General features: G+C 42.4%; 7 protein-coding genes across 7 annotated transcripts in view; 6 read left to right on the top strand and 1 right to left on the bottom strand.

The window, feature by feature from the left end:
* Nucleotides 1–13,874, bottom strand: part of LOC134447883 (cytochrome P450 3A30-like) — a 26,298-nt gene extending 12,424 nt beyond the window's left edge. Inside the window, exons 1-7 of the mRNA XM_063197587.1 lie at nt 13,546–13,874; nt 12,647–12,740; nt 12,257–12,309; nt 11,713–11,812; nt 10,667–10,780; nt 4,367–4,455; nt 812–960 (exon numbers count right to left, since the gene is read on the bottom strand). Of these exons, the coding sequence (XP_063053657.1) occupies nt 812–960; nt 4,367–4,455; nt 10,667–10,780; nt 11,713–11,812; nt 12,257–12,309; nt 12,647–12,740; nt 13,546–13,619 (673 nt within the window). The 5' untranslated portion in view covers nt 13,620–13,874. The remainder of the gene's footprint in view (nt 1–811; nt 961–4,366; nt 4,456–10,666; nt 10,781–11,712; nt 11,813–12,256; nt 12,310–12,646; nt 12,741–13,545) is intronic.
* A 10,668-nt stretch (nt 13,875–24,542) lies between these two features.
* On the top strand, nt 24,543–36,451 carry gpank1 (G patch domain and ankyrin repeats 1). Its single transcript, XM_063197658.1, has 6 exons — nt 24,543–24,724; nt 27,065–27,522; nt 27,929–28,022; nt 29,308–29,557; nt 29,899–30,118; nt 34,782–36,451. Exons 2-6 carry the CDS (start codon nt 27,076–27,078, stop codon nt 35,046–35,048), a joined length of 1,278 nt encoding a protein of 425 aa, XP_063053728.1. The 5' UTR covers nt 24,543–24,724; nt 27,065–27,075; the 3' UTR covers nt 35,049–36,451.
* Nucleotides 36,452–45,607: 9,156 nt separating this feature from the next.
* On the top strand, nt 45,608–73,972 carry LOC134447873 (cytochrome P450 3A30-like). Its single transcript, XM_063197574.1, has 13 exons — nt 45,608–45,845; nt 48,223–48,316; nt 48,604–48,656; nt 49,160–49,259; nt 50,384–50,497; nt 57,999–58,087; nt 60,425–60,573; nt 61,178–61,305; nt 61,606–61,690; nt 65,467–65,627; nt 68,264–68,490; nt 70,761–70,923; nt 72,368–73,972. Exons 1-13 carry the CDS (start codon nt 45,772–45,774, stop codon nt 72,470–72,472), a joined length of 1,542 nt encoding a protein of 513 aa, XP_063053644.1. The 5' UTR covers nt 45,608–45,771; the 3' UTR covers nt 72,473–73,972.
* Nucleotides 73,973–75,985: 2,013 nt separating this feature from the next.
* On the top strand, nt 75,986–85,495 carry LOC134448238 (tripartite motif-containing protein 16-like). The gene is made up of 6 exons (XM_063197964.1): nt 75,986–76,528; nt 77,058–77,153; nt 80,402–80,635; nt 80,969–81,140; nt 82,525–82,578; nt 84,827–85,495. The coding sequence occupies exons 1-6, from the start codon at nt 76,025–76,027 to the stop codon at nt 85,354–85,356; spliced, it is 1,590 nt and encodes a 529-aa protein (XP_063054034.1). The 5' UTR covers nt 75,986–76,024; the 3' UTR covers nt 85,357–85,495.
* A 9,048-nt stretch (nt 85,496–94,543) lies between these two features.
* LOC134447906 (tripartite motif-containing protein 16-like) lies at nt 94,544–106,044 on the top strand. Its single transcript, XM_063197625.1, has 6 exons — nt 94,544–95,146; nt 95,989–96,084; nt 96,487–96,720; nt 100,936–101,104; nt 105,057–105,113; nt 105,439–106,044. Exons 1-6 carry the CDS (start codon nt 94,559–94,561, stop codon nt 105,975–105,977), a joined length of 1,683 nt encoding a protein of 560 aa, XP_063053695.1. The 5' UTR covers nt 94,544–94,558; the 3' UTR covers nt 105,978–106,044.
* A 3,718-nt stretch (nt 106,045–109,762) lies between these two features.
* Nucleotides 109,763–118,364, top strand: LOC134447896 (tripartite motif-containing protein 16-like). The gene is made up of 8 exons (XM_063197612.1): nt 109,763–110,405; nt 111,934–112,029; nt 112,233–112,466; nt 113,517–113,691; nt 113,791–113,823; nt 114,161–114,187; nt 114,502–114,558; nt 117,285–118,364. The coding sequence occupies exons 1-8, from the start codon at nt 109,824–109,826 to the stop codon at nt 117,803–117,805; spliced, it is 1,725 nt and encodes a 574-aa protein (XP_063053682.1). The 5' UTR covers nt 109,763–109,823; the 3' UTR covers nt 117,806–118,364.
* Nucleotides 118,365–136,292: 17,928 nt separating this feature from the next.
* LOC134447940 (tripartite motif-containing protein 16-like) overlaps nt 136,293–144,179 on the top strand; it is a 10,605-nt gene continuing 2,718 nt past the window's right edge. The window contains exons 1-4 of the mRNA XM_063197670.1: nt 136,293–136,384; nt 137,364–137,597; nt 143,264–143,438; nt 143,545–143,577. Coding sequence (XP_063053740.1) covers nt 136,358–136,384; nt 137,364–137,597; nt 143,264–143,438; nt 143,545–143,577 — 469 coding nt within the window. The 5' untranslated portion in view covers nt 136,293–136,357. The remainder of the gene's footprint in view (nt 136,385–137,363; nt 137,598–143,263; nt 143,439–143,544; nt 143,578–144,179) is intronic.

Genomic DNA, 144,179 nt, shown 5'->3' with positions numbered 1-144,179 from the left:
AATGCAAAGAAAGGTTGAAACGCACACTGATGACCTCCCTTGTCATCCCTTTTCATTTCGTTTCATTTCGAGACAATTCGAGCCAACATAGCCCCTTCTCTACCGGATTTTAATCTGGGGTTTACTCACTTTTGTGAGTACATGTTCAAACATTAATGGCTGTATTTTGTTTTTTTCTGAGTGAACAAGAAATGTAAGCAGTTAAATATGTTGTTAAAAGGTCACTAATCATTGTGTCAAAGTTAAATTTCTGTAATGCTTTCCTATGACAAGATATACTCAAAAATCTGCAAAACTGTGAGGGGTGTATTCACTTTCGTGATATACTGTAGTTGCAGTACCCTTTTTGACCATTTCCTGCACAGTGTCCCTTTAAGACTATTTTGAAGGCAGCCACCTTTAAAACAGACCCAACCTTCTCTAGGTCCCTCTAGGTTTCCTTTACAAAATATGTCATATTTCATGTGAAGCTGCATAATATTAAAACTATATCAGGGGCCGGATAAAACGGCCTCAAGGGTCGCAAACGGCCCTCAAGACATAGGTTCCCCACCCCTGGTGTACACTATTGTCTATCTGGGGGGTTGGTGCATATAGTTACACCCTTGACATTTCACCGGGAGAGGTAACTCTTGAAACTGAACCTGAGAGTAATAACCCAATTTTTAAAACAGAACTTCCCCAAAACGTAATTTGCCTGTCACTATGTCCTAGAATTAGAATGATATGATATGAAATTATCATGAGACGAATCAGATTAATTAATTAGAAAATCTGTAATTGACGTTGCATACTGCGTCTTAAGCCTTACCGATAATCACGAAGAGGGGGTTGAGCAGGTCGAACTTGAGCATCTTCTTGATGTTGGAGACGAAGGGATCTTTGGGGTTGTTGAGGGAGTCAATGTCCACACTGAAGGCTGTGCTGGCCACGGTGTCCATGCTGTACGCGCCAAAATACCTGAGTGGAAACGCACACAATGGACCCATGTTACAGTTTCTCCATTGGTTTGGCTAATTTCTTGAAACTGAGATGACATTCCTATAACCATTGGGTCATTTGGGCAAACATTCTTACACTTCTGCACAACAGTTCAGATAAGTTGCAAAATGTCATATACCTCCCAAAACAGCTCATTCTTGCATCAGCACTAACCTTTCTCCCACATAAATAGTCAGTACCATAAAAATGGCATAGATCCTTCTCAATTGCTTTGGGTCATTTGCATTAATTTAGTCCTTCTGTCAAAACTAAACTGTATGGTTCAGCAAAACTACATGGATCCTCATCACTTCCTGATATCACTCCAAAAACACTTAACCCGTGTGTCAAAACTAAATTCCTTCCTCACATATATCATCAGTACCCCCAAAATACATTGTCGCTTTGCCATTGTGTAAGCACTATAAGTCAAAATGGTTAGATGTTTTCTCTATGTTCAGCTAACAGATTTTGACTATGTATAAAAATGAAAACGTGAGTGAAACCATTGAAGTTTGACAACACAGACAATTTACCATGGACCTTTATTGGTAACTTTCTTTTCTGTAAATTCATATACAGAAAGTAGTGCCCATATATTACAGGTTTCTCATGGGTTTGGCTCACTTTTCAAAACAGAGATAACATTCTCAAAATAACATGGACAAGTCCCAAAACAACTAGCAATTTTTCAAAACAGAATGTCGTTTGGAAAAATGTCAAGAAATTAGCCAAATAACTGTTTTGACAATTTTGTAGACTATTTTGCATAAGATGACTTCCACAATGAAATCATGATGACAGTTTTTGGAGAGGGCAACCATTACACTGAGAATTGTCTAATTCGTTTAGATAAGCAAGATCAATTTATTTGAAAAATGTGCTATATGTATGCTCAATGTGTCAACTGTAGGGTATTTGTACATAGCCATCTGCAGAGATGTAGGCCTACTAAACATTTGAGACATGTACAAAGCATTTGATATTTGATGAAAGCAATGAGAAATTCCATTCTGTTTTGAGAAATTGCAAGTTGGTTTGGGGATTCGTCTGTGTTGTTTTGAGAATGTCATCTCAGTTTTGAGAAATTAGCCAAACCAATCGAGAAAAACTGTAATTGCGCAACAGATGAGCGTTCCACGTTCTATATGGAAGTTCCATAAGCTGGGGCCGGTGTGGCGCAGCGCGCTAAGAAGGAAGTTCCTTAAGGCAGTTGTTCACAACCTTTACCATTACAAGGCCATATACCGGTAGTTTCCATCATGAATCGAGCCACGCTATTTTTTTTCAGAGCACCCCCATTTCATAAGTCGATAAGTGCACCCATAAATTCATATTCCATAAACAGGAAATGTGATGAATATAGCAGTGTTGACTGAATTAAGCACCCCCTCACAGCCCCTCCCAAAAGAGCCCCTGCCTCCACTTTGAAAACTGTTGACATAAAATAATATAGTTGAGTGCTATTCCAATGAGGCCTACTCACTCCTTGGTGTCAGAGGGGAGTGTAGTAGAGTGCTAGTGTACATGTATTCCAATGAGTAGTACTCACTCCTTGGTCAGGGTTGCCAGATGAGGCTGATGATTTCCAGCCCAAAAAATGCTCAAAACCCGCCTGGAAGCACTAAATCCCGCCCAATTCTATTCTATGGCCAAAAATTGGACGTTTTTTCTTCCAAAATCCATTTTTTTTCCAGCACACGGCCATCCTAAGCAGCCCAATTGGGCGGGAAACAGCCCAATCTGGCAACACTGTCCTTGGTGTCGGAGGGTTTGTGTAGTAGAGTGCTAGTGTATTCCAATGAGTAGTACTCACTCCTTGGTGTCGAAGGGGAGGGTAGCAGAGTGCTATCCCAGTGAGTACTAGGGTGCATCAAACGCCCCTCGAAAATGAAAACTTTGCAATATCCCACTCTGCTCTTGCAGTATTGTTCCTTTGCACTATCATAACTCCCTTGTAAATTTCTAGCAAATTTGATTGATGTTAAAGGGTGGCACAATAGGCTTGAAATTTTGAATGGTAGTGAATGGGCATTTTTAGCCAAATTTGTGCAAAGTGTATTTTGAGACTGTTTTGATCAAAAACAGTAAGGACAGTCATTAGGAAGACGGCTCCAGTTGCCTTTCCACTTCCAGAGGACATCAAAAAAACCCAAAGAATACCAAATAATGGATACATGGGTGTTCAAACATGGCTAAAAGATTAGCAAATGGGGCCTAAAGCCTTGCTGAAGGAAGGCTCTAGAAAGCAGGCGCAGGGAATTTCAAATCTAGGAAAGTGGAAAGGGAACTAGAGCATTCTTCCAAATGATTCTCTTTACTGGTTTTGACCAAAATAGTGTAAAAACACAGTTTTTTGTTTTTATCCATTTTTGTTTTTTTACATTTTTAAGAAAATAAACATGAAAAACCAAATGTTACTTTTTCCTGTAGAGCAACAGTTACACTGTAGTGAATGTAAAAGACTGCCTTCACAAAACTGTGTGGCATTCAAAATTCAATTTATGCTATTAAATTGTATCGATAAGGGCCGTACACACACGTCGCTGCTAGTTACTCGCTAAGCGAATGAACTCAATAGAATGTCAGTGTGTTCCAGCGAGACTAGCAGGCGAGTAGGCGAGTACTGTACAAGCGATGTGATGTGGGCGGATCCCGAGTTGAAAATATTTTATCTTCGAGCGAGGCGAGTAAGCGAGTAACCAATTGGAAGGCAGAGTTCGGTACTTCTCGCCTGTTCATTGGCAGTTAAAGCCGCGGGAACTTTCAGCGAACGTTCCATGAAAGAGAGGCGAGTAGGCGAGCAAGCAAGAAGCTAGTAAATAGCAGCGATGTGTGTGTACGGCCCTATACTGACACCTACAATACGATACGCGTATCGTGAAGAGGCCCGTGACGATATATCCCGATACCGATATTTTGAACACACCCCTAGAGTACTCAATCCTTGGTGTCGGAGCGGAGTGTAGAGTGCTATTCCAATGAGGAGTATAGAGATGGGATTTATGGCTCTTTGACAGGATCCGGATCATAGTGGCTCGTTCCTTTCAAAGAGCCGTTCAAAGAATTGGCTCTTTTGGCTCTTTTTTTAATTACCGTATTCATTCAGTGTTACGAATGTAATATTTTGACTCCACCTTTAGGTAATTTTGTTCAAACAACAACAACAAGTTTCTGGCACTCTTTAAGGCAGACAATTGTGTTTTTTCCCCAAATTAAATTACTTACGTCAAGATCAAATGCTCAAAATGAATGAAAAATGAACAAAAAAGCATTTAAGTGGCTTCCCCAGCTGTGATCCGGTTCCCATCGTTCACTTTCAGGGAGCCGTTCAAAAGAATTGGCTCGTTCGCGAACGTCACTCACAACTCTAGAGGGTACTCACTCCTTGGTGTCGGAGGGTTTGGCCTGGTCTGCATCCTTCTTCATGCTGCTCACAAGGTTGGCGGAGTGAGTCTTCATGATGGCAAACATCTGAGGGGGAAGAAAGTGTGAATAGAATAGAATAGTATAGACTTTAGGCAAGCATGACATTTGCCTTTGATCTCACCATAAACATAAATGTACATTCACTGCATTGAAAACTCACACTCTCAAAACATAAATAGGCTACACACATTAAGCATTGCATACATCCCCTCCCTCTAGCCACCCTTCCCAGCATACATATCATATACAGTACATATCATATCCAGTCCCTTGTTTTTGTTACACCAGCCTGTCACATCCATTTGCGCTATGTGTGTGTACACATAAATGGAATGATGGCTTCCAGAATATACATGGGTTGACTGTGTTTGTACTGTAAACACCTGTTACACCAGCCTAGGAACAAAGTGCACAGTAAAAAAAAAACAGTGTTAAGTCAATAGCCTAGTAAACCCACTGGACGACAAAAATTACACATCCAATCTCACATTTAGGCTGGTTTATCAGGCTGTTACGTCAACTCTTAGAGAGCACTCTGGGACCAAAATACACCTTAGAAGATATTAAATCGACCTTAGGTGGTTTTGAACTAATACTGCATTTTTTCCAAGGCAATCGTCATCTTAGATGAAAAGTTTTGGTAACCTTTTATAATAGCAGTACAAATATTACATAATACAAATGACAAATGACATGTATTATTACATTATTATTACATTAAGGCAGTCATGATTCCAATTACAGCTTTACCTGTCTTGCGAGCGTAAGTAGCACGGGAGTATATCAATAGTTATAATACTACAGTCAGGGTTGCGGACAGCTATGGCTGGGCCCAGGACAAAATCATCTTAAAGAGTCCCCCTCTCAACACATACAGTGTAATAGGGACCCAATTCTGAGGCCCCTCTCTCCCTGGGCCCGGGACAACATACCCGTTTGTCCTTCCCTGCTGACGGGACTGACTACAGTCATCGGTCATTGAGCTTAAAGGACCACTTCAGTCAATTTCAATATGCTGTTGTATTGCTCACGCTACCCTTGACTTGTCAGTACCCGGTGATGCCGCAGTTTTCGGCTCAGCCCTTTACGAGATATGAGCTATTCTAATGGGGGCAGCGTTTCTTTACGTTTTAAAATAAAATAAAATAGGCCTACTCCAAATATTTTCCCAAAAGGTACCGCTGTTTGCTAGTTGTCTGCTGATCTTGCATAACCTTTTGGATGCTTTTGGGAATAAATAAAAATGTTTTTTTGAAATGTAAACAAACAGCTACCCCCATTACTATGACCAGGGTAGTGTGAGCATTACAACTGCATATTGAAATTGACTGAAGTTATCCTATAATGCAAATCTCCCTGCATGTTTTTTCATAGGATCTAATAAATACAATAAAACCCCCTGCAGGGGTTTGGCCAACCAGCAAAAATGATGAGTCACAGTCATGCGGTTGCTGACTATGTTGTCAGGGAGTGCAAAGTCATTAGCGATAAGATATCTCCCTTTGCGTGCCATTCCATTGTATATTGCAGAACAGGTTAGGCCTCAGTATACCTGCAAATCAACACACGCACGCACGCAGGTGCATAATTTATTAGCTTCTGTTCAGCACATGTACATACATGGATATTTTTGTAATCACCTCCATTTGGGCATTCGGTTTACACATAAATGGAATTCCAGCTTCCTGAACATACATGGGTTCACCGTGTTTGTACTGTTAACACGATACTATGAGAAGGGGCAAGACACTGGCAGCCAGGGAAGCTGACAAAGGGGCCAGTTGTCCCGGGCCTAGGGAAAGACAGGACACTGCACACCGCTTACTGGACTTTTTCTTACTTTATTTTTCAGAGCGAACATCGCGTTTTGCCCAGTGCGTCACCAGGTTCGCTCTAGCTCTAGCGATGTTCGCTCATAAGAAAACAGTAACAGTAAAAGCTAGCAGTAAGCAGTGAGCGGCGTCTCTTGAATTTTCTTCATTGTTCACCTTCTCCTGCCTCACACCTGCACCTGCATTGCTGAGGGCTCTTGCACAAGGACTCTCTCGAACTATGAAGTGTATGTGGCTTTAAGGCACAAGGACTCTCTTGAACTATGAAGTGTATGTGGCTTTAAGGCACAAGTCAGTGTATGTGTTTTTTTTGTTGCCTACCCTGTTGTTGCCCCTATATGACACGCACCTCCACCTTTGATGCTTCTTTAACAAGTATGTGCTCTCATTTGCACACGGTTATGCACATAAGTTAAGTCACACAGCAAGCATATCCCCTTTTTGCTACTCTACATAACAACCTCGCACAAACTTCCCTTTCTGGCACTGCGCTGTACGAATTCAGGACTCCGTTTCTCGATTCTTGTCGTTGCTAACCGTCTTAAGTCGGTCTTGAGTTGGTCGTAAGTTGCTCTTGAGTTGGTCTTAAGTTGGTCTTCAGTTGGTCTTTAGACGTAAGACCAACTTAAGAACAACTTAAGAACAACTTAAGACCAACTCAAGACCTTGGTTACAACGTTGGTCTTAAGAACGAACAAAATGGCTAAAGTCGTTAGCAAAGGCACTGTCGAGAAACGACCCCCAGGGCCAGGGGCTGCCAGATTGGGTGGTGTCCCTCCAGATTGGGCTATTTACTGGGCTGTAAATAGGGTCTGGCAACCCTGTTCAGGGCTGTAGTGTGTATTTGGTGCAAAGGCCAAATAAACAGCAAATACAGTGCCCTCCATAATTATTGGCACCCCTGGTTGAGATGTGTTTTTTAGCTTCCAATTATTTTATTTTTTTTCTAAATAATATGGGACCTTAATGGAAAAAAGAGAAAAATCCAACCTTCAATACAAGTGCATTTATTCAGTGGGGAAAAAATCCCACATAAAGAAATAATTATTTGACATCAAATAATGTGTGTCACAATTATTAGCACCCCTGGTGTTAATATTTTGTACAACCCCCTTTTGCCAACAAAACAGCACCTAATCTTCTCCTATAATGTTTCACAAGATGGGAAAAGACAGAAAGAGGGATCTTCAGCCATTCCTCTTTGCAGAATCTCTCTAAATCATCCAGAGACCTGGGTCCTCTCCTCTGTACTCTCCTCTTCAGCTCACCCCACAGGTTCTCAATGGGGTTGAGGTCAGGGGACTGAGATGGCCATGGGAGGAGCTTGATTTTGTGTCTGGTGAACCATTTCTGTGTAGATTTGGCCATATGTTTAGGGTCATTGTCTTGCTGAAAGACCCAGTGACGACTCAGCTTCAGCTTTCGGGCAGAGGGCAACAGATTTTGATTTAAAATGTCCTGGTATTTCAAAGCATTCATGATGCCATGCACCCTAACAAGGTTCCCAGGGCCTTTGGAAGCGAAACAGCCCCACAGCATCACTGACCCACCCCCATACTTCACAGTGGGTATGAGGTGCTTTTCAGCATGCGCATCTTTCGTGGTACGCCAGACCCACTTAGAGTGTTTGTTGCCAAAAAGCTCAATCTTGGTCTCATCTGACCAAAGCACACGGTCCCAGTTGAAGCCCCAATACCGCTTGACGAACTCCAGACGCTTGCGTTTATGATTGTGAGTGAGGAAAGGTTTTCTCCGTGCATGCCTCCCAAACAGCTTGTTGGCGTGTAGACAGCGCCTGATGGTTGATTTGGAGACTTTGTGACCCCAGGATGCTACCATTTGTTGTAATTCTGTAACAGTGAGCTTTGGAGATCTTTTGATTTCTCTTACCATCCTCCTCACTGTGCGTGGTGGCAAAATAAACTTGGGTCCTCGTCCAGGCTTGTTTACCACTGTTCCAGTTGTTTTGAACTTCTTAATTATTCCTCTCACAGTGGATATGGGCAGCTGCAGTTGAGTGGCAATCTTCTTGTAGCCTCTGCCTGACCTGTGAAGGTCGACGCACATCTGCCTCACTTGTATGCTGTGTTCCTTTGTCTTTCCCATGTTTAAGAGTGGATAAGAGAAATGGCCTCGGTGTCACGTCATATTTATACCCCAGGGAAACAGGAAGTGATGAATTACTAATTAAATGTTCCTACATACTCTGGTAAACTTTGTAAACTACTGTAGAAATGACAGAAATGCTTCAATTATATTTATTTCCTGGGAATTGTTAAGGGTGCCAATAATTGTGGAACAGGTGATTTAATGAAAAATAATTATTTTTTAGTCAGGGATTTTTTTATTTTCTTACAATTCATTTGAGTTGAAGGCTACATTTTCCTACAATTTTCAGTGTGACAGTATTTTTCTGCAATAAACACTGAATTTATTTTAAGGCTTTTAACACATCTCAACCAGGGGTGCCAATAATTATGGAGGGCACTGTAAATGTTTCTGAGGTCACACTTTGGACACTTTTCTAGTTTTTGATCTTGGTGTGTGTGTGTGTCTGTGTGTCTGTGTGTGTGTCTGTCTGTGTGTGTGTGTGTGTGTGTGTGTGTGTGTGTGTGTGTGTGTGTCCGATAGGTAGATCTGACCCTGTGAATATACCCTGTATGTAATGACGAATACTTGTGAATATATGTGCAATGTTGTGTGTAATGTCCTCGTGTCTTCTTCTGTTTTTATGTATGTATGTATGTATGCTACTTGACACCTTCATTTCCCTCTGGATCAATAAATGACATCATACTCTACTCTACTCTCTACTGTACAACGGGTTTGCATTTTTGGTTCCAGAAAATGATCTATACCTGATCAGTTGAGAAAATCAAGTCAACGCTCATCACACACTTCACTCTATCTATGTATCATATATCTGTTTATGTATATCTATACTGTATCTATTTATTCACGTTGCCTATAAAACCAATACATTTAAGAAGTGTAAAACGTTTTTTTTTTCATCTGAGTCCATTTGTCTATGCATAATAGACCAGGGGTGTGATTCTTGATAGTGTCATTGGTAACTAAGGTAGCAGCTTATATGGTTCTAATGCAATTTCACATTGGCAACCTCCTAAATTTCAAACTGGTTGGCAGCAGCAATTTCAAGAAACAGGGTCCAGTATGCATAGACTACGGTATGCATTGCAGAGCAGGACAGATGGAGGGATAGGAGAGGGGGGGGGATGAAGAGAGGAAAAAAAGACAGAGGGACAGACAGACAAACAGACAGGCAGGCAGGCAGACAGATAAACAGACAGACAGACAGACAGGCAGGCAGAAAGACAGACAGACAGACAGACAGACAGGCAGGCAGACAAGCAGGCAGACCTCCTTCAGGCGGCGTCCACTGGTGAAAGGGGGGAAAGGGGGGTGGGGCGGGGGGTAGAGAGAGAGAAAGAAACAGACAGACAGAGAGACAGACAGAGAGAGAGAGAGACAGACAGGCAGACAGACAGACAAACAGACAGGCAGGCAGGCAGGCAGGCAGACAGACAGACAGACAGGCAAACAGACAGGCAGGCAGACAGACAGACAAGCAGACAGACAGACAGACAGACAGACAAACAGACAGACAGACAGGCAGGCAGACAAGCAGGCAGACAGACAGACAAGCAGGCAGACAGGCAGACACACAGACAGACAGGCAGGCAGACAAGCAGGCAGACCTCCTTCAGGCGGCGTCCACTGGTGAAAGGGGGGAAAGGGGAGTGGGGCAGGGGTAGAGGGAGAAAAAAAACAGACAGATAGAGAGACAGGCAGATAGAGAGAGAGATAGACAGGCACATTGGCAACCTCCTAAATTTCAAACTGGTTGGCAACAGCAATTTCAAGAAACAGGGTCCAGTATGCGTAGACTACGGTATGCATTGCAGAGCAGGACAGATGGAGGGATAGGAGAGGGGGGGGGGATGAAGAGAGGAAAAAAAGACAGAGACAGACAGACAGACAAACAGGCCGGTGGGTAGACAGACAGACAGACAGACAGGCAGACAGACAGACAGACAAACAGGCAGGCAGGTAGAGAGACAGACAGACAGACAGACAGACAGACAGGCAGACAGACAGGCAGGTAGAGAGACAGACAGGCAGACAGACAGGCAGGCAGACATGCAGGCAGACCTCCTTCAGGCGGCGTCCACTGGTGAAAGGCAGGAAAGGGGGGTGGGGCGGGGGGTAGAGAGAGAGAAAAAAACAGACAGAGAGAGAGAAAGATAGACAGGCATACAGACAGACAGGCAGCGTCCACTGGTGAAAGGCAGGAAAGGGGGGTGGGGCGGGGGGTAGAGGGAGAGAAAAAAACAGACAGACAGAGAGACAGAGAGAGAGAGAGAGACAGACAGACAGACAGACAAACAGACAGACAGACAGACCTCCTTCAGGCGTCCGCTGGTGAAAGAGGGAGACAACACACTACGAATCCTCCTCCAGTCCTCATCCTCTGCAATTGACACGGCATCATACATGGGACCATTCAGACGGAAATTCTGCAAGAGAACATGTTACATTAGGTAACATCAGGTAGTTCTCAAACTTTTTCTATCCGGGACCCCCTTTTGGACCCCAGGCCCCATAGTACATGTATTCATTAACAGTAAACATTATTTTGTCCCTCCATATTGTTAAATACATTAACCATCCAAGTGAATACCGTTCTGTGTGTGTGTGTGTGTGTGTGTGTGTGTGTGTGTGTGTGTGTGTGTGTGTGTGTGTGTGTGTGTGTGTGTGTGTGTGTGTGTGTGTGTGTGTGTGTGTGTGTGTGTGTGTGTGTGTGTGAGAGAGAGAGAGAGAGAGAGATAGAGAGAGGGAGAGGAGAGAGAGAGAGATTATTGTCAATGTCTTATATGTTTTAGTTTAACTGTACATTGGAGACTGGTCAAGCGCAATTTCAAACTTGTGTGCCCTGTTACATATGATTTTTGACAAGAAACTTGACTTGACTTGACTAACCAATGATGCAGTGGTTATATGTTATACTGTATGTTATGAAAGTATATTCAAGGTTTTTTATTAACCCCAAATTCCTTTGGGAACGGCTGGGTTACACAATGTGACGCAAGGACACTTGAGCATAAATTACTTTGAGTGATGTGTTGGAGACTGAATAAGCATAGTAAAATGCCTATAAAATAAAATAAAATAAAATGTTATACAATAAGATATAATATGGTATAATATAATATAATATAAAATAATATAATATAATATAATATAATATAATATAATATAATATAAAAAGTATAATATCAAAAAATAAAAATAATGATTTTATATAATTTAATACAACACATAACACATAACATAACATAACATACTATAATAGAATACAATACAGTGCAATACAATACAATACAATACAATACAATACAATACAATACAATACAATACAATACAATACAATACAATAACAGTAGCCTACCCGTCTGTTGGTGAAAATGGAGTAGCACTCCTTAACAAGGATGGTTTTGATCAGCTCTGAGTCCATGATGCTAAGAACAGCTTGCCTCCCATCATAAATCCTGGAGACACATAGTAAAAAATACCAGTGTTACTAAGACTCTAAGGGTTGAAATGAACTCCATGCAGATTCTAGTGGTGTCAACAATAATCGATTCGGCAATGCAATGCATTGCGGGGCATGGACAATTCAATTCAATGTGGCAATTTCCAGAATCGATGCAGCATTTTTTAAAGTTTCAATTACTTCCGTGGATATTTCAGGAGCAAATGAATGTTAAATTAAATAAAAGCACTTCAAAGCATTGAAAACTGCAAGACTGATACAGAAAACAGCCAATAAAATGTTGCTCAGTATCTGACTACTTGCATTGCCTCATCATGACTGATGCATTGTAGAATTGAATCGAATCGTAATCGAATCGAATCGTGAGGGCAGTGCCAATGCACACCACTAGCTTCCATTAGATTCCATTTGAGAATAGGTTGCCTCCCATCGTCCTTACCCCCACATCTTGCCGTACTTCTTGAAGCAATCCTGGTCAAAATTGTGGAAGCCCTACAATGAGAAACACAACATTTAAGAATAATACAGTGTGTGTGTGTGTGTGTGTGTGTGTGTGTGTGTGTGTGTGTGTGTGTGTGTGTGTGTGTGTGTGTGTGTGTGTGTGTGTGTGTGTGTGTGTGTGTGTGTGTGTGTGTGTGTGCGTATTGTCTACGTAAGCGTCAGTCCTTAGTTTTTGATAATAACACTGCTTCCATTCAATCAGTCAGTCAGTCAGTCAGTCAATCAATCAATCAATCAATCAATCAATCAATCAATCAATCAATCATGCAATCAGTCAGTCAGTCGATTAATTCAACAAAACTAAAAGGTCTGATTATAATGAGCGAACCTTTTTGTAGTTGAGCATGTTCCCAAAGAACAGCACAGGCTTTGGGCCTGGGACCCCCAACGTCTTGAATATGCCATAGGGCCAGTATCCATACCTGTGGCAACAGCACCATGGACATTATTTGTAGGCTACAGTATACACGTACAGTATACAGTATACATCAGTGGTGTAGTCTACTTTTTTAAGGTGGGTATACTGTATATTTGAACATTTTTTAAGTGGGTATACTGTATATATTTGTCTTATTCAAAATAACGGATAAATCAATTATAAGTGGGTATACTGAAATCCCTGAAATTTAGAAGTGGGTATACTCCGTATAGTTACTGTACTGTATACTGTATACATAGACAAATGTGAAACAGAGAAAGCGCGCGAGAGAGAAAGAGTGCGAGTGTGTGAGAGAGAGAGGGAGAGAGAGAAAGAGAAAATCAGACAGAGAAAAGAAAGAGTCATAAACATAGGAAGTTGGAGATGAGAGAGAAATTATGAGACAGAAGAAACTAATGGAAAGAGAAAGAGAGAGAGAAGAAGAAGAAGAAGAAGAAGAAGAAGAAGAAGAAGAAGAAGAAGAAGAAACAGCGAGAGAGATAGACAGAGAAATTATGAGACAGAAGAAACTAATGGAAAGAGAAAGAGAGAGAAGAAGAAGAAGAAGAAGAAGAAGAAGAAGAAGAAGAAGAAGAAGAAGAAGAAGAAGAAGAAACAGCAAGAGAGAGAGAGAGAGAGAGAGAGAGAGAGAGAGAAATGATGAGACAGAAGAAACTAATGGAAAGAGAAAGAGAGAGAAGAAGAAGAAGAAGAAGAAGAAACAGAGAGAGAGAGAGAGAGGAAGAAGAAGAAACAGACAGAGAGAGAAAGAGAGTGAGAAGACGACAACTTTGATTTGAATCTCTTACACAACAAGCAGGCCGACCAGCAGTAGAATCAGCGTCCATGTCGTGGGCGACAGGAAGGGCAGATAGCTCAACATCGTGCAGAACTAAAACAAAAAAACAAACAACACACAAAATAACTTCCCTCTTTCCTCAGATGACCCGTTTCCCAGATGCCCCGGTGTTTGTTTGCTTGTTCCGAGTGTGCACAGATTGGTGTTGCCGAGTACCGCGCCGCAGCAGCACTGCCGTGTCACTAGTTACTCTCCAAGAATCTAAAGGAGCCTGGTGAATGATTGACACTTTAAATACAATAACAATAGTAGAGAAATCATGTGATATGATGATGACACTGATGATGAAATATTGTACATGCTTTTCATGGGCTGGGCTGGAGCCAGTGAGACCGCCCCCTATTCTGGCATTTTCCTCGATCTCTATCTCTCCCTCTGTCTCTATCTCTCCCTCACTCACTCTCTCTCTTCCACTAGCACTCGCTCTCTTTCCCTCACTCTTTCTCTTCTCTTTCTTTTCTCTCCCTCTCCCTCCCTCACTCACTCTCTCTACCTCACTCTCTATCTTCTCTCTCTCACTCGCTGTCTCTTGTTATGATCTCTCTCTCTCTCTCTCTCTCTCTCTCTCTCTCTCTCTCTCTCTCTCTCTCTCTCTCTCTCTCTCTCTCTCTCTCTCTCTCTCAACCGCTTCAGTGCCAGCAGTCCCTATTTGGCCCTCATCAAAGAAGGGGGTTTGGCCCTGACCAGTGACCAGTCCAGGTAGCCTTTGTACAGGAAACGATACGTTTCAACCAGTTTGACTGGTTTAGTCCTCCTCCTCTCTAAAGTTCTTTAAAGCAGTGTTTCTCAACTGGAACAGTCTTGGGACCCACCATTTTCCGCTCTCATTTGGCCGCGACCCAATTTTTTTTAGCATTCAAGTCAATTCAATGCAATTCTCAAAATGTAACCAAGACTCGAATGACTGGTTGCACGCTATCTATCTCGCATAAACATTCAGATTGTATCTATGACGACTGTTCACAAGCCTATCAAAATAAAAGTTGTAAATTTTTGCCGGAAAAGTTGGATTTTTTTTTTTTAGAATTGCGTTTTTTTACACCAAGGCTCCGTGACCCACCCATGACCCCTCCGCGACCCACTTTTGGGTCGCGACCCACCAGTTGAGAAACACTGCTTTAAAGGATATGTTTGGGCATGTTCCTGTCTTTGGACAGGGCGGAGAGAGTATGACAGGAAACGAGTGGGAGAAAGATTAGGAAATGACCTGGGGTCAGCACCTGACAGGGGGCGGAGCAATCACAAATTTCTTCCTCAAAAACATTATTACATTACATTGCATTGCATTACATACAAAGTGTACAGGAAATATACAGAACAACATGTGCAGATGCAAAGAAGGGTTAGTTATTATTATTATTATTTATTTATTTATTTATTTATTTATTTGTTTGTCATTTCCATCCTGTTGCCACAATAATACAATAACATCATGGTATTAATGTTTTGTAGCCTCTTAGTGCAGATGGGGTCACCAGCAGGCCTATTCACTATTTGCTGAAAATCCTCAACTACATCATAACAACATTGCTTTGACAGTACCGACAGCCTTACAGTATTAACAGATTAAGACATAGCCATTCCAATTTTGGTGACAGTAAGGTTATAACATAGGCTCGGCGCTAAGGGGTTAATACCTGTTATAACTATTTTCTCACGGGGATGTTGTTTGGTGGGGCAGGGCGGGGATCCGGAGGGGGTGCCGTCTGGAGCCGCCAGTCATTGTAGAGTTAGAGTTGGAGTTAGAGTGTACTTTATTGTCCCCAGGGGGAAATTCGTCTTGGGCTTCTTCAACAATCATTGCATAACATACAGTACTCAGTCACATACCCATACAACATAACACAGAGAACACAGAAAACATACAAAACACATAAAATATAAAACCATAAAAAACTGTTTACTCCCTACACATGGCATGTCTATCTGTCATGAAGCAGGATTGTCTTTGCTCGGGTCGGACTTCACTGGGTGCCCAGATATACGGTACAACGCTGTTACATTTGTACATTTGTAATAAATGAAGCACACTGACGCAATCCCCAATGCCTGGTGCAAGACCCAAACAATACATCCCAACAAACCCAGGCCAGGCATAACACAATGCTCTAACTTGTCTGAAGATAAGATAAGATAAGATAAATCTTTATTGTCACTTCAATATTTCTCTACAAATTTTGCTTGGACATGAACAGGACATAACAGGTCCCTTAGCCCACTGAGCTTAAAGGGACAGTTTGGTCAATTTCAACATGCAGTTGTAATGCTCACACTACCCTGGACTTGTCAGTGCCTGAGATTTTTTTTCTTTCTTCTTCAGCCGTTTCCGAGATCCTGGTCATTGTAATGGGGGCAGCTCTTTGTTTACATTTAAAAATTATTTTTTTTTATTTATTCCCAAAAGCATCCAAAAGGTTATAAAACATCAGCAGACAACTAGCAAACAGCAGTACCTTTTGGGAAAATATTTGGAGTTGGCCTATGTTTCATTTTTTAAAAACGTAAACAAACGCTGCCCCCATTAGAATTGCTCATATCTCGGAAAGGGCTGAGCCGAAAAATGTGGCATCACCAGGTACTGACAAGTCAAGGGTAGCGTGAGCAATACAACTGCATGTTGAAATTGACCAAACTGTCCCTTTAAGTGGCCCTTCTACTTCCTTTTTTTGTTTCCCTCAAGGTCAAACAAAGCAGAAAATAAAGAAGTAGATAAAGTAAATTAAAATAAATCAAGAAGTCCCACAGTGAAAATGCCACACAGCATTGCATAGGCCAACCACAAAGTGCACACCCCCGACACTGTTTTTTCTTTCTATTGTTTTGCTTTTTTTGTTGACCCAATGACAGAGGGTTGGGCCCTAGCTGGCCTGGAGTAACCTGGTTGTTGCCAGATCCACGTGTTTCCACTCGGTTACGCCAGCTGCTAGAGGATCTGGGCAGGGACGTTTCACTGTATTTGGGGGCCCTAGGCAAAGAGGGACTTGGGGACACTTTTTCTCTTCAAACTGTATGAGGGGGGAATGCCTTAAGGTTGAGATTTGGAACAGTATCCCTGCATTTTTATACCATTTCTTTGGTCTTTGAATTTATGTAGACTTTGCTTCACTCACAAAGTTGTCATCACTGTCATTTGAATACAAGTACATAGCCAGTCATTACCAGGGGGGGCCCTTTCAGGTGGGGGCCCTGGGCGATTGCCTAGTTTGCTTGCCTGGTTGTGACAGGCCTGGATCTGGGTGGATTTTCAGATTCACCCAGCTGAAGAACTGCCAAGATTTTCAGAGGTGTGACGTAGTAGTTAAAGTTTAAACATAGTAGAGAAGGGGAAACAACTAGATTGCATTCTCACAGAAAATGCTGGAAGCGGGCTTGCCTTTTGGGGCAGAGATGAAACAAAGTACTATTGAGAAAACAAAGCTAAAAGAAATGTTGGAAAAAATCCATCCACCCAGTCAGACGTTATGGGCCAAACAATTCAGCCATCTTGGATTCATCTTGAAAGTGTTGTAGCTCTGCGTTTTGAGGATATACTAAATGACATACATGATATTTTAAGTTGGCTAAGGAACACTGCATATGATATAATTTTGAAAATCAACATGGGTCCGAGTGGGATTCGAACTCACAACCTCCATATCTGTAATCCAGCACCTTTGCCATTGATACTAAATGACATACATGGTATTTTAAGTTGGCTAAGGAACACTGCATATGATATAATTTTGAAAATCAACATGTGTCCGAGTGGGATTCGAACTCCCAACCTCCATATCTCTAATCCAGCACATTTGCCATTGATACTACAAACCCCAACTCCGATGAAGTTGGGACGTTTGGTAAACAGTGAATAAAATCAAAATGCTATCATTTTCAAAACACTCAATCTATTCATTAGATGCAGAATAGTAAAAAGACAACATATTAAGTGTTAAAACCGAGAAAAAATATTGTTTTGGGGGACATATGTACTCATTTCTAATTTGAGAAATCCAACACGTCTCAAAAGAGTTGGGACGGGGACAATAAATGGCAGCAAATGTCGAGGAAGACTAAAAACAAAACAAAAGACAACACTTAACAGTTAAAGACATTAACCGATGAGATGATTTTATATAAAAAACAGTGTTAATTCCTATCTTGGACATGATTTCACCAGCTTAAATGGTGGGTGTATTCCTTGTCATGTTTTGCAATGTTTTCCTTTCTGTAGTGCTTACAGTGTGACAGGTCTTGACCAAAAACCCACCATTTTATCACATGCTGGTCCTTATGATGGAGCCAAACTGTTAAAACATAGTAGAGAATGCAATTTGACCTTACTATGTGGTAGTAATCGAAGATCTCCCTTCAAAATATAATGCATGAGTGGCTTTTCATGCTGTTTAAAACCCATTTATACCATTCAGCACTGCATTTAACTCTACAGATGAGTGAGAACATCTTAACCAATGCACTACTGCATCCGCATGCCATCATGGAGGCTGACTTTTGAAGCTAGCACTAACACAAGTTGGATGGTCCATTTTCACTGTAGCACAGGATGTGCAATGCTCTATTATTGTCAAAAAGAATGGACTTCTACAACTTCTGCTGACTTCTGTAAGCAAAGGACAGTTTCCCATGTCTTCTGGGTCTATTTCAAGTGAGCTCAGGTGCTTAGGAGAATGTTAAACCCCTGTGTCATTTTCATGCATTAAGCATTCTTAATATGGTCAATTTTCAATAGCTCTAGCACTCCAGGAATTAGAGTGAGACTACAGCCAATATATATTTCATGATGTCATGAACCTATACAATGACTTTATTAACAAAAAATATGTCTTATATACACTCAATCGTGGTAAATCAAAGGGAATTCAAAAATGTATGTAATAACTATGGTAATTATTCCCTTTGCATCTTTAATTCTGAGTGACTCAGCCTCTCTGTGATGATCTTATACCTGGACACCTATATTGTCCGTCAGTACAATTCATTTTGAAATGTTCTTCTTTGTTGTTTTATCTTATTTGGATGTTTACTAAATTTCACTGATCCCCGTCCCAACTCTTTTGAGACGTGTTGGATTTATCAAATTAGAAATGAGTACATATGTCCCCCAAAACAATATTTTTTCTCGGTTTTAACACTTAATATGTTGTCTTTTCACTATTCTCCATCTAATGAATAGATTGAGTGTTTTGAAAATGATAGCATTTTGATTTTATTCACTGTTTACCAAACGTCCCAACTTCATCGGAGTTGGGGTTAGTAAATGACATACATGGTATTTTAAGTTGGCTAAGGAACACTCCATATGATATAATTTTGAAAATCAACATGGGTCATGGTGGGATTCGAACTCCCAACCTCCATATCTCTAATCCAGCACCTTTGTCATTGATACTAAATGACATACATGGTATTTTTAAAATTGGCTAAGGAACACTGCATATGATATAATTTTGAAAATCAACATGGGTCCAAGTTGGATTTGAACTCCCAACCTCCATATTGCTGATGCAGGACTATTACCATTTTAATTGGGCCAAGCAGCTGCTTATAAAATGAATTACAGCAAGACAATATTACATTGCATTGAAGAGCTGAACAATAGACTTCTAAGGGCGTATTCAGACCAGGAAAGTCCGATAGTTCACTTTGTTTGGTCCGAACCTAATTTTAAAAAATTGGTGCGGTTGGCTTTCAGACTGTGTACATTTCAGTAAGCGGACCAAAATCGACAACAAAGCCACGCGCCCTGAGGTCGTTCAGCTATTGGTCAGAAACGACACGCGCAACAAGTTAAGGCTATGTCCAAATAGGCCTACAAGTATCCAAAGAGCTCAGCGGCATGTAAAATAAACTTTCACGGCATGCATGGCATAGCGCTCACACGAAATATAGCGCAGACTATCTGAAGTTCATGACATGATCCTGATAGCCAATTGATAATTGCTCCCTGGTGCCCGCGAGTTGGGATAGCCTACATGTTATCCCCGTTTCTTTCTTTCTTTCTTTTTTATACTGTCACTTATATAGCGTGCGGGCGAGATAACGAGTGCATCGTACATGGAATGGCCTCGGTTACATTACGCAGACAGGCAAGAGAGAGAGAGAGAGAGTCTGAACCTCACTTGGCTGTTCAAAGCCAGATTGTTCAAGAGCGAGTTTTCACCCATTGCTTGACAAAGAGCGTGCTGGCTGGTTTAGTCATCATATTAGGACCACGTCCCTGCAATCAGTGTTTCACACTTGGGATGTCTGGGAATGACGCAAAACAGGCTCAATGTGAAACATTGGCGAGCTTATTCCAAGCACCACGCCATGCTTTCTTCTCGAAAATAAACAGTGCGCTCCACTGCCATTTGGAGATTCCCTGATTGACGCTCCCAACGCAGGACGCTCCCCTTTCATCTCGCTCCCACTAGCCAGACTATCGGTACCACCGCCATATGACGGAGCTAGTTATCTTGTTGTTAGTTAGTTTTTTGTTTCTAATCCTAACCTTAACCCTAACCCTAAACCTAACCCTAACCCTAACCCTAACCCTAAATTGCTTGTATGTGGCAGTATATGATAATACGTGAAATATAATCGGGTGGGACTACACGTCCGGGAGTGATAAAAACACCTGGGACCGCACGTCCGGGAGCGATCTCAGTTGGGAGTCTCCATCCCCCACCGCATTTGGATACGTTTGTATTGGAATATTGGCTACCATTTGCAGCAATATTTCACGCACTCCATCAAGAAAAAAGTAACACGATGAGCACGGGCATAGCGTTTGGATCATACAAACTTGCCAACATGCCACCACAGCGGGTAAATTAATGAATTACCTTCGTTGTCTTCATCACAACTTCTTCAAGTAGCCTAGGCTATTCCACTAGCCTACATCCATCCAACGTACAGCTAGCAAGCCAGGGGGATAAGTGCCAACGTCGTAATTATTGCTATCATTATCAGAATCCATACTGTGCGGACTACAGTGTTTTCTTCCGTTTCTTCAGTAGATGCTTTTCGGATTTGCCCCAATCGACATTTAAAATGCTGTGATAGGTAAATTAACACAGTCTCTTTTTCCTTTCCTGTGCTCCACTGACAAGCCATCCTCATTGAAAATATGAATGACCGTAGCCTACAATAATGTAGCCTACGCCCACGATTGCGATAGTTTAGGATATTATTTTATTAATATTAATATTGTTGCAAACAAACCACTCTGTCGAATTTACACCAAAGACATGGACATGACAAGTTGTTGAGTCGCTTTGTTTACACTCTGTTTCCCATGAATCTCGAAAAACGACGGAAGCTCCCGAGGTACAAAAAAGCAAAAAGTCTGGGATTAGGTCCGGTCTGCTTTCACACCTCCAAAAGGTCCGCACCAGGGTAGTTTGATCCGGACCGAGTCCGACCTTTCAGCTCGGTCTCGGTCCGCTTGTTTGGTCCGGACCAGGATTCGCTGGTTTGTATTCAGACTATCCCAAAAGGTCCGAACCAACGAAAATCTGGTCCATTTGGTCCTTTGGTCCGGACCAAACGTGGTAGGTGTGAATACGCCCTAGAACTGCAGAGCAGGTGCTCATTAAGAATAGAATGTTGAGAGAAAGTGACAGTTGAGATGGAACCCTATATTGGCTGCACCTGTTCTGATTGACTGTATGGCAGTTAGTATGGTGCTCTAAGGCAGAGGGCAGAATCAGAAACAGTTTTTTGTCTTTAGCTTGATGTTGCTAAAAACTAAAAGGAATTGGCACATGTCCTTTCAACAGATTGAATTCATGAATGTGATCTCTCTAACCTCAGCCTTTGAATGAAGTTTATAGGTTAAACGGTTCAGTCACAAATGCACCTCTTGTGGAACATGCGCTGACCTCTTGAAAAAGGCACTTCAAGAGTCAATGGGAAAAGCAATGGGGCCAGCCCTGCCGTTCTTACACACCTGCCATTTAAAAAGTAATGGGAGTTCGGACATGAAACGTTCACAGTTTGGGGACATCTCATAGAGCTCGCTAACAACACGTGAACTAAACTTCTAGGTGAAAGTGTTGATGTTTTATGACCGAAAAAGCCTCCTACACTCTGATCTGTACAGTGGCGGAACCTTGGTTCATGTGAAGGTTCTACCATTGTTTTCAATGGGGACCCAAACTTGCACAAAATCGCCAAAAACGGGAAAACGACAAGAGACACGGACACACTATAGCAGAACAAATGATCTCCAAGCCGAGCCGGTCGTTTTAGTGTTTGAACAGTGTCTCTATCTCGAAAGGCCTAGGAGGAGATCCATTTTCTATTTTTACTGCCCTGCACAAGAGAAGCAATAATAAACAGGACTTAGAGATTACTAGAATCGGGCCTTGCTCTGCAAGCCCGCTTAATAATAACTAAACAGGACTTAGAGATTACTAGAATCTGGCCTTGCTCTGCAAGCCCGCTTAATAATAATAACTAAACAGGACTTAGAGATTACTAGAATCGGGCCTTGCTCTGCTTAGGCAAACCAGTGAGAGTGTGGGGGGTGTGCACATTGTGGCATGGAATGCTGTGTGACATTTACACTGTTACATAACGATCCACGAGTCAAATGCAACAGTTGTTTCAGACAACTAAGGGTGGCTTGCATGCATGTTATTCACTCCATAGATTGACATCGATTCCGCAATTTCAATTGTGTTTTCTAATCCGTGAGAAGTTAGCACTTTCTTAAAATGTCAGACAAGTGGTTTCTCCAATCACGTGCAAGGATTTTTGATAAACCCACGCTTCTGGAGAGCTACGCCTATGGCCATAGTTCCCAGAGTAATGTTCACATTCATTGTGAGAGCCAGGATAGGCTCGGATAGACTTCGGACAGGAAAAGAACACGTTTCAACCAGTTTGGTTGGTTAGTCCTCCTTAACACCATTCCGTTTTCTTTCTGCAAGTTAGCAGGATTGTAGGATAGGGTCAGACACAACAGAAAAATAGAGAAGTGAAAGATTCACACGGGAAATCCCATTAGGTCTATCATCGCGAGACACAGCACAAGTGCACATGACAAAATTGCATTTATGCCTCCTCCGAGCCACCACTGCACCAAATGACCCAGGCTGGACTCGAACTCGGGTCCCCATGGATGAGCCTGTTTATGGACTGGTGCATTATTAGTAGTGGTGTCAACAGTAATCGATTCGGCAATGCAATGCAATGCAGGAAAGGACAATTCAATGCGGCAAGTTCCATAATCGATGCATCAAAAAGTTTCAATTACTTCCGTGGATATTTCGGGAGCAAATGAATGTTAAATTAAATAAAAGCACTTCAAAGCATTGAAAACTGCAAGACTGATACAGAAAACAGCCGATAAAATGTTGCTAAGTATCTGACTTGTATTGCCTCATCATGACTAATGAAACACTTGCTTTGCTTTCAGTAGAAATGTAATGCACTGCAATGCATTGTAGAATTGAATCGGATCGAATAGAATCAAATCTAATCAAATCGCTACCTCCCGAATCGTAATCGTAATCGAATCAAATTGTGAGGGCAGTGCCAATGCACACCACTAATTATTAGCGCATTTTACCACAACAAAAGTTCAAAGTATCAAAGTGATAAACTAACAGTGTGCCGTACGTCCAAGATGATGAGAAAGAGAGTTGGATCCCAAGTGAACTGAGCATGGAGTCCCCGTGTGATGAGTGGTCTGAGAACTGACCAATATGCTCCCAGCAGCACAGCTGGGTGCGGAGCCAGGGGGTGTGCCTGTTGCCGAGGGCGCCTAGCAACCCACTATAGGGCCACGAACGGAAAATCACCGAGTGCACAGGTCAGGCAGAGGAGAGCAGTGGAAGGAGGGGGAGACAGGTAGGCAGCCCACCAGCAACGGGGGATGGGCAACCTGCTAAGAAGTTGTGAGGAGAGGCCTGACTGTTGAGGGCTCAGGGGACCCCGGGCTCACAATTCTTAACATACGGATAGAGTGTACAATGTCTTACATAAGCTCAGAAGTTCCCCTAGTCTTTTCATTCCAGATCTGGTCAGAATCTGCTTAGTCATGTTGATGTTGTGGTCATTCTGCGCCTGTGCTGCACACACACACACACACACACATGTATAATATGCCCATCTTCGTTACACTTCGTGAGCTCGCACACGATCCATCTTGAGAACCAGGTTACTGTATGTCAGGCCTTGATTTATCAAATTTATCACATTAACTTGAGGCTTTGAAATTGATTTATTGAAATTAATCACATTTTAATTGCACAAAAAAGTCTGTCTTGAGAACAGTGAGAATGTTTTTTTAACTCTCTCTATCTATCTATCTATCTATCTATCTATCTATCTATCTATCTATCTATCTATCTATCTATCTATCTATCTATCTATCTATCTATCTATCTATCTATCTCAAGTCAAGTCAAGTAGGTTTTATTGTCAATTTCTTTACATGCACTGGTCATACAAAGAATTTGAAATTACATTTCTTGCTTTCCCATACAGACATAGACTAATTAAGGTAAGGACATAGACAGTATAGACATAGACAGTACTTATACATGGACTTAAGACAGTATGGACATAGACAGTGCTCATACAGACATTTAAAGTGCAAGACTGGACAACAGAAGACTTGTAGAGGACATACATTAAGAGGTATTTGTTGTGTTTTTGTGCTTTTCCTAAAAAAAGTCCTATTATAGCGTTCTGACATGGTAATAGTAGCATTAGCTATCTATCTATCTATCTATCTATCTATCTATCTAAACTACCACTTTTTGAAAAGCGAGATCAATTTCAAATAATTTCAAATTCTTTGTATAAATAATTTCAAATTCTTTGTATGACCAGTGCATGTAAAGAAATTGACAATACAATAAAACCGACTTGACTTGATCAACCGCACTGCACTTCCCCTCCAAATGGTGGCAGTAGTAGGCCTAGAACCCATTGTTGGTAGCAATCCACTACCCCAGAAGAAGACCTCCAGGGCGCACAGACTTTGGCTAACAACAACAAAGCAGTCAATTTGTGAGCTTAGATCGTAATAACACGATGTATGTTGAGATGGTGGTCAGAAACTAGTTGTTTGCTTTAGTGTAGCCTACATTGGAACACTGAACATATCCTGAGGGGAGCATCAGCTTGAGGAATAACGGGTGAGTTGTCCACTCTGTGCTAATGTTTTCGCTGTTTATGGTGAGCCCGGTAGTAGATGGACACTCCCAACTGAGATCGCTCCCGGACGTGCAGTCCCAGGTGTTTCTATCACTCCCGGACGTGTAGTCCCACCCGATTATATTTCACGTATTATTATCATACACTGCCACATACAAGCAATTTAGGGTTAGGGTTAGGGTTAGGTTTAGGGTTAAGGTTAGGGTTAGGGTTAGGGTTAGAAACAAAAAACTAACATAAAAAGACAACTAGCTCCGTTATATGGCGGTGGGACCGATAGTCTGGCTAGTGGGAGCGAGCTGACAGGGGAGCGTCCTGCGTTGGGAGCGTCAATCAGGGAATCGGTGAGCCCTAGCTGTCTTTCGAAAAAGTTAGGCAGGTGACTGCACATACATAAAGTAATATTAACCTAATAAGTAACTTTTGTTGTCCAATGGATGTTATGTTTCGTCCAATCGCACAGCGTTTCCTCACAGTTTTAGCCAAGCAGTTTGATCAGTCTAGCAGCTGCCCTCGTCAGTCAGTCTGGCTTGTCAGGTCTCCTCGTTGTGTTGTGTTGTCAGTCAAAGACCCTGAGATTGATTTTTCGTGGCGTTAACAAACTGATACCCTGAATGCTCTGGGCTACGAGTAGGCTACAGTGTATCACTTTGCAATATTGGTTTAGACTGTTCTATTTGGGGTTAACCAATCCAGATATCACAATATATCTTCGATATCCTCATCATGTGAATGAATGAATGAAACTTTATTGTCATTGTACAGGTACAACGAAATTGGTAAAGTGCAGATGCTCACAGTGCTTAAAAATCAACAAAGAAACCTATAACTTATATATACTGTATAAAAAGAATTAAGATTTTAAAAAGTCAGCTGTGCAAAATTAAGTGTGTAGATTGCTTTTGGATAAAAAACTGTCTTTTAGCCTGTTGGTTTTTGTACCCAGAGCCCTGTAACGCCTGCCTGATGGCAGCAGCTCAAACAGTTTATGTCCAGTATGGTAGGGGTCTCTGATTATTTGCTTGGCTTTCTTCAGACAGCGACAGGAGAACAACTCTAAAGAGGGCAGGGGATGAATGACTGCCAGGCTAAGGGGGCAGAATGATGGTCTTTACATCTGAACATTGCTGGTTTGAATCAGCCATCTACTGCTCTGGGTTGAAATCCATAGTAGAAATTATGTGATGTGGTGGTGGTCTCCTAGCCTGGGCAAAAGCCGACTTTGGGCGGAGTACATAGGATGGTGTCGCCTGGCTAGTGGTCTCCTCCACCTTCATCTGTAGTTGCTTTGAACAAGTCACCTATCCCACAGTACTATACTGACTGCAACCAATACCCTGTCCAATTGGTTTTCGCCTAAGAGCGTCATAACTCATTGGTGTACACAAGGCATTAGATTCCATGATAATTGCTTGCTTGGAATTAGAAGTAACATCACCAGGCTAGGAGAATGCCTGAAAGTACAGGGGAAACGTAAAACTACATTATTAACTCAAGGGGATGTGTGAAAATTAGCTTATTTCTAGTCATGGTGCAGTATCACTTTAAGTCCTTAAAGCTTCTGTGATAAGTTTGTAATATAATTTATTATATGGTTGTGACGTCATCGGTCGAATGCTCCATTCATTTCAACGGGGCTCCCCAACGTTCGCACGTCTGTTATTTTTCGATAACGGACGGGTTGGTCTATAACAGACCGCTGTCAATGGCAACAAGACTTTTCACTGCTAAAGCGACTTTTCAACAAGACTCTAATCAGCTGCTGTGATAGACTACACCTGTTGTCCTGGCTACCTTGCCTAGCGGTGTTCCACAACGGCACTGTTTTGTTTTGCGCAGCAACAATCTTAACATTAAATAGGCCTAAAGAAATGCCCCCGCCATGTGTGAATCATTTAAGTATATCCATATAATTTGTGGAATAGCAGCACTTCAGAGAGAACAAGACCCCTCCGCTCCGCGTCGGGGTCTAAAGATTCTCTCTGTCGTGCTGCTATTCCACGGTAGCGACCTTCTCGCCGAACGTTAACCCTTACGTAATGTCCTGTCCTGTAGGACTTCACTAACAGGGGATTCTGTATCCTAATCAATTTGGGTTTTTATGTCTTTGCATGTCTTTGATTATAAATTCAGTACCTCCTCCGAGATCCTCCCCAATCACCTCAAATGAAGTCCACCATGAGTAGGCCCACGACAACAGTCTTTTTAACCCGTGGAGAAGGGGATGAACAGTTATGGGCAACAGGGGCCAGCCCGGGATGCAATGTTGACATTTCATGGGTAACCTATCAATTTGTTTGCTTTTTTATGTCTCCGCACAGGTTCATGAGCCATGAGCAGGCCCACCACCACCACAGTCTTTTTCACCCGCGGCAAAGAGGATGAACAGCTGTGGACAATACAAGGAGGAGGGGCCCAGAACAGGACCACCACCACTACGACAGCCATCACTGGCGACGAAGCCAGACACTTCTACCAAAACCTTTTTGAGGACAGGAAAGGAGAAGAAGAAGAAGAGGAGGAGGAGGAAGGGGATGATCGTCAACAGACAGAAACTAACTCCGAGGACCCCAGGAAGGCGGCAGGAGCTTCGAGCAGCGGTCGCAAAAGCAAAGGCGTGCGAGGCGAGGAACGGAGGAAAGCTCCGCGAAAGAGGCGAGCTGGTCAACATGGCGGGGGATGCGAGGGAGCTCGGCGGCGCGTATCAGCAACAGCCGCAGCCCATGAAGAGAGCCGAACGTCAAGATCAGCACACCTGCCTCAAGCTCAGAATGCTCAGGTAAGTCTGGTAGAACTAGGGATGTCAGTCACAGTATGGACATTTAAGCCCACGGTTATTATGGCGAAAATCATCACGGTTTTCGGTACTGTCACTTTTTTCGGTACCATCGCTTGTGTTGAACATGTTACAGAAATCTAAACAAAATGTTATCCATGTTATAATCAATATATTTGAAAAGACAGATAAAGCATCATCAAAAGCTTATACATTGATAGTAGACTGGCCTACTACAGTGTGAGAGTGTGATTTGACTAACAATGATTCAACGAATAGTATGTGTTTGATCTTTGTAAATTGAAGACTGCAGTGGTATGTGTGGTTCTAGTTCATTTCCCAACTTGTGTGTGTGTGTAATGTACCTGTACTGTATGTGTGTGCTTGTGTGCTTACTTATCAATCTCAGGTCAGAGAGAGGGAGGGTCATCGTCTCCTCCGTGTGGCCCAGGATGGAGACCTCTCCGCCCTTCGCAAGCTCCTCAACTCCTCATCCCCGCCAGGTAACCTTTTTTTATATATATATATATATATATATATATATATATATATATATATATATATATATATATATATATATATATTTTTAGGGGCTTTTATGCCTTTATTTGATAGGATAGTCGAAGATGGTGACAGGAAGCGAATGGGACAGAGAGACAGGGGAGGATCGGGAAATGACCCCGGCCGGACTCGAACCGGGGTCCCCGTGGGTGGGCATGCAAGCCCAAATGTGGGGGGCTTAGCGCGCTGCGCCACAGCGCCCCACCCAGGTAACCTTTTAATGTCTCTTTTAATCCATTTATACTGGATACTGCGTGTAAGCAGCAATAACCCAGACGCCTGGAGATGCATTCACACAGCATTCTGGCTCATTAGATTTGCGGATTTTTTTTGCTGAATGAAGACATTCTAATGCAACATGAGCTTTTAAATGCAGCTTATTTCATGATTTTATGTGCTTTGGAAGCTGAGATATTTAAGTGTTCATAGGCTGAGGGCACCTTTTCGCAAAAGCGCCTTTTCCACCACCATCAATTTATAAGTATTAATCAGGCCTAGGACAGAAACATGATCCTTGCATAAAAAGGGGGATCCTCTCCATACCTGCCATTTTGAATAACCAGAAAATGGACATAACTGCATGCAATAGCTCGATAACAATATTTAAACAAAATTAAGAAATATAGCCGAGTGTGTTTTTCTTGTCACTAATTTGTCGGTCTGTGTTTGGGCATGCCGTGGCTTTGGTCTTGTCGGGCTTCTTGGGCATTTGTTGATATTCAGCAAGTGAAATGTTTTACTTGTTAGCAATAATTAAGTCATTTTCACGATACGCATATCGCCACTCTTGAAATCGCCATTTTGATACATTTTCGATATATACTGTATTGTGCAGCTCTAATTCTCACCGTCATCATTCCCCTCATCAGTGGACATCAACTTCCACGACGACCTGACCCTAGGCACAACCAGAAGAAGAGATTCTGAAGACCTAAGATATCTATTAGGATGATATTGCTCAAGCATATTGACAATATATTACAATATACTATTCTCACTGTCATCATTCCCCAAACATGTGAGGGGTGGTACTCATTTATGAAACAGACTGTACAATATATTACAATCAGGGCTCTAAATTAACACCAGCCGCTTTGACCCATTGATGAGTGTGCGTTCAGCCAGTAAGATCAACATCTACTTGCCATTTTGGCCGGTGATGAAAAAAGTGAATTTAAAGCCCTGATTACAATATACCATTCTCCCCGTCATCCCCTCCCCCATCAGTGGACATCAACTTCCACGACGACTTCTACTGGACGGCGGTGATGTGTGCCAGCCACGCAGGCCGTGCGGAGGCGGTGGCGTTGCTCCTGGAGCGCGGCGCGTCCTGGGTGGGGGTGGTGGACACGCGGGGGAGGGACGCCCGGCGCCTGGCGGAGCAGGCCGGCCACCAGGACGTGGTGAGGGTGCTGGACGCGCACGGGGCACGCACGGACGACGCGCACAGGCACGGCCAAGGGACACAGCAGGCAAGGTAATGATGAGATGCTGTCCATTTGGAGAAATCAATCATTATTATTTAACTTTTGTCAAGTTGGTTTTATTGTCAATTGTCAGGGACACAGGCAAGGTAATGTTGCCTGGTTAACACCAGACCTAATCACAATATCCATCTATCTGTCTGTCTGTCTCTGTCTGTCTAATCTCCCCTCCTCTCCTAAGTTAGAAATATTAGGCTAACATTACCACATATTTTTCCTCTCTTCTCCTTTCTCCTCTCCTCTCCTCTCCTCTCCTCTCCTCCCCTCTCTCCTCTCCTCTCCTCTCCTCCCCTCTCCCCTCTCCTCTCCTTTCTCCTCTCCTCTCCTCTCTCAGCACACAGGAGGTCCCTCGTTGGTGTTCGGTGTGCGAGTGCCTCCACAGCGACTCCGATGGCCGCCACCAGGCCTCCACGCTGCACCAGTTCAACCGCGGCCGCCTGCACCTGTCGGAGCCCGTGGGCCCCCACTACTGCCTGCCCCCCTCCAGCGCTGGCTACCGCATGATGCTGCGCAGCGGCTGGAACCCCGGATCAGGACTGGGGCCCCAGGGACAGGTGAGGCGGCAAGTGTGTCGTGTGCGCGTGCGCGCGCGTGTGTGTGTGTGTGTGTGTGTGTGTGTGTGTGTGTGTCTGACTGACTGACTGACTGACTGACTGACTGACTGACTGACTGACTGACTGACTGACCGTGTGTGTGTGTGTGCGCGTAAGCGTGCGACAGACAGACGGACAGACAGACAGACAGACAGACAGACAGACAGACAGACAGACAGACAGACAGAGAGACAGAGAGACAGAGAGAGAGAGAGAGAGAGAGACAGAGAGATGGGTAGAATGTATCCAGGCCCAGGGTCCCTATACACAACCACCTAAGCAAGTTCTCTGACGCCCATCTCAAGAAAACGAAAAATCTTGCACGTTTTTCCCCCCACTACTACTCCAGCCACCATATGAGACAAGTAAGGTTAGAGAGTTGGTCTTTCAATCTAGGGGTTGCAGGTTCGAATCCCCCCTGACCTCTCCCTACATCTCCATCCATGGCTGAAGTGCCCTTGAGCAAGGCACCTAACCCCACATTGCTCCAGGGACTGTAACCAATACCCTGAAAAATAATAGTTGTAAGTCGCTTTGAACAAATGAAAGCGTCAGCTAAGTGAAATGTAATGTAATGTAATGTAAAGTAAGGGGCATCGTCTGGCATGCATGCCATTCACATACATGACCACAAGGGGACAGTGTGCTTTTGCAGGTGTTGGTTGTTGACTGAACTAGGCTGGCCTCCTATCCAAACAGGGGTGTGGTTTGTTGGAAGGCTTAGAGTGCGTACTAATATGCGACCTTGCCTCCTCCACTTGCTTCTCGTCATGATGACATCACTGACAACAGCATTATATTTCAATATCTTGCAAAAGCTCAATTGTAAAGTCTTCTTCTCATTTGCAATTGGGATGGTGAATGAAAAACAGTCCCTCAAAAGTTGTTGTGGCTAGGCTGACACCTGGGAAACTTTATCGTTTTCTCCACGGAGGAGGGGCCAGGAGGCGGGACGAGGAGACAAGCACAAGTGGAGGAAGTAAGGTCACATATTGGGATGCACACTTAGTTTCCTAGCCAGTTAGGAACTTGGGAAGGTGCCAATAGGAAATGCCATTGTAAACAACAAAGTAGATAACAGAGTCAGCAACTGTGGTTTTGAGAAATGCACCCCAGCAAAACAGGAAATACATAGCCTGACCTAAACTGACTTTCAACTTGAGATTGCCTTTACTGTAATAAAAAAAACCCCTCTGCCCATGACTAAATCTATTGATTTTCTTCTAATAAGAATTCAGAGCCAATATCACCACTACTATTCCACTCTTTTCTGTTCTGTTCTGTTCTATTCTGTTCCGGTCTGTTCTAAACACCTACACAGTGTCTTTGTGGCAGGCAGTACGACAACTTTGAACTTGGTTTCAGTGTCCACAGTCATTGCACTTTATGGAGCAGCACAAAGTACAGAGTACCATTTTCCTGAAGAGAGAGAGAGACGACAGGGGGCATTGGCACAACATCCAAGCTTGAACCCTTGTAACCCTCCTATCATGCTATAACTAGGTCATCTGACATTTGTGTGGTTAATAAGGTTTAATTTTTAGACTAGAAATGCACTCTGAGAGTGCAGACCTCCACCAATGAAGCAGTTTGTTAGAACACTTGACCTATTTTTACCTCCGCCGAGGAGGTAATGTTTTTGGTCGCGTTGGTTTGTCTTTCTGTCTGTTTGTCTGTTTGTCAGCAGCATAACTCAGAAACTAATCAACAGATTTGGACGAAACATTGTGAGTTTGTTGATGATGGAGGAAGGAACAAGTGATTAAATTCTGGTGGTGATCCGGATCAGGACTTTTTTAAGGATTCTGTCAGAAGGATAACTACAAAACGAAACTGATTTGGACGAAACTTTATGGAGTTGTTAGTAATGACCCAAGGAACAAGTGATTCAATTCTGGTGGTGATCCGGATCACAAACCGGAACCAGGACTTGTCAAAATATTCCTCACCATCTAGACGCCCCCTAGTGACCAGAAATTGAATTGCAGGGACACCACAAAAACAAAGCAGAAAGACTTAAGCCGGCCGCATACTTAACGTGCGTACCTCCCGCCATTTGGCGCGAGAACCATTAAAATGTGGCAGACCATTCATTGTCAAAAGCGCCATTTACAGGCTTTTGCTTGCATTTTCATAAGTGTGCCCTCTGCTGTTCATGAGAGAAACGACAGAATCTGCTGCACTCGCAGCCGTAGTTCTAGAGATGTATAAAAATAGAAAGCCAAATACGACTGCTGTAGGGCTACTGAACATCTGACTTATGACTTATCACAATGAAACATAGATTTTTGTTGTAGCCTACAATACCAGATCATTCCAAGACCATGGGAGAGCATTGCTCTGGCTACAGAATTTATTAATAGATCGCCAAATACAACGCGCTTCTGAACAAAGTAAACAATTGTTTCACTGAACAAAATTTAAGGGGGAAGATAAAATAGCTCTCCAAGACATTATATTATCCTCAAATGATGCAGGGTCCCTTCTGTAGTCTAGTAGCTGTATCTCTTCTATAGGCAACTGCTGGCTATATCTCCTGCTCTGTCTACCTGGTCGCAGCTGGTGGACGCGTGCCAAGTTACAAAAAATGTGGGGTGCACGACCAAAGGTGTAGGTTTGGCTCGAAAAGTGGTGGGGACATTTCAATGGCAAATTGTCCAGATATGCTGTTTTTACATTAGAATTGTGAAAAAGTGGTGTGGCAAGCTAGGTTTATCTCAAAAGTCGTATGGACAAGTCCCCACCATCCCCCCCTAAAATTACGCCCATGTGCACGACCTCGCGCCACGCCAGCTTGCGGACGGGGGTGTGACGTCATTTTGAGCGCATGCCAGGGAGGTATGAGTGAGGTTACCGCCAGTTACGCTAACTGATAGGGGTGGGTAATGGCAAAGGGTTCACGATTCGATGCGCATGACGATACACATGCCACGATGCGATTCTATCACGATGCATTGCGATTCATGTACTACTGTGATGCATTGCGATATTTACTTCAGTAAATGTGTGAAATACAGCTTATTTGTCAGTTGCTGTGTAGCTTTCTTAAGTCAGTTCATTCTATTTAAGCATTCTATCATCTAGGAGAGAGCTTACATCACAACAGAAATATTACCTATTCTCTACTGAACAAAATAACCCGTGGCAAATCGAATTTTATTGTTATCAAATAATCAATTGTCATGAATCCATGCAGTATATTGAGAAAATAAGTATCACGATACCTTGTCATGAATCGATGCATTGTATCGTGAGAGTAAGTATCGCGATGCATCGATATGACGATTATTTTGCACACCCCTACTAACTGAGAATCCGCCTTTAGGGTGTAACATAGTCAAATGTATCAAGCAGCTTCCTTGGCGGAGGTGTGCGCTCTCTGAGTACTTCTAGTTTATTTTAAGTCTTTCTGCATTATTGTTATGAGTTAGAAACTGGGATGTCAAAAAACTGGTTCCGGATCGTGATCCGGATCACCACCAGAATTGAATCACTTTTTCCTTGGGTCATTTTCCAACAACTCCACAAAGTTTCAGCCAAATCCGTTCTTGAGTTTTTGAGTTATCCTGCTGACAGACAAACAGACAGCTAAACCAACGCGACTGAAGACATAACGTAAAAATGGATGGCTTTGGACAGACTGATACACACTTATCTTCTCCACCCCTGAACACACAGACACACACCCATATTCACGTAACACTATTGCATACAGAGATAAACACATCCCCCCCTCCTCTCCCACATGCAGTGCAACCAGAGATTCTTAAAGTATATAGAGATATGCCAATGTAATAGGTTGCTATGGGCACCTAACATGAGCAGGTTCCGGTCTGCCTAAAGGGGCGTGTCATAATACTCCTAGCATTGAATAGAACAGTCCTTAGGTCTGCCTAAAGGGGGATTTCCCCCCCTCCCCCTTGCAATAATAGAACCCGGAAACAATGGGCCAACGGAACCTCTCTCTCTCTACTCTCTCTGGTACATATGTGTTTAGACATACAGAGCCAGCAATTTATGGTGAGATGTGGGTGCCCAAACTGGCATAGCACTGTACGAACATAGACAAACAGACTCTGACAACAACAACAACAAAATAGCTTCTCTCTCTCTCTCTCTCTCTCTCTCTCTCTCTCACACTCTCTCTCTCTTTCTCTCTCACCTCTCTCTGTCTCCTATTTATGTTCTATTCTTAAATGCTCACTTTTCTATTCTGCATAGACAAAAAGACTCGGAAAGCACAACTCTCTCTCTCTCTCTCTCTCTCTCTCTCTCTCTCTCTCTCTCTCTCTCTCTCGCTCGCTCGCTCGCTCTCTCTCTCTCTCTCACACACCTCTCTCTCTCTCTCTCTCTCTCTCTCTCTCTCTCTTTCTCACCTCCTTGTGTTCTATTCTGAAATGCCAACTGTTCTATTCTGTATGGACAAAAATACTCTTATATATGGTTATACTATATACTTATAAATACTAATATAAAAGACATAACACTCTCTTTCTCTTTCAATGTTACGAAAAAACAAGGCGTCACGTCTCCCACCCATATACTTATAAATACTAATATTAAAGGCATAACACACTCTTTCTTTCTCTCTCTCTCTCTCTCTCTCTCTCTCTCCCCCCCCCAGGGCCCCCATCAGCCCGTGCGCACCGTTCTGAAGAGGGACCAGGCCGGGTTGGGCTACGGCCCCTCCCCCCGCGCCCGCGTCACCCACTTCCAGGCCAAGGACCCTCAGGCAGTGCGGCGGACACCTAAGCCCTCCGTCTTTGCCACTGCAGCCAATGAGAGGCGGGAGAGAGGAGCCACACTCAGCGTCCAGGCCCAGAGGAGGAAAGAGGAACGGCAGAAGGGATGGGAGAGAGACTTTAGGTCTTCGTTCAATATCGACCCCTAAACTTACAATATAGAAAAAAGAAAGAAAGCCCATTGGGAAAATCCAACTCCCATTGTCATTGTCATTGTGACACAGCACTCCACAGCACACAAGTGAACACTGCACACTGCACACAACGAAATTGCATGTATGCCTCACCCGTGCAAGGGGGCAGCCCTCCGTGGCGCCCCATGGGGAGCAGTGCTGTGGGACGGTACCATGCTCAGGTTACCTTAGTCATGCTGAATTGAGCCAGGGGAACTACTGTAGCGCTCCGAAGTCATTTTCCACCGAAAGAAAGGGACTCACTCTCAGTGCTCAGGTTCAGAGGAGGGGACCGTCTACTACGCGGCCGACCCGGGTTCGATTCCAGCCTGGGCCCTTTGCCGACGCTTGCCCATATCTCTCTCCCAACTCGCTTCACGTCTACCCTCCACTGTCCTGTCATGAAAAAAACGAATAAAGGCTTGAAAAAATACTCTGGTTCAGAGAAGGAAAGAGGAGACCCCTAACCTGTCTGACTGAATTGGACCAGTGGGACGAATACTACCACTAAGGCAGAGACTTCAGGGCTTAACTGATTTGATCCACTTTAACCAAAGGGCAGAGTATCCACTTATGGCGCACTCAGGCCGACTGAGAACCGTGCTGGTGCCCGTTCCCGCACCTAATAGTGAACCGGCTGTCGTGTTCACGCCACAGATATTAGCGTTCGCAAACCGGAAAGTTGGTTCGCAATGCGAACCGCAAAATACTTGTTTTTTCTCCGTGAACCGTGACGACAGTGTGGCCGTCAGCAGGTTCATCCAGGTAACCTGCTGGTCACGTGCGGGGAAAAGTTCAGAGCCCACTATGAAGTGGGGCGGTTTGCAGATAAACATTCTAGAGCCGGACATAACTCTGTTACGGCACCAACTCTGTTCTGGTCGGCCTGAAAACCACTTGTGAGGAGAGAGAGGGGTGCCACACTGCGTGCTGAAGGCCCAGAGGGGGAAAGAGGAAGAGGCAGAGGGGATGGGAAAGGGACATCAGAGCCTCGTTCAATATCGCCCCCTAACCTGAACTGACTGACTTACTTGGGCCAAAGCAACCAGCGCCCCAAAGTTCAAGAGGCTGAGCGAATTGGACCATGCGAAATACAGTACTGGAAGTTCTGGACACTTGTGTATTGTTAAAAAAAAAAAAGTGTTGCGTTTTTTGTTGAGTTATTTTTTATTAAATAAATGATTTGTACTTTTTTCCTCATTGTCCTGTTTTAGACCAAAGTCTGACTGTAAGCGTCTGGCGATATTGTCTGGAAGGAACAAGTCGTCCTGCACAGTGAGTGATAAAAGGTTGTTGACCTCTGACTGACCTTTGTAAGCTGGAGTGTGGTCAGGATAGAATAAGTGCACAGCGTAGGGGGGGCCTAGCCTGATTATCATTGACTTTCAAATCTCTTGGAGACTTGGTCTGACCAAGAACATAACAATTAACATTTCCCAAACGGCATGGTTGACCCCACCTCCGTTGGTTGTATGCTTGTGAGCTCAGAAATTATATTGTATTGCTCTTGGCCTGACTAGAAGCAACGCTGAAGGTGTTGCGTCACGGCCTGCCTAGAACCCCAGGGCCATATACAGCCCTTGCATCTCAAGCTTCTGGCCCACCACAGGAGGTCTGAACAAAGACTTATGAAGACATAACCGTGCTATCTACAGTATATATATAGGCTAGTATTACCTGCACGTTTGGCCCTTTTGCGGTGAGGAATTTGATCAATTGGCCCTCAGTGACTTTTAATTGAATACCGCTATAGCCTATCCTGCTTGACTCAGTGTACTGAGTGGGTAGCTATATTGTTTGATGGACCACTGACCCCGACCCAAACTGTGGGCCAGTCTATAAGAAAAACATTACATTACATTAGCATTTAGCAGACACCTTTGTTCAAAGCGACTTACAAGAAGCATTTTAAACAAGGACAGGGTAATGCACAGTGTACAGTTGCAGCACTGATAGCATTGTCCTACACAGAGTAAAGAAGAGGACGATGCATTAAAAGTAGCAGAAAGTAAATAAGACCTCAAGGTGCAGTCAAGTCAAGTAGGTTTTATTGTCAATTTCTTTACATGCACTGGTCATACAAAGAATTTGAAATTACATTTCTTGCTTTCCCATACAGACATAGACTAATCTAGGTAAGGACATAGACAGTATAGACATAGACAGTACTTATACATGGACTTAAGACAGTATGGACATAGACAGTGCTCATACAGACATTTAAAGTGCAAGACTGGACAACAGAAGACTTGTAGAGAACATACATTAAGAGGTAATTGTTGTGCTTTTGTGCTTTTCCTAAAGAGTCCTTTATAGCGTTCTGACATAGTAATAGTAGCATTTTGAAGAAAAATAAATATTAAAAAGGTCTGTCAAGTACACCAGCAGCAGTATGTGTGTGTGTGTGTGTGTGTGTTTAGTGCAGGTAGAAGGTGCGGTGTGCGTCTGTGTGTGTGTTCGTGTGTCTGTGTGTGTGTGTGTGTGTGTGTGTGTGTGTGTGTGTGTGTGTGTGTGTGTGTGTGTGTGTGTGTGTGAGAGAGAGTTGTGTGTCAGTGTGTGTGTGTTTGGGTTTAGTGCAGAAAGTGCAGTGTGCTTGTGTGTGTGTGTGTGTGTGTGTGTGTGTGTGTGTGTGTGTGTGTGTGTGTGTGTGTGTGTGTGTGCGTGCGTGTTTTGAGTTAGTGCAGGTTGAAAGTTCAGTCACAAATATAGTAGTGCAGGTGGAATGTTCAGTCGCAGATATGGTGGTGGGGGATGAGGGTGGGGGGGGGGGGTGTGTGTTGTCAGTGGCCTTGCTGGCTAGAGGCTGACAGTGGAGGGAGAGTGGGTTGAGTGTTCAGTATCTTGATCGTGTACAGTGGTGCAGTGTACAGTTTCAACACTGACGGCATTGTCCAGCACAAGGTAACAGAAGCAACATTAAATAATAAGAAGGTAACAAGGCAATTGGATAATAAGCAAGACATCTTGGCGCAGTGTACAGTTGCAACACTGGCAACAATGTCCAGCACAAGGATGAAGCAAAAATAAGTAAAGAATTTGAAAAGGATGTTAAAAGCAAATTAAGAGCATACAGATGTTAACAACAAAACAACAACAGTATTGGCCGCTGGATGCTGTTGACCCCTCCAGAAAAATGCCCTGTATACCCACTTAAGATTGATTGATCCATTGTTTTGAATAGCACAAATATATACAGTATACCCACTTAAAAAATGCTCAGATATACAGTATACCCACTTCAAAAAATGCTCAAATATGCAGTATACCCACCATAAAAAAGAGACTACACCACTGAATGCCCCGTATACCAGATGACTAGTCCAGCCATGAGCTGTTTATCCTCACCTTTCACCTGTGCAGTGCAGTGCAGAGCAGTGCAGGCCCTTTCAGCCGCGTGTTACGTAACGTTAAGTCAGCTCAATGTTTATCAGTCAGGGTGAGGGCAGGACCGGTATCGTGTACAGGGGTTGCTTCCATGTGTGTGTGTGTGTATTGCGTGCCGTGTAACAATAAGTGTGTGTGTGTGTGTCGTGTCGTCCCGCCTGGCAATACATCTGTGTTTTCTTGTGTGTGTGTGTGTGTGCGTGTGCGTGTGTGTGTGTATGCATGTGTGTGTGTGTGTGTGTGTGTGTGTGTGTGTGTGTGTGTGTGGCGTGGCAATACATTTCTTTGTGTGTGTGTGTGGCGTGGCAATACATCTCTTTGTGTTGTGTGTGTGTGTGTGTTTGTGTGTGTGTGTGCGCGCTGTCCCGCCTGGCAATACATCTCTGTGTTTTCTTGAGTGTGTGTGTGTGTGTGTGTGTGTGTGTGTGTGTGTGTGTGTGTGTGTGTGTGTGTGTGTGTGTGTGTGTGTGTGTGTGTGTGTGTGTGTGTGTGGCGTAGCAATACATCTTTGTGTGGGTGTGGCGTGGCAATACGTGTGTGTGTGTGTGTGTGTGTGTGTGTGTGTGTGTGTGTGTGTGTGTGTGTGTGTGTGTGTGTGTGTGTGTGTGCACAGCACAGGCGCAGAATGACCACAACATCAACATGACTAAGCAGATTCTGACCAGATCTGGAATGGAAAGACTAGGGGAACTTCTGAGGTTATGTAAGACATTGCGCACTCTATCCGTATGTTTATCACTTTGATACTTTGAACTTTTGTTGTGGTAAAATGCGCTAATAATTAGTGGTGTGCATTGGCACTGCCCTCACAATTTGATTCGATTGTGAGGGGGCCCGGGTTCCCGGGGGCCCGGGTTCGGCCGGTTTCGTGTGCACTTGTGCTGTGTCTAGCAATGATAGACCTAATGGGATTTCCCGTGTGAATCTTTCACTTCTCTATGTTTCTGTTGTGTCTGACCGTATCCTACAATCCTGCTAACTTGCAGAAAGAAAAAGGAATGGTGTTAAAGAGGACTACCCAGGTGAAAAACCCATATACTTAAAGTGTACTTTTCTTGACCGTACTAAGTGTACTATTTTGGGCGATTTAAAGTGCGCTTCATTGCACTATTAGTGCACTGAAGCACTACTAAAGCAGTATTTCAGCACATTTGCAGCACACTGAGGCTGCTAAATTGGCACCGCTTTTGGACAACTTAAGTGCACTACAAGCATGCTTTTGAAAGTATGCTCCAAACACACTTTTCATGCATTCGTATGGCATTAAGAGTGTGCTGGAGTACTCTTCAATGACATCTTATTGTTACTTGAAGTTCAATAAAAGTATATGAACTTCATGCTTCTTTGGACTACATTGGGACACTTCAAATCTGTAGAAAGTATATTATGTTAAGTATTGTAAATATATTAACAGGTATGCTTGAAGTACGTTTACAGTACACTCCAAAGTACATGAAATAACATAAATGCAATACTACAATCTATACTGTTTCTCAGGTCACATTAATGCATGAATTGCATGTTTACCATTCACAATCATTGCAGGTTCACAGAGAATTCAGATACACATATTACTTCAACTCTGAATTGTTACAGCTTCCTACACTTGAACACTTTAATCTGTCATTCTTAGTTTGGTCAACTACTTCTACCAGAGATGGGACCAAGTCACTAATTTGCAAGTCGCAAGTAAGTCTCAAGTCTTTCCAATCAAGTCCGAGTCAAGTCACAAGTTAAGACACATTTGACCAAGTCAAGTCCAAGTCCAAGTCATGCCAAAGCCAAGTCAAGTCCAAGCCCAAGTCTTATTTTTTCCAAGTCCTTAACAAGTCACCTTGTATTCTATGTGCAATATTGACAATTACTTTTGGTCATAAATTCATTACCTCATGTCCCCCTTTGCCAGTCATGTTCCTTACGAATATCGACCAGGGTATACCACTATTTCATGCTTTTTTGAGCATGGTTCGGCTTGTTTTTTGATTTGACTAGGGTTAACTATAAAATGAACCATGGTTTTATGCTGAAAACTAACTATGGTTTTACCACGGTTTATCATTATTCATTAAATTACACTTAGTTTCCCCTTCTTTTATCCAACGCACATATTGGTGACAGTCCTTGGAGCAGTGGGGTTAGGTGCCTTGCTCAAAGGCTCTTCAATCATGGATGGAGGTGTGGGGAGAGGTAAGCCTGACCGGGCGAATACCATCCGCGACGCGATTGAAGCGACAGAGAATCGCTTCTGTGCAGCAGCAAGCGATACCAGCGATTGAAGCGACTAGAGTTTGTCCGTTACAAGCAGAACGCAAGCATTCAAACATTCCCATTGGCTGTGGTCACGGACCTCTTTACAGTCATTGGCTGTCGCGGCCTGTTGCAAGTCACAAGTCCACATCTCTGACTTCTACCTTACCTCCCTCCATGAGCCATGAGTGAGCCTATAGGTTTATATACCAGAACATATAGGTGACCGTCGCAATGACGGTGGGAACATGGTCATTTTTTTGTGTTCCACTTCAGGTAACTTTACCTGAAGAAGGTCGGATGACCGAAACGTTGTATTAAAGTTTGTTGGTGGAATGGACAGTGTGCGGGGTTTCTTTTCACTTTGTGTTCCACTTAAAATTTTAAAAAACCCTAAAATAAACGCAGAATATAACAATGAGTAATATTTTCATGCAAACCAAAGATATTCCTTCGAGATAAATGGCTCTGTGTTTGAGAAATTTAGCTTCAAGAAGTGCAGTGCATGATGGGACATGCATGATGGTGCATGATGGGTAAATGCACTTTGTGTAAGCACACTTTGAAGATATTTGGGTGAAATACAATCATGGTGCACTTATAAAAAGTATACTTGCAATATGTTAAAGCGATTTACTTAAAAGCGCACTATAGAAAATCACACTTGGAAGACATTTGGGTGAAGTATAATCATTGTGCACTTTAAAAAAGTGCACTTTAATATGTTATTAAAGAATACACTTTTAGTAAGTTCACTATTAGAACACTATTAGTATATTCCTCTAAATACACTTTAGCCAAACATCTTCCAAGTCCAGTGGTTGTCTAAGTGTACTTTATTTGAGAGCAACTTAATTACATCTAATTTTAAGTACACTTTAAATAAGCATATTGTAAACATACTTTTTCTCAGCACAAAAAGTATGAGTGCACTTTTAATATGCTAAGTACACTAAAGTCGTGCTTTTATTGTACTACATTGAACCACTTTTTCACCTGGGTAACCAACCAAACTGGTTGAAGCGTATTCTTTTCCTGTCCAAAGTCTATCCGAGCCTATCCTGGCTCTCACGATGAATGTGAACATTACTCTGGGAACTATGGCCATAGGCGTAGCTCTCCAGAAGCGTGGGTTTATCAAAAATCCTTGCACGTGGTTGGAGAAACCACTAAGGAAGTGCTAACTTCTCACAGATTAGAAAACTTTTTGAAATTGCGGAATCAATGTCAATCTATGGAGTGAATAACATGCATGCAAGCCACCATTAGTTGTCTGAAACAACTGTTGCGTTTGACTCGTGGATCGTTATGTAACAGCGTAAATGTCAAACAGCATTGCATGCCACAATGTGCACACCCCCCACACTCTCACTGGTTTGCCTGTTTAAACTTTAACTACTACGTCACACCTCTGAAAATCTTGGCAGTTCTCCAGCTGGGTGAATCTGAAAATCCACCCAGATCCAGGCCTGTCACAACCAGGCAAGCAAACTAGGCAATCGCCCAGGGCCCCCCACCTGAAAGGCTGTGATGACAACTTTGTGAGTGAAGCAAAATCTACATACAAACCCCAACTCCATAGAAGTTGGGACGCAAGCTTAATTTTGAATAATAACAAAATACTGCCATTTTCAAAAAGTCTGGTTCTGACATTAGTTGGAGAATGGTACAAAGAAAACATATCAGCTATCAAAACTGAGGGGATATTCATGAATATGTAAATCCAACGCGTCTCAAAAGAGTTGGGACGGGGACAATAAAAGGCAGCAAATGTCGAGGAAGACTAAAAACAAAACAAAGAACAACACTTAACAGTTAATAGCATTAACCGATGAGATGATTTTATATAAAAACAGTGTTGATTCCTATCTTGGACATGATTTCACCAGCTTAAATGGTAGGTGTATTCCTTGTCATGTTTTTCAATGTTTTCCTTTCTGTAGTGCTTGCAGTGTGACAGGTCTTGACCAAAAGCCAGTCATTTTATATCCTGCCGGTCCTTATGTTGGAGTTAAACTGTTAAAACATTGTAGAGAATGCAATTTGTCCTTACTATGTGGCAGTAATCGAAGATCTCCCTTCAAAATATAATGCACGAGTGGCTTTTCATGCTGTTTAAAACCCATTTATTTCATTCAGTACTGTATTCAATTCTACAGGTGAGTTAGAACAGCTTAACCAATGTACTACTATGCCATCATGGAGGCTGACTTTTGAAGTTAGCACTAACTCAACTTGCATGGTCAATTTTCACTGTAACACAGGATGTGCAAGACTCTATTATTGTCAAAACAAATTAACTTCTGCTGACTTCTGTAAGCAAAGGACAATTTCCCATGTCGTCTGGGTCTATTTCAAGTGAGCTCGGGTGGATAGGGGAATGTTAAACCCCTCTATCATTTGCACATATGAAGCGTCCTTAATATGGTCAAGTTTTCACTAGCTGTAATTCTCCGAGTGAGACTACAGCCAATATATATTTCATGATGTCATGAACCTATACAATTATTTTAATGACAAAAATATGTCTTATATACACTCAATCACGGTAAATCAATGGAATTCAAAACTTTATGTAATAACTATGGTAATTGTTCCCTCTGCATCTTTAATTCTGAGTGACTCAGCCATTCTGTGATTGTCTTATACCTGGACACTCAAATTGTTCATCAGTATAATTCATTTTGAAATGTTCTTCCTTGTTGTTTTTTCTTATTTGGATGTTTATAACATTTCACGGATCCCCGTCCCAACTTATTTGAGACGTGTTGCAGTTATCAAATTAGAAATGACTACATATGTCCCCTAAAACAATATTTTTTTCTCGGTTTTAACACTTGATATGTTGTCTTTTCACTATTCTCCATCTAAGGAATGTATTGAATGTTTTGAAAATGATAGCATTTTGATTTTATTCTCAGTTTACCAAACGTCCTTCACCGGAGTTGGGGTTTGTACATTCAAAGACCAAAGAAATGGTTTAAAAAATGCAGGGATACTGTTCCAAATCTCAACCTTAAGGCACTCCCTCCTCGTACAGTTTGAAGAGAAAAAGTGTCCCCAAGTCCCTCTTTGCCAAGGGCCCCCAAATACAGTGAAACGGCCCTGCCCAGATCCTCTAGCAGCTGGCGTAACCGAGTGGAAACACGTGGATCTGGCAACAACCAGTGTACGGGCCAGCTAGGGCCCAACCCTCTGTCATTGGGTCAACAACAACAAAAAAAGCAAAACAATAGAAAGAAAAAGCAGTGTTGGGGGTGTGCACTTTGTGGTATGCAATGCTGTGTGGCATTTTCACTGTGGGACTTCTTGATTTATTTTAATTTACTTTATCTACTTCTTTATTTTCTGCTTTGTTTGACCTTGAGGGAAACAAAAAAAGGAAGTAGAGGGGCCACTTAAGCTCAGTGGGCTAAGGGACCTGTCATGTCCTGTTATGTCCTGTTCATATCCAAGCAAAATTTGGAGAGAAATATTGAAGTGACAATAAAGATTTATCTTATCTTACCTTCAGACAAGTTAGAGCATTGTGTTATGCCTGGCCTGGGTTTGTTGGGATGTATTGTTTGGGTCTTGCACCAGGCATTGGGGATTGCGTCAGTGTGCTTCATTTATTACAAATTTACAAATCAGCGTTGTACCGTATATCTGGGCGCACAGTGAAGTCTGACCCGAGCAAAGACAATCCTGCTTCATGACAGATAGACATGCCACGTGTAGGGAGTAAACAGTTTTTTATGGGTTTTATATTTTATGTGTTTTGTATGTTTTCTCTATGTATGTTTTCTATGTGTTCTCTATGTTATGTCGTGGATATGTGACTGAGTACTGTATGTTATGCAATGATTTGTTGAAGAAGCCGAAGACGAATTTCCCCCTGGGGACAATAAAGTACACTCTAACTCCAACTCTAACTCTACAATGACTGGCGGCTCCAGACGGCACCCCCTCCGGATCCCCGCCCCGCCCCGCCAAACAACATCCCCGTGAGAAAATACTTTTATAACAGGTATTAACCCCTTAGCGCCGAGCCTATGTTATAACCTTACTGTCACCAAAATTGGAATGGCTATGTCTTAATCTGTTACTACTGTAAGGCTGTCGGTACTGTCAAAGCAATGTTGTTATGATGTAGTTGAGTATTTTCAGCAAATAGTGAATAGGCCTGCTGGTGACCCCATCTGCACTAAGAGGCTACAAAACACTAATACCATGATGTTATTGTATTATTGTGGCAACAGGATGGAAATGACAAATAAATAAATTAATAATAATAATAACTAACCCTTCTTTGCATCTGCACTTGTTCTGTATATTTCCCGTACACTTTGTATGTAATGCAATGCAATGTAATGTAATAATGTTTTTGAGGAAGAAATTTGTGATGGCTCCGCCCCCTCTCAGGTGCTGACCCCAGGTCATTTCCTAATCTTTCTCCCACTCGTTTCCTGTCATACTCTCACCGCCCTGTCCAAGAACATGCCCAAACATATCCTTTAAAGAACTAATGGAGAGGAGGACTAAAGTAAACCAGTCAAACTGGTTGAAACGTATCGTTTTCCTGCACAAAGGCTACCTGGACTGGACACTGGCCAGGGCCAAACACCCTTCTTTGATGAGGGCCAAATAATGACTGCTGGCACTGAAGCGGTTGAGAGAGAGAGAGAGAGAGAGAGAGAGAGAGAGAGAGAGAGAGAGAGAGAGAGAGAACGAGAGCCAGGAGAAAAGAGAGAGTGAGGGGGAGAGATAGATCCAGAGGGAGAGATAGAGATCGAGAAAATGCCAGAATAGGGGGGCGGTCTCGCTGGCTCCAGCCCAGCCCATGAAAAGCACGTAGACGTATTTCATCATCGTATCATATGACTTCTCCACTATTTTTATTGTATTTAAAGTGTCAATCATTCACCAGGCTCCTTTAGATTCTTGGAGAGTAACGAGTGACACGGCAGTGCTGCTGCAGCGTGGTACTCGGCAACACCAAGCAAACAAACACCGGGACATCTGGGAAACGGGTCATCTGAGGAAAGAGGGAAGTTATTTTGTGTTTTGTTTGTTTTAGTTCTGCACGATGTTGAGCTATCTGCCCTTCCTGTCGCCCACGACGTGGACGCTGATCCTGCTGCTGGTCGGCCTGCTTGTTGTGTAAGAGATTCAAACCAAAGTTGTCGTCTTCTCACTCTCTCTCTCTCTCTCTCTCTCTCTCTCTCTCTCTCTCTCTCTCTCTCTCTCTCTCTCTCTCTCTCTCTCTCTCTCTCTCTCTGTTTCTTCTTCTTCTTCTTCTCTCTCTCTCTACCATTTCACGCTTCCACTAGCCTTGCACCAGCGCCTAGCACCTCTGGAATTACAAGGACTGCTTAGAATATATATAAAAAGTATCTCCACGTCTCTACAAGGCTAACTCTAACTAGGAAATCAGGTCCTATGTAAAAAAAAATCCCTTCCCTTCAAAGTATCGCTTCAAAGAGCTTTGAGAATTATGTGAACTTTCTTATAACCTACCCCATATATTTGAATGTGTTGATGGATATGAGGTAGTGTCTGCTTTTGCCAAAATGATTACTACTTTTTATGCATTGGATCCCCATTAGCTGGGGCAATGCCACAGCTTTTCGTTCAGGGTTCTTAACTCTTGTTTACAATAAGGTCAATCGAACGCAGCAGTTAACAAATGCACACTGTTCGTGAAGTAGTTCTAAATCGACCTTGCTTTGTCTAAAATGTATTATCATATTGATATAGTACCTCAACGCAATGGATAATACATATCTTCTCTCTTTTCTTCCTCGACTTCAAAGACTGCCTGCGGGTTTCTATCAAAGTTTTATTCTCTTCTCTCACAGCAGCGTCTAACAGCGTCCTCCTCCTTGTAGCATCATCCCTCATATGGTATTGACTGTTCTCTCCTGCGTTAGCGCAATAACAGCGTGCTCTCAGATCGTTCTTCTCCGTAAACATCCACTTATGGCCCCCTGCGGGCTCCAGACGTAGGCGGTAAAGCGTCGCGGAACGGCCGCGTTTTTTACCGGCGTCGGTGAAAATACATTGAAACCTATCTGTCCTTACACACCAACCGGCGGTAGTCGGGCGTCAGCGGCGCGGGAGCCGGCTCCGCGCCGCGCTGCTTTTGGAAAATAGAACTCCAGCGTATTTTTCACGCCGGCAACCGGCGGTGTCTCATTCAAATGAATGGCAAAGTAGCACGCTAGCTTTAGCTGTGGGGAGGGTTTTGAACAGGACTGGCCGCGCACGCCGACGCTGTCAGTGTGCAAGGCATAGAAAAGCACGCCGGCCAAAACTAAGCAGAAAGACCGCGTCCGTCCTGCGACCGTTCCGTTCCGCCTTGGTATGTTTTGGCCCGTAGGCTATCCCGTCTATATCCATCACCTGGCTCATTTGTATGGACGTTTCTCTCTCTCTCTCTCTCTCTCTCTCTCTCTCTCTCTCTCTCTCTCTCTCTCTCTCTCTCTCTCTCTCTCTCTCTCTCTCTCTCTCTCTCTCTCTCTCTCTCTCTCTCTCTGTTTCTTCTTCTTCTTCTTCTTCTTCTTCTTCTTCTTCTTCTTCTTCTTCTTCTTCTCTTTCCATTAGTTTCTTCTGTCTCCTAATGTCTCTCTCATCTCCAACTCTCTGTTTATGACTCTTTCTTTTCTCTGTCTGATTTTCTTACCACCACACATGCTTGACACCATCGAAAGCCAATTTGTTATCTTGGTCTCAAGAGAGATGAACAGACCAAGGATATGGATCACTGGGACCATGTCGTGTGATCTGACGAGACCAAGATAAACAAATTTGCTTTCGATGGTGTCAAGCATGTGTGGTGGTAAACAAGTGAGTTTTACAAAAAGGTGTATCCTCTCAATAGCCAAGCATGGTAGTGGGACTGACATGGTTTGGGGATGCATGAATGCTGTCAACATTGGCAATCTGAAATACACCTAAAAGAAACATGCATGTCAACATGCACTGTGACTACTGAAGCAGATCATGATATTCTCCATATAGCATTCAAATCTCACACTAATCTATTTAAGCCACATGCAGACTCAAAATTTAAAAGTTCAATGCAAATAAAGGTTGAAACGCACACTGATGACCTCCCTTGTCGTCCCTTTTCATTTCGTTTCATTTCGAGACGATTCCAGCCAACATAGCCCCTTCTCTACCGGATTTTAATCTGGGGTGTACTCACTTTTGTGAGTACATGTTCAAACATTAATGGCTGTATTTTTTTTTTTTTTTCTGAGTGAACAAGAAATTTAAGTGGTTAAATATGTTGTTAAAAGGTCACTAATCATTGTGTCAAAGTTAAATTTCTGCAATGCTTTCCTATGAAAAGATATACTCAAAAATCTGCAAAACTGTGAGGGGTGTATTCACTTTCGTGATATACTGTATACGATATACAGTACAATAACTATGCATGGTCATATGTAATTGACAGATGTATAATACATGTATACTGTATACTGTACGTTTATGCTGTAGCCTACAAATAATGTCCATGGTGCTGTTGCCACAGGTATGGATACTGGCCCTATGGCATATTCAAGAAGTTGGGGGTCCCAGGCCCAAAGCCTGTGCTGTTCTTTGGGAACATGCTCAACTACAAAAAGGTTTGCTGATTATAATCAGACCTTTTAGTTTTGTTGAATTAATCGACTGACTGACTGAATGCATGATTGATTGATTGATTGATTGATTGATTGATTGATTGATTGATTGATTGATTGACTGACTGAATGGAAGCAGTGTTATTATCAAAAATTAAGGACTGACGCTCATTGCGTGGCGTAGACCTTACACACACACACACACACACACACACACACACACACACACACACACACACACACACACACACACACTGTATTATTCTTAAATGTTGTGTTTCTCATTGTAGGGCTTCCACAATTTTGACCTGGATTGCTTCAAGAAGTACGGCAAGATGTGGGGGTAAGGACGATGGGAGGCAACCTATTCTCAAACGGAATCTAATGGAAGCTAGTGGTGTGCATTGGCACTGCCCTCACGATTCGATTCGATTACGATTCGGGAGGTTTCGATTCGATTCAATTATATGATGCATTGCAATGCATTACATATATACTGAAAGCAAAGCAAATGTTTCGTCAGTCATGATGAGGCAATGCAAGTAGTCAGATACTGAGCAACATTTTATTGGCTGTTTTCTGTATCAGTCTTGCAGTTTTCAATGTTTTGAAGTGCTTTTATCTAATTTAACATTTATTTGCTCCTGAAATATCCACGGAAGTAATTGAAACGTAAAAAAATGCTGCATCGATTCTGGAAATTGCCACATTGAATTGAATTGTCCATGCCCCGCATTGCATTGCATTGCCGAATCGATTATTGTTGACACCACTAGAATCTGCATGGAGTTCATTTCAACCCTTAGAGTCTTAGTAACACTGGTATTTTTTACTATGTGTCTCCAGGATTTATGATGGGAGGCAAGCTGTTCTTAGCATCATGGACTCAGAGCTGATCAAAACCATCCTTGTTAAGGAGTGCTACTCCATTTTCACCAACAGACGGGTAGGCTACTGTTATTGTATTGTATTGTATTGTATTGTATTGTATTGTATTGCACTGTATTGTATTGCACTGTATTGTATTCTGTTATAGTATGTTATGTTATGTGTTATGTGTTGTATTAAATTATATATTATATAAAATGATTTTATATTATATTATAATTATTATATTATATTATATTATATTATATTATATTATATTATATATTATATTATATTTGTTCTTTTCTTTTCTTTTCTTTTATTAGGCATTTTACTATGCTTATTCAGTCTCCAATACATCACTCAAAGTAATTTATGCTCAAGTGTCCTTGGGCACTTAACCTCACATTGTGTAACCCAGCCGTTCCCAAAGGAATTTGGGGTTAATAAAAATCAGTTCAATAGACGCTTTTGCACACCTCTGTAGTTGGGCAGGTGCGTAGGATGTTATCCCAGCCGGGTTGTCAATGAAGTGAAAAGAAATCCCGCACACTGTCCGTTCCACCAACAAACTTTAATACAACGTTTCGGTCATCCGACCTTCTTCAGGTAAAGACTTTACCTGAAGAAGGTCGGATGACCGAAACGTTGTATTAAAGTTTGTTGGGGTTAATAAAAAACCTTGAATATACTTTCATAACATACAGTATAGCATATAACCACTGCATCATTGGTTAGTCAAGTCAAGTCAAGTTTCTTGTCAAAAATCTATGGGCACACAACAGGGCACACAAGTTTGAAATTGCGCTTGACCAGTCTCCAATGTGCAGTTAAACTAAAACATATAAGACATTGACAATAATCTCTCTCTCTCTGTCTCTGTCTCTCTCTCTCACACACACACACTCTCTCACACACACACACACACACACACACACACACACACACACACACACACACACACACACACACACACACACACACACACACACACACACACAGAACGGTATTCACTTGGATGGTTAAATGTATTTAACAATATGGAGGGACAAAATAATGTTTACTGTTAATGAATACATGTACTATGGGGCCTGGGGTCCTAAAGGGGGTCCCGGACAGAAAAAGTTTGAGAACTACCTGACCTAATGTAACATGTTCTCTTGCAGAGAACTACCTGACCTAATGTAACATGTTCTCTTGCAGAATTTCCGTCTGAATGGTCCCATGTATGATGCCGTGTCAATTGCAGAGGATGAGGACTGGAGGAGGATTCGTAGTGTGTTGTCTCCCTCTTTCACCAGCGGACGCCTGAAGGAGGTCTGTCTGCCTGTCTGCCTGTCTGCCTGCCTGTTTGTCTGTCTGTCTGCCTGCCTGCCTGTCTGTTTGTCTGCCTGTCTATCTCTCTCTCTATCTGTCTGTCTCTCTGTCTGTCTGTTTTTTTCTCTCTCTCTACCCCCCGCCCCACCCCCCTTTCCCCCCTTTCACCAGCGGACGCCTGAAGGAGGTCTGTCTGTCTGTCTGCCTGCCTGCCTGTCTGTCTATCTGTCTGTCTGTCTATCTGCCTCTCTGCCTGCCTGCCTGTCTGTTTCTCTATCTGTCTGTCTGCCTGTCTGTCTGTCTGCCTGCCTGTCTATCTGTCTGTCTGTCTGCCTGCCTGTCTGTCTGTCTGTCTGTCTGCCTGCCTGCCTGCCTGCCTGTCTGCCTGTCTGTCTGTTTATCTGTCTGCCTGCCTGCCTGTCTGTTTGTCTGTCTATCTGTCTGCCTGCCTGCCTGTCTGTCTGTCTGTTTATCTGTCTGCCTGCCTGCCTGTCTGTTTGTCTGTCTGTCCCTCTGTCTATTCTTCCTCTCTTTATCTCTCCTCCTCCCCTCTCTCTCTCCTGTCCCTCCATCTGTCCTGCTCTGCAATGCATATCGTAATCTACGCATACTGGCCCTGTTTCTTGAAATTGCTGTTGCCAACCAGTTTGAAATTTAGGAGGTTGCCAATGTGAAATTGCATTAGAACCATATAAGCTGCTATCCAATGGCCAATGATCCAATGCTTACCAATGACACTATCAAGAATCACACCCCTGGTCTATGATGCATAGACAAATGGACTCAGATGAAAAAAAAAAACGTTTTACACTTTTTAAATGTATTGGTTTTATAGGCAACATGAATAAATAGATACAGTATAGATATACATAGACAGATATATGATACATAGATAGAGTGAAGTGTGTGATGAGCGTTGACTTGATTTTCTCAACTGATCAGGTATAGATCATTTTCTGGAACCAAAAATGCAAACCCGTTGTACAGTAGAGAGTAGAGTAGAGTAGGGTATCATTTATTGATCCAGAGGGAAATGAAGGTGTCAAGTAGCATACGGTACATACATAAAAACTGAAGAATACACGAGGACATTACAGACAACATTGCACATATATTCACAAATATTCATATACATACAGGGTATATTCACAGGGTCAGATCTACCTATCGGACACACACACACACACACACACACACACACACACACACACACACACACACACACACACACACACACACACACACACACACACACACACCAAGATCAAAAAACTAGAAAAGTGAGACCTCAGAAACAGCAAAATAGCAACAAAAAAAATAGCAAAAAGGGGATATGCTTGCTGTGTGACTTAACTTATGTGCATAACCGTGTGCAAATGAGAGCACATACTTGTTAAAGAAGCATCAAAGGTGGAGGTGCGTGTCATGTAGGGGCAACAACAGGGTAGGCAAATAAAAAAACACATACACTGACTTGTGCCTTAAAGCCACATACACTTCATAGTTCAAGAGAGTCCTTGTGCCTTAAAGCCACATACACTTCATAGTTCAAGAGAGTCCTTGTGCCTTAAAGCCACATACACTTCATAGTTCAAGAGAGTTCTTGTGCAAGAGCCCTCAGCAGTGCAGGTGCAGGTGTGAGGCAGGAGAAGGTGAACAATGAAGAAAATTCAAAAGACACCGCACACTGTTTACTGTTCTTTCTCTTACTTTATTCTTATGAGCGAACATCGCTAGAGCTAGAGCGAACCTGGTGACGCACTGGGCAAAACGCGATGTTCGCTCTGAAAAATAAAGTAAGAAAAAGAACAGTAAGCAGTGTGCGGTGTCTTTTCAATTTACAATGGAATTATAAATAGAAGGTGTCTGAAGTATAATCATCAGATGACAGGTGTGTTTCAGAAAAAGAAAAATATCTATACATGGGTTCTACATTTTTTTTCCCTGACAGCACGAAACTAACTGCGCACAACTCAACCTCTGATTGTTGGAAACCGCTGTCGGTCAAAAAATTAGCTCACATGGTTGGCTGCCAGCAGGGCCGCTGACAGCTTTGTCCGGGCCCGGGACACAATCATCTGAAAGGGCCCCCCTCTCAATACATACAACGTAATGAGGTCCCAATTCTGGGCCCCTTCTTTCCCTAGGCCCGGGACAACTGACCCCTTTGTCAGCTTCCCTGGCTGCCAGTGTCTTGCCCCTTCTCACAGTATCGTGTTAACAGTACAAACACGGTGAACCCATGTATGTTCAGGAAGCTGGAATTCCATTTATGTGTAAACCGAATGCCCAAATGGAGGTGATAACAAAAATATCCATATATGTACATGTGCCGAACAGAAGCTAATAAATTATGCACCTGCGTGCGTGCGTGTGTTGATTTGCAGGTATACTGAGGCCTAACCTGTTCTGCAATATACAATGGAATGGCACGCAAAGGGAGATATCTTATCGCTAAATGACTTTGCACTCCCTGACAACATAGTCGTTATCAACCGCATGACTGTGACTCATCATTTTTGCTGGTTGGCCAAACCCCTGCAGGGGGTTTTATTGTATTTATTAGATCCTATGAAAAAAACATGCAGGGAGATTTGCATTAAAGGATAACTTCAGTCAATTTCAATATGCAGTTGTAATGCTCACACTACCCTGGTCATAGTAATGGGGGTAGCTGTTTGTTTACATTTAAAAAAAAAAACATTTTTATTTATTCCCAAAAGCATCCAAAAGGTTATGCAAGATCAGCAGACAACTAGCAAACAGCGGTACCTTTTGGGAAAATATTTGGAGTAGGCCTATTTTATTTTATTTTAAAACGTAAAGAAAAGCTGCCCCCATTAGAATAGCTCATATCTCGTAAAGGGCTGAGCCGAAAACTGCGGCATCACCAAGTACTGACAAGTCAAGGGTAGCGCGTGAGCAATACAACAGCATATTGAAATTGACTGAAGTGGTCCTTTAAGCTCAATGACCGATCAGCAGGGAAGGACAAACGGGTATGTTGTCCCGGGCCCAGGGAGAGAGGGGCCTCAGAATTGGGTCCCTATTACACTGTATGTGTTGAGAGGGGGACTCTTTAAGATGATTTTGTCCTGGGCCCAGCCATAGCTGTCCGCAACCCTGACTGTAGTATTATAACTATTGATATACTCCCGTGCTACTTACGCTCGCAAGACAGGTAAAGCTGTAATTGGAATCATGACTGCCTTAATGTAATAATAATGTAATAATACATGTTTAACAGTCATTTGAATTATGTAATATTTGTACCGCTATTATAGAAGGTTACCAAAACTTTTCATCTAAGATGACGATTGCCTTGGAAAAGATGCAGTATTAGTTCAACACCACCTAAGGTCGATTTAATATCTTCTAAGGTGTATTTTGGTCCCAGAGTGCTCTCTTAGAGCTGACGTAACAGCCTGATAAACCAGCCTAAATGTGAGATTGGATGTGTAATTTTTGTCGTCCAGTGGGTTTACTAGGCTATTGACTTAACACTGTTTTTTTTTTTACTGTGCACCTTGTTCCTAGGCTGGTGTAACAGGTGTTTACAGTACAAACACAGTCAACCCATGTATATTCTGGAAGCTATCATTCCATTTATGTGTACACACACAAAGGGCAAATGGATGTGACAGGCTGGTGTAACAAAAACAAGAGACTGTATATGATACTTGTACTGTATACCAGAGGTGTGACCAAGTCACTAATGTGCAAGTCACAAGTAAGTCTCGAGTCTTTCCACTCAAGTCCGAGTCAAGTCACAAGTCAAGACACATCTGACCAAGTCAAGTCCAAGTCCAAGTCGTACCCCAGCCAAGTCAAGTCCAAGTCCAAGTCTCATTTTTTTTCAAGTCCTTAACAAGTCACAAAGGAATTTTCTATTTGTAATCACAATTTCGATCATAAATTCATTAGTATATTAATGAGACCTGAGTAAAAAGATGACAATGACTAAAACAGTTGCTGAGAAATCAGTCTAAACCAAACTACTGCTTGTGCTGTGTATGTAGCCTAAAATGTAATTTAATTTCTTTTTTTTTCACATAAAAATACATTTCATGTGAATTTGTACTTAAACAAAGGAGCAACCATATGCCAAATATTTACTGTCCAGTGGGAAAATAGTCCTGTTTGCATGCATGCGTGCGTATGTGTGTGTGTGTCCGTTCCATCAACTGCAGAAGATCGGTCATATCAAGGTTGTATACAGACTCTAGCATCATAACGCTAAGAGCAGGGCTCTATGGTCAACTTTTTCACTAGGAGCACAGGGCCACAGCTTTGGCTGGGCACAGGACCAAAAACTCTGAATGCACCCCCTAAATCCACACCCCCGAAACTACAAGCCTTGACTGTTTTAAGACCGTTTAATTTCAATGAGGAAAAAAATAGACTAAGCCAGGGATGCTGAGGTGGTCACGGGGAAAGTTTTTTTCAAGACATTAGGGAGGCATATTACACTTCCGACCTGAAAACACGGATTCACACTTTCATACAGCCGAGGCTACTATGTATGAATTTACCTACAAAGGCCAAGGGTTAAAGTAGGCCTAGTTCATGAAAGACACATTTCATCCTAGTCACTCCATGTTTGAAAGGCTGCCCTCAGGGAAACGACTACGTTCCATAAGATGTAGAACAGAGAGAATGCGTAAGAGTTTTTTTCCTCAAGCCATCCGCTTTTTGAATTAAGACAATAACTATTTTTAATTATTTTTTATTTTTAATTTATTTTATTATTTTCATTTTTTACCATCCAACACAGCACTGAGCAGTTGCAACCCCCATTTCACTGCCAATTGTGCTTGCACAAGGAAGCATGTGACAAATAAAAATCTTGAATCTTGAATCTTGAATCTTGAATCTTACAGGTGCTACCCAACCCCCTGCCTCTTTACTGTAGTGTACCACTCAACTAATGTAAACATTTTTGGTTTGGCTTTAAAAGATGCCATTTTTCGTAAGGTACCATATTAAGCTCACCATTCTCATCAAGATAGTGACATACAGCAGGGGTAATCAATGAAAAGACTGTTCTTTTTTATATTCCTCCCAGTGTGTGTGTGTGTGTGTGTGTGTGTGTGTGTGTGTGTGTGTGTGTGTGTGTGTGTGTGTGTGTGTGTGTGTGTGTGTGTGTGTGTGTGTGCGTGCGTGCGTGCGCATGGGGGGAGGGGGGATACACATGTGAGGCAGGATGATGAGTTAACAGCACAGCACAGTTCAGCAGGTAGCCCTGTCTCAGGGTTCACTTTATCTCATTATCTGTAAACCAAAGGCTGTCGCTTTCCCCCTCACATTCTCGCCGCAATGACCCATCACGAAACATTTTACTGCGTCAAAGTCCGCGCTAGAACATTCGTTTGCAGGATGGTCATCCACGTCTTGTTATATTAGCCTACTAGACTTCTTCTCGGGGCTTATTCGCCTGCACGCTGCCGTAGTTTGAAATAATGCAAATTAGACCTTCGTGGCGTGAGAATGTCAGTTGAGCCAAACGTGTTCTGCGCTTCTACAGTATAGGAAGAAGTACGGTGTATAATGCCCTATCCAACATTTCGCTCTCATTTTTTTCTCTAAGTGGACGACTCTGCCCTGTGCCGTTTTGTGTGCCGCTTGCAGTAGGCTACTATCAGTTACTGAATGCCCGACGTTTGCAGTCAGTCACATCACAATGTGTCGCATCGTTGTCTATGCCTCTCACCCTCGTCTCGCTGTCCTCCCTCAATCGCCCTCCCCTCCCCCTCAAAGTCACTTGTATGCTGTTCATGCATCTTCAGAAAGAATAAGTTCACCACTGTGCACGCCACAGATTGTAGCCAAACAAAATTCTTCATCTATGTTTCCTGATTTTTGATTATTTGGAAAGCAGGGTTTAACATGCCAAGTTCTCCAGTGCTTGCGTCGTGCTGCTCTAACCTGTCATTTCCAAGCAACGGCAATTGTGACTCCAAACTTCCAAAATTACCAACCAAAACATATTCGAACTGTGAGAAACTTAATATAAGATTGATTCGACACCACGAGATACAAGTTTCACGAGCGCAATGACTGGGATGGAAGCAGCGCGAGGTTGGGCACAGGGCGCTTTATCCACGGGAAGCCGAGCCATGCATGTCTCGCGCCGCTCAGCAACGGCGTGCGTCGGCTTGCATTTCTTTAGCCATTGACTAGACGCATTGAATGAGCCCAGTGAGTTAGTCTGTGAAATAGCATCCTGATGCCCATTTAATAAGGTTAAAAATAGGCTATTAAAAGAAACGTTGAAACTTTGACTATAACCCACTACAAGCGTGAACTTATGCCAGCTGTCTCCTAACTGGAGTCCCCGCAACTTGCCGGTCTCATTTCTTTCATCCACTCGATTCGAATGGCGAAAATTTCCCACAAGCAAAATTTGAATTTTAATGCATGCTTATTTATTGCGCAATGGTCCGCTCTGACTTATTGTCCGACTTCGTAGGTTTCATATCGTTTTAAGAACAATACCTAGGCTACGTTTAGCTGTGTAGGCTATGTTCAAACTCGGTTGGCAAATCTGCATCTCCATTGTCTGACGCCCCATTAATAGCCTAACTTTATGGCGGACTCTTCCACAACCAGCGAAGTAGCCTACCTGATCCAGCTCAGTCTCATACTGCAGGTGGGAGATTGTTTTTCAACTTTAAGTTTTTTTTATATAGGTCTACTGATTTCAGACATCTCAAAACGCATATGCTTCGCACAAAGCAGCATGGGTGTGTAGCCTACAGAAGCGTGTTGCACATCACAGCTCCCCACCACACACTCTTCCTACAACATTGATAAAAAATATTTTGTTGATCAGAGTGTCGAGATCAGATCAAACTTCCATACAAGAATGCAAAAAGAGTTGGGGTGAGAGGGAGACAAATTAACTTCCGCGATGGTTTAAAATGTGGGCTATGTTTGTTCCGGAGACTCGGAGATGGTGTTTCACTGTTGAAGCCGGTCGCAGCGTCCGGGCTGCATAGCACCGCTTACAGCAATGACGTGATTGAAACAAAGTGGGCGGGCTGTTGCATTTTGAAAACAAGGGTCTGACTTGTTACCAAAAAAAATAGGCCTAGACCAAACGTGGCAAGTCACGCCAAGTCATTGCAAGTTACAACTGTCAAGTCCAAGTCGAGTCCCGAGTCAAAGGCGTGCAAGTCGAGTCGAGTCGCAAGTCCTTTCTGATCTTGAAATTTCAAGTCGCAAGTCTTCACACCGCTGACTCGAGTCTGACTCGAGTCAAAGTCACTGGACTCGAGTCCACATGTCTGCTGTATATGATATGTATGCTGGGAAGGGTGGCTAGAAGGAGGGGATGAATGCAATGCTTAATGTGTGTAGCCTATTTATGTTTTGAGAGTGTGAGTTTTCAATGCAGTGAATGTACATTTATGTTTTTATGGTGAGATCAAAGGCAAATTTCATGCTTGCATAAAGTCTATTCTATTCTATTCTATTCTATTCACACTTTCTTACCCCTCAGATGTTTGCCATCATGAAGACTCACTCCGCCAACCTTGTGAGCAGCATGAAGAAGGACGCAGACCAGGCCAAACCCTCCGACACCAAGGAGTGAGTACCCTCTAGAGTTGTGAGTGACGTTCGCGAACGAGCCAATTCTTTTGAACGGCTCCCTGAAAGTGAACGATGGGAACCGGATCACAGCTGGGGAAGCCACTTAACTGCTTTTTTGTTTGCATTTTGAGCATGTGACCTTGATGAAAGTAATTTAATTTGGGGGAAAAACACAATTGTCTGCCTTAAAGAGTGCCAGAAACTTGTTGTTGTTGTTGTTTGAACAAAATTACCTAAAGGTGGAGTCAAAATATTACATTCGTAACACTGAATAAATAATTCAAAAAAGAGCCAAAAGAGCCAGTTCTTTGAACGGCTCTTTGAAAGGAACGAGCCACTATGATCCGGATCCTGTCAAAGAGCCATAAATCCCATCTCTATACTCCTCATTGGAATAGCACTCTACACTCCGCTCCGACACCAAGGATTGAGTACTCTAGGGGTGTGTTCAAAATATCGGTATCGGGATATATCGTCACGGGCCTCTTCACGATACGCGTATCGTATCGTAGGTGTCAGTATCGATACAATTTAATAGCATAAATTGAATTTTGAATGCCACACAGTTTTGTGAAGGCAGTCATTTACATTCACTACAGTGTAACTGTTGCTCTACAGGAAAAAGTAACATTTGGTTTTTCATGTTTATTTTCTTAAAAATTTAAAAAACAAAAATGGATAAAAACAAAAAATGTAGGTCTAAAATATTGCGATATGCATTACTGTATCAGGATACACATGTATCGCGATACCTATCATATCGTGACCCTATATCGGGATGCATATTGTATTGGGAGGTGGTTGGCAATACCCACCCCATGACTCCTCATTAGGGTGCATCAAACGCCCCAACGTCTGAAAATCCTGCTCTGCTTTTGCAAAATTGTTCCTTTGTATTAACATAACGCCTGTGTAAAATCTTACCAATTTTGGTTGATGTTAAAGGGTGGCACAATATGCTTAAAATTTTGAATGGCAGTGGATGGGCTATTTTAGCAAAATCCTTGAAAAGTGTGTTTTTACACTACTTTGGTCAAAACCAGTAAAGAGAATCATTTGGAAGAATGCTCTTGTTCCCTTTCCACTTTCCTAGATTTGAAATTCCCTGCGCCTGCTTTCTAGAGCCTTCCCTCAGCAAGGCTTTAGGCCCCATTTGCTAATATTTTAGCCATGTTTGAACACCCATGTACCCATTATTTGTTTTTTGTTTTTTTGTTTTTTTTGATGTCCTGGGGAAGTGGAAAGGCAACTGGAGCCGTCTTCCAAATGACTGTCCTTACTGTTTTTGATCAAAACAGTCTCAAAATACACTTTGCACAAATTTGGCTAAAAATGCCCATTCACTACCATTCAAAATTTCAAGCCTATTGTGCCACCCTTTAACATCAATCAAATTTGCTAGAAATTTACAAGGGAGTTATGATAGTGCAAAGGAACAATACTGCAAGAGCAGAGTGGGATATTGCAAAGTTTTCATTTTCGAGGGGCGTTTGATGCACCCTAGTACTCATTGGGATAGCACTCTGCTACACTCCCCTCCGACACCAAGGAGTGAGTAGGCTACTCCGCATTTGAAGAGCACTCTACTACCCTCCGACACCAAGGAGTGAGTACTACTCATTGGAATACACTAGCACTCTACTACACACAAACCCTCCGACACCAAGGACAGTGTTGCCAGATTGGGCTGTTTCCCGCCCAATTGGGCTGCTGAGGATGGCCGTGTGCGGGAAAAAATGGATTTTGGAAGAAAAACCGTCCAATTTTTGGCCATAGAATAGAATTGGGCGGGATTTAGTGCTTCCAGGCGGGTTTTGAGCATTTTTTGGGCTGGAAATCATCAGCCTCATCTGGCAACCCTGACCAAGGAGTGAGTACTACTCATTGGAATACATGTACACTAGCACTCTACTACACTCCCCTCTGACACCAAGGAGTGAGTAGGCCTCATTGGAATAGCACTCAACTATATTACTTTATGTCAACAGTTTTCAAAGTGGAGGCAGGGGCTCTTTTGGGAGGGGCTGTGAAGGGGTGCTTAATTCAGTCAACACTGCTATATTCATCACATTTCCTGTTTATGGAATATGAATTTATGGGTGCCCTTATCGACTTATGAAATGGGGGTGGCTCGATTCATGTCGCGTGGGCCTTGGATGGAAACTACCTGTATATGGCCTTGTAATGGTAAAGGTTGTGAACAACTGCCTTAAGGAACTTCCTTCTTAGCGCGCTGCGCCACAGCGGCCCCAGCTTATGGAACTTCCATATAGAACGTGGAACGCTCATCTGTTGCGCAATTAACATGGGTCCATTGTGTGCGTTTCCACTCAGGTATTTTGGCGCGTACAGCATGGACACCGTGGCCAGCACAGCCTTCAGTGTGGACATTGACTCCCTCAACAACCCCAAAGATCCCTTCGTCTCCAACATCAAGAAGATGCTCAAGTTCGACCTGCTCAACCCCCTCTTCGTGATTATCGGTAAGGCTTAAGACGCAGCGCGCGACGACAATTATAGATTTTCTTATTAATTAATCTAATTCGTCTCATGATAATCTCACATCATATAATTCTAATTCTAGGACATAGTGACAGGCAAATTACGTTTTGGGGAAGTTCTGTTTTAAAAATTGGGTTATTACTCTCAGGTTCAGTTTCAAGAGTTACCCCTCCCGGTGAAATTTCAAGGGTGCAACTATATGCACCAACCCCCCAGCTAGACAATAGTGCACACCAGGGGTGGGGAACCTATGTCTCGAGGGCCGTTTGTGGCCCTTGAGGCCGTTTTATCCGGCCCCTGATATAGTTTTAATATTATGCAGCTTCACATGAAATGTGACATATTTTTTTAAGGAAACCTAGAGGGACCTAGAGAAGGTTGGGTCTGTTTTAAAGGTGGCTGCCTTCAAAATAGGCTTAACGTGCAGGGGGAAATCCTGGTTTGTGTTCATAATACGGCCCTCGGAGGACTTTTATTGCCCTCGGATGAATTTGAAGTGGCCCATTAAATGAAAAAGGTTCCCACCCCTGGTGTACACCAACAATCCTGCACAGCTCAACTTTAAGAGTCTGTGCTTGTTTTCAGCTTTCTTCCCCTTCATGGCTCCTATCTTCGAGAATATGGGTTTTGCCTTCTTTCCCACCTCTGTGACGGACTTCTTCTATAAGTCACTGCAGGCCATTAAGAACCAGAAGCAAGCCAGCACCCAAAAGGTTAGTGCAAGTGGACTTCACATTGTGTGTGTGTGTGTGTGTGTGTGTGTGTATGCGTGTGTGTGCATCTCGTCAAGATGGTGTCAGTGAATGCTTTTGATTAATATCAGTAGATTGGTGTGCGTGTATGCAAACTTTTTCTCGGGTTAAAAAATGTCACATGAACACCATTCGTCTCACACACACACACACACTCACAAACAATCAAAGGATCAAAGGTGTTCTCTGCATCACTTCTTGCGATGTTTCGCCATCTGGTGGTGAGTTTGTGAACTGCATGTTTTTATTTTGCGCATACAGAGACGAGTGGACCTCCTGCAACTCATGATGGACTCTCAGACTCAGGACGAGAATGAATCTGGCAATGACAACAGCATTCACAGAGGTGAAATACTTCATATTTATTTTATTCATTTTAATATATTATTTACTTACTTTTTTGTGATTTTTATTGACATAGGATGGTGACACAGAAAAGATAGTCAAACAGTATAGTAAGATACAGGATATAGGATACAGTGCATTCAGGACAGAAACAAACCTGATGAAGACGCATGTTAATGAAACGTTAGTCTTACTTAACTGAAAAAATAAAAAAACAGAAAATAGACATCCGTGTGGCACCAGATTATTTTTCCTTTGTACTGTACTTATAATTTAATCCTGCTCTGGTTGCACCGGATTGTTAATTTAGAAGCGCAGAGTGCGAATCTCCTTTGTTTTTCAATAATTTTCTTCTTTGCTGGCTATGGGCGGAATTCTCCCACCCGTGAAGTCAAAAAAAGCGCGCAACAGCGCCTCCGCGCTGACTCAAGTTAGTGATCAAGCGGGGCTTAAGCTGGTTATGACCAGTTGCGCACTTTGGGTGGGGCCAGGCCAAAATCAGGGTGTTTCTAATGTAAATCAATCCTAATCGTATTCTCCCGTCCGCTTACGCGCTTTTCCCTTTACACGCATCGAAGGGCTGTAGTAAGGTCAAGCGCCACTATGAGGTAAAATGTAATATTGCATTTGATGCTCGCTTGGCATTTTGAGCATGTTACACGGTAGGCCTATGCTTTGCTGATGTACCTTACCGTCAGTGTGGGTCCAAATCGAAATTCATTCACTGTTCCACATATTGACTGTGACAAAATATGACCAGCTGCCCAGAGCATGTTCTCATATCGATGAACTTCCAAACAAAAGCAATTAATTAATTTATCAGTTTGAGGATCATCATGTTGTGCCCACGAACGGTAACCAAAACCAAAAACACCTCGTTGCACCATGCGCAAATTGACAAGGCATGTCAGACTAAAGACCGACGTTCCAGTCGTCCAAACAGCCACCCAAAGTATGCCTATTCAAAAAGAACCTTCACCATTTTTTATTATGTTGTAGCCACGTTAAGTAAAGGATTTTTATTGCAACTCCTAACCTTTTGTGATTCATTGGAACTTGTGCATATGTGATGAAGCCTATTCAGCTTTCTGAACTGATGCCCGACATACAAAGCCACGACCTACTGAGGTAGGCTACAGGTTGTCCTATCTGTTTTTGTACGACACAAAATATTTCCTGAGTCTCATTATAGCTAATCGTAAAATGGTAGGCCAGGCCTACATATCTGAGCATGTCTTTGGCATTTCGCTTCAGGTCTTTAGTACACCCTACCAGCTACGTGTTTAAATCCTGTCTTGGCGTTGTATGCCCATGCCCAATTAATTCCCATGTCTGCGACAGAATATAAAGTCTCCGTTTTTTTCATAACGATCGATTTCCTTGTTCGTTCTTCAGCATGCATGTAAGTGTCATATGCTAACGGACAGCTGAGATCCACATATTTCCAATGATAGGGTAGAATGCCCTAATCTCAATACAAACAAATTACACCCCTTTAATCCTCCAGATGTGCTCTAATCCATTAAAAAGAAAAAAATCATGTAAAGTGTTTCAAATTCGAATAATTTGAGTATTAATGCAAGTTGGTCAAAACCAGTGGTTATCCTTAAAGTGGGACACTCGGTTTCCTATTGTGGGACAGTGTATATTAAAAGGTCTCTAAAACATGTTTGTGTAAAATATTAGTCCAACATGTTATCTGCCACACTTAAAGATATTTCAGCTACACATTTAGAGCATTTTTTATGAATACATTTTACGGTCTTGTACTGGTAAATATGACTGAGACTGTCTGAACTCATTACACCAAATTGGCTGCTTCAACATGGCTGCTCTTTTTGAGGGAAGAACTTCCGGTTTTTGGACCCAAATGTTGTGCTGATGGCTATGCTCTAATAGATTAGTCCAGAAAGACTGAAATACAACTTTGATATAGATTTAAATATCTATTGTTTTATGTGGACATTGTGTTTGACTTCATAGTAATAGTTTGATTTATTAAATTACTACTTTTACAACTGTCCCACATTAGGCAAATCTTGTGTCCCACTTTAGGGCCGCACATCCTAAAGTGGGACACACTAATAATATGGTTTAAAATAAAATATGATGTTATTTTATAAACACCACGCATTATTTTCTGATGAACATATATTTATCAAAAATTTGCAATGTTGTTTTGATTGGAATTGATTTGTACCCTAAATGCAGATTTGGCCAAATGCTATGTGATTTGCCATTTGAGGGACTTCACCCAGGGTCCTTCCTCTTTGATTGTAGCCCCTCCAAGGAGTATTACTTTACATATACTAAATCATGATATTATGATAACAGGATGATAGGGCTTTGATTTGGTTATAGTTTTGTTACAGTTTTTCTCGATTGGTTTGGCTAATTTCTCAAAGCTGGGATGACATTCTCAAAACAACACAGACAAATCCCCAAACCAACTTGCAATTTTCCAAAACAGAATGGCATTTCTCATTGCTTTCATCAAATATCAAATGCTTTGCACATGTCTCAAATATTTAGTACATCTCTGCAGATGGCTATGTACAGATACCCTACAGTTGACACCTTGAGCTTACATTTAGCACATTTTCCAAATAAATTGATCTTGCTTATCTAAAAGAATTAGACAATTCTCAGTGTAATGGTTGCCCTCTCCAAAACATGTCAGCATGATTTCATTGTGTAAGTCTTCATATGCAAAGTAGTCTACACAATTTTCAAAACAGTCAAGGACATACTTTTTTAAGAATTTCATTAAACAGTAAATTCATGACAGTGTTCAACAGGCCAGATGACATTGTAACTTACAGTTTTTCTCAATTGGTTTGGCTAATTTCTCGAAACTGAGATGACATTCTCAAAACAACACGGACAAATCTCCAAACCAACTTGCAATTTCCCACAACAGAATGGCATTTTTCATTGCTTTCATCAAATTTCAAATGCTTTGTACATGTCTCAAATGTTTAGTAGGCCTACATCTCGGCATATGGCTATGTACAAGTACCCTACAGTTGACACATTGAGCATACATTTAGCACATTTTCCAAATAAATTGACCTTTCTTATCTAAACGAATTAGACAATTCTCAGTGTAATGGTTGCCCTCTCCAAAACATGTCAGCATGATTTCATTGTGTGAGTCATCATATGCAAAGTAGTCTACACAATTGTTAAAACAGTCAAGGACAAAATATTTTAAGAATTTCTTTACTGTAAATAGTAAATTCATGACAGTGTTCAACAGGCCAGATGGTATTGTAACTTTACTAGTTTGTAGAAAATAATTTTACAACCGTGTATACTACAGTTTCCTCTGTTATTTGGCTAATTTCTTGATTTTTTTTCAATGGACATTCTGTGGAAAGAATTTAGCTTTGACACACGGGTAAACTGTTTTTGGAGTGATATGAGCAAGTGAGGAGGATCCATGTAGTTATGCTGAACCATCCAGTTTATTTTGACAGAATGACTAAATGAATGCAAATGAGCCAAAGCAATTGAGAATGATAGATGCCATTTTTATGGTACTGACTATTTATGTGGGAGAAGGTTTAGTGCTGATGCAAGAATGAGCTGTTTTGGGAGGTATATGACATTTTGTTCAGTTCAGTTATCTGAACTGTTGTGCAGAAGTGTAAGAATGTTTGGCCAAATTACCCAATGGTTATAGGAATGTCATCTCAGTTTCAAGAAATTAGCCAAACCAAACGAGAAAAACTGTAATGTAATGTTGTGTGATGTCATGTGATGTCTCCTCTCTAGGACTGAGCGACCATGAGATTCTATCCCAGTCAATGATTTTCCTCTTTGCGGGCTACGAGACCAGCAGCTCCACGATGAACTTCCTCTTCTACAACCTGGCCACACACCCAGAGACCCTCAAGAAACTCCACGAGGAGATTGACGAGGTCTTCCCAGACAAGGTGACTCTCCTCTTCTCTTCTCTTCTCTTCTCTTCTCTTCTCTTCTCTCCTCTCGTCTTCTCTCCTCTTCTCTTATCTTCTCTTCTCTCATCTCCTCTTCTCTTCTCTTGTCTCCTCTTCTCTTCTCTTCTCTTCCCAGACAAGGTGACTCTCCTCTTCTCTTCTTCTTCTCTCATCTCCTCTCGTCTCCTCTTCTCTCCTCTCCTCTTCTCTTCTCCTCACCTCTCCTCTCGTCTCCTCTCCTCTCCTCTCCTCTCCTCTTCTCTTCTCTTCTCTTCTCTTCTCTTCTCTAATCTCCTCTCCTCTCCTCTCCTCTCCTCTCCTCTCCTCTCCTCTCCTCTCCTCTCCTCTTCTCTTCTCCCAGACAAGGTGACTGGAATGACAACAGGTATCTCCCTACTCTCCTCTCCCCTTATCCTCTCCTCTCTTCTCCTCACCTCTCTCCTCCCCTCTCCACTCCTCTCTTCTCCTCTCCTCTCTTCTCTCTCCTCTCATCTCCCCTTACCCTCTCCTGTCCTGCCCTCTCCACTACCCTTATCCTCTCCTCTCTTCTCCTCACCTCTCTCCTCTCTCAGATGGAGTATATGGACTGTGTTTTGAACAAGTCTGTCTTGGTCTTAAATCTTAATATGTCTGTCTGTGTCTCTTTGTATCTCTCTGTGAGTCTTGTCAGTCTTTCTGTTTGTGTAAAGTATGTGTGCATGGTAGTGGGTGTGTACAATGACCTTGGTGAACTTGTCCGAGAGTTTATTTTTTGTGTGACCCTGACTGGAGAAGATCCCCAAGGTCACCGCCAATGCACCTGGAGGTATGCAAGAAGACTTCAAAAAAGTGGATGTATAATACCACACTTCTGGCTGGGCTTGGCCATGCCCTGGAGTCACGACCTCTCATCTTGTCTCGTCTCATCTCGTCTCGACTCCCCTCCTCTTGTCTTCTCATTTCTCCTCTCCTCTCCTCTCTTTTCCTCTCCCCTCCTATCCCTTCTTCTCCTCTAATCTCCTCTTCCCTCCCCTCTTCTCCTGTCCTTTCCTCCCCTCTCCAATCCTCTCATCTCTTTTCCTCTCTTCTCCTCTCTCCCTTCTCCTCTCCTCTCCTCGCCTCTCCTCTCCCCTCTTCTCCTCTCCTCTCCCCTCTCCTCTTCTCCTCTCCTCTCCCTTCTTCTCTCCTCTCCTCTCTTTCCCCTGCTCTCCTCTCTCTTCTCCTCCTCTCCTCTCCCTTCTTCTACTCTCCTCTACCCTCCTCTCCTCTCCCCTCTTCTCCTCTCCTCTGCTCTCCCTTCTTCTCCTCTCCTCTCCTCTCCTCTCCTCTCCTCTCCTCTCCTCTCCTCTCCTCTCCTCTCCTCTCCCTTCTTCTCCCCTCCTCTCCTCTCCTCTACCCTCCTCTCCTCTCCCCTCTTCTCCTCTCCTCTGCTCTCTTCTCCTCTCCTCTGCTCTCCCTTCTTCTCCTCTCCTCTCCTCTCCCCTCTTCTCCTCTCCTCTCCTCTCCCTTCTACACCTCTCTTATCCCTTCTCCTCCTCTCCTCTCCCTTCCCCTCCCGTCCTCTTGTCATCTCATTTCTCCTCTCCTCTTCCCTCTTTCCCTCTCCTCTCCTCTTCCCTCTTTCCCTCTCCTCTCCTCTCCTCTCCTCTCCTCTCCTCTGCTCTCCCTTCTTCTCCTCTCCTCTCCTCTCCTCTCCCTTTTACACCTCTCTTATCCCTTCTCCTCCTCTCCTCTCCCTTCCCCTCCCCTCCTCTCCTCTCCTCTCCCCTCCTCTGCTCTCTTCTCCTCTCCTCTCCTTTCTTCTCCTCTTCTCTTCTCCTCTCCTCTCCTCTCCTCTCCTCTCCCTTCTTCTCCCCTCCTCTCCTCTCCTCTCCTCTCCTCTCCTCTCCCTTCTTCTCCCCTCCTCTCCTCTCCTCTACCCTCCTCTGCTCTCCTCTCTTGTCCTCCATAGGCTGACTTCCAGTACGAGCCCTTGATGCAGATGGAGTATCTGGACTGTGCCCTGAATGAGACATTGCACCTCTACCCTCCTGTGCCTTGATATCCACATGGATATCATGACCTGCTTTAGTTGTTTGTTCAAATCCTTCACCTCCTCTACTCACATCTCTCTCTCTTCTCTTCTCTTCTCTTCTCTTCTCTTCTCTTCTCTTCTCTTCTCTTCTCTTCTCTTCTCTTCTCTTCTCTTCTCTTCTCCTTCACAGGCCAATGTCCAGAACGAGCCCTTGATGCAGATGGAGTATCTGGACTGTGCGCTGAACGAGACATTGCACCTCTACCCCCCCCCCCTTGCTTTAGTTGATAGTGCAAATCCTTGACCACCTCTGCTCACGTCTCATCTCTTCTCTTCTCATCTCTTCTCTTGTCTTCTCTTCTGTTATCCAATATTATGTTATCTGACGTCCAATACTACTCCTTGATGCAGATGGAGTATCTGGACTGTGCGCTGAACGAGACATTACTGTACACCTCTACCCACTACACCTCTACACCCCCCCCCCCAAAACAAAACATGACCTGCTTTAGTTGTTAGTGCAAATCCTTGACCTCCTCTGCTCACATATCTCTCTTCTCTTCTCTTCTCTTCTCTTCTCTTCTCTTCTCTTCTCCTCTCTTCTCCTCTCTTCTCTTCTCTTCTCTCTTTTCCTCCATAGGCTGATGTCCAGTACGACCCCCTGATGCACATGGAGTATCTGGACTGCGCGCTGAACGAGACATTGCGCCTGTACCCTCCCGCCGCGCGCCTGGAGAGGGTCTGCAAGAAGACGGTGGACATCAACGGCGTGCTCATCCCCAAGGACATGGTCGTCATGGTACCCACCTACGCCCTCCACAGAGACCCCGAGATCTGGCCCGAGCCCGAGGTCTTCAAACCAGAGAGGTGGGTCGGTTAGATGGGTATAGAGCAGTGTTTCTCAAACTTTTCCAGACAGTTTTTTAAAGATGACACTATTTTTGGTATTTTTAATAAGGCCCCACCTTTAAAGGTTTTGAACTTTTTAAAATGTATTGATGTGACCAAACTTATTTATATCATTGTTGATTTTTAATTTGAGGCGAATTCTATTACCTGTACTGGCCATGAAATAGCCACAGTTGCATATTTGGCCATAAATGTAAACAAACAAACAAACTCAAACTTTTCCAGACAGAGGACCACTTTGGCCCCCCCCAAAAATGATCGGGGACCACCTATCAACTGAATTTGCAGTTCATGGGTGCTAATTTGACACTGCTAATTTTTATGCAGATCACTTACTTTTTATTCACATCATAAGCCTGTCGTATTGTGTTGAAAACATGAAAATGTTACAAATATAGCCTACTGCTAGCTTATCTTGGAAAAGTAGAAATCCCCTCGTGGACCACCTGAACTCTGAACTCCCCGGACCACACTTTGAGAATCACTGGTATAGAGGGCAGCCCTGCCGAGGCCTAGCGGTGGGGCTCTGAGTTACTCTGCCGGTGAACCGGGTTCGGTTCGGTTCCGGCCCGGGTCATTTGCCGATCATTCCCTGTCTCTCACAAGACACAAAAGCCCTAAAAATATATATTTTAAAAAAGATGGGTATAGAGGTGGATAGGTAGAGAGAGGATAGATAGGATGGATGGATATGCACAGCAGAGATGGGACCAAGTCAATAATTTGCAAGTCACAAATAAGCCTCAAGTCCTTCCAATCAAGTCGGAGGAGACAAGTTACAAGTTCAGACAGATTTGACCAAGTCATGTCCAAATCAGGCTTGTACGAAATTCCGAATGGAAAGAATTTCAATTCAAAGTAATGCCATAATACGAACACTAGGTGGTGGTGTTCTATGTACTTTCAATGGGTGGTGTAGATTAAATTCAAAGAAATTCAAGGTAATGGCACCACCTAGTGTTCGTATTATGACATTATTTTGAATTGAAATTCTTTCCATTCGGAATTTCGTACAAGCCTGGTCCAAATCCAAGCCTCATTTTTTTCCAAGTCCTTCACAAGTCACCATGAATTCAATGCACAATCTTCACTTTTGGTCATGAATTCATTACCTCTCCACGCTGCTGTGCATGTCCCCCTTTGTCAGTCGCGCTCTAAATACAATTGTAGGCTTACTGGTACTGCTTAAGGGTTTTTTCATGTAATATTTTCTCACACAAATGCAAAAAATGGAATGTATTTAGACTTGACATACCATTGCAGGTCAGTAGTGCACAAGTCCGAGTCAAGTCACAAGTCATTCCAAATATTGCCAAGTCAAGTCTCATGTCATCAATTTGTGACTCGAGTGAGTCCAAGTTGGACTGGTAAAACCAGAGAGAGTAGAGAGAGAGAGGTTCCGTTGGCCCATTGTTTCCGGGTTCTATTGTCGCAAGGGGGAGGGGGGGGGAAATGTCCCTTTAGGCAGACCTAGGCAGACCTAAGGACTGTTCTATTCAATGCTAGGAGTATTATGACACGCCCCTTTAGGCAGACCGGTTAGGTGCCCATAGCAACCTATTAAATTGGCATATCTCTATATACTTGAAGAATCTCAGGTAAAACCAAGTGATTTGGAATATGTGGCACTGGATAGGACTGTGCTTTCTGAATCTAGGTTGCCCATCGCCGGTGTTTGGCTCTGGAGCCCGTTCCTCGAAATCATTGTCGCTAACCAGTTATCAAGTTAATGGTTTGCCTATGGGAAATTGCATGGCAACCAAGTAGGTTGCTAACCTAGTTATCCACAACACTGTTGAGAAATGCATCCCTAGTCAGTATTTGGGGTGTAAATAAAAGTCTAAATGTATCAATATATCGCGATATAATCTGACGATTGAATCGAATCGCATCGTATCATGGGGCATTCTTAAGTATTGAAAAGAATTGAATCGCTGGCCCCTCCCCAATGCTCTAGCCCCATAACATAGTAGAAGTGTAAAAGTAATTGGAAAAAAGTTTAATTGAATCGTATTGTATCGTGGGTTATTCGTATATCGAAAATAATCGCATCGCATCGAATAATAAGATATCGATATTGAATCTTATCGTCATGGAGTGATTTACACATGATTTACACATGCATTTCAGGTGTGATTTACACCCCTACAGGTCAGCATGAATCTTCAAAACAGTGCTTGAGTGACTCAAGGAAACAATAAATGGTGTTTGGTTTGAATCCCCTGCAGGTTCAGCAAGGAAAACAAGGACAACATTGACCCCTACACGTTCATGCCGTTCGGCCTCGGACCCAGGAACTGTATTGGGATGCGTTTCGCTCTGGTCAGCATGAAGCTCGGCATCGTGCAGCTACTGCAGAGATTCACCATTGCCACCTGCGCAGAGACAGAGGTGAGAGAAACGGACAGTAGGGATGCACCGATACCGATACTGGTATCGGTATCGGCACCCGATACTGCTCATTATACTCGTACTCGTACTCGTCAAGCACTTGCCGATAACAGGAACGATACTGCTATTACACAAAACAATGCAAAATCTTGTCACGTTCTGTGGACTTGAAAGCAGCATGGAACAAAAGTGCCACCTCATACATTTACTAACATTTAAATCTACATGGAAATGGACAATAAAAATATCACAGGTGGAAAAAAGGCCATGCATCTATTTTCATTGTATTTTGGTGGTATAAGGTATCGGTATCGGTACTCTGTATCGGCAAGTACACACATTAATGTACTCGTACTTGTATCGGTTTTCAAAAAAGTGGTATCGGTGCATCCCTAACGGAGAGAGAAAGAGAGACAGAGGTGAGAGAAACAGATAGAGAGAGAAAGAGACACAGAGGTGAGAGAAACGGACAGAGAGAGAAAGAAAGGAAAAGATGAGAGAAACAGACAGAGAGAGAAAGAGAGACAGAGGTGAGCGAAACGGACAGAGAGAGAAAGAGAGACAGAGGTGAGCGAAACGGACAGAGAGAGAAAGAGAGACACAGGTGAGAGAAACGGACAGAGAGAGAAAGAGAGACAGAGGTGTGAAAAACAGACAGAGAGTGAAAGAGAGGAAGAGGTGAGAGAGAAACGGACGGATGTACTGTAATTGTGCACACACAAGTGTTTTGCCAAACTTTATTTGGAAAGCCAACCTAAACTCACTCACTCAGTGGGCGAGTCAGGGGTGCCGTTGTTTGGGTTAATGGTTCGGTCCCTCACACACTTACAGGCTGCTGTTGTACCATATATACCGGTACTTATCAGCTCAGTCCACTTATACTGAAGATAGATAGATAGATAGATAGATAGATAGATAGATAGATAGATAGATAGATAGATAGATAGATACCGGTAGATTGATTACAATTAACTGACACTTTTATCCATAGCGACTTACAGATATTTGCAGGGCATGTTTCACCCCTTTACCCCTTTAGAGTCCTTAGAGTCCTGAGGTCGAGGCAGGTGTGCCAGAATGTGGCCAGAATCGGTACTGTAACTACACTAAGCTGATCATTGAAATTGTGCTGCCAATTACTAAATTTGATCTTTTCATGCATATTTACTAAGTAATAAACTAATGTTTTCTAGTATGGCCAAGTTCAGTCATTTTTGCAGCTAAAAATGGCTATTTCTGGGAATTCAAAATGGCGGACTATGGAGAAGATCCCCCTTTTAATGTATGAAAAGTGCAATTTTCCAAGTCATAATGAATTATTAGAATTTAATGGTGGTGGTAAAGTATTCATGAAAAAAGTAACATTAGTGAATGAGTAGCATGAATTCTGGAAATAAACAACTAAAAATCTTACACGATGCACCTTTAAATTGTGTCTCTCCAGATCCCATTGGAGTTGGACATATTGGGCCTGATGGCCCCGAAGAGACCCATTAAACTGCAACTGATTGCCAGATCAGCTGGAGCCCAGCCCAGCCCCAGAGGATGAACACCCACACCATCCATCCATCCATTCATCCATCCATGCGCCCATGCACCCATCCATCCACCCATCCATCCATCCATCCATCCATCCATCCATCCATCCATCCATCCACATGAACATCAGTGTTGCCAGATGAGAAATGCTGAATTATCAAAGTACCAAAACCTCAAAATGATCGTTTTTGGGGACTCTTTGGCAGGAAATTATCGTACAAGACCTAAATTGTTATTTCAAGGCATCTAAATGAACTGAATGACAACTCTGAAATTATCGTACATCATGTTTTTTTGATCGCACAGAGTACAAAATGGACAAAATTATGGTACAAATATGATAATTATCGTACATCTGGCAACACTGACGGACATCAAGGCTCATCTCTTAAATCAAGAAGGCCCTTCACTCAGACACTCATCGGAGAATCATATTGTCCAGTTTAACCTGTGAATCTGTAAATCATTTCTGAAGCTCTGGATCTCAGTACCAAAAAACTACCGCAAATGATGTCTCCCTCTACCGATCCCATTTGAGTTGGGCACAATGAGTTCAATATGAAGATAAAGACGTTGTCACCATGAGCCACGTGTGCTAGATCAGGGGTCAGGGACCTTCTTGGTGGAGAGAGCCATTTTTGAAAACACATTTTAGAGAGAGCCATGCCATTATAAAAAGCATGTATTTCAATGAAGCCAACAATTTTAGAGTGTACTGTCCAGTTGTTAAGTTTTATTGATAACAGGTAAGTCTAAGACCCAGATAGTTCCCATAAGAGCCACATATGGGTTCCCTACCCCTGTGCTCGATGCTTTATCTCCTTGACTCAGCAATCAGTTATGTTAATTGTGTAGTCGCCACCCACAGGGGTGGATCTAGCCATTTTGGGGCCATAGGCGAAATATCAACATGGGGCCCTCAAAAGTCATTATATAGACTATTTGGGGAATTATATAGACTGTTCATATAATTCTACACAGACTAGTTGGGTATTTTGCTCTCATATATACTGTGCTGAAGAAGGCTTCCGCCGAAACGCGTGGGTCTCTGCTCCCATGTTTTTAAACTTATTAGCCATGTTTCAATAAAGGCTTTTTAATATTTGTCCACAAGAAGAGTGCCCTGGACTCCCTTTTTTGACAATATTCTGTGCGTATCTTCGATTACTTTGCATAAGTGACAAAGCCTTTTTGTGTGTTTATCGCAACTGGTGTGGTAGTTGGGGCCCCTAAGCAGGACAGATTTGGTCCGGGCCCTAGGCAATTGCCTATATTTGCCTAATGGAAAGTCCGCCTCTGGCCACCCGTGCAGACCCATTCCAGCTCAACTCAAATGCAATCCTGATTGTGATTACCCTGGCTGCGCTTTTGTATTTTCTTTGAGCAATCGTTGGTTAAAGGGGTCAGAGGGATCAACATTGCTTCGGGTTTGTTTTTGACTCCCTCTGCATTTACATATTGTGAATTCAGGTAAATTGGGCCGCTTTCGGCCATTGGCTTCCTTGTTTTTTTTAAAAAGTGTCCCCAATTACCTGAATTCACCAATACCATTAAAATATGAATGAGAAATACTGTAAATTTAATTCGGCATTAAAGCGCCAGCATTATGTCTCATTTACACTGTAACCTTTTGAAAGCCGAATGCTATTGAAAGCTATTAAGAAATGTGCTGCTATTCACACTATGCTGCTTATTGAATATACATATACACCTGTTATTGTGTCTCATGCATATATACTGGAACACTACGGCTTCTGGAATGTAATAGTGACATGATGTATCATTCCTACCTTGGGTGGCTCCTGTTTGAAAAGGTTCGCTGTATGGTGGAATTATATTACCGGTATTCCATTATATTATATAATATATTCTTAGGGTGAAGAAAGGGTGAAAACCATGTGCATCACAAGCTTAGCCTATGCATGAAAAGTTTTGCCTGCAACTATAAATAAATGTAAAGAGAAGACGTCTGTGCTGCACTATAGTTTTCATCTTATTGGCATGTCCCGAAGTACAAACATTCTCCTTTGTTCCTTAAAGCATCTACATTCTAAGACACTTCTACTACACTGTAACATTCAACAAGGCATTTAACGGTTTGTTGCACACCTAGCAACCAATCAGAAAGCAGCATTATACTCTTTAATACTGTGCACTCCCTGTTTTAAAGTCCTGTGCCTCAGTGAGAATTTGAGGAAGGTGTGCGTGTGCGTGCTGTACGTGTGTGTGTGCGTGTATTTGCGTGTGCATGCGTGTGTGTGTTTGTCGTGTGTGTGTGTGACTACTGGCTGCTCCTGGCTTTACCACCAGTAAACACATTCACTGCTCCACCCCTGCCAGAAATTCTCTACAGAAACTCTGGCATATCTTTACTTAACCAAAACATGATAACAGTACACATTATTTCTTATTAATGACACGGGTGAGTTGCCTGCAATACCTGGCCTTTTGGTCAATAATGTGGCCCTTTGCCCAAAATAATTGCCCACCCCTGGGCTACAGCAATATCACTTACACTAGCAGCAGACCCAGGAAGAGAAGAAACGGGACACAGGTGTGAACAGGTATGAAGCTCAGGTAATCCCACATCTTGATAAAAACACCTAAAGAACCAACAAGCAAGCTCAAAGAAGAGACTGGGCATTTCTCAAAACTCTTACGGCCAGCGATTGGATACTCTTTATTAGTCACGCCCAGTGATTGGATACGCCGCAGAGTTCACCAAAGAGTATCCAATCACTGGGCGTGACTAATTAGGCTGATACACTTGGAAGTGCGCACACTAGTTTTGAGAAATGCCCTGTTACTGTATGTTTGCCATGCACAGGCCCTTATTTGAAATTGGGGAGCGTGAGTTGTAAATAAGTTGTTTTTTTAGGGACTAGTTGCACACATACAAGGAAATAACATTTGTGTTTTTGCTGCACATCCTCCTCGGGAGTGTCAGAATTATTCTGTCTTGCATTTTGCCATAAAATTGAAATAAAAAGGGGGCATTACCCCAAACAACAATAAACAGAAAAAAATATGCATTGCATTATTGCTTTGCGTCTAAATGATGTTTAAAAGGGCACAAAGTGTTTTTTTGTTTTGCTTTTTTAGACCAAGAACACTTTTGTTTATTGTAAGAAAATATCATATACAAACATTGGAAAGGTGGGGTATAGTGCACAGATTAATCAATAGAGGAGAAAAAGCCATAAATAGCCATTAAGGCAATAGTTCTTTCAGCTTTTCGGCTGTTCAGTTCTTCAAGGGAGTTAAAATAAAATTTCAGTTCTTAGGGCACAAAGTGGTAACCTGGCTCTCACGATGGTTGTTTAGATGCACGAAGCACGAAGGGTCTGTGTGAGAGCCAGGTTAACAAAGTGCTACCGGTGTAAGAACGCCCGCACTTGCGTCATTACATCAAATGGCAGCAGGGGGCAGTAGTATTATTACTCGATGTTGGTCAAACTCAGGTCGCATCGCTCAGATGATTGACGTCTGAGTGGGCCGTTGGCGAGGTGTGTGGTGTGGTGGTATGAATTGAATCGTCATCACTAAATGACAAGCAAACGAGATGTTTTCATGTGATCTATGTTTGGATCACAATTACTCTTCGGGTTGCATTACCAACCTTTGTAATGGGGGAGATCAGAATGGAGTCTACCGTCCTCAGTGTGAGCAAACTTTCACGTCGAGACCAGTTTTCGCTGAACTTGGGGAAGAAATGAGAAAGAAGAGACCTACGATCCAGTCTGATGCTACCGACCATGGAGATGATGTGGTTGTGGTGTGTGATATTTGCTCTGTGAAAAAACTCAAGGCGCTGAAGTCCTGTCTGGATTGCGTGCTGTCATATTGTGAAACTCATTTTAAAGTTCACAATGAGCTTCACCCGCGCAGAGGTCACACAGTAATCGACGCCACTGGTCAGCTACAGGAAAGGATTTGCCCTCGTCATGACAGGGTTCTTGAAATCTTTTGTCGCACTGATCTGAGTTGCATCTGTTATTTGTGCACAATAGACCAACACAAACGCCATGACACCATCGCAGCTATAACAGCGTGGAGTAATGAAAAGGTAAGACCTTCAACACACTGCACATTTTTTGTTTTGAATTATCAACTTTTTGTTAGAAACATGATGCACTTCGTATTTGATTGTAACTCCTTGCAAGTGTGGCTGTTTATGCAATTCCATACATTTTTGGAAGATCCTGTAAAAGGCTATTACATGGATATGTATGTAGGCTAGGCTAACAGCAGGGCTTGGGTGAAATATAGGGGCAGCTATGGACAATGCCCAGTTCTTCAAAGATGGTATGTTATATAATAGGCCTATACATACGTATAAGGTCATATAGAAGTTGTATCCCTACAAGGCGTTTTTAATGATGCCAAGTGATCTTATTTGCCTCCCAAATGATTTGCGGCCTATTGTATGGTGTTAAGAACTTTATTGAATGATTGACTCATCCCAGTGCATACTAAATAAAGCATGTATTTTGGTTGGATATAAATGTCGTATTTTAATGATGTCTATGGTTTCACAAGAGGCTGATGTATGATTCTTTATTTCGCCATGAACTAAAGGTTGTGAATTCAAACAGGCAAGGTTGGGGCATATCCAGACGAGATGCCATCAGACAATCCAGAAGAGAGAGAAGGAGGTTCAGGAGCTGAGGAGAGCAGTTGATACTCTGAAGGTGAGTTGAGAGACTGAAGGTGTGTGTGTGTGTGTGTGTGTGTGTGTGTGTGTGTGTGTGTGTGTGTGTGCAGGGAAGCAGACAAGGGGGGACAAAGGGGTCAGTTGTCCCGGGTCTAGGAAGGGGCCCAGAATTGGTTCCTCATTACATTGTATGTATTGGGTGGGGGGCCCTTTCAGATGACTTTGTCCTGGGCCCTTCTAAAGCTGCCAGTGACCCTGCGTGCGTGTGTGTGTGTGTGTGTGTGTGTGTGTGTTTTAAGAGTGACTTTAATCGACTAATCATGAATAATAGTCTAACTGTAACATAAGCACAATTTTCATCTTTTTTTGTCCTATACACCATCTCCATGGATTGGAAATTAAACTAACAAGACATACTATATCCACAGACTTTCAGATTTAATATTAGCAGAGGCGATTCCTCTTTGAGTACAAGGGAGGCGCCGCCTCCTGTCCAAAATCACGGAGAATAGTATGTAAACTAATGCTTTACACAACTTAATAACATTGCTATTTCAGACCCAGCTCCATAGAAAATGCATGTGCTCAACTTAGAGATGAAACCAATCTGTTATAAGATCCCGAGGCTCGCACGAGTTTTTTTTCCGCTCATGACAACGCAAGCGAGTCGAGTCTCAATGGACTTCAATGGCATGTGGGATTGTACGATTTTTCAATGGCAAAATGCTAAACGGTCATTGGCTATTGCCGTGAAATTTTTTTGATTTTGAGACTGAGCCTCACTGGGAGTGAATGGAGAAGAGAGAGGAGGGGGGAGGGACCGGAGACTGGAGCTCCGACTTGTGATTGGGTGAACCCCGTGTCAGTAGGCTACAGTAGTTGATTTCATTTCGAAATGCGGATATGTTATTAATTTGACTGAGAAGTTTCGTCGTGGTAACCAGTGGGGAAGCTATTAATTGCGCTGTACTCCAGTTTTGTGTACATATTCTTGTAAACCTAGTGACACTGGTGTTGCGAATAAAGTCTTAATAGTGGCATGCCCTTATCCTTTTTAATCTCCCAATTCAAAAGTTGAAGTTGCCTACTTTTCGTTAGGGCTAGCTTGCAAGAAAGCTAGAGCTATGCAAAATGCCAAGCATTGTGGATTAAATTCTGGCGAATTCCAGTCGTCCTTATGAGGAGAAAATGAATATCAAGGAGCAGAGCAGAGCACTGCCTAATATTGACTTGGTGAAAAAGGTAGGGAAGAACAACCGTTTCTTTTGAGCTTTCGTGGTGTCTTATCAACTGGTTAACTGCCAAGTCCCGTGAGTGGCGAGTCCTTGTTTCCTACTGTGTTGGCAATGTCTGGTAAATAATTAAAGATTTTGCGACCTCTAGTGGTAAATTAAGCCGTGCACCCAGTGATGAACAAAGACAACGAAGGCAAACTAAATCACATCATTATGTGGCGGAGGTAGGCCTAATGATAATAATAATAATAATAATAATAATAAAAACATTTCCCTATGAATAGGCTACAAGGGGGATAATGATTAATGATTAACAAATTTGTTTCAACAAGAGTCCTTTAGTGTGTGAGGCCATATGTGGCTCAGGACCAAAGATGTGTGTCAAAATCCCCCCCCCCCCCTTTTATTTTTGCGTTCTGGACATATTGTAATTGAACAGCCTCCCCTGTTTGACAGACTACCAGCCGCCACTGAATATTAGGGTCTTATAAGTATTCATTGTGACTGGGAAAATGGCATTTTTCATACATGAAAAGAGGGATATTTTCCATGGACCGCCATTTTAAATTTTCAGAAATAGACATTTTTAGCTGCAAAACTTATTGTACTTTGCTCATACTAGTAAATACTAGTTTATTACTGAGAACTATTCATAAAAAGATCAGCACCGTTTCAATGAGCAGCATACCATAGTTGCAGTACCCATTCTGGCCACATTCTACACAGTGCACCTTTAATAATACAATTACACACACCTGACTGGGGGATTATAGCTGAGCAGCCTCAGTGTTTCCCACAGAATTTTTGGAAACTGTTTTTTGTTTTGGGGGGGGGGTTCACACGGCGTAAAAAAAAAAGAAATAGGAGCACAGATAAGAATTTAGGAGCACTGTGAAATTGTTAGGCGTACACATTCTACATGAGGGGTGCTGGTCACAGGGCCAGTTTTTCAAAATTCCTCCCATAAAAGGGTAAAAGGGCTGAACAACATATTACACATTTATGTCTATACACATTCGTTACACATTAATTTCTTTATGCAGTCCGATGTCTCCTCTGCTGTGTCAATGAAGGCCCAGTTGCCTAACTCATTATCATACAACTGTAAAACAAAGCCTGGGGAGTGTCAGTAAACTCATCCCAACTGTCCCTTCTCTCAAGGTTTTTTATTGCTCCCAAACCCGAGTTAACCACAACAACTTGACTAGGCTTTTGATCCCTCTGTCTTTCAAGCACTCATGGTTTTCTCTATAGGATGTATTTACTCCAGGAGGAAAATGCGAAGGAAATCGTTTTTCAAATTGTTTAATAGAAAACGGAAATCGTTAAAAAATAAATAAATAAATAATAATAATATATATATATATATATATATATATATATATATATATATATATATTACATTTTCGAAACTATGGCGGCTAAAATTCAACTATGGCGGTGCGCCATAGTTTCCTTAATGTATGGGAAACACTGAGCCTACTGTCCAATTACTTATCCATGTTTAATCCCTCTAAAGGTGGGCAGTACTTATAAAAACATTTGCGATTTCTATCCTGATAATGCGATTTGGATATTAACAGCCTCATATTAACGCTGACAGTCTACAAGTAGCCCCTCAATGCACGCTGAACCTCCAGTGGTACGCTGTAATAGTCATTGGAAAGTTCACTACCATAGTACTACAATATTATGACATAACACATAACTTAATAGACTATGACTTGGGCATTGCCATCTTACTTACTTACTTATGCCTACCGCCCAACTTTGGGCATTGCCATTCTGGTAACAGCAAATTTATAACGCTGTGTATTAACGGGTTAATGCACATTTTGTTGTTTTACTTCAAATCCATTGTGGTGGGGTATAGAGCCAAAAGAATGAAAATTGTGCTGCTGTCCAAAAAATGTTTGGCCTAATTGTACACGTATGCATGAATCTAAAATAAACAGAATAGACCACTTCCCAGAATACCACTTTGATTTCATTATTTAATATTATTGATGTCTCTGTGTTTTCTGACTCCTCTTTGTGTGTCTCCTGGTAGAGCTCAGCACAGTCTGCAGTGGAACACAGTGACAAGATGTTTGATGACATCATTCGCTCTGTTGAGAGAAGGTGCTCTGAGGTGACAGAGATGATCAGAGCTAAGGAGAAGGCTGAGGTGAGTCGGGCTGAAGGACTTCTGCAACAAGTGGAGCAGGAGATCTCTGAGCTGAAGAAGAGAGTTGCTGAGATGGAGCAGCTTTCACACACACAGGACCACATCCATTTCCTCAAGGTGACTAATAATGAAAGGGTTAATCCCCAAGGGATAATTGGGGTTAATATTTCCTGAATGGCGTTAGCGTTCTACAGCCACATTCTTCACATGCACGTGTAATCACAGTGATTTTCACATTTTTATGCTTATATGTTTTCTCCATGGTTCTACAGTTATAACCTACTTTTTCATGAAATCGTAGATGTGTGTGTGTGTGTGTGTGTGTGTGTGTGTGTGTGTGTGTGTGTGTGTGTGTGTGTGTGTGTGTTTTGTGTCTGTGTGGAATGTCGGTTCTGTCACTGACATTGGTGTCTATGTGTGTGTGTGTGTGTTTTGTTTGTTTCTGAGCAGAATGTAGGTTCTATCGCTTGGATTCCTGAAAGTAACATTCCAACCAGCCTGAACGTCAACTCCAACCTCTCCTTTGAGCCGGTGAAAACATCCGTCTCTGCACTGAAGGCGCAGCTGCAGGAGAAATTGGATTCAATCTTCAAACAGGAAGCAGCCAAAATATCTGCAGCAGGTTGGACTTGTCACTAATTCAGACATGTCATGTGTGATGTCACTGAAGTTCTTGGCAGTTCCATCAGCAGTTAGATGAGAATTGCTCCCCCCTTCGCACAGATTTAAATACCTTCAGTTCTTCCCTCTTTCACCTGTCATGTACAAAGGCTTTCTGAATTGTCCCTTCACCTCCCCCTAGTCTCCTCCTCCATTTCATCCGAGCACCCAGCGCTACAATTCCTCTGTACACACACTGTACTAGGAGCTTAATAGAGAGTGTCATCCCCTATATCATCTCTGTTTGGTATGGCCACCTCACCCTATCTAATAAGAACAGGCTGTCCAGAGTGGTGAAAAATGCTGGAAAAATCATAGGGCGACCCCAAAAACAACTGGACAAGCTGTATTGGACTGCAGTTGATAGGAAAACCACAAACATTTTAGATGACAACACCCTCCCCCTTCACCCTGAATTTACACATTACAAGGAAAAAAATCCACAAGCATTCATTCATACCAACACAATCTCCATGGCTAACAAGCAATGGAAAAGCTAGGCTGGTGTAACAAAAACAAGGGACTGGATCTGGTGCCTGACCTGTACTGTATATGATGTGTATGCTGGGAAGGGTGGCTACTGGGAGGGGATATGTGCAATGTGTTATGTGTATTTATGTTTTTAAAGTGTGAGTTTTTTAATGGAGTGAATGTACATTTATGTTTTTATGGTGAGACGAAGGATAAATTTCATGCTTGCATTCTCACTTAAAGCAGAGATGTCAAACTCAGGAGTCATTTTATTTGGCACGTGAGATTATTTCAAATGTGTACTACAGTTGCGCCTGGATGCAGTGTGTACAGTTGCGCCTTTTTATGACTGGAAAAATTGCACTTTTCATACATGAAAAGGGGGATCTTCTCCATGGTCCGCCATTTTGAATTTCCAGAAATGGCCATTTTTAGCTGCAAAAATGACTGTACTTGGGCCATACTAGAAAATATTAGTTTATTACCTCATGAAATGATCAAATTTGGCAATAAGCAACCCAATTTCAATGAGCAGCATAGTTGCAGTACCTTTTTTTAAACCATTTCCTGCACAGTGTACCTTTAAGATGTAAGCATTTGAGTTGTAAACATGTGCGTGCATGCACAATTTCAGTACTTTTTGAATATTGAGTTCGGCCCGCAACTTCGTCCCAGATTTAGATTTTGGCCAACTGTGAATTTGAGTTTGACACCCCTGGCTTAAAGCATCCCAGGACCGAGGCCTGCTAACATGCCACACGTGCCTATTGTACACCAAGCACAAGGACAAACTCATGAAACGGGGATTACTGTAATATTAGATGAAAGCCATCGGTATGCAATTATCGTGGCTAATGCTATTCTTTCCGTCTCAGTGTCTGCAGTAAAGGGAGTTGCTGAACCTGTGACCAGAGAGGACTTCTTGCAGTGTAAGAAACACACACACACACACACATACACACACACACACACACACACACACACACACACCTATCCTTGTATGATACTCCCATTCCAATTCAACAAGTGTAAAATGGTGTCCAGACCTACAATGTATGACAAAAGTATTCAGTGTACAGCTGCTATGACAGTGTACATTTATCCATTAATATCTAAACTCTGCTATGACAGTATACATTTATCCATTAATATCTAAACTCTTAGCAACAAAAGTGCCCTTTTTTGTGTGGCCACTATTATTTTCCAGACTGAGTCTGCCTTAAATCTCCTGGCTGGGCCTGCAATTCATCCAAACTTCAGACTGCTACAGGACTCCTCACCTGTACGCTTCCTCATAAACATTTCAGAGTTCTTAAATGTCTGAGAGACCTGTTTTCACAGAGACGGTCACACTTTTTGGAGGTGCATGCAAAGTCTCTGCGACGAGGGTCAAAATCTCTGCGACGTATCTGTGACACTTCACAGACGCTCTGTAGCCTGGGAAAACCCATGTTGTTTTGCACAATTCAACTCTTTATTTACAACACAAAACACAAATTCATGGTCCATATCAAGGTATACAACAGTAAAATCACATAGCAAGAAAAGTTAGGAAAAGAAAAATAGGAAATAAAAAAATTAAATAAAATAAAAGATGGGTACACACCCATCAGACATACAGTGTAGGCAGTCTGCTGGGGGTCTGAAAGACAGTAGCGATCTGAAGGACAGCATGGATTCTATCCCTCTGCGAGGGTTCCAGATCTTGGGCTCCAACCAGAGAACGGGAAGGGGTGGGAAGGCGATCACTGCAGTTTATTTGAATAGATACAACTGACACGATTGGCTATGGGCTACGTACAGGTCTATGCCAAATGACATATTCGTAACACCTATAAACGTCAGCAATCATGAACTAGCCTGATTATCATCGCCTTTAAAATGTCTTCGAAACTTGGTCTGACCATGAGCATAACAATTAACATTTCCCAAATGGCATGGTTGACCCGCCTTCCTTGGTTTGCTACTGGTTGTTTACTTCCCGACAAGGTGTGAGGCTCAGAAACGATATTTGCATTGCTCCTGGCCTGACTAGAAGCCACGCTGAAGGTGTTGCGTGACTATGGGGGCGCAGCCTGGCTATCGTAAACCAAACTTTTCCTACGAGAAATGCGTAGGACAGGTAGCCTACAGACCGCCTCACTTGTGAGAGCGTCGGACGTTAACCACGCTTTGGCTTCTCTGCATAATTTGGGTTCAAGGAGTCACATGACCGTTTCATTTTAAAACTTTTAAGGCATATAGAGCTTTTTTTTGTTTTTTTAGATTTTTTTGGGTCTTTTTCGACAGGACAGTGTGAGAGGTGGACAGGAAGCGAATTTGGAGAGAGACGGGGAGGGGTAGGCAAAGGACCCGAGCCGGGAATCAAACCTGGGTCAGCCGCATGGCAGGCTAGTGCCCTACCGGTTGGCCACGGCAGAGCCAGAGCTATTTTGACCCAACAATAAATAGAGAGTAGAGTAGAGTATCGTTTATTGATCCCAGGGGGAAATTAAGGTGTCAAGTAGCATACATTACACACATAAATAAAGACATTGCCCACAAGACATAACACACATATTTACACATAAAATAATCATATCAAATGAACACTGTTGTACAAGCTGTACACTGACTACTTTCCTTTGTCTCAAAAGTTTAATTTCTTTGATGCTGTTCGAAGAAAACATGTATTTAAAACTGTGAATGGTGTGCCCACTTTTGTGATACACTAGTGTACCCATCCCTAGTCTTAACCTCTAGAGATGTTATTGCACACACACACACACACACACACACACACACACATTAACACACACACGGGAACACATGCACATGCACACCACGGGCCTATACTACAAAGCTGGTTCAGGATAAGTTAAGGTTAAGTTAAGAGGTAAATCATCTAATTAATAGAAAAGCCTGGAGCCCTCATTTTCTTAGGAAAAGCTCTTGTATTAGATGATTTACCTCTTTACTTATCCTTAACTTATCCTGAACCAGCTTTGTAGTAAAGGCCCCACATCTAAAAACTTAACCCCTTAGCGCAGCACTATGGCTCTCTGTAATGTCACAGCAATGTTGTTATGATGTAGTTAAGCATTTTCAGCAAGTGACCCCTGCTGCAGTAAGAGGCTACAAACCTGATCCTTTCACAGATTAAGAGTATCTCTTTCCGTGTCTATTCTTCTCCATTAGATTACGGTCACTTCACACTGGATCCAAACACTGCCAGCAGAAGTGTCCATCTGTCTGAGGGGAACAGGAGGGTGGAGAGGAGAGATGAGGCCCCCCAGTCATATCCAGACCATCCAGAGAGATTTGATGATGCCTTGTGGCAGGTGCTGTGTAGAGAGGGGGTGTCTGGACGCTGCTACTGGGAAGTGGAGTGGAGTGGCCGCTCGTCGGCTAGTATAGCCGTGGCATATAAAACCATCAGCAGGAAAGGAGTCCTACATCACTGCAGCTTTGGACGCACTGATGAGTCCTGGAAGCTCGAAGTACACACCAGAGGGGTATCCTTCACCCACGATAATGTAACAACTATATACCCGCTAGTGACCTGCTCCAGAGTAGGAGTGTATGTGGACCACAGGGCAGGCACTCTGGCCTTCTACAGCATCTCTGACACCATGATGACACTCCTGCATGACGTCCAGACCACATTCTCTGACAAACTCTACCCGGGGTTTACCGTAGGACACAGATCATCAGTGAAGCTCTTGTGAATCACACGCATGTGTGTTGTTATACGCATATGACGTCACATCTCATCACCACACGTTAGGGCTGGCCGACATGGCACAATGATACTTTGGATGATGAGAAATATTTCCTTTGTTGACCAATTTTGTTTGATGTTGTTTTTTTTTTCAACTGATATTGTGGTCAGACAATAGATAGGAAGTTCAGATCTAAATTATCTTTAGTTGGCAGTTTCAGAATAAAAATGTACAATATGTGTGAATCAGTTCACCTGTGTAGGGTCCACGCCACTTTCAGTCACTCAAAGTGTACGTGTCGTACACCCACATTGATATTTAGGTTCTAGTCACAAACGCATGCACATGCAGATGCATACGCGCGTGCGTACACACACACACACACACACACACACACACACACACACACACACACACACACACACACACAGAGGTTGAAGACCCATTGAAAGTAAGAATCACAGCCACAAAGATGAAATTGGCAAAAGTGGAAGACTGGTGGGCCGTTCAACATAATAGCAGCATGTAGGAACTCTGACCTCCAAATTCATTTCTTTAACATTGAGTGCGTTTACATGCAGTTCAGCATTCTGAATATGATCAGGATACTAAAGGAGTATGCCACTATTTTGGGGCTTAATACAGTTAAAATCGTTGGCCAGGGTTTATAAAGGTGGTAAAGTGTCTTATTTTTCATGTAAGCCGTTGTCTTGCTTTAAGGCAAGTTAAAAGAAGGAGTATGTCGCTAAGCTAGTGAAAGTCAATGGATCCGTGTAGCATTGTAGTATGCTACACGGATCCATTGACTTTCACTAGCTTAGCGACATATTCCCTCTTTTAGCTTGTCTTAAAGCAAGACAACGCTTAACATGAAAAATAAGACACTTTACCACCTTTATAAACCCCAGCCAACGATTTTAACTGTATTAAGCCCCAAAATAGTGGCATACCCCTTTAACATTGAGTGCGTTTACATGCAGTTCAGCATTCTGAATATGATCGGGATATTAAGTATCCCGAATTTGCGTTTGAACATATAAACACCTTTTCCCGACTTCAGCATCCCGAATAAGCCCTTATTCGGGACTTTGAGAAATCTGGATATGCTAAGTGAAGTATTCCGACAGAAGCCAGGATACTGAAGCATGTAAACACCTTATCCCGAATACAGGGGCTTCCCATAGAACGCTGTTGCTGGTATCCAGGCTACACGCATTTGAAGAGAATTCTAATACAGCCAAGAATGTAGGCTTGGATATAACGGTCTGTGCTCATATAAACATAATAATAACACAACAAATAATACGATCATAACCGGGATATATGCCTCATATTCAGGATACTGAACTGCATATAAACACACTCATTGTCTATCATCAGGTGGTTGGCCACTTAAAAGTCCTTGCAGATGACTTTTCAGTAGTTGAAACCCTTTTTGATGTGCAAATGTGTCTTTCCGTATTCGAATACACCCCACACGGATAATTAGAGCAAGATATTTTTGTTTTTAAATAAGGTTCTGTTTTTAATCAGATATTTTAAGAGTTTCAAGAGAAGAATTCTGGTAAAAAAAAAAAAAGACAACATTTTTTTTGTTGCTTGTGTGTTTGTTATTTGTGATTTTTTTATACTGCAATTACGGGTAGTGTTTGAATATGGTTCAATAAGTTAAAAAAGTTTAATTTGATTTGAATACAGTGCATTATTTGAACTTTAGGTGAAGGAGTGTGTTAAATAAAGTCTTCATTCAAACAGAAACAGGAAATCAGAGTGCTTCTGGGTCTTCACCTTTTTTTACTTAGTGCTCATCAGTGTACAGTAGCTAAGGACTCTTGGGTAGAGAAAGGCACTCAAGATCAATTTTTTTAAACGTTTTATTTGGCTACAATGCCCTTAATGGCGCTCTATGGCCCTTGATACGCCATGAAGAAGAAGGCCATAGGGTCGAAATGCATAGGCATTGTAGCCAAATAAGAAGTTAAGCAAATGAAAGTCTCCATTCAGTTTAACAGATGTCTGTCTCATGGTGTAGTGACGTTTTGGGAGCTGTGACCTGCACTGCACAGACATTTTGGGGGGCAGGTGCTTGAGCAGGGGGAAAGGGGACACATGAAATCTCCTTACGGTAGGGAAACGCAAATTTGGCCAAGCGAAGCGAATTTCGCCATTCATTCCTATGAGGCAGGCGAAGGCAAGCAAAGCGAGATTATTCAACCAAGTTTAATATTATGCAAATTTCGCCTGGTGGCGGCCAATCAAACTAGAACTTGACTGTTTCATTCCATTTGATTCGCCACGACGACCTGATGATGGTTGAGCTGTCTGAATGGATGGAACACTGAATTTCGCCTCTCTTTGCCTCGCTTGTTTCACCTGCTTATGTGTCCCTAGCGTTACATGGCTGTAGCAGAGACCATATATAAGATGTTAAATGTAAATGGACTGCATTTATATAGCACCTTTCCACTCCTTCCAGCACTCAAAGCGCTTTACATTGTATGCCTCACATTCACCCATTCACACTCACATTCACACACCGGTGGCCGTGGCTGCCACGCAGGGTACCACCCTGCCACCAGGAGCAACAGGGGGTTAAGTATCTTGCTCAAGGACACAACGATGGAGTCAGGCCGAGTGGGGCTTGAACCTGCAACCTCTGGGTTGCCAAGCGGCTCCTCTACCACCGCCCCAAGGAGGAGATGCATTCCTGGCAAAATTAATAGAACATTGAAGTCAGTGGCAGGGGCATTGCAGGGGAGTTATGGAAGCCCAGATATCCTTGATGCTTTGCTGTCAGCTGTTTTTGTTGGTTGATCTGGTGACCCATTTCCATACCACGTTTTGGTGCTTTGGTGGTATCATGGACATTCTAACTCACCAGAAATAACATCCCATTCATTTCCAATGGGGTTTTATATCTGGTGAGTTAGAATGTCCATACCGCCAAAGCACCAAAACACGATATGGTAATCTATGGGGAATATTGAAGAGGGAAGTGTGGGTCACCAGATGAAACAAACAAAAAGAGCTGGCAGCAAAGCATCAAGGATATCTAGGCAGCCTCCATAACTCCCATGCAATGCCCCCTGCCACTGACTTCAATGTTAAATGCATCATGGGAGTGATTAACAGATTCCTAACCAAGTTACTCTGCAGAAAATGATGATTTTATTATTCTAATTTTGTGAAATCCTCTTTTTTTTTTTTTAGCTGGATGGCCAATATATGTAAGAATAATAATTAAAAAAATGAATAGTTCAAAATGTAGGCGTGAGACTTAAAGGAACAGTCCACCGTGTTTCAATAATAAAGTATGTTCTTCTCTGACCTGAGATGAGTTCCTCTGGACCTGCCTAGTCTTCGGACGCGCCCCCAGTCAACAGCGCGCGCTGCGCAAACTCGTTAGCATTAGCTTGGCTCAGCTTTGTGGATGGACGCAAAAGGTGCCTTAAGTTAGAAGTGACCAAATCCTTCCATGTGTTCCCTATTAAATCTCCCCTGCATGACTAGTAAACCGATCACAAAGTTGTTGCACAAAATGAAACCTGGCGATTTCCTACTAGATAAAGAAATGGCACTGTAATGAAAGGCGTAGTAATACATTTGGAGCACTTCGACTTCGACGCATTAATATCTTCACTCCTAGTTCCCTTTCCCCCTCCCCCCTCCCCTCCCCAAAGCCTCCTCGTGAGCCACTCACTTCCGTCAATACAACCAACCTGGCCGTACACCCTAGCCAGCTGATAGCAATGAGCATCCAGGGACAGTGACATTTTAGTGTTGGTGGTGAACAAACAATCATGCCAAGAAAATGTTGTTTGCGAGGTTGCGGCAACAAGTGGAGAACGTGGAGCAACAATGGACATTGAGTATAGACGCTGAAGACTGGCTCACAAACGAGCCAGAGCCGTATTTATTTGAGCCAGTGTTTTCACCGGAGCAGTTGGTCCAAAGAGCCCGGGAGAGAGAAGCTGTCAGTCAGGAACAGGCGTTTGTAGCAGTGGTGGTTCACCCAGCTGTCGTGGAGTTTTTCTTTCGAAGGGAAAGTAAACTGGAAGAAACGACCGACACCGAGTGGACCTGATGGCCAGCTGTCCTCAGAGTAAGTGCTTTGAAACCATTCTTATAATCTGGGGTCTATAACTTCTATCGCCTGCCAAAAGGGCGAGTAAACATTCACTCAGATGGCGGGTGAAGTGGCTACCCTAATAAATTGGTCTTTACTATTCTACCAGCCAAACTGAAATTTGAATGGTTGACTGGCCCAATAATGTCCCTTCCGAAAAAGCACCAAGACTATTGTATAGGCCTACTCCGTGATTTCTGTGATGATATGGCACTATTAGAATTCATTCATATTGGAATTTGATTAGAAGCCTATTTTGTAAAGATAAAACATTACCAAAACTACCAAATATGAAAGATAATTCTGTGATATTCTTTGTTTTAGGGCTATAGTAAAATATCCTCAAATAAGGTTACTATAGGATTCTTGTTCTGCATGATAATCTCTGAAAACCCATAATAATGCTATCATATTCCTATGTGTTTTTTTAACTGATTATATAACACATCTCTGTTTTCTCAGTCAGAAGAGGTTGGTTTGCTACCGCATCGTGTTGGAGTTGGGCCTGCAGGGCGAAACCTTGGGCAGAGAACAGCGGAGACCATTACCATCATGTGTGGTCAGGTCTATCAGAGGGCTGTATCCGTCTTCTGATGATTATGTGGGCTTCCAAGAAGTACAAGAGGCTATGTAGGACATATAGGTTGATAATCAACCACCAGCGCCGCCGCCTAGCACACTTGCAGAAGTGGTGCAACTGTATATAACAGAGTTATCTGTCAATAGACATCTGTAAATAAAGTTATACTGTTATTCTTTACCCTATTGAGTGGATTCTGTTTTCATGCAACATGTATGCTCTTTACACTCTCACTCAGCACGGTTTCCAGAGCACGGTGATCCCAGGAGACATCCCTGTACACAAGGGGTCTTTCTCAAAACCTAGGACAGAGTCCTTCAAAGTGTATCAGTGTACCTAATTAGTCACGCCTAGTGATATGATACTTTTTGGTGAACTCTACATAATATCCAATCACTGGGTGTGACTAATTAGGCTGATACACTTAGAGGACACTGTCCTAGGTTTTGAGAAAGACCCAAGGTGTGCAAGAGTCACATGAGGGTCTACTACTTACATGCAAGGTCGGCATTTCCTTTATACCAGGAGGCACAAACGGAGCACTGCGAAATTAGCTTGACAAGCCGCTGATGTGCATTTGAACATTGGGCCTTCATAACCTACAAATTTGTGGAGTCTGTTTCTTACCATTTGGACCGACAAATTCTTGTCAGTGACCTGCAAAGCTAATTTTACAGGACTCCATGTCCCCTGGTGTAATGGCATGTCTCCAGGAAAACGTGAGGGCTGTAAGATTGGTTTAAATCTAATTGAAGTTTTACATTGATCAATAAATACAATTGTGGCAGTATGTAAAACAGATTGCCCACAATACGACAATAGACTAAAAGAATGTACATGCATTTTCTACACTCCGCAATACTTACAACTTTCAGAAATCGTGATGCACCAGAAAACAAACTACCATGTCAATGGCACAAGTGATATTTATTTACAAAAATAAAAAAACAAGTGCAATAATAATACAATTGGTTGCAAAACAATGTGTGATTCAAAGTAACACAACTGATGTGTCCCCCACACCACATCTAACCCTGTTTTTATGACTGCTGCAACAGAGTTATTATTTTTTTGGTGGACCACAAAACCTTGAGATCTGTGACTTCTCAGCCTCCTCTTTGCTAGGCTTCTGTACTATTGCAATATTGACAGGCAGTTGAGGTACGAGCATATGCGATGGTCTGTCGGAGGGGTCAAGTCGTCTTTGCAGACAGCTCTTGGTGGAAGCACTTGTATTCGATGCCAACGTCCTCCCAGCGGTGGAACCCAGCGATGTGGGGCAAGACGGACATCCATCACCTGAGCAGCTCCTGACAACATAAGAGTAGAGGCACATGCATGGCACGATAGGTCACAGGGCTTTCTGTATTTCTGTCCACATGTTCTGAAACAGTCTGGCCCAGATTGGTTTTGATGGAAAAGGTACTAAAATCACATATGTTCACTGAGGCCTTTGGCCACTAACCCCCAGCCCCCACCCTCTTTTTTGTACAATGGTCTACCATGAATAATCTGTAACACAATACACAGTGTGGTTTACCATGATGTGGAAGAGTAAAGAGTTTCTGTGTATAGCATCTGCTCATAATAATAAGTTAACTTATTTATTATTTGTTATATGCATGAATGGTACCGGTCTCAGAGGTCATGCTTGCGTCCAACAACAATGGCAGGTGGCACTTGTCCATCGCAGTAGCTCCAGTGAGGTGTGGATCCTGGTGTACAGGAATGAGAATAAAAAATATGCATTAATATCGTGGCTAGGAAGAGAACATATTGATTATGATCTGGACTTGTTTTTGTTTGTTTCAAAAATACAAAAGTCAGGATAATCACTGGCGACTGTACCGCTAAAGGCCATAATAGTGTGTAAATATGCCAAGTTGACCCGTCACATTAGTCTGTCCAGTTCAGATGCAGCTAAAATAGGCCACTCACCTCATAGTGAAGGCTTCTTGAACTATGGGTGGCCATGGTGGTGGATGAAGACGCCCTCTCCTACACACAAGAAAGATCAAGTAAATACAGGCCACAATTCAATGACTATGCCCTCTATCAACCTTGAATATACTTCAGCGTACCAGTGGCTTGGTCAATGTGGCAGCCAGTTTTACAGATTTCTGTTTCTGGGGGGTTGAATGAAGAGGACCCTCCGTATAGGCGTCCTCTGCTTCGAGCAGGTCCTGGTGTTCCTCATCAAACTGACCTGTTCAGAAATTGATGGTTCAGATAGGTTAGCGGATTATATTACTTATTTACATAAACATGCAGAATTAACTCTTTACGCCCCACCTGCTCCCTGTACTCAATCAATTCACATTCAGGATGGCCCTACCGATGCACCACCCCCTACCAGGAGTCCAAACATTATCTAATAGTTCTAGCTAGAATGAACAGCATACAATTCTGTTCAATGGCATGGCTCCCACTACAGTAGATCTGTGGTTTTCACATAAACAAAGTAAATCATAATAAACCATAAAATAAACTGAACAATCTAGTGGGCACTGCCTCACAAACCTAGACTACTGTAGGCCTATAGAAGAATTATGTCCGCGCTGCCTGCTGTTTGGTCATTATATGAAAAGGATAGCTGGAGTGGTGAACAATACTCTGTGATTCACTCCACTGTATCCGTATTCGATGTAATACCCTATCTGTATTCGCCTGCGTGAAGCTAACTACAGCTCTAATACTAGCTAGAAACAGCAAATAGAACCCTTCTTCCAGTGACGACTCCGTGGACAAAACATAAACAGACAAGCACTGGGCTTATAACGCGAGGAGCTTGCCTTCAGACTCCACCACAAAAACAAACTGTTAGACAAGCACTAACAAAACCCACCACAACTAAGTTACATTGTGATAGCTTTAGCTCACTTTTCATGTCATTCAATCAGTTACGTCTATATTTGCAAGTCTCTTTACGGCACCGATTTTGTAATAGCCCATTTTGTGCTAACCGGCGAATTGTATCAACATTCAGGTTGTGTTCGGCTAATGTAGCCATGGTGGTGGAGTGTTTTTGGTGGTTGCCACTGCCAGACCAAGCAATACAATGTTAAAAAACAAAACACTTACAATATTCTGTGTTTCACTCGACTGTATCCGTATTCGCTGCTCCGATTGTGTTGCCGCATCCTTCAGTCGTTGTCCAGAAATGTTGTAGTCGTCGTCGGCAAATTGTTCAGAGCAAACCGCTAGCTCTTCCAGACCTCCGGCGGTGTTGCTGGGTCCATGTTCAAAGCTGTAAACCAAACCTTCCGCCGTTTGTGGTCTTGGGGATCCTGTGGAACATTATTGGAGTGTACGTTCTCCACTTGTTGCCGCAACCTCGCAAACAACATTTTCTTGGCATGATTGTTTGTTCACCACCGACACTAAAATGTCACTGTCCCTGGATGCTCATTGCTATCAGCTGGCTAGGGTGTACGGCCAGGTTGGTTGTATTGACGGAAGTGAGTGGCTCACGAGGAGGCTTTGGGGAGGGGAGGGGGAGGGGGAAAGGGGGGAACTGGGAGTGAAGATATTAATGCGTCGAAGTCGAAGTGCTCCAAATGTATTACTACGCCTTTCATTACAGTGCCATTTCTTTATCTAGTAGGAAATCGCCAGGTTTCATTTTGTGCAACAACTTTGTGATCGGTTTACTAGTCATGCAGGGGAGATTTAATAAGGAACACATGGAAGGATTTGGTCACTTCTAACTTAAGGCACCTTTTGCGTCCATCCACAAAGCTGAGCCAAGCTAATGCTAACGAGTTTGCGCAGCGCGCGCTGTTGACTGGGGGCGCGTCTGAAGACTAGGCAGGTCCAGAGGAACTCATCTCAGGTCAGAGAAGAACATACTTTATTATTGAAACACGGTGGACTGTTCCTTTAAGTCTCACGCCTACATTTTGAACTATTCATTTTTTTAATTATTATGGAAGTCAACTTTTCCCATGATATTCTAATAATTTGGCCTGGAGCTGTAGGCCTATAGGCTACTATACACTGTACATGTGTATTATTGAACACATACAGTGAAAAAAAATCTAACTTTTAAAAGGGCACTTGTTGTCCAATAAGGTAAAGGGGCAGGTGAGTCCTAATGTTGGCCTACTGAGGTTGACTAGGAACAGTTCCTGAATGCTCCACCCAAACCGTGATACTCTGTGAAGGGGGTGCACAGAAAGTAATTTATTTTATAATTAAGTCTATCACATCAGTTATCTGGTTTGGGGTAAATTTGACCTTTTTATGATGGACAGGTTTATAGAGAGTGGAATAGCATGCATCTGTTTTCTTCGTAGGACATTTTTGATTCTACATGGAATGGTCTTCTTCCCGCTCAAACTTTGTACCACCAGGGGGCAGCAGTAGTTCTACAGCGAGCTACTCTGTGTTGAGCACACGCGTGTCCTGCCTTCGAGAAGAGAACTCTTCACCACCAGAAATGTTAAATCAGTGAATCTTGCCACCATACAAACGTTGGATGCCTTCGGGAACAGTTGAGGAAAATGACAGAAGACATGTTAAGTAGCTCTACACACGATATTTTCACGTGTTCTATTTGTTTGGATCCACTGAAGGATCCAGTGAGTCTTCACTGTGGGCACAACTACTGTTCGGGATGCATCAACGGCTGTTGGGATCATGAAGATCAGAAGGGAGTCTACAGCTGTCCCCAGTGCAGACAGACTTTCACCACGAGACCAGTGCTGAACAAAAATAATGTTATTGCCGAACTCGTTGAAGAAATGAGGAGGACTAGACCTATGACTCAGTGTGGGGATCCTGCTAACCATGGAGATGTGCAGTGTGATATCTGCTCCGAGAGAAAATTCAAGGCTGTGAAGTCCTGTCTGGATTGTGTGCTGTCATATTGTGAAACTCACTTTAATACGCACAACGAGCTTCACCCGCGCAGAAGCCACACAGTAATCGACGCCACTGGTCAGCTACACGAGTTGATTTGCCCTCGTCATAACAGGGCTCTTGAAGTCTTTTGTTGTACTGATCAGTCCTGCATCTGTTATCTGTGCACGATGGACCAACACAAAGGCCATGACACCATCTCGGCTACAGCAGCGTGGAGTGATAAAAAGGTAAGACCCTGGCCAACACAGTGCACATCTTTTTGTTTTTAATTATTCTCAGAACTATGATGTACAGCGAATTTGAGTTTGTTTGCAACTTCTTGCAACAACTTGAGACTTTGTGACTCACTATGCAAGGCCTTGGGTGAAACATGGCCTGCTCTTCAGGTTTCAAACAACATTTATTGTACAAAGGTTCCCTCCAACAACAAGCGTGGGCTTAAGTTTTCTTCCATAGTTTGTGTGTGGATAGTATTGAAATGACCAGCATGCGCTATTATTATCATCCTATAGGCCAGGGATGTCAAACTCAGGCCCGGGGGCCAAATCTGGCCCGCAGAGGCATTTCATTTGGCCCGCAAGATCATTTCAAATGTGTATTACAGTTGGCCCACATACATCATTAATAAAAAAGACCTGAACATAAAATGTAATGTGTCACAAGAATATGAGTGGGCATAGGCCAGTAACACAGCTCACACTCATGCAACAGAGTATCTGCAGGCACATTTGAACTACGGTGGGAATCTGTTTGTGAAATTTAAATATGATATTAAGTGTGTTTGCACAATTTTAGGCCGTTGTAAATATTGAGTTTGGCCCGCGACTTTATTCCAGATTTGTATTTTGGCCCTCTGTGAGATTGAGTTTGACACCCCTGCTATAGGCTATCTGCATGTCTGGCTTGATTGTATGATCAGATCATGCTGAACAAAAAAACGTGTATTTTGATTGTGTATGTAAATGTCGCATGTTAATGAGGTCTATACTTTCACAAGAAGACGATATTTGAACAGAGTTGTGAACAGAGACGTTCTAACAGAGTACGACTTGTGAACCTATCTCATCAGGAAGGATTGGGTGAGATCCAGTCGAGATGCCAGCAGAAAATCCAGAAGAGAAAGAATGAGGTTCAGGAGCTAAGGAGAGCATTTGACACTCTGACGGTGAGTTGAGAGACTGTGTGTGTGTGTGTGTGTGTGTGTGTGTGTGTGTGTGTGTGTGTGTGTGTGTGTGTGTGTGTTCTGTGTTAATAGCGTATTTAATTGATTAATCATGATTGATACCATTTTGTTCAATTAATCAAAAATATTAACGTAAGTAAATCACAGACTCCAGACACTCAAGACTCCTCTATCAAATCCCATTGCTTTGATCCTTACTTTGCAGCGTAATTTTACAATGTAGCATTATGCAGAAAACAGATTTGGGCACAGTTTTCTTTCACATACTATACGCATTAATTTAAAATAAACAGAATAGACCACAAACACCACTTGAATATTATTTAATTATTATTGACGTCTCTCTGTGTTATATGGCTTCCGTCTTTGTATGTCTCCTGGTAGACTTCAGCACAGTCTGCAGTGGAACACAGTGACCAGATGTTTGATGACATAATTCGCTCGGTTGAGAGAAGGCGCTCTGTGGTGACAGAGCTGATCAGAGCTCAGGAGAAGGCGGAGCTGAGTCGAGCTGAACGACTCCTGCAAAGAGTGGAGCGGGAGACCACTGAGCTGAAGACGAGAGTTGCTGAGATGGAGCAGCTTTCACACACACAGGACCCCATACATTTCCTCAAGGTAACCATGTTAAATAATGCAAATGTGAAATATTATTATTGCATTACATTGCATTTTGCAGACGCTTTATAAAAGGACTGCATTTATATAGCGCCTTTCCACTCCTTCGAGCACTCAAAGCGCTTTACATTGTATGCCTCACATTCACCCATTCACACATCGGTGGCCGTGGCTGCCATGCAGGGTACCACCCTGCCTGCTCCTCTGCCACCGCCCAAAGCAAAGCGACTTTCAAAAGAGGACATATCCATAATCATAACACACAGGAAATATACAGAACAACAAATGCAGATGCAAAGAAGGGTTAGTTAGGGTTTTTTTTTTTAAAGAGTACACACACACACACACACACACATACATACCCATCATGTCAAGAGTCTGGTCTGGGCCTAGGCCAGCTCAACCATTAGTCTAGTAGATGCTCACGAAAGAGGAGAGTCTTTACTTGCTTCTTGAAGGCTGCAAGAGATATGCTTAGTCTTGCTGCCTCTGGGAGACCGTTCCACCACTTGGGTACAACAACGGAGAACAGTCTTGGCTGGGAGTACCCTAGAGCGACTGGATGGCAGAGCCAGACAGCTTGTACTATTATGATATACACGTACATCCCAATAGCAATGTTTCTTTCCTTGTGTCATTCAATGACTTTCAAAATATTTCAATGGCAAAAAGAAAAAGATGCCGATCGCTCTAAAGTCTCTTCCCCAGGTAGAAGGGGTGCATCTGGTCACTCTCCCTAAGGCCCCATAGAATTACAGACTTTATATAAAGCACTCTCCTCTGAGTCAAGACTGTAGTTGGATTAAAAATCCTTTATTTCACATTGGGGTATGCATTGGGGACATAAAAAAGCTGACCAGTTTCACCCGTCTGGCCTTCGTCAGGGAACCACAAACTCATTTTTCTTCCTAGAACATAGAACTGCATTCAGTGTGTGTGTGGGTGCGCGCGGGCGCAGTGTGTTGTGTGCAAAGTAACGGTTTCTCACACTGCTGCACTGCACAATCCAGTGGTCAATACAGGCATTATATTATTATTAAAGCTATGCTCCATGTTCTACCATGAAGACTCGAGAGGCAAAATGAGTGTTGTTGACATTTATTTAACGATGGATTTTTGACGTGGTAGAATAGTTATGTATGTAAATCTCTTTGGCGCAGGATCCGGTAGGGCTGGACAATATGACGATATATATCGTTATCGTGATATAAAAGTGTATATCGTGACCTTTCTCCTATATCGTTTATATCGTGATAGTAATTTGATCAATTTTATACAATTGAATATCACTTAAACTTAACTACATTTCATGTTGTCACATTACACACTATAAGTTAATGTAACTGTAAAAATAAGGATAAAAAGATCCATTTTAAAGAAAGGCTGTTTTGCGACTTGAAAAAATAAAGAGCAAATAAAGAGAATAACTGAAAACGTATGTAATTGTGCTATATCGTGATATACATCGTCATCGTGATATAAAGTAATCCATATCGTGATATTGTTTTTTTTCCATATCGTCTTCTTGTTGAATCCTGTAGCAGCAGTGCATATCCTCCCCAGTATTGCCAGATGTATCTGACCAAATCCCGCCCCAAAATGCTCTCAAAAACCGCCAAAATGTGCTAAATTCCGCCCAAATTCAACAAATTACATTGACTTCTATGGGCCCAAAATGGCTGAAAAAACTGCCAAATGGCCCATTTTTCCCGTTTTTACCCGCAGACGCTTGTCCCAAGTAGCCCAATTGGGCGGGCACCCCCCCCCAATCTGGCAACACTGATCCTCCCACCAGAGATGGAGGGGTGCGTAGCCTGCCCCCCTTACAGACGGGCACCCTTTGGTGACGGTGGCGGGAGGGGTGGAGGTGGTGTCTAAGGGCTTCCGCACATAGGCTCGCTCCGACAAAGTGCTGAGCACTGCTCCGCAAAAGTTCGATTCCATTGTTTTCAATAGAACCCCGCACACTGGCGCCGATGTCCGCGGACATTCGCCGATGTCGGATAGCAATCAGAGACGAGTTCTATTTTGTCGGCGCCGTCAATTGACTCTCAATGCCATGTTCGTGTGAAATTGGGTTTGGGGGTCTGAATTACGTCGTAAGCGAAAGTGCGCCGCAGTGCTGTCGGAGCCAGTGTGAGGCTGGCCTAAGTCGGCTTAGGTTAGAGAGCAGAGAACAGTATGGATGCGTTCCAATATGTAACTTAACCTTGCGTCCTCTGCTTGAACTTGTGGCCTCGTACCAGAAAGTAATACGTCGTGATAACATCACTGACGACAGCATTATATTTCAATATCTCGCAAAAGCTCAATTGTAAAGTCATTTTCTCATTTGCAAACTGGATGGTGAATGAAGAAAAATTGTTTTTGCTAGACTGACAGCGGGTAAACTTAATTGTTTTCTCCCTGGAGGAGGGGCATCAGCAAAGCGTGAGGTCACAACAAGCACAAGACGCAAGGTCACATATTGGAATGTACCCTATGAGACAGGATGTTTGTAAAGAAACGTGACAACGATGTATTGACTGGGAGAGCAAGGATGCGGTAGTGATGTGCTGTGCTGTGATTGGGTGATAGTCATGGGATGCTGCTGATGTGAGAGATGCTTGTTGATGAGGGAGAGAGTCTGATTGGTTAGTAGAAGTTTTCAAATCTTCCTGGCTGAATTTGCGCAGTGCCCATTTCTCCCAACTCGATACTACCTTTCTCTTTGGTACCCATGGCACTATAATCCAGCCTCCTTCACAACAACACAATTGAATCTACAGCGCATATTATGAATGCGTGTACAGCTTTCAAAGGTCTATACACCGCCTGTCACAATTGCGACGGAAGTGCGCAAACTTCACAAACCAACAATAAACATATACGCACAGAAAAATCGAATCCAACTGATTTCCCAATTTGACAAACATTGCTGCTGTGAATACTGTCCTTTAAAGTGCACTGTGTAAGATTGTGGCCAGAATAGATATTGCAACTATGCTTCTCATTGAAAGTGTGCTGCCTATTGCCAAGTTTGCTCTTTTCATGAATATTTACTAAGTAATAAACTAGTATTTACTAGTATGACCAAAGTACAATAAGTTTTGTTGCTAAAAATGTCTATTTCTGGAAATTAAAAATGGCGGACCATGGAGAAGATCCCCCTTTTCATGTATGAAAAGTGCAATTTTCCCAGTCATATTGAATACTTAGAATTTGATGGTCAGTATTTGTTAAAAATGTAACATTTGCGAATAGGTAGCATGGATTCTGGAAATGAACTGATAAAAATATTACGCCGTGCCCCTTAAAAAACTGTAATAATACCGAGGATATTATTGTTGTTGATGACACTTCAAGAACCATCACAGTATTGGAAATAGGATGCTGCTTTGACGCATATATGGACTTCTGCTTTGCTGAGAAATGTGTGAAATATCAACCCATAGTTCATGCATTGATAGAAACTGTCTAGAAAACATCCATGGTGGCACTCATTCCTCTATGGCAGTGTTTCCCAACCTTTTTTGTCTCGCGTACCCCCTACACCTCTTTGTTGTGCCATGAGTACCCACTAATTCATGATTTATATCGCTTTCTCTGGTCTGATGTAACTGCTCCATACATTTGTTATAATAATATTTTCTAAGTACCCCCTGCAGTGTGCTCGCAAACCCTTAGTGGTACACGTACCCCTGGTTGGGAAACACTGCTCTATGGTAACCTAGGCCATGTTCATAGGCTGTATGTGAGAGGACTGCAAATTGCGACCTTAAGGATGAGGAAAGCAAATCAACTAGCTAAGTATTGCTCACTGTCTGCAGTTATAGCCAGTTTGCATGTATGGAGAAGGAGATGCCACTTGTAAGCTTACCTTGAGTAGGCTGTAGACCACTTATACATTTGGTATTTGTATAGAAGACACATCATTGCTTCTTTAACATTGTTTGAGGCGCTGTATTGTTTTTTTTCTTCAATAATTATTGTCAAATAAATTAGTAGTTCAGATACACCGCGCTCTTCCGTGTGGTGCGTCTCCAGTTGAATAACTTAGAAGGTGAAAAAGTGGGTCGCAGTCTGACAAAGGCAACAGCCGAAACGTTTGTCTACACTTCTGCTGCTATGTAAAAAATAAAAAAAATAAAAAGAAGAAAAGAAGAACCAGAGTGCGATCCACTTTTTCATCCTCTCAAACAGACTAATCAAATGTGTGAATGATTTTCTCTGTAGAATGTAGGGTCCCTCTCTGCTATTCCTGGCATTAGAGTTCCAACCCTGACCGCCAACTCCAACCTCTCCTTGGAGCCGGTGAAAACATCTGTCACTGCACTGAAGAGGCAGCTGGAGGAGAAATTGGAGTCGATCTTCAGGAAGGAAGTGGTCGCAGTATCTGCAGCAGGTTGGAGTTGTCACTCTGAATCAGTCTGATGTCTTTTAAAGGTGCACTGTGTAGGATGGTGGCCAGAGTAGGTATTGCCTTGCCACTATGCTGCTCATTGCAACTGTGCTGTCTATTGCCTAATTTACTATTCAGAAAATATTGATGCAAATATTGAACTAATTTTTACCAGTATGACAAAAGGTACAGTCATTTTTTCAGCTTAAAATATCTATTTCTGGAAATGGTCCTCCTTTGAAAGTCGCTTTGGTTATAAAGCGTCTGCCAAATCATGTAATGTAATGTAATGTAATAATGTAATGTAATTGACTGAGGAAGAGAAAGGAACGTCAGTTTTGGCACTTCTCCTAATTAAAGCAAAAACTAACTTTCCACATCTCAAGATGCTCTGGTGATACATGAACTTAGTCCTCTCCTATGACGCGCCAGATTGTGAAGTGCAGAAGCGCAGAGGATACCTTATATTACTCATAGTGTTAATTTGTCATTTAGTTAGTAGTCATTACGGTAGGGCCGCACAATTAATCGAAAAATAATCAAAATCGTGATAAAATAGTGAAATGGAACTCGTGATTTTAATCGTGATTTAATCGTGGCAATAGTGACCTACTTTTGAGAGCGTCCTTGAAGCCAGAACATACTGACAGGCTGGTGTTTCTGGCCAGAAATCTGTCCACTTAAGTTTCATGCTATTGCCTTTACATAATTATTACAATTCATTTTATTTTGCTCATCCCGTATGTAATTCATTCTTGGTTATATTTCATCTTGTTATAATTTTCAAAAAAATCTGCAAAAATCAATAATCGTGATTAATAATCGTGATTATGATTTTGACCGAAATAATCGTGATAATGATTTTTTTCCATAATCGTGCAGCCCTACATTACGGTGACCTTTAATGGTGATTATTGGTACGCATTTAGGCTGGGGACATGCTTGCTACATGATAGGAGTGTGCGTGCACTTCTCTTTGCCATGCGTATTTTATCAGATCTTGTGCACGGTGCAACACCTGACACGCTGGTGGTTTGCAGACACGTTCATACTAGTGATGAAAATGATCGATTAATTCATTCATCTTTAGTTAATTGCCTTATCGATCGACTGACGATTGATGAGCAGTGTTTTCCCCCCCGAAATCTCATATAGTCTATGTACAAACCCCAACTCCGGTGAAGTTGGGACGTTTGGTAAACTGAGAATAAAATCAAAATGCTATCATTTTCAAAACATTCAATACATTCCTTAGATGGAGAATAGTGAAAAGACAACATATCAAAGTTGGGACGGGGATCAGTGAAATGTTATAAACATCCAAATAAGATAAAACAACAAGGAAGAGCATTTCAAAATGAATTGTACTGATGAACAATTTGAATGTCCAGGTAGACAATCACAGAGAGGCTGAGTCACTCAGAATTAAAGATGCAGAGGGAACAATTACCATAGTTATTACATAAAGTTTTGAATTCCCTTGATTTACCGTGATTGAGTGTATATAAGACATATTTTTGTCATTAAAATCATTGTATAGGTTCATGACATCATGAAATATATATTGGCTGTAGTCTCACTCTAGCACTCCGAGAATTACAGCTAGTGAAAACTTGACCATATTAAGGATGCTTCATGTGTGCAAATTAGAGGTGCTCCGATTGCTCGGCTGCCGATCATGACCGGCCGATAATGGCCAAAAATGGCCTGATCGGTGATCGGAAAAACATGCCGATCAAAAAACCGATCGAGAGATATTAAATTCCTCACGCAACCATTTTGCCTTTACACCTGGCGCTGCATGTAGGCGCTGGCTCTGCACAACTGCAACTGCACCAAAAGAAGGCATCTTTGCTTGTCCACTATTCCACCATTCATAACCATATCTGCATCAACAATGATCTGATTTTCCGATCCATGCGCCGTTTACCTGACAAGGTAATTTGCGATTGAGTACTCGCCAGTGAGCCACGTTATAACCTGTGTAGTTGCCTTGGTCAGCACGCGACAACTTCACGTTGTCAGCACAAACATGTCAATTATTGTTTTCAAAGTTGTAATTGCCAGTCAGTCGTAGTTTGATAGTCGCTGAAACACCAAACGGCGACAGATGTGTGGTTACAACTTGAGAGAGAGATTCAGAACGGTAGTGGAGCACTGCAACTGTGGACGGTGACAGAGAGGGGAGGGGCTCTCCTCACGAGGCTGCTCATTTAAAGCGACAGGTTGTTTTTTTCTCGTATGTGGAAGACTATTTGATGTAATGTTTCAGTTTCAATTCAATCTTAAATAGTTTAGTTATTCTATGCAATAACTTATACATTGATTAATACTGTAGACTGTATTACCAACACTAGTCTGAAAGATAATAATAATAATAATAATAATAATAATAATAATAATAATAATAATAATAATAATAATAGCCTAATAATAGACATGTGCAAATTAAGATTGATTGGTTTATGGGCAGAAATGGTATTCAATAAGGATAATTAATAGGCTATTAAAAAAATAGGAAATCATTTTTGTGATCGGCAATGATCGGTAATCGGCAGATAAAGATTTTTGGTGATCGGTATCGGTGATCGGACCCAAAAAATGGTGATCGGAGCACCTCTAGTGCAAATGATAGAGGGGTTTAACATTCCCCTATCCACCCGAGCTCACTTGAAATAGACCCAGAAGACATGGGAAACTGTCCTTTGCTTACAGAAGTCAGCAGCAGTTGCAGAAGTCAATTATTTTTGAAAATAATAGAGTCTTGCACATCCTGTGCTACAGTGAAAATTGACCATGTAACTTGTGTTAGTGCTAACTTCAAAAGTCAGCCTCCATGATAGCATGGGGGTGCAGTAGTACATTGGTTAAGCTGTTCTAACTCACCTGTAGAATTGAATACAGTACTGAATGAAATAAATGGGTTTTAAACAGCATGAAAAGCCACTCGTGCAATATATTTTGAAGGGAGATCTTCGATTACTGCCACATAGTAAGGACAAATTGTATTCTCTACTATGTTTTAACAGTTTAACTCCAACATAAGGACCAGCAGGACATAAAATGGCAGGCTTTTGGTCAAGACCTGTCACACTGTAAGCACTACAGAAAGGAAAACATTGCAAAACATGGCTGATATGTTTTCTTTGTACCGTTCTCCAACTACTGTCAGAACCAGACTTCTGAAAATGGCAGTATTTTGTTATTATTCACAATTAACCTTGCAACCCAACTTCTATGGAGTTTGGGTTTGTACATGGTTCATCTCAAACCTGCAAGACCCTTGGGTAGTCATTTTTAACAATGCTGGGTGAGAGTATCACTTTGGATTCAAAGGTTTTTTTTTTTTTTTTTTTTTTTAAAGGCTCTGCGGGCCATATGAAATGTCACAGTGGGCCGCATGTGGCCCCCGGGGCCTGGGTTTGCCCACGTCTGGCCTACATGATGCTTGGTGTATGGTGTATACTATCACTCTGGTGGCTGTTTTACAAGTGTGTGCACTCGGTCGCACATGGTGGTTAGGTTTGTGCAATACATTATATTAATATCGTGATATCAATATTGTTGTCAAACAATATCAAATTTCATAATATTTGAAACAATATTTTTTGTCATTAGTCTATACTGTCAAAAGGAAGGTTATGCTAAGCGCAATGCATTCCCCTCCATTTGGGACATTGCGAGCACAAAGCAGACTAGCAACCCAACACTCATGCAGAACACCACTGTATGTTTCTCTATGGCCCTCAACTCACACTGCTGAAGGGCGGGGAGATTGTGAATTGTTTAGCACAAATATTTCTCTTTAAAAATGTCTTTATCAATATTGACTGAAATAATTGTGATATTGATTTTCTTCATAATCGAGCAGTCCTATCGGTAGTGTGCGTAATTGAAGTCACTAGCAAGCGTGTCCTCTGCCTTATTGTGGCTAATGTTTTCCTTTCTTTCTCAGTGTCTGCATTGTCGATTGTTAGTACTCAACCAGTTACCAGAGAGGACTTCTTACTGTGTAAGACATTTTCCACACACACAGATGCATTGTAAACATGTATGTATACACTCTCGTTGCCTCACTGACTCTAAAACTAAAATCCTGACCTTAACCTGCATCAGGGTCCTAATACTACAAAGCTGGTTCAGGACTACACCAGGTGAAGTTTAGAGGTAAATCATCTAATAGAAGAGCCTGGAGTCCTCGTTGCCTTATGAAAGGCTCCTCTATTACATGATTTACCTCTTAACTTATCCTGGTTTACTCCTGAACCAGCTTTGTAGTATAGGCACCAGATAGCATGCGTATATAGTATATATACTGTATTCTTCTCTTGTATTAGATCACTTCAACTTCACACTGGACCCAAACACTGCAAACAAATACCTCCACCTGTCTGAGGACAACAGGAGGGTGGAGAGGAGAGATAAGGACCCCCAGGCCCAGACATATCCAGATCATCCAGAGAGATTCGAGAAGGAACAGATCCTGTGTGGAGAGGCTGTGTCTGGACGCTGCTACTGGGAAGTGGAGTGGAGTGGTGGGTCGCGCGGCAATGTAGCCGTGGCATACAAAACCATCCGCAGGAAAGGACAGCTGAACGACTGCTGGTTTGGATTCAATACTCAGTCGTGGAGACTCACCGTCGGCCCCAGAGAGACGTATTTCTACCACAATGAGAAGTGCACCGACCTCCCTCCAGCGGCCAGCTCCAGAGTAGGAGTGTATGTGGATCACGGGGCAGGCACTCTGGCCTTCTACAGCATCTCTGACACCGCGATGACACTCTTGCACAAAGTCCAGACCACATTCTCTAAAACACTCTACCCCGGGTTTACCTTGGGAGACGGGTCATTTGTGAAGCTCTTGGATCGTCAGTGAAGCACATCATGTGTGTTAAAGTGACACTGTGCCATTTTAAGAAATTAGCTCATATTAAACCTCTCCTTGAGTTAAATGATTGGGTTTTGCCTTTCTCCTGTACTTTCAACCGTTCTCCGAGTATGGCAGTGCAAATTGTACCTCCAAGCTAGCAGTTAACATTGAGTCCTATGAGACCAGCTGGCGGCTAACTGGTCTTATAGGACTCAATGTTAACTGCTAGCTTGGAGGTACAATTTGCACTGCCATACTCTCGGAGAACGGTTGAAAGTACAGGAGAAAGGCAAAACCCAATCATTTAACTCAAGGAGAGGTGTCAGACACTTTTTTCCCCAAAAATGGGACGGTCACTTGAAATGCACGTGACGTCGCGTCTCACCACATACCAGGCTTGTACGAAAGAATTTCGATTCAAAGTAATGCCATAATACGAACACTAGGTGGTGGTGTTCTATGTACTTTCAATGGGTGGTGTAGATTAAATTCAAAGAAATTCAAGGTAATGGCACCACCTAGTGTTCGTATTATGGTATTATTTTTAATTGAAATTCCTTCCATTCGGAATTTCGTACAAGCCTGCCACATACATATTAACGCTGGCTCACTAAAGGATACTTTTGATATTGATTTTTTGATATTATGGATAGGCAATAGATGGGAAGTTCAAATCTAAATCGTCTTCTGTTGGCAGTTTAAGAGTAGACGTTCACAGTATGTGGATCAGGAGTCCATGCCACAGTCATACACAAAGTCCACCTTGATTTAACTGTCACACGCACACATTAATGATATTGAACACATGCCATGCACACACACACACACACACACACACACACACACACACACACACACACACACTTACCTCTGTATCTGGATTGACAGATATACATTTATTGTGGCACAATCCAAATTTGACTTAAAGGAGTCTCATACACCTCTAAAGTCTTCTGTTCGACCGATGTTGTCATAAGGATAAAGTTGGCAGCTGCGTTTCAAGAAGAGTACTGTATGCAGGTGCTGTACCTTCAATACCACGTTATCACACGGATGATTTCAGCAATTAAAACACTTTTTTGGTCTGTATTTAACATTTGTTTGTCCATATTGGCCTACACCCATTATGAATAATTACAGCTAGATATTTTGTTTTGATATGAGGTTCTGTGTTACCCTACATTTAAACAGTTTCAGGGGAAGAAAAAAGTTTCAGTAAAAAAAAAATGCTGTTTTGTTGATTGTTGTTGCTACTGTATTTCTGGAATCGCTTGAGTATGATTCAAAAAGTTTAAAAGGGTTAATTTGATTCGAATGCAGTATTTTGCTGTATTACTGGTAGGCTATTATTTCAGTTTCAGTGTGATTCAATAAGTTTAAAAACTTGATTTGGAATCCAATGCAGTGTTTTTGCCATCTTTTGTCATTTGTCAGTTTTGCCAATGATGGACTCAAATGTATTAAATAAAGTAATTCAGTTACTTTCAGTTACACTCCAGATTTCTGTCTCATGGTGTTGTAGGGACACTTCGTCAACTGACGAAGAAAACCTTGCTGTTCGAAACGTTGTGCCATTTTTTCACATTAAATCACGACCACACACATCACAGGGAGCTTTTGCGGTGTGCGAATATTTCTCCTTTTCACCACATGAAGTGTAATGGGAATACTGTCTCGCATTAGTACAAAATAGACATCATCAGTGTCCCAGATTAGTCCTCAGACATTGAACATTTGCTCAGTAATGTAGTAATGCCATGAGTGATACTCGGACACTTCCAATTCTGGGGACAATTCAAAGTACTAACATCAGAGAGAATAGAGAGAGAGGGGTTCCATTGACCCATTGTTTCCGGGTTCTATTGTCGCAAGGGGGAGAGGGGGGAAATCCCCCTTTAGGCAGACCTAGACAGACCTAAGGACTGTTCTATTCAATGCTAGGAGCATTGTGACACGCTTCTTTAGGCAGACCGGAACCTGGTCATGTTAGGTGCCCATAGAAACCTATTATGCTGGCATTTCTCTTTACTTAAAGAATCTCTGCTAACATTCCAGATGTACTGTATGTCTCATGGTGTAGAGTGAGGTGATATAAGAGGACTAACCCAATGACCCTCAATATTGATACTGCTTGAAGTGTGTGTCACACATATGGATCATACACCACAGACCTGTATTATGTGGCATACACTTTCTTAACCTGGCTCTCGCAGATGGATTTTTAGTAGAGAAGGTGCGCTCAACTCCGAAAAGTTTCTTAGAAGGTCTTTGGGTGCGAGCAAACAGCAAAGTTCATGTATAGTAAAAAAGCCGCACTCCCGGGTCAATTTCTTGCAGTTTTAATACTGGGTTAGCATGGCAGACAGACAGACGTTTCGGCCTAAGCCTTCTTCAGCGTCTTGGATTGGTGGATTGTCATCCCTGTGCGAGCTCACAAAGTGTAACGAAGGTCTGTGAACGAAGATGCACGAAGCACTAGGGGTCTCGCGAGAGCCAGGCTGACACTTTCTTGCATTAGCTTGCAAACGGCTCTCTAATCGCCACACACGTTACACTGTATTATTTTTTTTTGTTTAAATGCAATATTGGGTGAGTTTTTTCTAGTCATGTTATAAATTTTGATTTCTTTTGTGCAACTATTAGGCCTACATGTGCTGATAACAACACCAGGCTTGGAGCACAACAAACCCCATCCAATTAATCCATTTCAGTCACCTTATTAGCTATAGATCAGGGGTGGGGAACCAAGGGCTGTAGAAACAAAAACAAAAAAAAACAGGATTTCCCCCTGCACTTTAGGCCTATATTGAAGGCAGCCACCTTTAAAACAGACCCCACCTTCTGTAAGTCCCCTGAATATAACATAATTCTATTTTTATAATTGTAATATAATTTTTATATATTCCTTTACAAAATATATCAGATTTCATGTGAAGCTGCATAACATTATATATCGGGGGCCGGATAAAATGGCCTCAAGGGGGCCTCGAGACACAGGTACCACCGGCTCTGGGTACCTAGTAGGAGCTTAGGCCTACTACATCTTTCACATAGAAAAAGGGGGGAAATTATGTTACTAGTTATGTAGTTTGAAGTGAAGCAGACCATGACAGTTATGTGTTTTTTTAAAAAAAAAAGCCAGAGTTGTCTGTCTTGGATTCAAAGAGTAAAAATCCTGCCACCATGAGTAGGCCTATTGTGTTTGATAGCTGATCTTCCTGTATGCTCATTTCAATTAGCTTAGTTGGTGGATGATGGCTCAAAAGTGTGGAATACATTTTTACTCTCTAAAACCAGAAATGGTGTCATGGCGAAATACTTTTTTTGTGTATGTAAAATTGGTCCAATTTTTCCCAAATTAGCGTGGCCATCAAAAACTCATTACACATCTTTTTCTGATAGTAAAAAATCAAATCTTATTTGGGTTTCCCCCCCGCAAATACACAGCAGCAAAAGCAATGGCCCCATTGTGGTGTTAGGCCTATTGCATGTATTTTGCATTCAGTATTTTGGTGTCTTGGTATTGTGTCTCAAGATGAAACGTGCCCTAAGTGCACCTCACCATCTGACTACGTTATTTGATCTGACTGAGATCAGAACTTGGATAACTGCAGAGATCCAGTCCCCTTGGATCCAGTCCCCATCTTTATTGGCACGCACGCACTTGTCATTATTCCGTCAAAGCAGCAGGTGGCAGCATTACTCCACTATTACTGCAGCATTTGCCTTCCAGGAAGCGCATTTAATCAGAAACGAAACCATAGGGAATCTCTACGACGAAACCCAGAACAGGTGATCTGTCGCACTCGCTGCACAAGTTTTGGAAAGCGTTTGTGAGTAAAGTAAGGGGAAATGGCAGACGCGATGTCAACTAAACAAGACCTTTTCATGTGCTCCATTTGTTTGGATCTACTGAAGGATCCAGTGACACTTCACTGCGGACACAATTACTGTTCGGGATGCATTAATAGCTGTTGGGATCAGGAAGATCAGAAGGGAGTCTACAGCTGTCCCCAGTGTAGACACACTTTCACTACGAGGCCGGTATTGAAAAAGAATAATGTTATTGCCGAACTTGTGGAAGAAATGAGAAAGATTAGACCTACAATTCGACCTGATGCTTCTGCTGACCATGGAGATGTGGAGTGTGATATCTGCTCCGGGAGAAAACTCAAGGCTGTGAAGTCCTGTCTGGATTGTCTGTTGTCTTATTGTGAAACTCACTTCAAAGCTCACAATGACCTTAACCCGGGTAGAAATCACACAGTCATCGGCGCCACTGGTCAGCTACAGGAAAGGATTTGCTCCCTTCATAAGAAAGCTCTTGACATATTTTGCCGTTGTGATCAAACGTGTGTATGCTATTTGTGTATGATGGAACAACATAAAGGCCATGACACTATCGGAGCTACAACAGAGTGGAGTAACAAAAAGGTAAAGCTGCCCCCATTTAAAGGGACACTGTGCAGGAAATGGTCAAAAAAGGTACTGCAACTATGCTGCTTATTGAAATTGGGCTGCCTATTGCCAAATTTGATCTTTACATGAAAGTTTACTAAGTATTAAACAAATATTTTCTAGTATGGTCCAAGTACAGTCATTTTTGCAGCTAAAAATGGCTATTTTTGGAAATTCAAAATGGCGGACCATGGAGAAGATCCCTCTTTTCATGTATGAAAAGTGCAATTTTTCCAGTCATAATGAATACTTAGAATTTGATGCTGGTGGTAAGTATTCATGAAAAAGGTAACATTAGTGAATGGGCAGCATGAATTCTGGAAATGAACAACTAAAAATCTCACACAGTGTCCCTTTAATTTAGACATCATAGGCCTTTAGACATCATATAGCCTAATGTTCACTATTAAAAGATGATCTGTTCGCCCTAACCTGAATTTGCTCACCACCCCAAGTATGATTTTGTCTGCGACAAGGCCCTAGGGCTAGGCCCTGCTACAGTACAACACACAAAAAGGACCAGGTACAGGGCAAACATGGTTCAATATATTCATCTGCTAAAAGAGCCTATTTTATCTATCTTTATGACCTGTTCTTCAGAGTTCAAGCTGTTTGGTAAAAGATTAATTAGTCCAATTGGGAATGTTAGAAAATGTGCCGCATTGATTAGGCTATAGCATTTCCTGACTCGATTATTGAATTGTTCTGCCCCGCATTGCTGAATGGATTATTGACACCACTTTTCAAGTATGGAGTAGTGCAGTAATAATGAATAGTGGTGGTGGTAAGTATTTGTGTAAAAGGTTACATTTGTGAATGGCCAGCATCAATTTTGAGAAAAAAAATGTTACAAATATTACACAGTGCACCAATTAACGTATGGACAGCATTTATATAGCACCTTTCCACTCCTCCGAGCACTCAAAGCCCTTTACATTGTATGCCTCCCATTCTCACATTCACACTCCAGTGGCAGTGGCTGCCATGCAGGTTAGGCTACCACCCTGCCACCAGGAGCAACTTAGGGTTAACTATCTTTCTCAAGGACACATCAATGGGCTCAGGCAGAGCGGGGCTCGCACCTGCAACCTTCTGGTTGCTGAACGACTCCTCTACCATCTGAGCCACCATTCAATACTCATTTCATCACTGATATAAGCTTACAGTACGCATACTTGTACTGTATGTGCGTCTATTTTGTTACACTGTGGTCTGGACCTACTCAGAATTCTCGTGATGCACAAGAAATATGCATTTTTTTTACAACTACATATTGTTGGTGTGCTAGTTGAAACAATAGACATTAAAATTATCTCATGGGCAACATAAGATGACCCATTTGCCCGCCACATTTGAATAGCATTTAACAACCCCCTTACCTTAGTTACACATTGTTGCTCTTGTTGTTTGCTAAAGTAAACAAGGTATGTAAAAAGCTTTGTGAAGTTAAGTGTTTGCCCCTTGTTGGTGAAACATAACATGTATTTTATGACTTATCAAATAGAAAAGCTTGGGTCAGCTCCAAACGAAATGTCAGGGGACAATCCAGAAGAGAGAGAAGGAGGTTCAGGAGCTGAGGAGAGCAGTTGACACTCTGAAGGTGAGGAATCAACCAAGAAAACCAAGTGAAAACTAATTGCACATTAAAGCACACCCCATCTCTGCCCACCCTAATTTACTCCCAATTTTAAAAACATGCCATTTGAAATTCAACTTCAACTACTCGATTTTCCCTAACACATTGGGGCCGTACTGTGGGAGTCTGTTTCCTGACTTCTCTTTGTGTGTCTCCTCTCTTGGTAGAGCTCCGCACAGTCTGCAGTGGAACACAGTGACCAGATGTTTGATGACATCATTCGCTCTGTAAAGAGAAGGCGCTCTGAGGTGACAGAACTGATCAGAGCTCAGGAGAAGGCTGAAGTGAGTCGAGCTGAACAACTCCTGAAACGACTGGAGCAGGAGATCTTTGAGCTGAAGAAGACAGTTGCTGAGATGGAGCAGCTTTCACACACACAGGATCACATCCATTTCCTCAAGGTGACTACATTAGTGAAAAATGTTCATATACACTCAGCGGCCACTATATTAGGAACACTTGTTACAACTGTTCATTGAGGCAAATTTCTGATCAGCCAATCACATGGTGGCAACTCGATGCATTTGTGCATGTAGACATGGTAGAGATGACCTGATAGAGTTCAAACCGAGCATCATAAAGGGGAAGAGCAGTTATTGAAGACTTCTAACATGGCATGGCTGTGGGTGCCGAAAGGGCCTGATTTGAGGATTTCAGAAAAGACTGATCTACTGGGATATTCACACACAACCATCTCTAGGGTTTACAAAGAATGGTATGAAAAAGAAAAAAATGCAGTGAGCAGCGATTCTGTGGGCAAAAATGCCTTGTTGATGGCAGAGATCAGAGGAGAATGGACATACTGGTTGGAGCATTAAGTAAAAAAAAAAAACACTCATTACAACCGAGGTATGCATAAGAGAATCCCTGATCACATAACACATCAAATCTTGAGGCAAATGGGCTACAGCTGCAGAAAACCACATTTGGTGCCACTCCTGTCAGCTAAGAACAGGAAAATGAGGCAACAATTTACACAGGCTCACCATAAACGACACTAAAAGATCGGAAAAATATTGCCTGGTCTGATGAGTCTTGATATCTACTGCAACACTCAGTACACTCACAACAGGTGGAATGGTCAGAATTTGGCATCAACAACATGAAAACATGGGTCAACCCTGCTTTACATCAACATTTCAGGCTGGGGATAATGGCATAAGGATATTTTCTTGGCACAATTTGGGCCAATTAGTACCAATTTATCTTTGTTGGAATGCCACAGCCTACCCGAGTATTGTTGTAGGCAGTTCAGGCAGTTCTGAAGGCAAAAGGGGGTCCAACCCAGCACTGGAGAGGTGTTCTTAATGAAGTGGCCAGTGAGTGTATATCGCAATGTACATTTTTCTTTATTTTGACTTAGCTATTAGCTAAGTCTACTCATAACAACATTCAATACCTTTAAACATGAAATTAGTTTTATGTCACACCATTTGTGCGTTTTTGTACAGCATGTAGGCTCCATCTCTAATCGTCCTTACAAAACAATGTCAACCAGCTTGACCCTCAGTCACTCCAACCTCCTCTTTGAGCCAGTGAAGAGATCTGTCTGTGCACTGAAGATGCATCTGACGGAGAAATTGGATTCGACCTTCAAGCAGGAATCCGCCAAAATATCTTTAGCAGGTCGGAAAGACATCGAAATTATATTTACCAAGCTCAATTAAAAGTAAGAAGTGTGCTTTTTTTTTAACCATCATGTTTTTCTTCTGCATCTCAAAACAGTAGCACCTGTACAGATGTTCAAGAGCATTAAATGTGAGTCTTCCTACATGCAGTCATCCCTGCACGCACGCACACACTAAAACCATGATTTATCTGGGGGTTTGGGGGGGTGAAGTGGTGTACACCAGGCTTGTACGAAATTCCGAATTAGATGAATTTCAATTCAAAATAATGCCATACTACGAACAGTAGGTGATGCCATTACCTTGAATTTCTTTGAATTTCATCTACACTACCCATTGAAAATACATAGAACACCACCACCTAGTGTTCGTATTATGGCTTTACTCTGAATTGAAATTCTTTCCGTTCAGAATTTCGTACAAGCCTGGTGTACACTATGATTGACTGTCTCTGTGTTGATCTCCAGATACTGATTACGTCAGAAGAGAAGACAGTAAGTCATTACCTGCATCATTTAACACTTGCTTTTGTCGTTAGCAATGTTACATTTAGATTTCGTATGGTTGGGCTGAAAATTCAATTGGGTGCGTGCAAAGGATTGTAGAGGGTATGTAGATGTTTAGTTGGTGAATATACTCCTCCAACTGTTCTCCTGTTTTCCAGCTGTGCGTTGGCTGTTTTGTTTGTGCAATATTTTTCAATAGGCGAATGGAGTTGCACTGTGTGCTAACAGTAATTGGTACATGAGACATTAAGACAGTGATTGGCCTGCTGTTATTCTGGCTGATGTCATACTTTCTATCTCAGTGTCTGGAGTAACGGCTGTTAATACTGAACCAGTGACCAGAGAGGACTTCTTGCAGTGTAAGATAATACACACACACACACACACACACACACACACACACACACACACACACACACACACACACACACACACACACACACACACACACACACACACACACACACACACACAGCAACATGATCTCTCAGAATTCCGTACACAGACCTTTGGGACACAAAATCTGTGTAAATTTCACAGATTTTGCCAAAATGCTGTGCTATAGTCACGGAAGAGTTTTCCGTGATGGACTCACGGGGAAAAAAAAAACGTTCTCTATATTCCCAACAGCTCTATGTTCCCACAGGTTTGTGTTTTCTCATGATTTTTCCAATTTCTAAGATTTTTTCCCCTCAAAAAACATTTCTTACCGACAGGTTAGGGTTAAGGCTTGTTTTGGTCTCGGAACAGCTAGTATTCTTCAATTTAGTACATGAATTTGATAGCCTATCAACCAACTGGTTAAGGTATTTCTCAAAAACATGTCTTTACTGACAGGTTAAGGTAAGGGATTGTTTTGGTCAGGGCACAACTTAAATTGCTATAGCATTCTTTCGTTTAGTATTAGCATTGGTATCTACTTTCTAATGATAGAGTTAACAAAGTGTGCATTCCAATATGTAACCTTGCTTCCTCTTCTTGTGCTTGTGGCCTCGCCCCGCCTCCTGGCCCCTCCTCCGTGGAGAAAACAATTAAGTTTCCCAGCTGTCAGCCTAGCCACAACAACTTTTGGGGGACTGTTTTTCATTCACCATCCCAATTGCAAATGAGAAAAAGACTTTACAATTGAGCTTTTGCAAGATATTGGGCAGTCATGGGTGAAATGGGCAGTCATGGGTGAGCGGTTAGGGCGTCAGACATGCATCCCAGAGGTTGCTGGTTCGACTCCCGACCCGCCAGGTTGGTGGGGGGAGTAATCAACCAGTGCTCTCCCCCATCCTCCTCCATGACTGAGGTACCCTGAGCATGGTACCGTCCCACCGCACTGCTCCCCATGGGGCGCCACTGAGGGCTGCCCCCTTGCACGGGTGAGGCATAAATGCAATTTCATTGTGTGCAGTGTGCAGTGTTCACTTGTGTGCTGTGTCACAATGACGATGGGAGTTGGAGTTTCCCAATGGGCTTTCACTTTATATTGAAATATAATGCTGTTGTCTGTGATATCATCATGACCTATTACTTCCTGGTTTGAGGCCACAAGCACAAGTGGAGGAAGCAAGGTTGCATATTGGAATGCACCCATAGTGCTGTGGGAATAGAAATCACTTCCGTGAGTCCATCACGGAACACATCTGTGTCCAGGAGCCTCATGTAACAACTGCGTGGATTTCCTACTAAAAAAGTGCGGACGTAAAAATCTTGAAGGGTACTTACAGACAAAAAAATACAGATGTATCAATAAGTGCTTAACCAGATTTTGCCATGAACATCGAGCAACGAGCACATGCGAACCCGAGTCTCCGCCTTGCCTTCTCCCTCAAATATTCCATATGAATATTCTAATTACTATGAACAGACTCATTTGCGTGCATTCATAGGTTGAAGGAATGGAAAAGGGGGGAGTGCGGCAAATACATTTCATAATGCAAGGCGAAGGCACTGTTTCGAGGTGGCCAATTTAAAAAGAAAAATGCTGCTCACAACAACAAAATTACTTTAGCGTGTATATAGTCTGTCATTTCTTACTGCAGTACAATGCAGGTTTTTCCCCCACATGATATTTACAATGCATTGTACATCAAAACCACACACATTGCCAGGGCAGTCGCCAACGCTGGGATGAGAAACAAACGTTTATGTCATTGTCGAGTATAAATATGAAGGATGATGCATGCATGCACATACGCCCAAGGTCTGAATAATTTTGTAGCCATACTCAGTTAGAAATTCACCAGCTAATGTATGGACTGATTTTACAGTAGCCTTAGTTAACACCCTGAGGTCCAGCCGGTCACCAGTGACCGGATTTGACACTTCTCCAAAAACACATCTATAACTCTGTGAGTTTTGGTCATTCAAACATATAAGTGACACCATTAAAAACCTTGAAACTTCTAGTTTTCAAATATATACTGACAATTATCACATGGAAAGTGACAGGGGGTGGGGACCATCAGAGGTGTTACAGGTCCATCTAATTAGTATTCAACTTGCATAGAAACTGGCTTGACTTACAATTACTCTTTCACACTTTGTAAGGAAACAACAACAATTTCTGAAGGCTCTTTTTACTTTTATGTAACAAACACTTTTGTTTACAAGGTTCAATCTTCAAAAGTCTTGGCTACATATATTTAGAGTGTGTTTTCTTGCACTGTTTGAAGACCTCTAAAATGTTTTTCTTGAACAGTTGTGTTTACACTTAATTTAAATAAAACTTGTTTGTATTACATTCACTTCACCGTCATATTCTTTTTTGTTAGGCTTTTCAGAATACAACCATATGTGCCACTTTACCATAGATCTTTACAGTTAGTTGAAATACTTGAAAAAAGTCAAGGTGTGGCAAAGAACCTCAAAGCCTCTGAGAGGCCTTATGGGACATGCAAACCAACAGCGCAGACATCCACAGTACGTCCACAGAACGGGTCCCTTATCAGTCCGAAAATGTTAGAATGCATGAAAACAAATTATGCCTTTCACACAGGAACGCGGTGTAAGCGTGGCGCATGTCCGTGAGACACACATAATATTTCATGAGATTAATATTTTCTGTCATATATTTTCTTGTCTTCTCTTGCATTAGATTACTGCCACTCCACGCTGGATCCAAACACTGCAAACGGATACCTCCATCTGTCTGATGGGAACAGGAGAGTGATGATGAAATGTAAGGAACCCCAGTCATATCCAGGTCATCCAGAGAGATTTGAGTGGTGGCAAGTGCTGTGTAGAGAGGGTATGTCTGGACGCTGCTACTGGGAAGTTGAGTGGAGTGGGTCGAGAGTTAATATAGCCGTGTCATATAAAACCATAAGCAGGAAGAGAAAACTTGGAGACAGCTGGTTTGGACACAATACTCAGTCATGGAGACTTACTGTCAAACCCCAAGAGACATATTTCTTACACAATAATGAAACAATCACGCTCCCTCTAGTGGCCAGCTCCAGAGTAGGAGTGTATGTGGACCACAGGGCAGGGACTCTGGCCTTCTACAGCATCTCTGACACCATGATGACACTCCTGCACAAAGTCCAGACCACATTCTCTCACACACTCTACCCAGGGTTTGCGTTAGCAAATGGATCATCAGTGAAGCTTTTGTGACTCACATGTACTGCATGTAGCACATCTGGACTCTGTGGCTCCATGTGTGTTATTGTATGCACATGAAATGATGTTGCATCGAATCCCCACACATTAGGGCTGGGGGACATGGCGCAATTTTGATCATGATACATTATTCTTATGTTGACAATTTGGATTGTTTTGATTATTAGGCGGGAGATAAGACGTTTACATTTGAATGGTCATTAATTGACAGTTCCAGACGAGTACACACACACACACACACACACATATAAACACACACACCTAAGCTACACAGGTGCAAAACATGAAACTATCAAAAGATGAAGACTCTGGTGGAAGTTTGAACATGATAACAACAGGTGGGAAATCTAACCCCCAAATAAGCCTTCTTTATCTGTTTGAAAGCCTTTTTGAATTCTTTTTGTTTGTTTGTGTAGTTTTGTTCGTTTGCTTTGTTTCGTTTTTTTAGTTTTGTTTTTTAGTTTGTTTTTTGTTTACATTGTCGTCATATGCAGCTGGTTGGTTGTGTGAAATCTGTCTAATGGTAGATGGCATTAAAATAATTATAAATAACCTTTTTGCGTGTGTATGGCAAATGTGTTTTCTTTCATAATAGCAAGATAGTTTGTTTGAAATGATGCTGTATGTTACCCTTAGCCTGATTATCATTGACGCTCAAATCTCTTGGAGTCTTGGTCTGACCAAGAGCATAACAATTATCATTTCCCAAACCCGTCTCCCTTAGTTTGCTTATGGTTGTTTGCTTCCCGACAAAGGGAACAGAGTTCCCGTATTTCTCAGAACTCAGAAAGTACTTACTCTTCTGCCTTCCATTTAATTTCATGCCTGAGTTTAGTATGGCACACGTAAATCCTATGGTGAATACCGCCACCTAGTGGATTTCCTCGCGGTACTGCGCCTTAAGCGCAAATCCTCTTCCTGGTTAGTTCCTGCCAGTGTTTCTAGTGCTTTCTGCCGTAAAGCCACCGGACTTCATCTCTCCCGCAATCTGTATTATTTTCACACTTGAGCCTTGGACAATTTAAGTCTGTAAGTAACCTTTTGTGTAAGATTTAGTTTGTAAACGAAATTTCATGCATATTTTGTTGTGTATTTCGATCTGTCTGGCTCTAGAAGTGATGTTTTACTTGTCTGGAAATGTTGGCTAATCTGATTCCACTTAGCTATGCTAGGTCACGTTTGTGTGTGCTGAAATTATATCGCTGGATTGCGTGTAGATTTGTGCCACGTGCAAATGGTAAAGTATGTGAGATTCATGTATCTTTATTTCGTTTTCTGTTTACAGTTTTACAGTTTTGAGAGAGTGAGTAAAGAGAAGCAGGCCCGCGCGGAGTGGCCATCGGGAGATCGGGGACTTATCCCAGTGGGCCGCGGCCGCGAAATAAATTACAGCGGCCGTATTGAGTTCTCAGCCGGCCCTAAATTGTTCGGCGACGTTATATTCTCAACTGGTCTAGCATGAAAGCCAATGTGAACTAGCTACAATTCAAATCTTATTTGTACTACAGTTGACTCAACAGTATATATACCGTTTACCCGACCGCAATACCTCAGTGACGGTGTCAAACAGTAAATTGGCCACACCCCTTCTCTACTGATAATGTTCATACACCGTAGATCGCGGAAGTTTACTAGATCTTAGTAACATAGTTTCGTTTTCAGTATTTCAAGAACCTGTGATATTTAGATTGGTTACCAAGGACCGGAAATATTAGTCAGTTGTGATTTATTTTCCGATTTCCACATGACTGTTACAGTTTACAGTCTGCCACTGCAGATTCACTTGTTCTATGGTTATTGACTTGGGTTACGAACATACTCCACCAAGTGGTAAGGAAGTGAACTGCAGCTAAGCAGGAAAACACGTTGTACATGTTTTGATGGCATTGGTTTGTTAGAACTAGAGGTATATCTCCTTACAGTCGAAATAATGGTATATCATACATATATTTATATATGGCACATTTAGGATGTAGCCTATGTAATGTCTGAAGAAATGGAACAAAATAATTACCACACAAGATTCTGATGTGAGCAGTGCTGGGTGTGTAGCCTAAACTGTGGATTAAAATGTAATTGCAAGAAACAAAGGCATTTGCTGCGACGAAGACAGCGTTTTAAGGTAGGCCTACACCGTTTGGTTATACATTTTGTTGACTTATGGTTGTGCTTTGAAGTAGCTAGGTTTGGATTATTTGCTGCCTGGTGGGTTTATTGCACAATGTAGACAGACTTTTTGTAAACAATAGGCTACTATACTATATTTTGTAAGCCTACTCTTCTAAAAATCCCCACACTCAAAACTTTGTGCCCATGCTCATCCGTCTTCCTTAAACGATATTTCAATTTCAAACTGTCAAAATGACAGTGGAGTGCACATTTGCATGGAACAGCGTGATGTAGCCTAACCTAGTAGGCCTATGAATGCTTTGGACTGTGATGATGGCTCCAGTGGTGTAGTCTACTTTTTGAAGTGGGTATACTGTATATTTGAGCATTTTTTAATGTGTACTGTATATATTTGTGCTATTGTAAATAATGGATCAATCCATTTTAAGTGGGTATACTGCAATCCCTGACATTTTGAAATGGGTGCGTATACCTGCGTTTTACATAGACTACACCACTGGCTGTGCATTTCATCAAGGTGTAGGCTAAATTCTCCAATTCAGGTTGATATTTTGACTACACTAATGTTCACATGTAGTACGACTGCAGATTTCGTGGCTTTTGTCTTTTTGGTTAGGAAACCATGTTGTTCGCTTTTTTTTGTTTGTTTGTTTGTTTTTGTTTTTTTGTGTTTTTTTTTAAGAGGGCCGCCAAGGGGAAAATTCTCCCGGTGGGAAAAGGTGGGCCACTCCGTCCCTGAAGAGAAGTATTGAATGTGGAAATGCAAGTCAAGTCAGTAAGGAAATGAAAGAAAGAAAATAAAAGGACAAAATCACACTTCAGCTTGCCTTCTCTTGAACTGTTCGCTAGCTGTCTAATTCTGCACCAGTAACGCAGGCCGAGGGCAGCATACTTACTCTTGACCTGACTAGTTTTAATGCTGAAGGTGTTGCGTCAAAGGGCGTGGCCTAACTATGTTACCCTAAACCTAAATCAATTTTAAGAGATGAAAAAAGTTTCTGTTGGGAGAACACTAAGCAGAGTAAAGCAGATTGTTGATGTGCTTTTAATATTAGTGTTTGTTTCTTTGGGTTATTTAACCCCTTCTCTTTTCCCATTGCAGCTAATAGACTGTTAATTTTCAAATGTTTCATTTACTGTGGTATATCATTCTGTTTTTCCAGAACGCAGTACAAACCGGATAATGACCAGATAATATATTTTTCAGGGGCGTTCGCTCACTTTTGCAATGCATCCCCTCTCTAAAAGACTCCTGGAAGAATAGCTAATGATAACACCAAAAGCTAATGGGGATCTAATAAAAACAAAACAAACTTTATTAAAGTCATGCGCATGTATAAATAGCACATTTACCCAAGTTGTGGAGAAGTCATACGAAAACTGTGCGCTCATGCCCACATCACACTGTATATAGCCTACTGTGTACCTTGTGAGCACAATTTATTAAAGCGTGTCCACAAGTTGTAATATGCTCACATTATTTCAAATAATAAATCACAATTGTTCAATAACATTAGAATGTTTTAGAAATTGTGCATGCTTTAGTAAATTGTGCTCACAATATGCAAAATGTGGGCAATGTGCAGAAGACTGAACAACAAGGCCGGGTGTTTTTGGCAGGCCTGTTGTCCATCAATTCGTCTTGTATTTTTGTTGGGACAAAGTGGGACACACATGGCATGACATTTTAAAAGGTAGGGGCAGGTGACAAAGCTGAGTGAGATGTCTTGCTGAAGTAGGCCTAGGTTCTAGTACAGTTTGTATTGATGACCTGTGTGAAGTTGGCACCCCATGTTCAAAATATGGCTAAAAACATTTTCATTTGTTTGTGCATCGTGTGTGCACAATTGTGCAGGCAAAATGAGCATTTGGACACAAACCGTCTTTAAGATATTTAACTTTGTGACCTTAATTGACCTTAGGTTACTCGGCGGCACACAACATCCAAATGACCCGAAAATGTTTGGAATTTGTTTGTTCTTCGTTTGTGCACAAACCGTTTTTATATTATATTTATAATTCTATATTTAACTTCACATTTGTGGTAGTAGGGGACGCACCCCATAAACATCCAAATAACTCAAAAAGCCTTGGAGTTGTTTGTGCTCCGTTTGTGCATGCGTGTGAAAAAAAAAAATGTTTCTACAAACCATTTGTATGTTATTTTTTTGCTTTTGTTATTTTTTAATGTTATTTAAGTTTTAAAAGTTAATTATCTTAACGACGGTTGTGCACAAACTCTAATTTTTGCCTGCACAATCGGCCCGAGCGAATCAAAATACTTTTGTTCACTTTTGGCCTCGTATCATCTTTTTTAATTCACTTCGTTATCCCGAGATAACGGTATAATTAATTGGAGATCTCGATAAAACAATAATGTCGTGTCACAGGCGGAACTGCATTCACTTGCGTTATTTCCGAGGGGAACAATATTACAGCGACACCTGAGGTGCAGGTAAACAACAGCTCTTTGGTAAACGCTGGCATGCCAATTCAGTTTGTTAATCAATGTAAAGCAAAGCCATGAGAGCCACTTTAGTAATTAACCACTCTAGCGGTAGGCAGGCGTGCAATTTAAACGCATCAGCTATCCGGAGAGGAACATAGCCGAGAGGGAACAGTGAAGAACTGGAGGAGTTGTAAACTGTGAAATCGCTGTGGAGGACCCCATCACGGACGGGAAACGGTGGACGGAGCCCCCCTTCTGCCCTTTGGGTAAGGTAAGTGTCACTTTGTGCGATATACCCCCTTGCCACTGCCTGCCTAATGCTCTGTTGGCCCTTGCTCGCTACACCGCCACCGTATGCCTAACATTGTGCTTGCAATTGCCTCCTTGCCTTCGCTTGCCCCTGGTAACCCATCNTCAGGGTTGGGGAAGTTACTTTTTAAATGTAATCCGGTAAAGTTACAAATTACTCTTTCAAAAATGTATTCAGTAATGTAATCCCATTACTTCAATATTTAAGTAATGTAACGGATTACTTTTGGATTACTTTTGGATTACTTTTCCCCCAAAATACTTATAATGACTTAAGTGAATCATGCTTTTCCCCCCAAACACTTACAATGACTTAAAATAAATTGAGGAAAGCTTACTTAGGCTTAGTTTGTCAATTAAAGTACACACAGCAAGTCCTGACCACAGTTCAATTTATTGGAAAAAAAAATAACAGCTATATACAAAATCAACAAAGGCACACCCCACACCCAACCCCTAACCAGGTTGAACTATGTACACAATGGCTGCCCCCACAGCCATCCTCATTGACAGTGCATGGCAGCACGGGATGACAGCACCCGGTCAATAGGTCTATAACACATGACATGCGCACATACAATATATAAAGACAGCAACAAACAGATGGATACACTAAGTCAATATGAAATTATAATTTCACCCTATTTTAAGTGGTTTCTATATACACAATGCTATATACACAATGGCTGGCTCGTGCCTCCCCCTCTACAGCCACCCCCCCACCCCCCCCCCCCCCCAGGTGTTTCTTTAAGTTAGACGTTGTGTCTTTCGACGCTGACAAGATATTGACTTTGGGTTGGCACAACCGGCACTGGACATCGATATTGGCGCCCTTGTCTTCCTTGAAAATGAAATGTTTATTGTATTTCCACCGGGTAAATGCATTTTTCTCCATTGCTCACGACTGCTCTGTACTTCTTTGACTGAGTGATTGATGCAACGACAACAAACTATTGAACACTCCCACCAGCAGGGAAGGGAAGCAAGGCTGAGAGAACGTAGGTCGGTCAGGAATGCTACTGTCACTGTCGTCATTACGTAACAGGTGATGATTCCGGCGAAAAACCAAAAATCACAACATACAAGCCGCGGCATAACAATAAATGAATAAATAAATCAGTTAATATAATAATTAAATAAATAAAAGGGACCAAAGACGCAATTTCGCAAGAATTGTAATCCTGTTAAGTAATCCCCATTCCCACTGAATGTAACTGTAATCTGAATACATATTTTTTTGCTTGTAATGTAACGGATTACAATTACATTGATTTTGTATTCTTTTACCGTAACGCCGTTACATGTAATCCGTTACTCCCCAACCCTGCCCATCGTTGTGTTGCTGTCGCTACCCCCGATACCTGCCAGCATTATAATAATGTTGCTGGCCCATGGCCACCTGAACTGCTGTGCTCGCCCTGTTAACTCCTTTCTGTGTGTGCTGCTATCAAGTCAAGTCAACTGTAGGCCTACTTTATTGTCAAAAATCTATGTAACAGTGTTGGCACAGAACCAGTTTGAAATTGCGTTTGACCAGTCTCCAATGTGCAGTCTCCAATGTGCAATACACACACACACACACACACACACACACACACACACACACACACACACACACACACACACACACACACACTAACCTACTCATACATGAATGTACTAAGCTTATTCTTTCTCTGACACATTCATTCACAGCATGTGCAGTACACAGACAATACACACTCACACATGTGCAATTTTCAAACTCTGTCATACTGATATAGACATGTAGGCTACAATACAATATACGCACACACATCCAATCGCTTCCCCCAACCCCTGCTTGCATTAATGCTGCTACTCCCCTAGCCACCTGAGCTGCTAAAACTCTGAAGCGCTTGCCCACTGCATGTGCTACTGTTACTATTCCCGAGCCTTGCCTGTATGACTGTTGCTATAGTTCCCCAACATGGCTGTAAATTGTGTCCCCTTATTGCAAGAGCTGCTGCTATCCCCTCCCTTCGCATGGGCTACTAACCTAGTCACCTGAACTACTGCAACCGTGCTGTGCTTACCCCTCTTGCCCCACTGGCGTAACTACCTTGCTAACCTCCCCATCTCTTTTTCTCTAGCCCCAGCCCACAGGAAACCAGGCGGCTCCGACCTACTGTACCCCACCCACTCCTGCCGGAACGCCACCACATCTCCCCAACGTTGGTCTGTCTTCACGTGTGAGTCTGTAGTGTTATTATGCTCCCTCTCCCCACCGCACCATCAGCTGTGCTGCTTGAGCTAAAGCAGGGGTGGGGAACCTTTTTCATTCGAGGGGCCACTTCAAATTCCTCCAAGGGCCGTAGAAGTTCTCAGAGGGCTGTACTATGAACACAAACCAGCATACTGCCCTACAAAGCAAAAAGGCAGTAACTGCATTGCTGTTGAAAATGAGTCACTATGACTTTAATGCCATATATATCAAAGTCTAAAGCCTAATTAAAATGATTGATCTGCAAAAATGGTGGTAATATAAAGTGACAAAACTGTCACATGTCAATAATCTTCCAAAAATCACTTTTACTGGATTGTAGTATCATTTAAAAGTAAACTGACTCCGTTTTGAGCTCTGCGCAGTTACTGCCTTTTTGCTTTGTCGGGCAGCATATTCCCCTGCACTTCATGTCTATATTGAAGGCAGCAAACTTTAAAAGAGACCACACCTTCTCTATGCCCCTTTAATATAACATGATTGTATTGCCAATGCAGTTTTACAATGTCATATTTCATGTGAAGGATGCATAACATTAAAATTATATCGGGGGCCGGATAAAACGCTTCAAGGGCTGCAAACGGTCCTCAACACATAGGTTACCCACCCCTGACCTTAAGTGTGCCATGTTTATACATGGGTGGTTGACGTTTAAGGGCGTAACGCAAAAAAAAAATCAAATTCCTGAAAAAAATGATGGCTAAAAATAGAAAAAAATAAAGCACTCAGTGGTCTGTGGAATTTCACCTTAATTTTGCCATTTTTGGGAAAATGTGTCCTGCATCAACACATAGCATAGGCATGTCACACCGCAGGAAAATGGAGTCACACCACAGGGAATTCACTGCATTATGGCCATTTTAATCCTTTTGTATACATGACTGACATCTGAGCTCATGCTAACTTGATAATGATATTGTGTTTAATCTTAATATGTGTTTTCATTAATAAAAAAACTTTTTTTCCTCCTATAAGAACAGTCACACCACAGGACACCATAAAATGAACCTAAGCATTGCGTGACAGAAAGATTGCAATATGAAGACATATTAAGAGGTTAAGAGTCACCTTAACCTTCCACAGCACTTTCCAATAACTGAGGTACTGACTGGTTAGGAGCCAGTCTTTAAGACCCTTGTAGTTGGCCTTGCAGCTGCCCATTCACAAACATTGACATACATGTCACCCCGCAATTTGTGTTACGAAATTGAACTTGTAGTTAATATTACTGTCTTGAGTTTTTTCCACATTCACATATCTTAATCTAAAGTTAAGATTTATGCAATCATGCCAAATGCTTCATACATTATTCAAAATGTTGTTGGTTAATTTATATATATATTATTATATATTGTTTCATTAATGTTACAGTCACACCGCAGGAAATTTGACATATAAACCTTTACATAAATCTTAACAAAAATGTTTCTTCTCATCTAAGACTAATATGAAACATAATGTACCACATCTTCTTTCATTTACATTTGTTTTTTAAAGGAAAATAACAGTTTTGTAGGTTTTTAACCAATGTTAAGAAAAAACAAGGTGTCACGTCTCCCACCCACATGCGGGTAGCTGACCAGGAGACCCCACCCCTACTTGGACAGTGACTGGAGCCGACCTGATCCATGCTGCTGTTGCTGCCCCGATCTCTTCCAGTGCAATTGTTGCTATCCCCCAAGTGCCAATCCCTGCCCCTATGCATGCTGTTAACCCTTTAACCACCTGAACTGCTGCAACAGTGCTGTGCTTGTCTCTGTTGCTCCATCAATGCATATTCTTTCACTACCCCTGAGCCCTACCTGTATGCATGCTGGAACTAGGAACGGCAACCTGCCCTGGCCCGTTGTACCTGCCCTACTCTGCTGCTGCCCAGGCTTTGTCCCTCTCCTGGCGTGGGTTTGTCATCACGCGTAAGTTTGTAATGACACTTGTGCCTAACCTGATTACAGTGTTGTGTTCTGTATGCCTCCTCTCAGGTCACATTTGATGTAGCTGCACAGCCCGCTGGTACCGGACGGGACCTAACAGATCGGACTATTGCTGCTTTCCCCTCCCCCAAAGACGGGGACCTCATCGGGCTCCCATCCACCCCCTGACCTGTGGACTAGTGCTGTTCTCTCCTGCCCCTTCCAACCAGCTCGCCCAAGTTGATTGACCTACAGTGTGCTGTGCAGTGTGCGGTAGTTATTCACCCTACTTACATGGATTGCTGTGTTCTCATTGTGTGGTCTCATTTTAAATTAAAAAAATTCAACCCTTTAATTCTGTAGTCCCGTGTGTCTTATTGGAGGTGTGTCCCAACTCCTCAAGGTTGCTAGGGTAAATTCCAAGTAGGCATTTTTGCCTGGTGACACAGCAGTGCTTTCCAATATGCGACCTTGCGTCCTCCACTTGGGCTTGTGGCCTCACGTTTTGATGATGCCCCGCCTCTGTGGAGAAAACGATTACGTTTTCCCCGCTGTCAGCCTAGCCAAAACTATTTTTGGCGGACTATTCTTCATTTACCATCCTGTTTGAAAATGAGAAAATGACTTTACAATTGAGTTTTGCGAGATATTGAAATATAATGCTGTTGTTTTTGATGTCATTACAATGTATTACTTCCTGGTACGAGGCCACAAGCACAAGTGGAGGACACAAGGTCACATATTGGAACGCACCCGATAGACCCTAGAATATCAACATTTGCCAGTATATGCCACTTTAGTACTGAGAATAACCACTGAAGTATGCAAACATGAGGCACTAGAGATGTCAGAGTAACGAGGTGGAAGTAGTAGGCTACTACAATACAGTGTCTGAACTTTTGGAGTTGTGTTTACACCCATTTCCACTTTCATATGATGAAATAACTACTTGATAAGGACAGTTAAAAGACAAATCTGAGTAAGTTAACCTGGAGGCAGTGGTTAACTGTTTGAGATCCCTTTGCCTTGATGGCAATTGTGCATCAGGGCTGTTTTATTACTTCTTAACCTTTCTTTAATATTTAAAGACGCACTGTGTAACATTTCCAGTTCATTTCCAGAATTCATGCTGCCCATTCACAAATGACCTTTTTCACGAACAAGCCTGCTTATCACAATCTCACATTGTCAGCCTTATTCATTATGATTGGGAAAGAGCACTTTTCATTCTTGAAAAGATGGATATGCTCCATGTCTGCCATTTTGAATTTCCAGACATTTTCGCTGCAAAACTTATTTTTATATAGTGCTTGTTGTACTTCTTCTCCAGTCCTGTGCTCCAGTAGTACTACATTTAATATACGGTATACAATAATATGTACAATGATACATTTTCAGCCCTGACCCTGTGATTCAGTAGCACAAAATGCTGTGTGACTGTATGATGGTAGCCTAGAGCAAGTAAGGCAGTGTAGTGATTAAGGCAAGAGTCTAGCATTGGGAACAATGAACCCAGATGATAACAGTAATATGTTTGATCAGTCATCCGCTTCTTCCAGGAGTGCCCTTATCAATGGCCTCAGGTCTTTGTAGAGTTTAATGGCTCCTTCAGCTCCAGGGCGGTGAGTCAAGTTGTGTTCCTCCATCACCATCAAGCACAAGTCATGTAGGTCAATGTCACATGAAATATCTGTTTTCCACTGGCAAATGTCTTCACCTAGGATTGTGCTTATTTTGTCCAGTTCAACTGGATGCAGATAATTCTGTGCATGATACAGCTCAGGTACGTTGTACATCATCACTGGCTTGCCATGGTAGACATCACGTCCATTCCTTCCCGGACGAATGCGATGGTTGTCCCACATTTGCACCACTGTGTCCAGCTCGTCCTGTAAGGCAGGCAATTAGTGAGAAGCATTGTTTACAACTATAATTAACGGCTTTAACCCTTGTAAGGTGTTTGTGTTTTTGTTGAAGGTGTTGGTCATTTTGACCCGGGCCTATGGAAAATAATGTTAGGGGGGGCATAGCTCGTATTCACCATGTTCCCTTCATCATGCTTGTGAATTTCTGTGTAAATATATTTTTGAGTGAGAGATTCAGAGAGCGAAAGATAAGGAAATGGTGAAGAAAGTGAGTCACTGTCCCGACTCTCAGACTGAGCCAACATTGATGCACAACCCAAAAATATTGGCACTCATTTTCCCACATAATTCACCCCCTGCCTCAATGTCTACTCAACATGGGATCACTATTATATCAGAGAGTTTAGACAATATTGCTCTATAACCCCCCCAAATGATACTGGTCAAAATGACCCAGCGACACCTCCAGTGTAATAGAAATATGTAATGGGGTTAGCAAGGGGGGTCTCTCGTTTTGCTTTCAGATTCGAAGTCAGTGAATGTCAATGTGAAACAATAATAACAATAATAACTGATATGTTTTTTCTCAAGCAAAATGGGTCACCCAAACACCTTGCAAGGGTTGCAAATTGGTAGCCAGACTGTGCCCTCCTAGTGACGCAACACCCTCAAGAGATTTGAATGTCGATGATAATCAGGCTAGCAAATTGGGCTAGTTGCGCACAATGGCCAAACCGTTACGCACAATATTACGCACACATCCACCAAGTCAAGTCAAGTCAAGTTTATTGTCAATTTCTTTACATGCACTGGTCATACAAAGAATTTGAAATTGCGTTTCTTGCTCTCCCATGCAGACATAGACTAATCTAGGTAAGGACATAGACAGTATAGACATAGACAGTACTCATACATGGACATAGACAGTATGGACGTAGACATTGCTCATACAGACATTTAAAGTGCAAGACTGGACAACAGAAGACTTGTAGAGAACATACATTAAGAGGAGGTATTTTGTTGTTCTTTTTCTAAAAGCTTTTTTCTTTATAGCGTTCTGACATAGTAATAGTAGCATTTGAAGAAAATAAATAATTAAAAAAGGTTTTTATTAAATACACCAGCAGCAGTATGTGTGTGTGTGTGTGTGTTTGTATGTGTTTTGTGTGTGTGTGTGTGTGTGTGTGTGTGTGTGTGTGTGTGTGTGTGTGTGTGTGTGTGTGTGTGTGTGTGTGTGTGTGTGTGTGTGTGTTTAGTGCAGGTAGAAAGTGCGGTGTGCGTCTGTGTGTGTGTACCTGTGTATGTGTGTGTGTGTGTGTGTGTGTGTGTGTATGTGTGTGAGTATGAGTTGTGTGTCAGTGTGTGTATGTTTGGGTTTAGTGCAGAAAGTGCAGTGTGCTTGTGTGTGTGTGTGTGTGTGTGTGTGTGTGTGTGTGTGTGTGTGTGTGTGTGTGTGTGTGTGTGTGTGTGTGTGTGTGTGTGTGTGTGCGCATGTGTATGTTTTGAGTTAGTGCAGGTTGAAAGTTCAGTCACAGATGTAGTAGTGCAGGTGGAATGTTCAGTCGCAGATATGGTGGTGGGGATGAGGGGGGGGAGCGTTGTCAGTGGCCTGGCTGGCTAGAGGCTGACAGTGAAGGGAGAGTGGGTTGAGTGTTCAGTATCTTGATTGCTTGATGCATCGTGCTGCTTGCAAGCCTGGTGGTACGGGAACGGAGGCGCCTGTACCTCTTTCCAGAGGGCAGGAGGCTGAACAGTTTGTGTGCAGGGTGGCTTGTGTCTTTGATGATCATCAGTGCTTTTCGGGTGAGGCGTGCGGTGTAAATGTCCTGCAGGGAGGGGAGTGTTACTCCAATGATCTTCTTCGCTGTGTTCACAACACGCTGGAGTGTCTTCCTGTTTTTCTCCGTGCAGCTTCCTCCCCACACTGTGATGCAGCTGGACACGACGCTCTCTATCGTTCCTCTGTAGAATGTTGTCATGATGGAGGGTGTAGCACTTGCCTTCTTTAGTTTGCGCAAGAAGTAGAGACGCTGATGGGCCTTCTTCGCCAGTGATGTAGTGTTGGTGGTCCAAGAGAGGTCGTCGCTGATGTGCACTCCAAGGAACTTGGTGCTGCTCACTCTCTCCACAGCATCACCGTCGATGGTCAGTGGTGGCAGTTGTTTTTGGACCCTCTGAAAGTTGACAACAATCTCCTTGGTCTTGTTGACATTCAGCAGGAGGTTGTTGTCTTTGCACCATCTGGCCAGCAGGTCTACTTCTTCTCTGTAGTGGGTCTCATCGCCCTTAGTGATGAGGCCCACCAGTGTTGTATCATCCGCAAACTTCACTAGATGGTTAGTGCTGTGGGTCGTTGTGCAGTCATGTGTCAGCAGCGTGAACAGCAGGGGGCTGAGAACACAACCTTGCGGAGCCCCCGTGCTCAGGGTCAGGGTGCTTGAGGTGTTATTCCCTACCCGTACTGCTTGTGGTCTCTGCATCAGGAAGTCCAGCAGCCAGTTGCAGAGGGAGGTGCTGAAACCTAGTTTGTCCAGTTTTCTGATGAGTTGTTGTGGTATTATGGTATTGAATGCTGAGCTGAAGTCAATGAACAGCATTCTCACATATGAGTCTTTATTGTCCAAGTGGGTGAGGGCTGGATGGAGGGCAGAGCAGATTGCATCCTCCGTGGATCGCTTGGCTCGGTATGCGAACTGGTAGGGGTCCAGGGTGGGGGGTAGGGTGGCTTTGATGTGTGACAGGACTAGCCGTTCGAAGCACTTCATGATTATGGGCGTCAGTGCTACAGGACGGTAGTCATTGAAGCATGATGGTGATGATTTCTTCGGCACGGGTATGATGGTAGCAGCTTTGAAAAGTGATGGGATGACTGCTTGCTCCAGAGAGATGTTAAAGATGTCTGTGAAGACATCCTTCAGCTCTTCTGCACAATCCTTCAACACTCGGCCAGGTATGTTGTCTGGGCCAGCTGCTTTGCGTGGGTTGATGGTGGCCAGTGTCCTCTTCACACTGGCAGAGGACAGGTACAGGGGTTGATCATGGGGGGAGGGGGAGTTTTCTGTGGATGAGTGTCATTTTGTGCTTCAAAACGGGCAAAGAAACTGTTCAGGTCGTTTAGCAGAGAGGTGTTGTTGTCACAGCTTCGTGGTGCGGGCTTATAGTCCGTGATGGCCTGTATGCCCTGCCACAGGCTCTGTGCATCTCTGCTGTCTTTGAAGTGTGTTGTTATTTTGTCCGAGTATTCCTTTTTTGCTTTCCTGATGCCCTGGGACAGGTTTGTCCTTGCTGCTTTTAGGCCAGCTACGTCTCCTGCTCTGAAGGCTTTGTCTCTGGCCCTCAGCAGTCTGTGAACGTCTCCTGTGAACCATGGCTTCTGGTTGGCCCTGGTGGTGATGCGTTTTATTTCTGTAACATCATCAATGCATTTTGTGATGTAGGAGGTCACGGTGTCTGTGTACTCCTCAATGTCAATGTGGTTGCTGTGGGTGGCAGCTGTTTTGAACATGTCCCAATCTGTGGTTTCAAAGCAGTCTTGTAGTCGTGACACGGCTCCCTCTGGCCATTTTCTCACCTCCTTCAGAGCTGGTTTGGTGAGTTTTACCTTTTGTCTGTAGGCTGGCAGTAGCAGAATCGTTAGGTGGTCTGATAGGCCGATGTGGGGGATGGGCTTTGCCTTGTATGCTCCTTGTTTTGGGGTATAAACAAAGTCCAGGGTGTTTTGTCCTCTTGTTGGAAAGTTAACATGTTGGTGAAATTTTGGAAGTACTGTTTTGAGATTTCCGTGGTTGAAATCTCCCATGACCACTGTGAAGGCATCTGGGTGTGCATCTTGTTGTTCACTGATCCACCACTTTATTTCAACCGTTTTACTCTCAAAATAAATAGCATATTGCGTATTGATTCCTTACCTGTATAATCTTCAGGAAACAGAATTGCACAAGACCCTTGTCGACGAAATCACCGCTGAAATCACCCGTAGCTTGGAACTCTCTGAAGACGTCTCGCCAGTAGTCCACGTTCTGTCTCCTGTACATCCCCCACCAACATTCGATTCTCTGGTTTGCCGTGCTCCTTCCTTGTATAACACAAGGGGGCCCAGGGGCCTCTCCAGTGTCATCTTCCCTGAAAAAAGTCTGTAGTCTGTTGGCATGGACATTTTCTGTTCCATGATCTCAGGATTTTGGCGCAGCCTCCGAGTTTAGAGACAGTTTGCGTAAAATAGGCTGCGATTACGCACGGGTTGCTGTTGGTAGAGTTTGCTTCCATCCAAATTATATGCCTCGAAAATCCATCGATGCACCCGTTCACCCCAAAGGGGGTGAGCTTGTCGTATGAATCCATGTGCCATACGTAATTATGCCCCGGAACACTGTATGATCTTCGCCGCAGTCTCCTGCCTTTCCGACGCTGCACGACCACGGGATCAAGGGTGGTCTGGATCTCCGCAACAACATCCCGACTGGCACGGAATCCAGCTAAAAGGCACCTTGCGTGCATCATACGGTAGCCATGAAGCCGTCCTGGTCCGTTCATAAGACTCGAGATGAACTCTACGACCTCAGCTGGATCGCTATATCTCCGTCGGTACAGACGAAGCCGGGCCAGTCTTCTGCGGAGGTGCCGCGGACTAATTTTGAAACTATTCCTTATTAAAAGACTTAATGCAATCTCTGCCTGTGTCATCCCCTGATCAAAATATTGCCTTATTAGGTTATCCATTATTCCAGACATTGTAAAGACAAGCGTTTCAACTATGAGAGCCCCGAAGTCATCAAAAGCTCTTCCCGTGGTGCCTATGAATGACCCATTTGTCAGCTGTTTGCTGATCATAAAAAAATGATTCGTTTTCCCGAGATCACGGAATAATTGTTGTGTTTTCTCGAGATCACGGAATAATTGTTGTGTTTTCTCGAGATCACGGAATAATTGTTGCGTTTTCTCGAGGTCTCGAATTAATTATATCGTTATCTCGGGATAACAAGGTGAATTAAAAGTGTACTACAAGATGGGCCGCTCTCGTCTTCCATACATATGGGTTGCTAACTTGATAGAATTCGAATGAACGACCATCGGTGATCTGATTCTGAGTCTGCGCTCATTGCACGCACGCACACGTCTTGTTCCATCAGCAGGGGGCAGCAGGGGGCAGCGTTACTCCACTGTTGAACACGTGACGTCCCTTTCAGGTGGAAGCATTTCACCCAAAATGAAAGTAAAGCAAAGAACGATCGTTATCCACGTTCTTTGAGCAACGGAAAGGACCGATTTGGACGTCGTGAGCAGCTGAGGGAACAATGGCTGTGGCAATGTCAAGCAAAGAAGACCTTTTCATGTGTTCGATTTGTTTGGACCTGCTGAAGGACCCAGTGACTCTCAGCTGTGGACACAATTACTGTTCGGGATGCATTAACAGTTGTTGGGATCAGGAAGATCACAGGAGAGTCTATAGCTGTCCTCAGTGTAGACAAAGTTTCTTCTCGAGGCCAGTTTTGAAAAGAAATTATATTGTTGCCGAGATTGTGGAAGAAATGAGGAAGACCAGGATTCGACCTGCAATTCAGCGTCTTGTTTCCGCTGGCCATGGAGATGTGCTGTGTGATATTTGCTCTGGGAGAAAACTGAAGGCTGTCAAGTCCTGTCTGGATTGCCTGCTATCGTATTGCAAAGCTCACTTAAAAACTCACAATGAGCTTCCTTAAAGTTGTTTCTTGCTTGACATCACTTCTCTCACAAGGCCATCTTGGAGTAGCCTAATTGTTCAACATCAAGGCAATGAAATCAGACCAAGGAGGTCTTACTTACTGTATCATTGAATCAGACCCCAATATTAAGAGAAACAGAGTAAAGTTTTCATTAAAGGTAGGGCCTAGGCCTACAGGAAATGGGTCGAAAAATAGGCCTACTATGCTGCTCCTTGAAACTCGGTTGCCTATTGCCAAATTTGATATTTTCATGAAAGTTTACTAAGTAATAGTAAACTAATATTTCTAGTATGGCCTTAGTCATATTTGCAGCTAAAAATGTCTATTTCTGGAAATTCAAAATGGCGGACCATGGAGAAGATCCCTCTTTTCATGTATGAAAAGTGCAATGGGGCACCTAAGTCACGCCCTCTACTTCCTGGGTCATGGGGCAGAACGTTGCAAAAAAATGAATGGAAGTGAATTAGGCGAGTCGTGGTGGATGTGTGGTGTATAAGTGGAGGTCCAAGGTTTGGATTGTTGTCGAAACACCACTCATTTCAAGCCCAGTACCAAAGAAAATGGAATCTTGTACAAGAAGCACAACTAGCTGGTGTGGCCAGGAGTGGCACTGCAGCTATGTTATCACAGCCAAGTAAATAATGAATGGGTGCCAATGGGGCTGTACCCTTCTCATAGAACTATCTGCCCGTGTGATTTTTTCCCTGGAAACAATGGAGTCGCGTTCGATAGATATAAGTAAGTGAAAGCATTTGCCGACACGTTTGCATCTTGTCAAGTGTTACATTCGTGAAAATTACCCTTATTTCAACTATAGCAATGACATAACACGTGACAATCGACTTTACGGCACTACGCCATTTGTTTTGTAGTTTTAAGTCTGACTTCAGATGTCGATGTGTTTAAAGTTATGTTAGGATTGTTGCGGACACCTGTTATTTATTGCATTTAAGGTGGTGGAAAAGCGGCATGTGTACATGGGGTAAAGGAAATGACTGCGCTCATCCTTAAGAATTTGGGCACCTTCAATTAACATGTTGGACGGCGGTGGGGGGTTTTGAGGTGTGTGACCGTAGATGTCTCTGCTAGGATCAGTCAGAGTACGTCTCTCGTCAGCTCTGGTCGTGAATAGTCGCAAAGATTCCTCAGCCAGCAGGTATTAGCCGAATGCTAGCATGTTGCAGGACAAAACTAACACGTCTTTGGGAGAACAAAGCCATGTCAGGAACCTTTAACTTCACTTCTAATACAACGTTCATGATAAGGTACAGAATGTGCACACATCTTTACAAACCAGAGAACAGAACCGTCACAAATCCCTGCTGAGCCATTTAGCCCAATAGGCTCCCATTCATCTTTTACTTGGCTGCGTTCGCCAACGGGGCTATATGGGAGCCAATGAGAGACGCCTATCTCATAGCTTAGACAATTTCTGACAGTACTTATTTTTTGACTCCCTCTGCCCCATGAACCAGGAAGTAGAGGGCGTGACTTAGGTGCCCCATTTTCCCAGTCATAATGAATACTTAAGTTAGAATTTGATGGTGGGTCAAAGACGTCCAACGTGAAATTGTCATTCGGTGCAACATATACTTTTGCTTAGTGTACTGCAAAAAATAGGTTTTTTTTATTATTATTATTTTCAAGTGGCTTTCATGCATTCACTTGAAAAATAATTCAAAATCACGTTTTTTTACAATTATAGTAAGCAAAAGTATCTGTTGCACTGAATGACAATTTCATGTTGGACGTCTTTGACACTGGTGGTGGTAAGTATTCATAAAGACCAACCCCAAGCCTTACAGAGCAATTAAAATGTTACACATTGTTGACACTTAGCTTAAAAATGAATTGTGATTTCTTTACATAGGAAAGGTTGGGGCAGACCCAAGCAAGATGCCAACAGACAATCCAGAAGAGAGAGAAGGAGGTACAAGAGATGAGGAGAGCAGTTGACACTGTGAAGGTGAGGAATGAATGAGGAAGAAACGTGGTATGACAAAGTCAAGTACGTCAGTCGTGGTATGACAAAGACATGTGTCATGATGTCAAACTCCCGCGGGATCAATGCGCCTGCAGACGTACCTTGCAACTCCAGCAGTTGCTTATTCCCGTTGATAAGTGTTAATTTCGTCAACCATGACTATGACTAAAATATTTCGTCAGAGCCCTTTTTTGATTTTCGTCATTTCGACTAAGTCATATTTTAGTCATTGCCTTCCCAATTTAGTCTAAGACTAAAATTGATTTTCATCATTGTGACTAAGACTACAACTAAATTTTAAAAAGCTGACAAAATGAACACGGGTGTTAAATAAAATGGAGAAAAAGAGAACCAGTGTGTGTGAAGTTTCATTCTGCACAGTGTGATGTGTTAAGAAGAGAAGCAGTGTGGGGAGAACGTTTATTCTGTACAGCCAATGATATATGTTAAAAAGAGGAGCAGTGTGTGGAGAAGTTCTATTATGTACAGTGTTGACTAAAATGACTAAAAATTGATGAAGACTAAAATTGATTTTCGTCATTTAGACAAAGACTGAGACTAAATTGGGAAGGCAATGACTAAAATATGACTGACTAAAAGTGACTAAGACTACGACTAAATAAAAAAAAACGGACAAAATTAACACTGCCGTTGATGTTCGTGGCTTCTCTTATCGCAAACTTTTGGTCGACTTTATATGCGCTGTGTTTAGCGCCACCCACACCATGATGGCAAGTTCTCGAGGCGTACTTTGCAAAGTCGGTTGACGTCGCAAGAAATCAAACACACCTATTATCTCTTCACAGTTTTGCTGCATATTGGGACCCAAACCTCTGACCTCACAGACAAACCCCCGAAAAGGGTGGAAGGTGCACTAATATGCACTAACAGGGACTGATTATATAATGCTTAATGATGTCTCTCTGTGTTTCCTGATTTCTCTTTGTGTGCCTCCTGGTAGAGCTCTGCACAATCTGCTGTGCTGTATAGTGACAAGATGTTTGATGACATCATTCGCTCTGTTGAGAGAAGGCGCTCTGAGGCGAGAGAGATGATCAGAGCTCAGGAGAAGGCGGAGGTGAGTCGGGCTGAGGGACTCCTGAAACGACTGGAGCAGGAGATCTCTGAGCTGAGGAAGAAAGTTGATGAGATGGAGAAGCTTTCACACACACAGGATCACATCCATTTCCTGAAGGTGAGGAATGTGAACTGTTTTTGCATTCCAATATGCAACCTTGCGTCCTCCACTTGTGCTTGTGGCCTCGTACCAGGAAGTAATACATTGTGATGACATCAAATTGTTTCTTAGCTAGGCTGACAGCGGGGAAATTAAATTATTTTCTCCACGGAGGAAGGGCATCAGCAAAATGTGAGGCCACAAGCCCAAGTGGAAGATGCAAGTTTGCATATTGGAATGCACCCTGTGTTTTTTTTTTTTTTTTTCAACTGCAGTGTACAGTATTACCACATAAATGAAACATGACTTAATATAGAATGCTGGTTGTCTACAGCAGTGCTTCTCAAACTTTTGGATGGGGCCCACTGGTAGGCCCTAAAGGTATTCCACGTAGACCTTGAAATTATTTTCAAAAAGTCTTAATAATATTTCTGTGTGTGTGTTGCTGTCGACTATTTTCAAAATTCAAATGGGCCCCAAGTTGGAAAAGAACATTTGATCCACCTTTTTTTATTATTCTTTTGATCTCTTTGATTTTTATCACTTTTTAATGTATTTTGTCTTCCTATTTTTCTATTTAATTCTATTTATTGACTCAGAGGGCCTGCACAAGAGTTCCTATGTGCAGGGATTAAAGTTCTCCGGCATATACCGGATTTCCGGCTTTTAGCGATTGCCCGTGGGTTAATTTGTTTTTTAAATAGTCGGAAATAAATTGACGGTAAATAAATAAATAAAAAGACAACCGAAATCCCTCCTGCGATTGTCAGCCAATGGTAGCAAAGGACCACACTAAAACTAACATTGTTCACCAATCAGAAGAAGAAGGGGGCAGGTCTTAGGAAAGCGTGCTACTTCAGTATCTCGCTCGAGTCGGACCACCACAGAGCCGGCGGTCTACTAGTAGCAGACAGTCGCCGACTCGCCGCTCTCGTGCTGCTGTGTGTCAACAACTCGCTCTACATGGCAAGGCACCTTGCACCGTTTATTGCTCTATGAGCAGAAATATGTGTAAAGATAACTAAACTGCATGCTATGGATTGGTGATGCCGTTGTCGTCAAAAACATAAATGGAACTGGACATTGTGTGTTTGGACATAGCCTACAGAATGTCGATAAGCATACAGTGTTGATAGAGCTTCTCTGCTCAGTGCTAATAATTAGCTCTCCACAACACACAAGGTTCTGTTTTTTCCACAGACGTTCGATACCTCTGTGTCTTTTCATAATTTCTGAACCCAACTTAGAACTTAACACAGAGCTGTCACAGCATCTCCCGGAGTGTGGAGCGGTCGAGCGGACCGTTTATCTGTGTCTCATCTCCTAATGTCAACCACTGCCTGTGCATTATGCTACCGGTAGTTCCATTCAAAATAATGGCTGGATAGCGTGATTCATGAATCAATCACCAGATTACTTTCTGGGGTTGTTGGAAGAGGTTATAGGAAGATGTGCTTCAGTCTACAACTACTTGTGAGAACACCAACAGTAAGAGAATAATTTGTTATTAGTTAGAATTTAACAAAAAAGCTTATAATAAGTCACTTCAGCATGTTGCAGATGCCACACTCATGCTGAGTTTTGTTAGCATGCTAACTACCGAACTTTTATGCTAATGTTTTAGCTAAGAGGAGTCGGGTTACTTATAATAAACACCACCTACATATTAACTGATATTATCTCCGATGGAAAAATCAATGCAAAAGTATTGACATTGGCGCTGTGTTCAACTTAAAAGTGACTCAAATAGCGCCTAGCAAGATGGCAGTCTGCATGCAGACAGCAGCAAGTTTCATCCCACTAGCTGTAGTATAATACAGGTTTGGTTGTTGGGTGTATAATTCCTGTCATTGGCACGTTTTTAGTCTACATTCATCTCAAGTTGCCGTTTTCATGATGATTGTGAGATCGTTAAATAATATGTCACATAATGGCTTGTTGATGGCTTTTAACAATCTGTTAATGGGCTTTAGTTTTCAGTGGAATTCTAGTCATTGATTGGAGGCTAAAAATAATACTGCTATATGGTGATGGACAGAACAACTTGAGCTTGATGATGAAGCAAGGCAGTCTTTTTTTCTGAGAATAGCCCAATAGGAGAGTAGCCAAAATATTTACAGGGCAGGCACTACAAATTCTGACCTAGAGCTAGCTCTATCCAAGGCTCTATTCAGACTGACTGTACAGCTGAGAAACCTAGAACCCATCTATCTACAGACACAGACAACATCTAGTCCATAGTAGCCACCAAAATGACATTAATGAATTAAGTTGATTTGCATTTGTAATTCGTTAAAACTAAAGGTATTTTGCATTATTATTCAGTCATGTCCAGGCATTTGCATTTTCTTTTTTTAAAAGGCAGGATTAAACACTTAGTGCCTAAGTAACCAAAGATTATGCTTTTACCTCTGTTATGTATCTAACATGTCATGATATTTCAATCTTTGTTGGTCATATTCTGCTACACATACTTTTCTCATGCTTTTGTGATGAAATGGCCTATGTAACTACACTATTATGCATAATAAGTATGTAATTATGTAATAATGATTATCGCTACACCCTTTTGGTCTCCTTGGTAGGCCCTATTCGAGTTGCAAAAGTCATTTTGACCCTGACATGGCACCCACATCAGAATAAGATAAATAAGACAAACATAAGTGTAAATACTAAGCTTAAAAAGCAATGAAATTCTCGTTTCACCGTGTATCGAATAGGGTCGCGTGGACGCACCAAAAAGTTCAGGCTCAGGATTTTTTTTTACTTTAATCCCTGTATGTGCTTGGACTACTAGTTTATGCACAAATGGCAAATAAAGTACTTTGAACTTTGAACTTTTGAACTTTGAACGGCTGGTGTACAGTATAAAGGGTCATTTCACGTGAAATCAGACACTTTGGGACCCGACCGACCCGGATTTCGATCATACTTGGTGTGCCTTTTCAGTAGCAAGGTAGCACCCCAGAACTGCATTGGTTTGAATCTGACACTAATATTAAGGGAGAAACAGACTAGGAAAGGTTCACATGTGAGGGTAGGACACTATACATTCAGCCTTGAATATATCAGTCAGTGTTAGTCACAAAAAGATGCCTGTGGTGTTGTTTGAAAGCTCTTTTCTGGCTCTACATATTACACAATCACCTTGGAATACAACTACTCTCAGAATATGAATTATGATAAATTGAAAAATTAAAAATTGAATATCTAAAAAACTCATATTTTAAAATGGCCAGTTCCTTGTCCAAACGTAGCCGGCAATGTCATGAGCAGCACCTAAAATGCTGGTGTTCGGTTTGTTATTCATTTCAGAGAGAATTTGACTCACAAATATGGCATCATACAGACCACTTACTAATAATATGGTAATACCATAGTAGCATCACATGACAAAACAAAAACAAAACAAAAATGGTCAGTGTCCATGGTCCCAGGTTTCAGAAACTAAGGCAGATGTCCATATACTGTATACATACCAAATGATGATATGTGAATGTTTGAACATTCCTTCTCTGTGTACCTGTGCCATCTTCCCTTTACCGTACTTTAAAGAGATAATCAATGGCTACACTCTCATTTTGTACTCTACCAGTGCATTTGAAGCAACAGCTGTGTCTTTTGTAGATAATGTATAAGTACGTCCCGTTGCAGTTACAGGTTCCACTACCAGAAGCACATCCTGATGATCCATGACAAGTCTATCTGGTCTGAAGGGAAAAGTGAAGGATGGAGATGGCCCATGAGGATGCAGGAAGTTCAGTTTCACCTCTCCAGTGCTCGGCATACATTCCTCAGCACATGCTAGCCACCAGTTGCCATCATATACAGCTACAACATACCCTTTGGTGCTTGAAAATGTAACACATTCCTTTACTGAGCTCACTCTTTCAACTCTGCCTTCTCTGAATGCTCAAAATGGCCTAACTTCCACTGTGTCCATTGACAATGGGCAGAAGCTGTGTAGTTTTTGAGTACCTGGAATAGTTCTTGCAGATTCAAACCTTTTCAACAAGTTCTCAGCTTCATGATGGTACATATCTGTTGTGGCAAACTGGCAATGGATGTTCTTGACATTATCCTTGACAAATTCAAACAGTTGGTATGGCGTTACAATTTAATTGTCAATAGGACGTTGCAGACTTCCTGCACAATATAAGAACCTTAAAATTACAACAAATTTGTGCCACCACGAGGCAGATTTTCACATACCTGCAGAGTGGCACTTTTTTGCCACATCACATGGCAAAGGTCCATGTGATGGCGTTGGAGGACAGTTAAATGGCTTGCTGCACGAGCAAGTCTGCAACGTCCTATTGACAATTAAATTATAACGCCATACCAACTGTTTGAATTTGTCAAGGATAATGTCAAGAACATCCATTGCCAGTTTGCCACAACAGAGATGTACCATCATGAAGCTGAGAACCTGTTGAAAAGGTTTGAATCTGCAAGAACTATTCCAGGTACTCAAAAACTACACAGCTTCTGCCCATTGTCAATGGACACAGTGGAAGTTAGGCCATTTTGAGCATTCAGAGAAGGCAGAGTTGAAAGAGTGAGCTCAGTAAAGGAATGTGTTACATTTTCAAGCATCAAAGGGTATGTTGTAGCTGTATATGATGGCAACTGGTGGCTAGCATGTGCTGAGGAATGTATGCCGAGCACTGGAGAGGTGAAACTGAACTTCCTGCATCCTCATGGGCCATCTCCATCCTTCACTTTTCCCTTCAGACCAGATAGACTGTCATGGATCATCAGGATGTGCTTCTGGTAGTGGAACCTGTAACTGCAACGGGACGTACTTATACATTATCTACAAAAGACACAGCTGCTGCTTCAAATGCACTGGTAGAGTACAAAATGAGAGTGTAGCCATTGATTATCTCTTTAAAGTACGGTAAAGGGAAGATGGCACAGGTACACAGAGAAGGAATGTTCAAACATTCACATATCATCATTTGGTGTGTATAAATGGACATCTGCCTTAGTTTCTGAAACCTGGGACCATGGACACTGACCATTTTTGTTTTGTTTTTGTTTTGTCATGTGATGCTACTATGGTATTACCATATTATTAGTAAGTGGTCTGTATGATGCCATATTTGTGAGTCAACTTCTCTCTGAAATGAATAACAAACCGAACACCAGCATTTAAGGTGCTGCTCATGACATTGCCGGCTACATTTGGACAAGGAACTGGCCATTTTAAAATATGAGTTTTTTAGATATTCAATTTTTAATTTTTCAATTTATCATAATTCATATTCTGAGAGTAGTTGTATTCCAAGGTGATTGTGTACTATGTAGAGCCAGAAAAGAGCTTTCAAACAACACCACAGGCATCTTTTTGTGACTAACACTGACTGATATATTCAAGGCTGAATGTATAGTGTCCTACCCTCACATGTGAACCTTTCCTAGTCTGTTTCTCCCTTAATATTAGTGTCAGATTCAAACCAATGCAGTTCTGGGGAGCTACCTTGCTACTGAAAAGGCACACCAAGTATGATTGAAATCCGGGTCGGTCGGGTCCCAAAGTGTCTGATTTCACGTGAAATGACCCTAAAGCAATAGGGTACGTTTACTCTCAACAACATTCAATAACTAGAAATGTGGAGTTACTAAATTCTACTTTATTTCACTGGTTTCATGTCGTGCATATGTGTGTTTTTTCCCAACAGAATGTAGGCTCCCTTGCCGATATTCCTTACAGTGCAACATCAGCTTCCGTGACCCTCCTCAACTCCAACCTCTCCTTTGAGCCAGTGAAAACATCGGTCTCTGCACTGAAGACGCAGCTGCAGGAGAAATTGGATTCGACCTTCAAACAGGAAGCAGTCAAAATGTCTGCAGCAGGTCAGACGAACCTAAAGAAGTTACACAAACCTCTATAACAAATGTATTTAAAAGCAAGACGACAGGAGGAGATTACTAACACGTTTTTCTCTGTATCTCAAAACAGTGGCAACTATGCAGATGTTCCAGAGCAAGCAATGTGAGTCTCTCTGTCTCTCACTCTCTCACACACATACAACCATGTCATCACTGGTAAAAGATGTGATCCCATATTTGTGGCTTTCCTTGCTATTTACAGTATTTAATGGCACCCAGTAAGGTGAATATCCTCTAAACTCATTTTGATGTCTGATTTGTGAAGACAAACAGATACTGAGGGAAGGTTGAATTAAACCATGCTTGCTGTGTCAAATGGCACCCCACATGAAGCTGGGCTTTATTCTGTTGGAATGTGCTGCTTGAGAACTGTTATGGCTCCTCTGATGGAGTTACCATGACTAGGGTTGTGGGTGTGTTCTGACTATTGCGGCAACGAGCCTGGCTCTTTGGTGTAGCGGTCAGAGCCCCAGTTTACTACCCCAGAAAGCCCGGGTTCGAGTCTCGGCTGGGCAACTCTACTCCCCTTCGCTACAAACTCTGGACGGTTTATCATTCTCCTTAATGTACAAGTAAAAAGATCATTTGGAAAACATTTAACAAGGTCATTTCTATTGACGGTGGCTTAATGCACATTCAAAAGTACATCCGAGACTTACTTTATGAATTGGGTGTTACCACTATTTTGTGGAGTATTGATATGTG

Source organism: Engraulis encrasicolus, chromosome 1, assembly GCF_034702125.1.
Source record: "Engraulis encrasicolus isolate BLACKSEA-1 chromosome 1, IST_EnEncr_1.0, whole genome shotgun sequence".
NCBI lineage: Eukaryota > Metazoa > Chordata > Actinopteri > Clupeiformes > Engraulidae > Engraulis > Engraulis encrasicolus.
Note: the sequence above shows the minus strand (reverse complement) of the source record. Positions and strands in the feature narration are given on the sequence as shown.

What these genes read in the sequence shown, in the direction of transcription:
- LOC134448238 (XM_063197964.1), top strand. Translation starts at nt 76,025, where the DNA reads ATGTTTTCATGTGATCTATGTTTGGATCACAATTACTCTTCGGGTTGC. An exon ending in GAGCAGTTGATACTCTGAAG is followed by an intron (nt 77,154 to 80,401) that starts GTGAGTTGAGAG and finishes GTCTCCTGGTAG; the next exon opens with AGCTCAGCACAGTCTGCAGT. An exon ending in CAGAGAGGACTTCTTGCAGT is followed by an intron (nt 82,579 to 84,826) that starts GTAAGAAACACA and finishes CTTCTCCATTAG; the next exon opens with ATTACGGTCACTTCACACTG.
- gpank1 (XM_063197658.1), top strand. Translation starts at nt 27,076, where the DNA reads ATGAGCAGGCCCACCACCACCACAGTCTTTTTCACCCGCGGCAAAGAG. An exon ending in CAACTCCTCATCCCCGCCAG is followed by an intron (nt 28,023 to 29,307) that starts GTAACCTTTTTT and finishes CTCCCCCATCAG; the next exon opens with TGGACATCAACTTCCACGAC. An exon ending in GACTGGGGCCCCAGGGACAG is followed by an intron (nt 30,119 to 34,781) that starts GTGAGGCGGCAA and finishes TCCCCCCCCCAG; the next exon opens with GGCCCCCATCAGCCCGTGCG.
- LOC134447906 (XM_063197625.1), top strand. Translation starts at nt 94,559, where the DNA reads ATGACAGAAGACATGTTAAGTAGCTCTACACACGATATTTTCACGTGT. An exon ending in GAGCATTTGACACTCTGACG is followed by an intron (nt 96,085 to 96,486) that starts GTGAGTTGAGAG and finishes GTCTCCTGGTAG; the next exon opens with ACTTCAGCACAGTCTGCAGT. An exon ending in ACCCCATACATTTCCTCAAG is followed by an intron (nt 96,721 to 100,935) that starts GTAACCATGTTA and finishes TTTTCTCTGTAG; the next exon opens with AATGTAGGGTCCCTCTCTGC.
- LOC134447896 (XM_063197612.1), top strand. Translation starts at nt 109,824, where the DNA reads ATGGCAGACGCGATGTCAACTAAACAAGACCTTTTCATGTGCTCCATT. An exon ending in GAGCAGTTGACACTCTGAAG is followed by an intron (nt 112,030 to 112,232) that starts GTGAGGAATCAA and finishes CTCTCTTGGTAG; the next exon opens with AGCTCCGCACAGTCTGCAGT. An exon ending in ATCACATCCATTTCCTCAAG is followed by an intron (nt 112,467 to 113,516) that starts GTGACTACATTA and finishes GTTTTTGTACAG; the next exon opens with CATGTAGGCTCCATCTCTAA.
- LOC134447873 (XM_063197574.1), top strand. Translation starts at nt 45,772, where the DNA reads ATGTTGAGCTATCTGCCCTTCCTGTCGCCCACGACGTGGACGCTGATC. An exon ending in ACATGCTCAACTACAAAAAG is followed by an intron (nt 48,317 to 48,603) that starts GTTTGCTGATTA and finishes TTCTCATTGTAG; the next exon opens with GGCTTCCACAATTTTGACCT. An exon ending in TGACAACAGCATTCACAGAG is followed by an intron (nt 61,691 to 65,466) that starts GTGAAATACTTC and finishes TCTCCTCTCTAG; the next exon opens with GACTGAGCGACCATGAGATT.